Source organism: Saccopteryx bilineata, chromosome 4, assembly GCF_036850765.1.
Source record: "Saccopteryx bilineata isolate mSacBil1 chromosome 4, mSacBil1_pri_phased_curated, whole genome shotgun sequence".
NCBI lineage: Eukaryota > Metazoa > Chordata > Mammalia > Chiroptera > Emballonuridae > Saccopteryx > Saccopteryx bilineata.
This window is the reverse complement of record NC_089493.1, coordinates 297435622-297548298: the sequence shown is the minus strand read 5'-3', so window position 1 is coordinate 297548298 and position 112677 is coordinate 297435622. Positions and strand designations below refer to the sequence as shown.

Sequence of the window (112677 nt, the reverse complement as noted above, 5' to 3'; positions counted from 1 at the left end):
TAGTAAAATTTTCTAACCGCCCACCGGTTCCACAGTCATGGTGATTTATAAAGTAGGGAAGTAACTTTATAAAATTTATAAAGCAGAGTGACAGCGAGTTAAAGCATATAATAATAATTACTTACCAAGTACTTTATGTCAGATTTTCGCTAAGTTTGGCAGAATAAATCTTTATAAAACAACTTACTATAGTTAAATCTATCTTTTTATTTATACTTTGGTTGCTCTGCTACTGCCCACCATGAAAGCTGGAATGCCCACTAGTGGGCAGTAGGGACCAGGTTGACTACCACTGTATTCTTAGTAAGATTTTGTAAATTCTGCAGGTCCCAGTGTGAATGTGTTTTTTTTCATTCTTGTGTTTATGAGAAACATGAGCCTGATGTGTCCTAAAGATTTCTTCAATGTTTGGGCATATATTTGAAAGGCAAACTCTCATTTCCTCATCAATACATTGAAGAATTCCTCTCTTTTTACTCTTAATTGTGTTGAGGGAAGAAAACCCCCACCATACATATCATCTTAACTTGACACCAAACAAAGGATAGAAGAAACTTGCCTTCAGTCTTTCCGGGGAACATGGCAGGTAGTGTAAACAATCCAGCACCACAGCTGAACAGCCTTTTGCAACCTAATCCAGCAAGTGAGGTGGGGGGTTGAGCAGACTGTCATTTTACAGCCAATTCCCCACACCTCTGTCCCTCCAAAATCTAAACTCCAAAAACCCTGTTGGTTTTGTGGTCCCCAACAGGCACATATTTCAGTGGAATGCCACGGGGCGCACCTGGAAATCTTTTAGGGTGCATCAGTGCAACCTGGCGCACACTTTGAAAACCACTGCATTAATCCATGGGCAGATATGGAAGAAGAAGGTATTTCAGGCCAGGTGAAGCCTGGGGAGGTGGAAGGCATGTTGTGTGGTCCTTGGCCACTATCCCTTGTCAGACAAAGTTGGGCAGGAACTACAAGCCTGCAGAGCTCAGCTTGCCCCTGCCCCTGGCAGCTGTCTGCTAGCCCAGGAGGTAACCCAGGGAGAAGGGGAATAGTTGCACTTTCCTGGAAGCTGTCTGCTGGCCCAGGAGGTAACCCAGGGAGAAGGGGAATAGTTGCACTTTCCTGGCAGTTGTCTGCTGGCCCAGGAGGTAACCCAGGGAGAAGGGGAATAGTTGCACTTTCCTGGCAGCTGTCTGCTGGCCCAGGAGGTAACCCAGGGAGAAGGGGAATAGTTGCACTTTCCTGGAGTGCATTTTCCACCAACCGGGAGTGAGAGTTCCTTTAGCTCCACGGCTCGGTGACACTTGGTGGTGTCAGCGTTCTGGATTTTGGTCATTCTGACGGGTGTGTCATCATATCTCACTGTTGTAATTTGCACGTCCCGGTGACACACGACGTAGAGCATCTTTTCACATGCTTGTGTGCCGTCTGTCTTCTTCAGTGAGATGTCCAAGTCTTTGCCCGTGTCTTCGTCGGGTTGTTTGTTAACTTCCTGTCGAGTTTTAAGAGCTACCTGTATGTTCTGGGTACCGGTCCTTTATCGGATGTGTCCTTTACAATGATTCTCTCGTGGTCTGTGGCTTGTCTCCCTAGTTCCTGAAGACTGTCCTTTGCAGAGCGAGAGTTGTCATGTTAATAAGGTCTAGCATTTGGTGTTGCATCTAAAAGGTCATTGCCACATCCAAGTGTATCTACATTTTCTTCTATCCTACCTTCTAGGAGTTTTGTAGTTTTACATTCTACGTTTAGATCTTTGGTCGGCTGAGTTCATTTTTCCGAAGGGGGTGAGGTTTGTGGCTAGGTTCTTTTGTTTTGCATATGGCTAGGTTCCAAGACTGTCCAAGATCAGTGCTCTCATGCTCTCTGGGTATGTGGGGCTAAACTGTTGGTTTGGCTCCCTGCCCTCACATGACTGTCAGGCTCTACAGATGCCTGGGTTCACTTCCAGGCACCCCGGTCAGGCAAAGCGGAGGCGATCCCCAGCACTTCCTCGGGGCTTTGAGTTTATTGCTCTAGCTAGTGGGCCTGTAGAATGTTTTCCACACAGGTGCAGCTCAGAAAGAAGTGCCCCCCCCCCCCGAACTCCCTGGCCAGATGTGGCTACCAGCTCAGCTTTGCAAATGGGCAGAGCCCCTGGCTGGGACCTCTGCTCCAAGGAATAATGGGGTCTTCGGGGTCTGCGTGCTGGTTGCTTCTCCACCTCTGTGTGATCCCCCCCGGGGGTGAAGCCCCACAGACTCCTCCAGTGATCCCTGTGAGGTGATGTTAGCATTTCAGGAGGCTCAGGTTTCATCCATCAGGCAAGTGAGCAGATAGCTTTTATGTGCTTGAAAGACCATCCTCAATAACCGCTATGAACTGCTACGTGGCCGTGAAAAAGAGGGACATCTTACCTTTTGCAACAGCACGGATGGGCCTGGAGATTATTATGCTGAGTGAAATAAGCCAGGCAGAGAAAGACAAATATCATATGACCTCATTTATATGTGAAATCTAATGAACAAAGTGAACTGAGGAACGGAATAGAGGCAGAGGCGGGGTCACAGGGAGCAGAGGGACAGCTGTCAGAGGGAAGGGGGATGAGGGGGTGGGATCAGAGGAGGTGAAGGGATTAGTGAAATTATATATACATAACACAGAGATACAGGTAACAGGACAGCAAAGCCTAGGGGGTGGGAGTTAAGGGGAGGGGGGCAAAGGGGGTGTAAAAAGGGATACAGGATTGGGGGTTGGGAGTTATATTCAGTGGAACACTTGAATCCATGTAAACACAATAAATTAAAATTTTCAACTGGCCCTGGCCGGTTGGCTCAGTGGTAGAGCGTCGACCTGGCGTGCGGGGGACCCGGGTTCGATTCCCGGCCAGGGCAGATAGGAGAAGCGCTCATTTGCTTCTCCACCCCCACCCCCTCCTTCCTCTCTCTCTTCCCCTCCCGCAGCCAAGGCTCCATTGGAACAAAGATGGCCTGGGCGCTGGGGATGGCTCCTTGGCCTCTGCCCCAGGCGCTAGAGTGGCTCTGGTTGCGGCAGAGCAACGCCCCAGAGGGGCAGAGCATCGCCCCCTGGTGGGCAGAGCGTAGCCCCTGGTGGGCGTGCCGGGTGGATCCCGGTCGGGCGCATGCGGGAGTCTGTCTGACTGTCTCTCCCCGTTTCCAGCTTCAGAAAAAGAAAAAAGAAAAAAAAAATTTCAACTGTAACAGGGCTTAGCTAAGGCTGAGGGAAATTACCCAAGGAATTGGTGGGGATGTTGATTTTTTTATTTTTATTTTTTGTATTTTTCTGAGTTGGAAGCGAGGAGGCAGTCAGACAGACTCCCGCATGCACCCAACCGGGGGCGATGCTCTGCCCATCTGGGGCGTTGCTCTGTTGCGACCAGAGCCATTCTAGCGCCTGAGGCAGAGGCCATGGAACCATCCTCAGTGCCCTGGCCAACTTTGCTCCAGTGGAGCCTTGGCTGCAGGAGGGGAAGAGAGAGACAGAGAGGAAGGAGAGGGGGAAGGGTGGAGAAGCAGATGGGCGCTTCTTCTGTGTGCCCTGCCCGGGAATCGAGCCTGGGACTCCTGCACGCCAGGCCGACATTCTACCACTGAGCCAACCGGCCAGGGCCAGGGATGTTGACAGACCCGAGGCCGGCTTGCTTCACACGGGCCAGCCAGCGGGAGCGTCCTCAGGGTGCAGGCGGTCTGGACTTCAAACAGAACGCACTTGCCTGGAGTGGTTTGCCAGCTGCCGCCAGCCAGGGGCACCTGCATGAGTCACTGGTGTAATGTCAGTGCAGGGGCCAGACAGGTCCACACTGGAATCTGGCAGAGGGTAGAGGAACTGCGGAGCCAGAAAGCGGTGGGCTATTCCCGTCTATTAGAGGCTCCCAGCGGACGGGCAGACAGGCAAGAGAAAACCTCTTCTTCTCACGGCAACAGGTGCACAAACAGCAAAACAGCCCCTTGCGGCGGTGCGCAGAGGCAGTCCGCCACCCGCAACGCATAGCCTCACACAGACTGTTCACACCGTGGGTGCTCACGCGCTCATCGGGCCAAGTACAAGCCAGCAAGCCTCACAGCTGGTGCGGGTGTGAGTGCAGGGGACTAGCCCCACAGTGGCTGCAAGAAGAATCTAAAACACCTCGAGCAGCAGTGGAAGCCCTGGCCCCTGGGCGGTCCTTCAGCACCCTCTTGTGACAAGGCCTGGACCTGCCCTTGGAGAGCCCAGTGCCTGGTGCCCAGAGGCCATCGCTAGATACCAGGATAGCAGGATGGTAACTCGAAACCTGTGACTCTTAACCCTTGGCTGCACTAGAGGTGGGTGACCTGGCATCGTCCAAAGGATCACCCCTGGATCTGGGGAGCAGGAGGGAGGTTTGCGGGTGAACCAACTGAGCGGCTGGCGGATCTGGGACTACGCAGGTGGGAGCGTCCACGAGCGAGCGGGGCGGTCACGGGTGGAGGTCGCACGGGAATGGGGTGGGGCTTGAGGGAGGGGAGCGATGCGCCGGGAATGACGGGGCGCGAGGGCTGAGCGCCTTCAGCCGCGTGGGGCTTAGGAGGCCAGGGAGAAGGGGTTGTCCAACGCCGTGCCTGCGCCCCTGAAAGTTCCCAACGGAGCCCAGGCTGGCCACGGAATCACCTTAACTGCCCTGCTCCCTGCAACTGCGGAAGGGACCACGACGCGGGGCGCAGTGGAGAGCCACGGGGGGGGGGGGGTGCCGCGACTCCACGGGGTCTGGAGAGGGGGCGGCCTGCGTGCTGCGGCGCGGGCCCGTGCGGGGCGCGGAGGACACGTGCCACGAGGGGAGGACGCGTGCGGAGAGGGGGTGCGCGTGGGGCGCTTCTGCCGTGTTCCCGCGAGACCGAAGCGGCCCTGCGCTCCGTGCGGTTGGGGGAGGCGTTGGGCGGAGGCGCGCGCCCCTGGGCGGCTGAAGCGGTGGTGGCTGCGAGGCCTGAGCGGTGAGTGTCCCGACCTACGCCCTTGGTGTCCCCCGCCCCTCCTGAGTGCCCTGCCCGGACGGCCGCTCCTCGGACTCTCCAGAGGAGGAAGCGCCCCCACCCCACGCACACAGACACGCCGCGCACAGCCCTGAGAGTACGAGCCTCTCCCTCGCTCCACGCTCCGTGGAGGCTCGCCGGCGTCTTATGTTGTTGGCTGTGCAGTGTTTGGAAGTGGGGGCCTTGGAAGAAAAACTTTGCTTCTCGTGCTGACTGGCCAGCCCGTTGGTTGCTCTGTGAGTGTCCGAGTCAGCTGGGGCTGCCATAGCAGAAAGTAAAAAACTGGGCGACCTAGAAACAGGAAACTCTCACCGGACTGCAGGCTGGAAGCCCGGGCTCAGGGCTCCACGCAGCTCTGGTGTCTGCGGGGGACTGGGTCCCAGGCTCATAGAGGGCCGCTGGCTGTGCGCGTTTCTCCGAGGACTGGGTCCCAGGCTCACAGAGGGCCGCTGGCTGTGCGCGGTTCTCCGAGGACTGGGTCCCAGGCTCACAGAGGGCCGCTGGCTGTGCGGGTTTCTCGGAGGACTGGGTCCCAGGCTCACAGAGGGCCGCTGGCTGTGCGCGGTTCTCCGAGGACTGGGTCCCAGGCTCACAGAGGGCCGCTGGCTGTGCGCGTTTCTCCGAGGACTGGGTCCCAGGCTCACAGAGGGCCGCTGGCTGCGCGCGGTTCTCCGAGGACTGGGTCCCAGGCTCACAGAGGGCCGCTGGCTGCGCGCGTTTCTCCGAGGACTGGGTCCCAGGCTCACAGAGGGCCGCTGGCTGTGCGGGTTTCTCGGAGGACTGGGTCCCAGGCTCACAGAGGGCCGCTGGCTGTGCGGGTTTCTCGGAGGACTGGGTCCCAGGCTCACAGAGGGCCGCTGGCTGTGCGCGGTTCTCCGAGGACTGGGTCCCAGGCTCACAGAGGGCCGCTGGCTGTGCGCGTTTCTCGCCACTAATCCCATTGTTGGTGGCTCCACCCTCATGACCGGATAACCTCCCAGACACCCCCCACCTCTTGATGCCATCACGTGTTGTTTAGGATTTTACATGTAAATTTGAGGGGGTGGGACAGGCCCTGGCTGGTTGGCTTAGTGGATAGACTGTCAGTCAAATGTGTGGATGTCCTGGGTTCAATTCCCAGTCCGGGCACACAGGGAAGCCACCATTTGCTTCTCTTCCCCTCTCTCTCCCCCCTCTCTCTCCCCCTTCTCTCTCTCTCTCTCTCTCTCTCTCTCTCTCTCTCTCTCTCCCCCCTCCTCCCACAGCCAGTGGCTCGTGGGTCCAGGCGTTGGCCCTGGGTGCCGAGGATAGCTCCATGGAGCGTGTCAGCCTCAGGCTGTGAGGAGAGCTTGGTTGATTTCAGCATCCGCCCCAGATAGGGGTGTTGGAGAATTCTGGTCAGGGTGCATGTGGAGTGTGTCTCACCATCTCCCTTCCTCTCACTTAAAAAAAAAAAATGGGTAGGGGAGACACAGACATCCAGTTTATTTCAATGGCAACTTAGTTGATTTCACCAAGCCTTATTTTCTTCATTTGTAAGAAAAAGGATACTACTTGTACCTGTCTGAGAGGGTGATAGCAATTGTCAGGATATAGTAAATGTTCAGTAAACGGCTGAAAGGGATGTGGGAGTTAAGTGGCTCGATTTATCTTAGCTCTCCTCTGTCGAAGCAAAAATTGCACCGGAGATAAACACACAAGGTAGACTTCCTGCAAGACTATTGGAATAGGGATGGGGGGGGGGGGCAGAGCGCAGTCTAAGCCTCGCTTTACGGAACAGAGGCTGGGAGACTTCTCTTAGGTTCGGGTGAGATCGTGGAAACATGCTGGAGGCTCATAGGGAAGGAGGTTTGCAACAGAACACATTGAGTGATTTCCTGTATTTGCAAATGTTTTCTCTGAGATTAGGTATCTGTACTGGCTGTTTGGTGCTGATTGAAGCTGGCTCATAACCTCCCACAGAAACCGGGAATGGGAGAACTATTTTCCTCTTTTACTAAGTAAGAGGCGGGGAGGCAGAGAGACAGATTCCCACATGTGCCCCAACAGGGATCCATCCAATATGCACCGGACGGGACCTGGAGATGCTCTGCCCACCCGAGGCCGCTGCTCCATTGCTCAGCAACTGAGCTATTTTAGTGTCTGAAGTGAGGCCATGGAGCTATCCTCAGTGCCCAGGACAACTTTGCTCGGGCCATTCGAGCCATGGCTGCAGGAAGGAGAAAGAGAGAGAGAGAGAGAAGGGGGAAGGGGAGGGGGAAGGGTGGAGAAGCAGATGGGCGCTTCTCCTGAGTGCCCTGACCAGGAATCGAACCCGGGGCACCCACATGCCAAGCCAACATTCTACCGCTGAGCCAACTGCCCAGGGCCTTATTTTCCTTGATGATTACCTTTCAAAGGATGACTTTCTGGTTTGTGAAAGACATTAAGACATTTTTGGGTTGTAAGACAGGAAAGAGAGTTTTGGATTTTTTTTTTTTTCAAAAAACAGTTACGTATATTTTAAAGAGACCAAAAAAGAATGTATAATTGCAGGCTTTCTAAAGAAAATGCTTTAAGAAAGGGGAGGTCAGGACCTGGAGCTGGGAAGAGCCTGTTCTGCAGTTGAGTAAGCTCAGGGGCGCTCAGGGGAGTGTTAGCGCCCGTCCTCGTCACTTTATTTGCATGCCAGGTTCGATCCCAGGTGGTTAATAAGCCTCCCATACACACCGTGAGGGGAGGGTTTTATCTGTTCTTTATTGCACACCCACACTCAGCACGGCACACTGTAGACAGCGGAAATTATTCATTAAATATAAGATGACTCTGTTCCCGTTAGCAGTGTGGTTAATGTAGTTATTTCCAATCTATTTAGAGTGGCATGTTGGGCTTACAGGTCCGATGTGATTTTTATGTATTATTCCTTTTGCTAATGGTGATGATTTATTTTTGTGTTTTTTTAATCGTCTCTGAATTAGCATTTTGATAAAAATGGGGAACTTTACCCGCACACTTGTGTCAGGAACTCGCTGACTATTGTCTGTGCCTGAAGTTTTGTCCGTATCGGCTCAACGGATTTTGAATAAATTAAAAATGCTTATCGATAAAGAACGTCTCAAAATTTTCAAATGCTGTTTTGTTTCTTCTTGTTGCCGCCCTTTAAGATTGATGGGACGTGACGCGTTTCAAAGCGAAGTCATCGTCTAAAATTTATATTTTGTTAGATCATTTTAATTTTTGAAATATCCTTTACTTTCCTCTGTAGAGTTGGAGAAGCATGGATTGGTCAGGATTGAAGAAATTTATGGTTCTTATTTGGAAGAATTTTATTTTAAAGGTAAGTTGAGATCTTTATAGGATCTTTACAACAGCAAGAGACTAACAGGAAAATTCTGACAGCCCAGTCACTGCATGTCAATACACATGGTTGTATTTTTCTTAGTTCTAGAGCTGGGGTTAGCTCTTCCGCCTAACGAGAGTCCTCATAAACTAGTAGCAGAATAACTGATAGAAAGGAGAAAAAAAAAAAAATATATATATATATATATATATATAGTCCAGGAAACTGCTGCTAGTATTGAACCATTTTTTTGTCTTTGTTTTAGTATTTTGGGGGGAGCATTTATATTTTCTTTTATGAAGTACCTGTTATTATCAAATTATCAATATTAGCCATTTGCAAAGTTCATATACTCTTAGGATAATTAACCATCTTTTTTTTTTTCCGCCTCCTAGAGACGGCAGCTGGTTGCTATCTTTGTGGAGATCATCCTAACATTACTGTTTACCGGCCTACTTTTGTTAACACGCAAGCATATGATCATAAAGAAGAGGGGGCCTCACATGTACCCTCGTCAGCCTGTGGATGAGTTCCCTGGGTTCCTCCCGGCCGCAGTCCCTTCCTCCGGCCCTTGGGAACTGGCGTTCGTGCCCTCCGAAAGTGATGCGGCGAAGGACGTCGTTGAAATGGTCAAGAAGGATTTACACTACGATTTTAAAGGTTACCTATTAAGATTTTCTGAAACAAACAAACAAAAACGCTTTAATAAATCGTTGAGTGAAGACACACTTAACAACCTTTTCCCCTGGGCAGCATCTTCCACGTAAAACATTGTAAATCAGGGGTCCCCAAACTACGGCCCGCGGGTCGCATGAGGCCCCCTGAGGCCATTTATCCGGCCCCGCCGCACTTCCAGAAGGGGCACCTCTTTCATTGGTGGTCAGTGAGAGGAGCACAGTGCTCCCGGAGTACTGTATGTGGCGGTGCCGCAAAACGTGGCATCACTCACATACGGTACTACTTCCGGTGACGTGGGCGGCATGCGTCACTGCTCCGGAAGCGCGTCATATCACTTGTTACGGCCAGCAGTGACAAATATGGAACCGGACATTGACCATCTCATTAGCCAAAAGCAGGCCCATAGTTCCCATTGAAATACTGGTCAGTTTGTTGATTTAAATTTACTTGTTCTTTATTTTAAATATTGTATTTGTTCCTGTTTTGTTGTTTTTTTTTTTTTTTTTTACTTTAAAATAAGATATGTGCAGTGTGCATAGGGATTTGTTCATAGTTTTTTTATAGTCCAGCCCTCCAACGGTCTGAGGGACAGTGAACTGGCCCCCTGTGTAAAAAGTTTGGGGACCCCTGTTGTAGGGTATCCTGATAATCAGGTCGTAACCTCTTAAGGACCAGGGGCTCTGAGGGGCTCTGTTCAACCTGAAAGTTCAGTTCTCACACACACACACACACACACATACACACATAAATATTTTCTCCTAGATTCCAAAGAATATAGCTGTATTTTACAATGAGCTGATTAGTTTACATTATCTTAGGATATTATCCGGTTCTGTGATACTGTCTTCCTTATTTCTGGTTGATCTTGAAGACCTGTCTGCCCTTCCGTATTTGTGGCAATGTTATTCACAACTAGCCAAGATATGGATAAAAAAACAAAGTGTCTTATCAAACAGATCAATGCATAGAGAAAATGTGATTATTTAGGCATAAAAAAAAAAAAGAGGAAATCCTGCCATTTCTTGACAATATTATGAGCCTGGAGGGTATTATGTTAAATGAAATAAGTCAGACACAGAATGACAGGTGATCTCACTTACGTGTGAATCTTAAAATGTGGAACTCAGGTCAGCATAGAAGGGAAAGGTGGTTGCCAGGGCAGGAGAAAAATAAGGAGATGTTGCTCCAAGGATACAAACTTGCACTTCTGAGATACATAGCCTCAGGGTCTAATGTACCACATGGTGACTATAGTTACTCATACTGTGTGTATCTATGAAAAAAGCTGAGAGAGTAGGTCTTAGAGAGTGAGTGCTCCTTCCACTCACAGGCACACAAAAGGTACCGTGTTTCCCCATGTATAACACGCACCTTAATTTGGGGGCCCGAAATTTGAAAAAAAAAAAAAAGTATTACATAAAGTTATTGAACTCAAGTTTTATTTATCATAAAATTCATACAACTTCTCATCACTGTCAAAACTCCCCTACACGAGCTTGTTCTCCTCTGTGTCTGACAACGAGTCCCTGTCTTCAACCAGGAGAGTGCAAAAACGTGCATGAAAATGCTGGAAATGCAAGCAAAAAAAAATCTACAACCCCTGGCTGAGACGCACCCAGTGTTTAGACCCTAAATTTTCCCCCCCAAAATGTGCATTTTGTCCATGGGGACATATGGTAACTGTGAGGTGACAGATATGTGATTAACTTGATTCTGAAAATAATTTACTATTACATATGTATGTTAAAATGTGACGTCGTTTACCTTCAGAATCATGTTAGAGGAAATGAAGGCACAGTTATTTGTCCAGACTCATTGGGTTATCCTTGACCCCACACCCCGGCCCCAGTGTCGGAGGCATTAAGGTGCCCAGGTTGGTGCTAAAATCCTGGGCATGGCGTGAGTTACCAGCATTAGCCAGGAAGCCAGAGACAGCCTGGTGCTCCTGGGTCCTGCCGTGTTCCGTGAAGCTGATGACGGTCTCGCTAGGGAAGAGCTTTGCCCACTCAGCGTAAGCTGGTCGTGTGGTGTCACATCTGAAGCTGGGAGAGGTCCGAGTCCTGGAACGAGGGAAGCCATCGTTCTGGTCCGTGCTGCTTGTGTGGACCTTGGGGACTGATTTACATTGCTGCCTGGAGGGTCGGTTTTGAGGCTTGAGAATAGAAAGCCGTGTGGGATGCTTTTTTCTTCTCCTCGTGGCTCCTTCAAGAGCACGTCCTGGCGACATACTAGCTTCTAAGGCCGCCCGCTGGCCCCGAAACACAACCATCAGAGTCATCTCTGGAGTCTATAGCCTCATCCTTGTTTTCCTGTGCCTTAGTTTATAAAAACTCTTATTTTTTATGCAAATATTATCAAGTGTCCAACCACCCCACTGACCTCAATGCAGATAGTTTAGAAGACGAAAATCCAAATGTGTTCACCAATTTTCCATATGTACAGAAAGGGCTTAGCTAGGGTGTGATTGAGTCTTTGAAGAGGTGTGAGTGTGTGTATGTGTGTGTGTGTGTTTGCAGAAATGAATGGAGGGAAAGAGGTGAAGGAACTGACTCTGATAGTTTCGTAGTTTTTGCAAGAGTCACAGTGATACCTGGGAACCTTACATGAAAAAGTGTGACAGAGAGTTGAGAAGAGTGACCTTTCTCAATATAAACTTTGGAAGCGTGAGATAGTACCTTTAGTGAAGATGTTGATGTTCTCACCAGCTAGACCATCAGCAGTGGTGATCACAGGATTCTTACAGAAGATTGAGAATCAGATCGTGGGAATTGACTCACTAGAGGAAGGGTTGTGCAATTGAGCCCCTGAAATCTTAGTAATAAGAATGCACGGGCCTTGGCTGATTGGCTCCGTGGTAGAGCGTGAGCCCGTCGTGTGGACGTCCTGGGTTTAGTTCCAGTCAGGGCACACAGGAGAAGTGCCCATCTGCTTCTCCACCCCTCCCCTCCCCTGCACTCTCTGTCTCTCTGTCTCTCTTCCCATCCCACAGCTGTGGCTCGATTGTTTCGAGCACATTGGCCCCAGGCACTGAGAATGGCCCTGTGGAGCCTCTGCCTCAGGTGCTAAAAATAGCTCTGTTGCAAGCATGACCCCAGATGGGTCACTGGGTGGATCCCGGTGGTTGGGGTGCATGCAGGAGTCTCTCTCTCTCTCTCTCTCTCTCTTCCTCTCTCTCTCTTCCTCTCACTTGGAAAAGTTCCTCTCACGGAACTTCGCCAGGCTGTTGAAGGCTTTGTTATCTTATTCACATCAAAACCATGTCTACAGGCTTCTACTGGCAAAATCTGAGAGAATTTAAGGACAAAACAGATGTTTACTCCTCAGAAAATGTTTAGCTTATGTAAATTTACATACAGATATTTAAATGACTAGATATTTTGTCCTAAGACAGGGGTCGGGAACCTTTCTGGCTGAGAGAGCCATGAACGCCACATATTTTAAAATGTAATTCCGCGAGAGCCATACAATGACCGGTGTACATTACACATTATCCAATAAAAATTGGTGTTGTCCCGGAGGACAGCTGTGATTGGCTCCAGCCACCTGCAACCATGAACATGAGCGGTAGGAAATGAATAGGTTGTAATACATGAGAATGTTTTCTATTTTTAACGTTATTATATTTTTTATTAAAGATTTGTCGGTGAGCCGGATGCAGCCATTAAAGAGTCACATCTGGCTCACGAGCCATGGGTTCCTGACCCCCGTCTTAGGACTACAAATGGCGCCACATTAAAAAAATCTTTAATTCGGTTAAATTTAATGTAGGCTGAATTCATTGGTGGCTCACCTCAAATGTTGAAACAGAATTGCCTCAAATATTAAAACTATAAAGTGGTTTTATCCCTCAGCTTCTGAGTATTTTTTTTTTATTTAAATATTAAGAGATTCACATGGTCTGGGACTTGGAATAGATCAGTTAGATTTTGTTCTCATTTCTCTTCAAAGTGGAAATTTCAAAAGACAGTGCGAAGCCTCCCTCTCCCTCAGCCTTTCTGCCACTGCTGTTATGACGAGTCATTACGTTCGAAGCTGGTGATAAAACTTTTAAAACAACTAAAAAAAAAATAGTTCTTTTTTTTTTTTTGTATTTTTCTGAAGCTGGAAACAGGGAGAGACAGTCAGACAGACTCCCGCATGCGCCTGACCGGGATCCACCCGGCACGCCCACCAGGGGGCGACGCTCTGCCCACCAGGGGGTGATGCTCTGCCCCTCCGGGGCGTCGCTCTGCCACAACCAGAGCCACTCTAGTGCCTGGGGCAGAGGCCAAGGAGCCATCCCCAGCACCCGGGCCATCTTTGCTCCAATGGAGCCTTGTCTGCAGGAGGGGAAGAGAGAGACAGAGAGGAAGAGGGGGGTGGAGAAGCAAATGGGCACTTCTCCTATGTGCCCTGGCCGGGAATCGAACCCGGGTCTCCCGCACGCCAGGCTGAGGCTCTACCGCTGAGCCAACCGGCCAGGGCAAAAAAAAAAGTTCTTTACGCGCTTTAAACAGCCATCAGTTTGTTATGTGACTGTTTCAACAGCCGGGTTTTGAAACGTGTCATTTTTGACAGCCTTTCATCTGTGTTAGGGAGTTTTCCCGTTTTAAAGAGCGGAAGGGCCGGCAGAGGTTTAGCCGTGCGGCGGTCGACTCACGTGTCGGCTGTGGCTCTCCCCACAGTGGTCGGCTTTGCCTCGGAACGAGAGTTTGAAGATTACGTGAAACGAGGCAGGAACTCACGTCGAGTGTTCGTCGCTTTCGTTTTTGACCACGAGTTCAACAGTAGCCACGACCCCCTGCCGCTGAAGGTAAGCACGCTTTACAGAGAGACCTCCCAGTCGTCCTGTTTTTTAAGTTTCGGGGACTGAATGATGTGAAGGCGTCATTATTCTGTTGGATAAGCGGGGAGACCTGTCACCGACCCAAGGCCGTATCCCGCTTGTGTGTCGCAGAACAGGGACGTAACTCCACATCTAACTGACGCCAGTGCCCTGTGCGTGTATGTATGTGCCCGGGCGTCGTGCTGGTGGGCAGGGAACTGAATTCACCGGCAACCAGGCCTTCCACTGGTAAGGCAGAACCGTGGGAGGCTTTGACACCAAGGACATTGTCCGTGCTGCTGTATCTGGTGTGGGCCCCCGTCTCTAACTCCACACATGGTGGCGGAACAGGTGCACATCTCCTAGGTCGAGAGACCTGATGTGATAAAAGTAGAGGCCCCAGCCCTGGCCAGTTGGCTCAGTGGTAGAGCGACAGCCCGGTGTTGTGGAAGTCCTGGGTTTGATTCCTGGCCAGGGCACACAGGAGAAGCGCCCATCTGTTTCTCCACCCTTCCCTCTCTCCTTTCTCTCTGTCTCTCTCTTCCCCTCCCACAGCCAAGGCTCCATTGGAGCAAAGTTGGCCCGGGTACTGAGAATGGCTACATGACCTCTGCCTCAGGTGCTAAGAAGAGCTTGGTTGCTGAGCAGTGGAGCAATGCCCCAGATGGGCAGAGCATCGCCCCCTGGTGGGCATGCCGGGTGGATCCCAGTCGAGTGCGTGCGGGAGTGTTTCTCTGCCTCCCTGCTTCTCACTTCAGAAAAATATAAACAAAAAAACAAACAAAAAAAGCAGAGACACCTTCACTGGCATGGAACACAGCCAGAAAATGTCTCTCTTTCTTTTGAACGGATCTCATTGTTTCTAAGTCTAAATCGAGAAAATAGTGCTAAGGCTTAGCCAGGCTGAATTAGAGTTAGGACGTATGCAGACACTGAAGAGGATCCTGATAACAGCTCCCCCTGGCCCCCCCCCCCCAGACGGAAAGGCAAGGGTAGTGCTTTGAACTTAGGGTCTCTGGTGTTGAGGGAAATAACCCAAGTATGCATGCCTCATTTAAGATACAGAAGGTTGTCAATGGAATAAAAAAAATGTAAGAGCCTGACCAGGCAGTGGCGCAGAGGATAGAGCATCAGCCTAGGATGCTGAGGACCCAGGTTCAAAACCCGAGGTCGCCAGCTTGAGCGTGGGCTCATAGACATGGCCCCATTATCGCTGGCTTGAGCCCAAGGTCGCTGGCTTGAGCAAGGGGTCACTCAGTCTGCTGTAGCCCCCCGAGGTCAAGGCACATTATGAGAAGGCACTCAATGAGCAACTGAGGTGCCGCAAAAAAGCATTGACGCTTCTCATCTCTCTCCCTGTCTGTTCCTACCTGTCCCTCTTTCTGTCTGTGTCACACACACACACACACACACACACACACTACTGAGGCCCATCACGATCTCCATTCCCCAGAGTTCATATTCTCTTTCATTTCATAATTAAATTTTGTGACACGCCACGCTTACATTTTAATACCTCCCTCTCCTGTCCTCAGGTTGGACTCTTTCTCGTGTTAACAATCCCTGTTCGGAGATCCCCTCCTGGAACCCTTACCTGACAGCATGGGCAGAGGAATTAGTACCATCTCTGGGTAGAATTTCATCTGAGTGTGCCCGACAGCTGTCTCATTAGGGGACAATGCACCGACAGCCCATAGTGACCTTACAACCTGGCCACTCTCCCTTCCTGATGGACGGACCCACCCCGGGGGCTGCTCGTCCGTGGGCGGGCCGTACAGTCACCTACTGGCCACTGGAGCCGCAACTCTCTTCTGTTTCACGTTCCTGCTTAATTGTCTCTTTGCTTAGAGATCCCGTGTGTTCTGATTGTTCCTTGCAGGTAAAATATTGCCTGCGTTTTAGTGGTTTTCAGAGGAACCTGTATGTGGATTCCATTCGACCCGAAGGCTGGGAAACAGCTGTTCTCTTTCCGACAACTCCTTCCCTTGGACCCCGACAGGAACTTGAGCCCGACGGGGGCAGTCCTGGTAAGCAGGTCCTCAGCCACACTTACTAGTCAGCCTCGTCTTACCGTAAGAGCCATTATGTATGCACACTTATATGTCTTCAACTTTTTTTTTCTTTTGTTTTTTGTATTTTTTCAAGCTGGAAACGGGGAGAGACAGCCAGACAGACTCCCGCATGCGCCCGACCGGGATCCACCCGGCACGCTCACCAGGGAGCGATGCTCTGCCCCTCCGGGGGGTCGCTCTGCTGTGACCAGACCACTCTAGCGCCTGGGGCAGAGGCCAAGGAGCCATCCCCAGCGTCCGGGCCATCTTTGCTCCAATGGAGTCTTGGCTGCGGGAGGGGAAGAGAGAGACAGAGAGGAAGGAGGGGGGAGGGGTGGAGAAGCAAATGGGCGCTTCTCCTGTGTGCCCCGGCCAGGAATCGAACCCGGGTCCCCCGCACGCCAGGCCAATGCTCCACCGCTGAGCCAACTGGCCAGGGCCCATGTCTTCAACTTTTGATGAGAATTACTTATTTTTTTTAACTGGCAAGGCTGGTTGATGTCTTTCCTTTAAAAATTTTAGTGCCCAAAAACTCAGACGAAAAACCCTAGACATTGGGATAATGTATTTTTATCTTTTTCTGAGCGTTATCATGATATATATTTTTAATTTTTATGTAGATTTACTTGTGAAGTTTTGACGTACTACACATATTTCCGGGTATGACCCAGACTAAATAATCATTCATAACTGCAGGGCATTCTGTTGGACCGATGAGCAGTGTTTAATATAGCTGTGCTAATGTAAACTTTACTATACAGACTACCATTAAAAGTCATTAATGTGGAGTCTTTCCAACAATAATGCAGATTTTCCCTGAGGAAATTATTCAACAAGAGAAATAAACTATAATCAATTGAGCATAATTCTTAAATATTTGAAATAACCCACCTCAAAATATGGTAAGTGAATAGTAAAAGTATAACATGTAATTTGACAGATAATTATGCAATCTTTAAAAATCGAACTTGATTGCCCCCCTGGCTGGTTGGCTCAGTGATAGAGCGTCAGCCCAGTGTGTGGAAGTCCTGGGCTCAATTCCCAGTCAGGGCACACAGGAGAAGCGACCATCTGCTTCACTCATCCCCCTCTGGCTCCTCTCTCTCTCTCTCTCTCTCTCTCTTCCCCTCCTGCAGCCATGGTGTGATTGGAGTGAGTTGGCCCTGGGTACAGAGGATGGCTCCATAGCCTCCGCCTCAGATGCTAAAATAGCTCAGTTACTGAGCAATGGAGCAGCGGTCCCAGATGGGCAGAGCATCACCTGGTAGAGGGCTTGCCAGGTGGATCCCAGTTGGGACGCATGCAGGAGTCTGTCTCTCTGCCTCCCTGCTTCTCACTTAATAGTGGAAGAAAGGAACTTTATTGGCCCTGGCTGGTTGGCTCAGTGGTAGAGTGTCATCCCAGTGTGTGGATATCTGGGTTTGATTACCAATCAGGGTACACAGGAGAAGCGACCATCTGCTTCTCCATAATCATCCCCTTTCTCACTCTTTTTTTTTTCTCTCCCTCCTCCCACAGTCATAGCTTGATTGCCTCTAGCAAGTTGGCCCCCAGCACTGAGGATGGCTCTCTGGCCTCCACATCAGGTGCTAAAAATAGATTGGTTGCTGAGCAATGGAACATTGCCCCAGATGGGCAGAGTGTCCCCCATAGGGGGCTTGCTGGGTGGATCCTGGTGGTCGGTCAGGCCATATTTATTATATTTTAGCACCTGAGGTGGAGGCCAAGGAGCCATCCTTAGCGCCCAGGACCAACTTGCTGAAATTATTAGAGCCATGGCTGCAGGAGGAGGAGGGAAGAGAGAGAGAAAGAGAGAGAGAGAGAAGGGGGAGGTTTGGAGAAACAGATGGTCACTTCTCCCGTGTACCCTGACCAGGAATCGAACCCAGAACTTCTACACGCACCAAGCTGATGCTCTACCACTGAGCCACTGGCCAGGGCTGATAAAACTTACCATTTAAACCACTTGTAAATATACAGGTCTGTGACATTAAGTGCATTTATCCTGTTGTGCGACCTTCACCTCCACACTTCTTCAGAACTCCTTTTCGACTTTCCAAACTGCAACTTTGTACCTGTGGCATTTAGACAGCAGGGGGCCTCATGGAAACACTAATGTTGCTATTTATCTCTGACATACTTGTATCGCCTCCGCTCTTTATGGCTCTGTTGTCCTCACTGGTCCTTGTTTTCTCACTCAGGGTACATCACGGAAGGCTTCCTGCTCATACAGCACGCCTTGGACAAAGCCATTATGACCTATCATAGCCCAAATGCCACGGAGAATCTGCTCAGAGATGCCAGTGTTTTTGTTCAGAGATTTCCGTACCCGAAATACGATTACGATCACTTCTTTACCTTTTTTGACGTCTTCATCCCATTAGTAATCTTATTCATCTTCTGCACGAACTACCTCACCCTCATCCAGTCCGTGGTGTGGGAGAAGGAAAACCGACTGAAGGTATAACCCCGCTTCTCTTTGTGGGTTCAGAGGGCGCCGTGGGGAATGTCGGGTCTTTGGGGCAAAAATTTTATTTTATTTTTAATTTCTTTTTATGGGATTAATTGAGGTGACATTGGTTTATCTAGGTTTCAGGTGTCTGGTTCTATAACAGATCGTCTGGATATTGTACTGTGCGTCCACCACCCCAACTCCAGTCTCCTTCCCTCACCGTTCATCCCCCTTCGACCCCCTGCTGCCTCCCCCACCCCCTTTCCCTCTGTAGTCATCACTGTGTTGTCTGTGTCGATGACGTTTGTCTCTGCTTCATCCCTTCACCTTTTTCACCCAGCCCTCCTCCCTCCCCTCCCCACAGCTGTCCTCCCGCTCTCTGTTGTCTGTGAGTCTGTTTCTAATTTGTTGGCTATGCTAAACGACATCGGCCAGTCAGAGTAAGAACAAGGCACCATACGATTTCAAGTGTATGAGGAACCTACTGAACAAAGTAAACTTCTGGGCAAATCATGGTGGAGGAGGGCTGGGTTGTTTCTGCCTACTGAGGATTGGTGGGCGAGGATGATTCTGTAGCAGCCAAGAAGTGAACACTTATATATATATATATATATTTTTTTTTTTTTTTGAGAAAGAGAGAGAGAGAGAGAGACAGGAAGGGAGAGAGAGGGAGAAGTGCCAACTCATAGTTGCCTTCTCTTCCGTTGTGCATTAATTGCTTCTCATATGCGCCTTGACCGGGGCCAACCCAATGTCCCCTTGTTTCGTGCCAGTGGTCATGGGCTTTTCATGCTAGTCACCTTTGGGCTCAAGCTGGCGAGCTTTTGGATCGTGGGGCCGATCCCCCCCCTCCAAGACAATGACCCCATGCTGGTGAGCTCATGCTCAGAGCCAGCAACCTCGGGGCTTCAAAGTGGTGACCTGGGCATTCTGGGTCCACTGTGCCACCACTAGTCTGGCTTATTGGAAAACTTGGTCTCGATTTTAGTTTTATTTCTAGAAGACAACTTCACGAGAGTTTTGCAGATCGAATATAAATGACAAGTGCCCTAAAAATCTATCTGGAATAAGGTGAACTACACACTAATTGGGTTTGTGGAATTGGGTCTGTATGAATTGAGATAAAATTCAATTTCAAGGTTCTGTGACTATTTTACCAATTCTGATCCCTGAGTTGTTTTTTCTAAATGACTATTTCCTCTAAAGAATTGTGTCTTAGTCAAGAGAACAACACCCCCCACACACACACACCCCCCCCAACAAAAACCCTAAATACCTTTTCTTCCATCCAAAATTAATGGCTGTTTTTTCTTTCCCTGTCTTTTCTGATTGGTGAACGCAGTCACACTTGCCTCAGCTTTCATAGCTGCCAACTCTTTGTTGATATTTCTGTGTAATTCTACATTATAAATGAATGCTGTTTCCTTTGGGCCCCTAGAACATGATACACAAGCATCAATCCTAGGGCTTAAACTTTTGTTCTTTATTTTTTCACTTAAAATTTTTCATTAAAGTATAAGCTACATAGTATTTGTAAGTAGATCATACGTTAAAACAAGTCTCAAGGAACTTAAAAGCATTGAAGTAATACAAAGTACATTTTTTTTAATATTAGTGGATGGAAAACTAAGACTCAGTAACAGTATGGTATCTAGGAAAATTCCAATATTTTTGTAATGAAACAATAAACTTATAAACAATCAATTGATCAAAGGATAAGTTACAAAGGAACTAGAAAATATTTCAATCTAAATAACAGTGAAAATACAACTTCTCAAAATTGCTAATAGACAACTGTGTCTGTGCTCTGAGGTCAATCGATAGCTTTCTATGCCTCTTACTAAAGATGAACACAGGTAATCAGAGATCTCAGCATCTTTAAAAGAAAAGAAAAGAAAAGAAAAGAAAGAAAGAAAGAAAGAAAGAAAGAAAGAAAGAAAGAAAGAAAGAAAGGAGAAAAAGAAATGAAAAGTTCATGGAGGTATATTTGACATATACCATTATATTAGTTTTAGTAGAAAAATGATTCAGTATTTGTAAATAATTGTGAAATGATCAGCACCCTATAAGTCTAGTTAACATTCCACACCGTACATAGTTACAAATTTTGTTTTTAATTTGGAGGACTTTTAGCACCTACTCTCTAGCAACTTGCAAATATACAACACAGTATCATTGACTAGAGTCATTATGCTGAGCTTTGCATTCCCATGGCTTATTTATTTTATAATCGGAAGTCTGTACTCTTCAACCCCCTTCACTTACTTTCCCAACCCCCCCCTTCTCCTGCTTCTGACAACCACAATCTGTTCTCTATGAGCTTGTTTATTGTTGTTGTTTTGTTTTTTTTAGATTTCACAAATATGTGAGATAATATGGTGTTTATCTTTCTCTATCTGACTTATTTCACAGCATAATGCACTCACGGTCCCTCAATATTGAGACAAAGTTTTAGCGATTTCCGGTATGTCCCCTGCCCCCACACATGCATAGACTCTCGTATTGTCAACTTTCCCCTCCAGAGTGATACATTTGTTACAATTGGTAAGCTTATCACCGACACATCAAAGTCGTTTAGAGAGAGAGTTTAAATTAGGGCTGAAGCTTGGTGGTGTCCATCTCTTTAATCCCTCTTGGAAGAAGACATAATAAATAAGAAGGGGATATTAATCTAAGTGGTTTATAGTTGTGTTTGTGTGTGTGTGTGTGTGTGTGTGTCTGAACCATATCTGAATCTGCAGAAATCATGTCAGAGATGACAGACCCTGCCACTCACTAGCTGAATAGTGACCCACAAGCCACTGGGCCTTCTGAGCTTTGATTTCCTCTCCATCAACCGGGCGTGAGGCCACATAACACATTTCCGTTGTAGTGGGCACTGAATTATTAGACAAATATCCTGAACTCATTCGGGACGATTACAAGATTTATACGTTTGGTTTGTGTTGACTCTTCCACAGGAGTACCAGCTCATGATAGGGCTCAGCAATTGGATGCTCTGGGCCGCCTACTTCTTCACATTCCTCACTTTCTATTCGGCTGTCATCTTTTTGATGTGCCTGATTTTCTACGCCAAGGCAAGTATCCGTTTGCTGCAGCCAGCCTCGCAGAGGGAAACACAGAGGCCTGTTGTGGGCCCCTCCATGTCAGGTTGTCAGGGAAGGGGTATGTACAGTATGTGCTGGTGTCACGCCTCGGCGGGGTAAACCTTTCAGTCGGGACGCGTGGACCTTCTTGCAGTTAGTGACTGGTTGACTCTGTCTCACTGGGTATGGCCATTTGTTTCCCTGGGACCGTTAGAAATATTTAATGATGTCTCATGTCTCTGTTTTTGTATTGCTCTGACCCCGCTGAGGGTATGTATGACCAAACGGGCTCCTGATTGCTTTGCTAGGTGGATCCTGTGCCAATCATCCAACACAGCGACCCATCTCTTGTGTTTGTCTTCCTGCTGTGTTTTGCCGTCCCTACAATATTCTTCAGCTTTCTGGTCAGCACGTTTTTCAATAAAGGTAAGTCGGAGTCGGCTGGGAAAGGTGCTCAGTGACCAAACGAGCGTTGTGCTTAGAAGCTCCTTCTGAACTTCGGTTGCAACTTCATATATAGCTTCTATTGACTGAAAAGGCAAATATAGGTGTGTACTTGAAATCATTTGAGGCCCTGGCCAGTTGGCTCAGTGGTACAGTGTCAGCTCGGCGTGTGGAAGTCTTGGGTTTGATTCCTGGTCAGGGCACACAGGAGAAGCGACCATCTGCTTCTCCACCCCTCCCCTCCTCTCTATCTCTCTCCTTTTCTCTTCTGCAGCCATGGCTCAAATGGTTTGAGCAAGTTGGTCCAGGGCACTAAGGATGACTCCGTGGCCTGCCTCAGGTGCTAAAAATAGCTCAGTTGCCAAGCAACAGAGCAGCGGCCCCAGATGGGGAGAGCATCACCCTGTAGGGGGACTTACTGGGTGGATCCCAGTTGAGGCACATGCAGGAGTCTGTCTCTGTGGCTTCCCACCTCTCATTTAATAAAAAAAAAAAATGATTTGAAAGGGAATAAAGAAATCATTAACATTAATATAGCATAGTATATGTGTGAATGGAGGATAGATACCAAAATGAGATGATATATGCGTGTTCTTTCTAACCTTTAGCTGCTAATGCACGTATAGTATCTGTTTAACCACCTACCAGGAAGGGTGGCTGTCGGGGGAGACTGAAGTCTGCCAGTATCTGGTGGTGACACTGCAGTATGTGAAGAGAAAGAGAACAGCAAAATCGCGTCCCTGGAAGGAGGGGTCCTGGTCATTGTGTTCTTGTCGTGTATTTGAAATACAGGCCCTGCCCCCAAGATCTAACGTTGACCTTGGGAATGTGACTATTAATCACATGCACAAAAATTATTTGATGGAACACGGAGAGAGCAATAAAGATTAATGAAGCAGCACGTACACGTAAAAAAAAAGGATTAAAATACTCTCACTTCCGCCTGACCTGTGGTGGCACAGTGGATAAAGCGTCGACCTGGAAATGCTGAGGTCGCCAGTTCAAAACCCTGGGCTTGCCTGGTCAAGGCACATATGGGAGTTGATGCTTCCAGCTCCTCCCCCCTGTCTCTCTCTCCTCTCTGTCTCTCTCTGTCTCTCCTCTCTAAAAAATGAATAAATAAATAAAAAAAATAAATAAAATAAAAAATAAAATACTCTCACTTCCGACTGAAGCTGTGATCAGCCTAAGAAAGCTTGCTGTAGAGGGTGGTTCTTGAACGTTATTGAAGGCTCGGGGGACTTGGAATGGAAGTCGAGTCAAAAGAGCAAAAATACCCCTTCATTCATACCTTCCTTCATTTCTTCAGACCTTTGTGTCCGCACAGTAGCCAACAAACAAAGGCAAATAAAAATGGTTTCTTTGCCCTTTGAGGGCACACGTGCCAATAACAGGCACGACCAAAAACCTTTATTTCACTTTTATTTTTCTTAGTATATTATTATGAGTGTTCCTCATTGATTGGCTGTCACAAGGCACAGGATTATATAAGGTCTACCAGAAAGTTCTGTCCATTTCTATCACAAGTTTCGACACGTAAGCACATGTTTATTTGGCGCATGTGTGCCTCTCTATTTTTATCACTTAATGTATACATATGACGTAGCAAATTAACTAAAACACAGTTGATTCACATTAGTCTTATGTGTGAAGCCATAGTGTACTCATGGCTACTGATAAAGTTCATTTATGCCATTGTCATTTTTACGAATTTCAACAAGGAAGAAATGCTATCAAAGCATGTCTGTCGCATCCACCATGTTCCCCGGGACTTAGCACCCTCCAACTATCACTTGTTTTTGTTCTTACAAAATTTTTTGAAGGGCAAAAAAATCCAAAAATGAAGAAGATATCAAACAAGCACTGGTTCAATTTTTCGTATCAAAAGATAAAACATTTTTCAAAAATGGGATGTACAAATTGCCCTCACGCTGGCAAGAAATCATTAATAATGCAATTATATTATTTAATAAAGTTTATTGACGGTAAGAAAAATTTGTATTTTGTTTTATTCCAAAAATGGACAGAACTTTCTGGTAGACCTTACACATATGACCTACAAGTACCACCCCACCCCACCCCAAGCCCCCAAAAAAGGAAGAAAAAAGAACATCTAAACCCAGGTGGTAAAGTTAAGTAGCGTGTCAACATGAGGCAGCATGTGTTAAGCCGAAGAGCAGAATAAGCAGGAAACAAACACCAGTGTTATCTGTTGGGGGCATCGTGGCAGCCTCAGACCTACGGGACACTCTCTGTGGGTCTGGCTGGTACATCGACGTAAGACCCTCGCCGTGGTGCACAGTTAGGGAGAGAGTTGCTGGGTCCCCGTGTTTGTGAATGCCCCACACGAACAATGTCCAGCCGCGTAGGAAGTGGCGCTTTGCACTTGCAGTCCCAGCGGACAAAGATGGACGTTCCTACTGGTCCATATACCTGCCCACATTTAATGTCGTGACACTGAAATTCGTGCCACACCAGAGACGACTGTCCCCTTATGTCGCTTTTTTAGCTGTCGTTTTAAATTTTTCTTTTTAAAAAAATTTTATGGAGAACATGAAATTCAACTGAGGTGACATGGAATCATAAGAGTATCGGGTCAGCCTTCCCGTACCGTTTGAACTGCCCGTGACATTGTGTACCCAGCACCCAGAGTCAAGTCATTTTCTGTCCCTCATATATTTGTCCCTCTTTGCTCCCTTCCCCACCACCCCCTCCTTTGAATGTTGCCAGTGTTAACCTTTTATTTATTCAGAATCACGGGATATTTCACAATGAACGTGGAGCGATAGAATATCCCCTCATGTTGGTGAGCAGTAATACTTCTGAGCATTTACTAAGTGCCAGGCTTTTCCTGAGGGGTGGAGGAAGCCGTGAGCTAAACAGACGTGGGCGTCTTCTCACTGTGCTCGTTTCAGTGCCTCTTGGAATCAGAAACCGAGTCGCCTGTGACTCGGGTTGTTTCAGATTGCCTTGCACTGACCTGCCCATTCCCTCGTTCTTGGCAGTGCATTACGCCGTGCCCGTTGGCGGCTTCATTTATTTCGCCACCTACTTCCCAGCTACCAGCCTGTCTTCAAATTACGCACAGATGACGCTTGCAGCAAAGCTGGCTTCCTGTCTCAGCTCCAATGTCGCCATGAAGCTGGGCACCAACTTCCTAGTCAACGCCGAAATAAGGAGTGAGTGTTCACCTTGTGCATCTTCCCCAGGTTCTCGTAGGGCAGTGGTTGGCAAACTCGTTAGCCGACAGAGCCAAATACCAACAGCACGGCGATTGAAATCTCCTTTCAGAGCCAAATTTTGTAAACTTAAACTACATAGGTAGATACATTCCTTATCGAGGTAGCGCCCGCACGTGGTATTTTGTGAAAGAGCCACACTCAAGGGACCAAAGAGCCGCCTGTGGCTCGTGAGCCGCGGTTTGCCAACCAGGGGTCGTCAACTTTTTTATCCCTACCGCCCACTTTTGTATCTCTGTTAGTAGTAAGATTTTCTAACCGCCCACCGGTTCCACAGTCATGGCAATTTATAAACTAGGGAAGTCACTTTACTTTATAAAATTTATAAAGCAGAGTGACAGCAAGTTAAAGCATATAATAATAATTACGTACCAAGTACTTTATGTCAGACTTTCGCTAAATTTGGCAGAATAAATCTTTATAAAACAACTGACTATAGTTAAATCTATCTTTTTATTTATACTTTGGCTGCTCCGCTACCGCCCACCATGAAAGCTGGAATGCCCACTAGTGGGCGGGAGGGACCAGGTTGACCAGCACTAGGGGGCGGTAGGGACCTGGTTGACCAGCACTAGGGGGCGGTAGGGACCTGGTTGACCACCACTGCTCTCGACTGTCCTTCGAAGACAGCGCACCCCTTGTTCACCTTTGCCTGTCGCACGTGACACCCATATCCCTCCAGACCTTAGCTCGGGCCCGTGAGGGTCTCTTCCCCGTCCCTTCTGGAGTTGCTACTGTTGTTTAGTTGCTAGCGTACGACGCAGTTGGCACGTACATGAACTGTCTCCTGGTATCCCTTAGGAATTGGAATTAAATGGAGTAACATCTGCTCACCAGCCACCCTGGACAACTTTGTCTTCGCCTACATCCTGGGAATGTTTTTCTTTGATGCCGTCTTGTATGGCTTTGTGGCCTGGTATATAGAAGCAGTCTTTCCGGGAGAGTATGGTGTGCCCAAGCCATGGAACTTTTTCTTGCTGGTGAGTGGTACCGCTTTCTGTTATTGAGAGAGGCCACAGTCCTTGTGGGCCTGTTCTGTAACGTAGACGAGCCATTGTTGATTACTGTTGCACGGTGTGTAATCAAATCGATAGGTCAGGTGAAAGAATCATTCTAATTACTCTAGGCAAATGAATTCACTAGCTCTTTCTTCATACACTATAAAGCCTCCACTGTGTATAAATGCTGTATACATAATCTGTCGGTTGTGGCCTGCAACCCCGAACTTGACAGATTCTGAGTAATTGATCACTTTTTCAGGCTAGTGTTACATAAGGGATTGAACTTCATCATAAAGAGATAAACATAGGGCCCTGGCTGATTGGCTCAGTAGTAGACCAATGGCCAGCCAGCATGTGGAAGTCCTGGGTTCGATTCCCAGCCAGGGCACACAGGAGAAGTGCCCATCTGCTTCTCCACCCCTCGCCCTCTCCTTTCTCTCTGTCTCTCTCTTCCCCTCCTGCAGCTAAGGCTCCATTAGAGCAAAGTTGGCCCGGGCGCTGAGGATGGCTCCATGGCCTCCATCTCAGGTGCTAGAATGGCTCCGGCCACAACAGAGCAACGTCCCAGATGGGCAGAGCATTGCCCCCTGGTGAACATGCCGGGTGGGTCCCATTGACCACATGTAGGAGTTTGTCTCTCTGTCTTCCTTCCTCTCACTTAAAAAAAAAATGTGTACACAGAATGGGTTCTCTGGATGCTGACAGGAAGAGGTTTAGTTATGCTCCATGTCTAGGCACTTAGCACCTGGTATTTTTCTTTGGGAAGCCCACATTTCTTAGAGTCAGAATCAGAGCAAAATGGGCAGCATTCACTCCTTGCCCTCCCTCTTCCCCTCTCCCCTGGTGACCACTGGTTTATGTCCTGCTCAGAGCAGACAGGACAGAGAGTGATGTAATACTACATGCTGCCATGACTTCATGTTACCGTCATTTTCTTTTGTTTCTCTTGGACAGTTACAATGTAAATAGAGTAGTCCTGCTTTCATGCCTTGGTTAGTCAAATGATAGCCAATTAGTTCTAAAATTTAATCACAAGGTATTTTCTGCCTATCTTTTTTTTTTTTTTTTTAGAAAATTAACAGGGTGACATTGATTAATAAGAGTATATAGGTTTTAGGCAAACATTTCCACAGCATTTGAACTGTTGATTATGTTGTTGTATACCTGTCACCCAAAGTCAAATCATTTTTCGTCACCATGTATTTGTCCCTCTTTCCACCCCTCCCCCACACCCTCCTTCCCCTGGAAACGACCTCACTTTTATCTATGTTCACGAGTCTCGGTTTTATATCCCACCTGTGTGTGAAGTCATACCGTTCTTAGCTTTTTCTGATTTACTTATTTTACTCAGTATAATGTTCTCAAGGTCCATCCATGTTTTTGTAAATGTCACTATGTCATCATTTCTCATGACTGAGTGGTATTCCATTGTGTATATGTACCACATCTTCTTTATCCAGTCCTCTATCAAGGGACACTTTGGTTATTTCCCTGTCTCGGCCACTGTGAATAATGCTGCAATGAACATGGGGGTGCATGTGTCTTTACATAATGTTTTCAAGTTTTGGGGTTATAAACCCAGTAGAGGGATTGCTGGGTCATATGGTAGTTCTAGTCTTAATTTTTTGAGGAACCACCATACTTACTTCCATAATAGTTTTACTAATTTACAATTCCACCAACAGTGGATGAGGGTTCCTTTTTCTCCACAGCCTCTCCAACACTTGCTATGACCTGTGTTGTTGCTAACAGCCAATCTAACAGGTGTGAGGTGGTATCTCATTGTAGTTTTTTTTTTTTTTGCATTTCTCTAATAACTATTTAGGATGAGCATCTTTTCATATCCCTGTTGGCCATTTGTATGTCCTCTTGAGAGAAGTGTCTGTTCAGGTCCCCTCCCCATTTTTAAATTGGATTGTTTGCTTGTTCGTTGCTGAGCTTTGTGAGTTCTTTGTGTATTTTGGATATTAACCCCTTATTGGAGCTGCTGTTTGCAAATATCATCTCCTATTTGGTTGGCTGCCTGTTTGTTTTGTTTTTGCTTTTTGTGTTTTGCTGTGCAGAAGCTTTTCAGTTTGATACAGTCCCATTCATTTATTGTTGCCTTTGCTTCCCTTGCCTTTGGGGCCAAATTCTAAAATTGTCTTAATAGAAAGGGTAACAGGCTAAACTATTTTCTACTGCTTTGTTTCTCCGTGTTTTTGCAGTGATTACATTTTTATTCTCTTCCTAGCACTCTTACTGGTTTGGGGAAAAACCTAAGGAAAAAAATGAAGCGAGGCAATTTAATAAGACAACTGAAAGCAAATATTTTGAAGCAGAACCTACTAATTTGGTAGCAGGTGTCCAGATCCAACATCTGTACAAGGTATTGTTTTCCCGATCTCTTTTTCTCAAGGAAACTGATACTTAGTTTGCCGTTCATTGTAAACGTTTGTTACTGGAAATACTAAGAAAAAAAAATCAGATGCTAATAAAAGGTTATGGCCATTCTATTCACTTCCTTTGAAAAAGATATAAATAAAAATATATATAGTATATAATAAGTCTTTCTCCTTCCTCCAGAATAAAATGAGGCTTTATGTAAACTATAATATGATAGTCTTCTATAAATACTCATTAAAAAAAAAAGTCGAGTCTAGAACAGTGATTTTCAACGAGTGGGCCGTAAGTATTTTTAAAACATGTGGTAGCTGACCATTTAGTGAGGGACACTGACCCGAGGCCAGAGAGTAACTGAGCTGTCACTTATCTCTACCTGGTTGTCCTTCCAGCCCTTCTCTGCACGGGTTGTTACCTTGCAGTGCTCCTTGATGAATTTCCTACCTCTTAATTTCTAATGAGACAGGTTTGTGGGGGCTCAAACTTGCAACGGTGACCTTAAAGCTGAGATCAGAAGGGTGAGAATGAGCTAGGGCATTGACAACCTAGGTACAAAAAAAAAAAAATTTCAAACAGAAAAGAGAATTCAAATCCCTGAGGTGAGAAGGAGCTTTCTATGTGGAGAAAGTCAGAAGGACGAAGCGGGGTTTAAGGAAGCCGTGAGAAGGGGTCACGATATGACATGAATCTGGAGATGTCATCAGGAGACCAGTGATGCAGGCGTGACGTGGCAGCTTGTTGCAATGCTTGGATTCCGTGTTTGAGAACACTGGGCAGTAACAATAGGCACTTATGCAGTAGAGGGAGTTATCTGAGTTCTGTGTGGGGAGGACCACCCTGACACAGGTGAAGAGTGTGGGTGTAAGAAAGAGAACAGATGGGAGGCTTTGTCTAGGACAGTGGTTTTCAATCTTTCTAATGCTGTGACCCCGCAATACAGTTCCTCATGTTGCCATGGTGACCCCAAACCAAAAAATAATTTTGGTGGCTACTTCATAACTGTAATTTTGCTACAGTTATGATTCGGAATGTAAATACCTGATATGCATTATGTATTTTCCGATGGCTTTAGGCGACCCCGCTGGGGTCGCGACCCACAGGTTGAGAACCGCTGGTCTAGGAGCTGAGCTAAGATATGACGGCACCCAGGACTAGCCATGTGGAAGGGGAGAACGCAGTGTGGAGATCCAGACCATATTTGGGAGTTAGAATCGAAAAAAGAAATCTCTCTCATCAGTTGGATTTATTATTGAAGGAAAAAGAAGGAAACTAAGGTGGCTCTTGGTTTTGTAGCTGGAGCACACGGGTGATTTTGTGGAGCAATGTGGGCAGACTGGAGACAATGGGGGGGAATGTGAAGTTTGCTTAGTTGTTTTTTAAATGAAGCTTTTGGGAATTAGGAATTCCATTTTACCAGGGGGAGGGGGTGCAGAAGAGGAGGGAGGGGAGGGAGGATGGGGGAAAGAAGGACAAATAGAAGGTGATGAAAAACGATTTGACTTTGGGTGATGGGTACGCAACATAATCAACAGTTCAAATACTATAGAAATGTTTACCTGGCACTGGCCAGTTGGCTCAGTGGTAGAGCATCACCCTGGCAAATGGATGTCCTGGGTTCAATTCCCGGTCAGGGCACACAGGAGAAGCGACCATCTGCTTCTCCACCACCTCTCCTGTTCTCTTTCTGTCTCTCTCTCTCTCTCTTCCTCTCTTGCAGTCATGGCTTGATTGGTTCAAGCAAGTTGGCCCTGGACACTGAGGATGGCTCCATGGCCTCCACCTCAGGTGCTAAAAATGGCTTGGTTTGTGAGCAACAGAGCAACAGCCCCAGATGGGCAGAGCATCGCCCCCTAGCGGGCTTGCCAGATGGATCCGGGTCGGGGTATATACAGGAGTCTTGTCTCTCTGCCTCCTCTCCCCTCCTGTCACTAAGAAAGAAAAAGGAAATGTTCACCTGAAACCTATGTACTCTTATTGACCAATGTCACCCTGTTAAAATTCAATTTTCTAAATAATATTTTTCAAAAATGAGTTCCATTCTGGACAGAATCCTTCATACAAATAAGGATTTCAAATCAGCAGTTACGAGAGCCTGGAACTCAGGTCTAGGGAGAAGATAGGACGAGGGCCGCCAGGTAGAGAACACCCACTGCCATTTGGGATCAAAGAGAAATAGCATTTTGTCGTTGTTGTTGTTGTTGTTGTTACACAGATATTTTGTCCTTATTCACCGTCAGTGGCAGGTACTGGAAGAAATATATACCTCAGTCAGAATGCAGTGGGCTTCGTATCAATTTTCTCATTTAAATATTTTTTTCTTAAGCTGTGTCACTTCATTTTTCATGAAAAATGGAAGTAAAATTTTCTCACTAGTTTTTATAGGTGCTCGTTTCTGCCCCAGGTAAGCAAGTGCTGGTTTATATACCTCTCTCCTTGAAGACATCTGTGTTTCCCTAAATTCAAACCTGGTTGGTTGCCTGGAAAGCACCTCTCCGATAGGTTTGTAGAAAGTGATGACTGTGTGCGTTCCCTCGGTGCTTGTTGGCTAGAGGGGTCCGTATGCTCTTTACCTAATTTTTTTCACCTTCATCAGCCACTCTGGTCATCTGCACATAAGAAATTTGAGATCCCTACAGGACTTCTACGTTTTAAATGTTCTATGTTTTCAATTGGCAGTTCTCCAAATTAAGACATAGGCATTGACTGAAAAAAGGTGATAGCATTATCAGCTTCAAGATGGCAATGAAAACAAAGTAAGAATGGGTGAGATTTTCTCAGGGGACATTGGTAGATTTACAGTGAAATTCTAAAACTTTTGTCATGCCATCAGTTGTGTTTTTTTTTCCTTTTCACAGTTTCGTCCTTCTTACATTTTGATTTTTTTTCCACTCGTGATATTAGTGGTATGGTTTCTGCGATAGATAGTTCATATGACTGCATGTCCCTCCAAAGTGATAGATATAGGTAAAATCGGTATTTTCATTTTATTTTTCTCGCAGGAATTCCGAGTGCAGAGCACTACCAGACTCGCTGTAAAAGATGTTTCCTTGAATTTATATGAGGGTCAGATCACTGTTCTTCTAGGAAATAATGGGGCGGGGAAATCCACTATCTTATCCATTCTCTCAGGTAAGTATCAAGCTGTGCTCAGAGGGTATCTTCACAGAGACACTGTAGATTTAAGTTGACAAGACTTTTGTGAACCACCTTGATGTTAACAGTTTAGTTATTTAGTTATAAAGTATCTTTCTTCTTAAGTTGTAAATAACTTCTTGTGAAAGATACCAGGTGTCAGATCTTGAAAACACATCAGAGTAGCCACTATCAACATGTTCAAAGAACTAAAGGAAACCACAGTGAAAGAAATAATGACAAACATAATGCAATCCCCATCAAAATCCCAATGTCGTTATATAAAGAAATAGAACAAAAAAAAAAATCATCGGGTTTGTATGGAACCATAAAAACCCCCGAATAGCCAAAGCAATCATGAGAAAAAATAATGAAGCTGGAAGTGTCACACTACCTGAGTTCAAATTATACAATAGAGCCACAATAATCAAAAGAGCGTGGCATTGGCAGAAAAGCAGACATACAGACCAATGGAATGGAATTGAGAGCCCCAAAATAAAGCCATATATAATATATATATGGTACACACACACACACACACACACACAAATAATCTTTGACAAAGAGGCCAAAAACACACAATAGAAACAAGAAAGCCTCTTCAATAAAGGGTGCTAGGAAAACTGGAAAGCCACATGCAAAAGAATGAAACTTGACTACAGTTTGTTCCCTTACACAAACATTAACGCAAAATGGATCAAACACCTAAATAAAGACCTGAAACTATGAATTACGTAGAAGAAAACACAGGTAGTGAACTCATGGACCTTGGCCGTGGAGAACATTTTATGAATTTGACTCCAAAGGTAAGGGAAGTAAAGGCTACAATAAATGAATGGACTATGTCAAACAAAATGCTTCTGCACAGAAAAAGAAACTCACACAGACACACACACACACACACACACACGCACAAAACCTCAAATAAGCAGCAAACTAAATGGGAGATGATATTTGCAAACTAGCTCCGATAAGTGGCTAATATCTGTAATATATAAAGAACTCACAGAGCTCAGCAACAAACAAGCAAACAATTCGTTTAAAACATGGGGGGAGGACCTGGACAGACACTTCTTGTGTGTTGTCCTTGCCAGGTTTTGGTATGAGGGTCATGTTGGTGGTCTCCTAAATGTGTGGTGAAGAGAGTGGGCAGCCTTGTCTTGTTCCTGATTTTAGAGGAAAAGCTTTCAGTTTTTCACCCTTTAGAATGATATTGTCTGATGGTTTGTCATACGTGGCCTTTAGTATGTTGAGGTACTTTTCTTCTGTACCCTTTTGTTGAGTAATCCGCAAATGGATTCTGTGTATTATTGAATACATTTTCTGCATCTGTTGAAACAATCATATGATTTTTGTCCTTTGTTGATGTGCGGTATCACTCTGAAATGTTAACCTGAAATGAATCCCCTTGATCACAATATATTGTTTTTAAAGTATATTGTTGTATTTTATTTGTCAGCATTTTGTTTAGGAAGTTTTTGCATCTGTATTCATTAGAGATACTGGTCTGTAGTGTGTGTGTGTGTGTGTGTGTGTGTGTGTGTGTGTGGTTGTCCTTGCCAGGTTTTGGTATGAGTCTTATATTGGCCTCATAAAATGTGTTACTGTATATTGCCTCTTCTTCCGTTTTTTGGAAGACTTTTAGAAGGATAGGAACCAAATACATATATATTATATTAATGTTTGGTAGAATTCATTAGTCCTGGAATTCTTTTTGGGAGGGGGTTTTGACAGTTGTTTCTATTTCCTGCCTGCTTATGGGTCTATTTAGATTTTCTGCTACTTTGTGACTCAATCTAGGAAGATGGTATAGTTCTAGGAACTTATCCACTTCTTCTAGATTGTTGAACTTGGTGGCATATAATCTTTCATAGCATTCCTGTATGTTCCTTTGTGTACCTGTGCTGTCTGTGGTGAAGTCTCCTCTTTCGTTTGAGAGTTTGTTGATCTGAGTCATTTCATTTTTTCCCAGAGCTACAGCTTTATGATACGTCTGTATGTTACAGTGTGCGCTCAGCACCCGAAGGCTGGTGGTGACCCGTCACCTTGTGTTTGGTTTCCTTTTCCCTCGTCATACTCCTTCGCCCCCCCCTTCTCCTCTGGTAACCACTGTTCTGCTGTCTGTGTCTATGGGTGTTTGTGGTTGTTGCTTTTTGTTTTCCACACCACGTCTGAGTGAAATCACATGGTTCTTTTCCTCTGCCATCTGATTTACTTCGCTTAGCATATAATACTTTCAGGATCCATCCATGGTGTGGTCCATGGCAATACTTCATGTTTCTGTGGCTTAGTGGTATTCTATTGTATAAATAAATGTACAGCATCATCATCTAATTATTTGTCGAAGGACACTTGAGTTTTTTCCCCATGTATTGGCTATTGTGAAGAATGCTGCAGTAAACATCTATATCTGTCTTTACGAATAAGTGTTTTCAATTTTTCTGGTAGATACCCAGAATTGCTGGATCATATGGGAACCCTAGTCTTAATTTTTTGAGGAAACTCCGTTTTTTTTGGGGGGGGTTGTTTGTTTTTTTATAGTAACTGCAGCAATCTGCATTCCCACCAGCAGCGTGCGAGGACTCCCTTTTCTTCACATCCTCTCCAACATTTGTTGGTTCTCGTCTGACTGATAATAACCATGCTAACATGTCCGGGGCTGTGAGACACTGCTGAGTCTAATGAGGAATCTGTAAGCGTGTTTTGAAGTTGAGGTGCTGATAAACAGTTTGTTTCCGTGTTCCCTCGGGAAAACAAGACTTCTGTCTTCTGCTTGATTCCAGGTCTCTATCCTGCCACCAGTGGAGAGGCCTTCGTTGATGGATATGACATCTCAAAGCAGATGGTCCAGATCAGGAAAAGCTTGGGCTTGTGTCCCCAGCAGGACTTGTTGTTCAATTACCTGACAGTATCAGAACACCTTTATTTCTATTGTGTGGTAAACCAAAGTCCCACTCCACCCCAACTCCATTCCGGTATTTTATTTAAGAATAGGTTCCCTATGACGCAATATCCCTATGCTTAGAAAGTTCCAGTGTTTTATTTTCGGTGAATTCTTCCAACACAAAGAGGGGGGCTCAGGGGAAAAGACACCATAAGAAGAGAGCCGGGAGGGAAATGTTCCTGGGGGGTGATGTGGACGTCGCGTGTCAACTTCCGCTCCCTTCTCTCCCAGGTCAAAGGAATTCCTCGGAAGAGGTACCCTCTGGAAGCTGACCGTCTGCTGTCTGCTGTTAACCTGACGGAGAAGCGAGACGCGTTTTCCAAGTCGCTGAGCGGAGGGATGAAGCGCAGGCTCTCCATCATCATAGCGCTGATGGGGGACTCCAAGGTAAAAGCAGAACAAGGGCGAAAAATGGGTCCCCACGAACGCTGGTCTGAGAGAAACCAGCTGACACAAACCCCAGGGCCGACGGGTGTCTAACACTCTGAAGGGGGCCTCCCCGACCCCAGCGGCTTCACCTCATTAGCCTTTGTGAGTATGCAACGGTCATCCTGGGTTTGGAACCATGCGTCAGGGGTCCCCAAACTTTTTACACAGGGGGCCAGTTCACTGTCCCTCAGACCATTGGAGGGCCGGACTATAAAAAAAACTAGGAACAAATCCCTGTGCACAATGCACATATCTTATTTTAAAGTAAAAAAAACGGGAACAAATACAATATTTAAAATAAAGAACAAGTAAATTTAAATCAACAAACTGACCAGTATTTCAATGGGAACTATGCTCCTCTCACTGACCACCAATGAAAGAGGTGCCCCTTCCGGAAGTGCGGCGGGGGCCGGATAAATGGCCTCAGGGGGCCGCATGCGGCCCGCAGGCCGTAGTTTGGGGACCCCTGGTCTAAACTGGTGACTTCCGCTCAGCTCGCAGAAGAGCAAATGCGGACTGAGCCCCGGGCCCTGCTGAAGCCCCCGGCCGCCCCGACGGGTGAGGCGCAACCAAGGTCACGGGGCTGCTCCTCTGCTCTTCAGGTGGTGATCCTCGACGAGCCCACAGCTGGCATGGACTCCACCTCCCGGAGGGCCACCTGGGACCTCCTCCAACAGCACAAACAGAACCGCACCATCTTGCTGACCACGCACTACATGGACGAAGCGGACGTCCTGGGTGACCGCATCGCCATCATGATGAACGGGTCCTTGAAGTGCTGCGGCTCTTCACTGTTCCTCAGGAAAATATACGGTCTCTTTCCCTTTCATCCTTCTTTAGAAATCGATGCCTTACTCTTGCCTTAACATGGTCTTCATGGAGACCGATAGCTTAATAGTGTTGTTTAACACCATTGTTACTCTTTTGTCTCGCAGAGAAAACTTCAGTGATTTTTCTCTGTTCTGTTCACTGGGCTCCACGCTGAGCCTTCTGAACAAGTGGCCACCTTTTAGTTCTTCGGAATTACTGCATTATCCAAATATCACGCTCATTTCTTTCATAGGTATCTGCTTAAAGTGTAATTTGTCCAAAAGCAGTTGAGCTTTTAATGAGATGATGATGATGAAGATAAATACATAGATAGATAGACAGCAGATGGGTGATAAATAACAGATAATAGATTCTAGGAAAAATGTAGGGAGCCAGAAATCTCTGTTCCTTATTTCTTGTTTCTCAAACCAGTATTAAATTGCTGCTGTATGAGCAGATATTTTATTCTATTTTGGAGAATTTTTTAAACCATAAATATACCAAATATGTCCTTTTTTTTTTTTTTACCTCTTTTCAGTTATTATTTAAAATTACTTACGCATCAGTTTTCTTTGGCCTGTTAAATAATATTTCAGCATCTTACCTCCAATTTTTCATATTTCTTCCCATTTTTTTTTCTTAAGCACTAGCTTAATAAAATATATAATTTATTCACTCGCCCTGTTTATTGTCTGTCACTCCTCCCTAGAATAAATGCTCTTGTTGAGGGAAAAAACTTTTAATGGAAGTGTAATTTATGTGGAGTACAGTGAGTAGGTCCTCCATGTTCAGGTTGCTGAGTGTTTAAAACCATATATACCCATTTGGCTCTAAGCAAAACAAGATAAGGAATATTGCTGTGACCCCAGAAAGTTCTCTTTAACCCCTTTCTGTCAATTTCCTCACTCAGAAGACATCTGACTTGTATCACCATACATTAATTTTGCCTGTTTTTAAAAATCATACAAATGAATTATACACCATCATTTTTTGTTTGTTTGTTTTTAGCCTCAGCACAATATTTTGAGGTTTATCTTTATCGCTGCATGTATTGATAGTCCATACATTCTACTTTTCGTAGATTTTTTAGGTTGTTTTAGGTCAGGGGTCGGGAACCTATGGCTCGCAAGCCAGATGTGGCTCTTTTGATGGCTGCATCTGGCTTGCAGACAAATCTTTAATAAAAAAATATAATAACGTTAAAAATATAAAACATTCTCATGTATTACAATCCATTCATTTCCTACCGCTCATGTTCATGGTTGCAGGTGGCTGGAGCCAATCACAGCTGTCCTCCGGGACAACACCAGATTTTTATTGGATAATGTGTAATGTACACGGGTCGTTGTATGGCTCTCACGGAATTACATTTTAAAATATGTGGCGTTCGTGGCTCTCTCAGCCAAAAAGGTTCCCGACCCCTGTTTTAGGTCATTACTAGTTTTCAAATACCACTAATGAATATGTTGTAAACTTGCTTCTTTTTATAAAAATCTCAGTTGGATAAAAATTTATCTTAGGTGAAAATATTTAGTAGTGTAGTCACTTGATTAATTATTAAGTGTATGTTCTGCCAAATAATTCTTCAGAGTGTTCGTATTATTTTAACACACACCATCATGTTTGAGAATTCAACTTGCTCCATATCCACACCAATATTTGGTGTAGTCTTTGGATTTTAGCTTTTCTAGTGAATGTGAAACGATACTATTTTATGATTTTAATTTTCATTTTCCTTAGTAATCATTATATTTAGTGTCTCTTTATGTACAAATTGGCTCTTTGTATAAATTACTCTGTAAAGTATAAACTTTTTTTATTATGAATCTGTAGGAGTTTACATATTCTGAATATGAGTTTTCGTGAGATATCTGAACTATGATTATTTCCCCAAATATGTTGCTTGTCTATTCCTTTTGATGGTACCTTCTGATGGGCATAAATTTCCAATTTATCAATTATTTTCCCTTTCAGTTCATTTTTTTAATTTTATTTATTTTTTACAGAGACAGAGAGTGAGTCAGAGAGAGGGATAGACAGGGACAGACAGACAGGAACAGAGAGAGATGAGAAGCATCAATCATTAGTTTTTCATTGCGCGTTGCAACACCTTAGTTGTTCATTGATTGCTTTCTCATATGTGCCTTGACCATGGGCCTTCAGCAGACCAAGTGACCCCTTGCTGGAGCCAGCGACCTTGGGTTCAAGCTAGTGGGCTTTTTGCTCAAACCAGATGAGCCTGAGCTCAAGCTGGAGACCTCGGGGTCTTAAACCTGGGTCCTCTGCATCCAAGTCTGATGCTCTATCCACTGTGCCACTGCCTGGTCAGGCTCAGTCCATATTTTTAAGGAAACCTTTGCTTATGTAAAAGTTGGCAAAGATATTCTCTTTTACTTTCTTCTAGATTCTTTATAGTTTTAGCTTGTAAAAGTTTATGATCTATTTCAAGTCGTTTTTTTATTTTGTGATGTTGATTTTTTTCCATCTGAGTATCCAGAACCACTTATGAAAAAACATGGCCCTTTTTCTGTTGAATTGGCGCTTTTGATAAAAATCACTTGACCGCCTATATGTAGGTCTACTTTTGAATTTTCTATTGTTTCATTGATTTAGGTCTAACGTTTTACAAATACCACAGTCATGAATCCTGTGCTTTTATAGTAAGTCTTGAAAACAGATGATGTATATAGCTACTAATTTTTTCTCTTTTTCAAAGTTAGTTCATGTATTTTAGGCCTTTTTTAGTTCCATATAAATTTTAGGGTCATTTTCTCAAATTATACAAAAAAGATTGGTAGGATATTAATGGGGTTGCTATGAATATTTTATCATTTTGGAAAGAATGGTCATCTTAATGATATTGAGTCTTCCAATGTATGAACATGGTATTATTTTTGACAATTTATCATTTAACTCCAAGGTTTTCATGTGATTGAGATTTTATTTTGGAGATTTTAATTTTATTTTTGAACTACACTTCTGTTTTATGTAGCCATGGCATTCAATTTCTCCTTCCTTGATGGCAGTTGACAGTGGTACTGTTAAGAACCCTAACCAAAAAAAAAAAAAACTAAAATAATGAAAAGTTAAAACAAAAAATACAATAAAAATATAAAAATTTTAAAAATTATGACAAGAAAAACACAGAAAAAAGATAAAAAACAAAACAAAACCCCGAGGAAGTGACATCAGAGAAATGGCGCCGTGAGGAGTACTCCCGATACCTCTCCCTGAAACTTCAACAAATTCAACAACTAAAGACAAAAAAACAATCTCAGGGGCATCTGAAATACACATACATCAAACAAAGATAGGATTGGTCAAAAAGGTGGCTGGATATATAATCCACTCTGAAGGAAATAAGATAGAGAACAGAGTATTCCACTTTCCTCACTGACCTGAGCAAGGGCTGCTTTCACTTGGAACTGAGAGAAAGCAAGGGCTGAGGCCACGGAACAAGCTGGGCTAGGGCAGAGATGTTCAAGCCGAGGAGAGAGTGTGCCCGCAGTTCAGCCCATGTGGAGCTAATGCCAGTGGCAGACCCTGGCAGAGGTGGGCAAGTAGTTGCCTCATTTACTCCTGGTATCCTGGTCGGCGAGCGCGGGCAGTGTGCGAGTGGATCCACCTGGCACTTTGGGCATGGATGCCCGCATTCCCGGACAGAGGGGCTGGGTCAGAGACTGTCAGTAGTGACCTTCTGTGTGGGCTGTGACCAGAGTTTCTGAATAATCCTGGCTTCCCAAACAACAGCACGTGGGAAGTGCATGAAAGCTGGCTTCCCTACACCCGGACCTGTCTGGGTACGGCACCTCCACCAGCCATACAGGCTAACAAAGCACACTCCTGGGGGAAAGAACTGTGGAAGTGGTGGGGGGAGGGTGTGCAGGCAGCTTGCAGACAGCCTCTGGAGAGCAGACCTGTGGAGTGCTGAGGCAACTAGTCATGCCTGGAGGCTCATAGACACCTGCAAGTCAGTCAGCTCCCAGCCCTGCCTGATTACGCTGGTGGCTCTGGCTGGCAAAACCTTACCCAGAACCCTGCATTGAGTGGGGATAAAGGGGAGATTTGGTAGCTCTTAGAGCCTCTTGATCTCCAGGCAGTGGCTGGGGCAACTTCACAGCTGGGGCCCCAGGCTGCTGGTTCAGAAAGGAGAGATTTGGGGAGAGGCTCTGGGAAAACGGACTCTCCCATTGTCAGAGCCTGCAAACACTAACAAGCCCTGCCTACCAACGGGACTGAGACCTAGTTCATGTCATCATCATAGCAACACAACAGCAAATCTCTGTCTAAGAGTGCCACATGGGCAGAACTGGGGTACAGTGCCACCGGCCAAAAAGAGAGAGCAGAAAGAAAAAGGAAGAAGATAACTTCTCAAAACTAGGAAAAAATCCACAGTCTTTATAACTTTTTCTAATTTTTTCTTGTATTTTTTATCTTTTTTTTTCCTTCCACCTTGGTCATTTTATCTTCTTCCTGTTTTATTCTTTTCATTTTGAACATTATTACCCATAGGTGTTACATTTTCCATTCTTTTTTTTTCTATGAGTGTTACATTCCAAAAAACTTAACTCAATTTTTTTTCTCTCTCTCTTTTTGTTTCTTCTTTTCTCTTTCAATTTTTCTCTATTCAAATCTCACCCACAAACAAATTATTTTATTCTGGATTCAAATTTTTTCTTTGTGGCATTTTGTGTGCTTTTTACTTCACTTTTTATCTCTTTAGCATTTCCCTCAACTCCGGTTCTCCATTCTATAGTTTTTGTGCCACTTAATACAATAAAATTTTCGGTTTTTACTGTATTTTTTCTTTTTCTTTCTTTTTTTTTTTCTTACACTGTTTTTCTCATTTGACCAACATTTACAAACAAATTATTTTATTCTTGATCCAAATTTTTTCCTTGTGGCATTCTGTTGGTTCTTGCCTCATTTGTTTTTTGCCTCTTTATAACCCCCCCCCAACCCAGGCCCTCTGTTCTACATATTTTTGTTCCACTTAACACAATATAATTTTCAGTTTTTCACTGCATTTTCTCAAAAAAATTTTTATCAACTCTTATTAGTGTTATCAACAAAACCACTCTCAGATGCCATTAAGGAAGAGAAATCGAATATCATGGATACAAAAGAAAGAGAGGTAACACAGCTAGATGAGGAAAAATCTATGGAGAAAAAATTTAATATATTGGAAACCTTGGAGCTAAATGACAGAGAATTCAAGATAGAAATCCTAAAAATCCTCAGAGATATACAAGAAAACACAGAAAGGCAATATAGGGAGCTCAGAAAACAACTCAATGAACACAAAGAATATATGTCCAAGGAAATTGAAACTATAAAAACAAATCAAACAGAGATGAAAAACTCAATTCACGAGCTGAAAAACGAAGTAACAAGCTTAGCTAATAGAACAGGTCAGATAGAAGAGAGGATTAGTGAAATAGAAGATAAGCAACTTGAGGCACAACAGAGAGAAGAAGAAAGAGACTCAAAAATTAATAAAAAATGAGATAGCCCTACAAGAATTATCTGACTCCATCAAAAAGAATAACATAAGAATAATAGGTATATCAGAGGGAGAAGAGAGAGAAAATGGAATGGAGAACATACTCAAACAAATAATAGATGAGAACTTCCCAAGCCTGTGGAAAGAACTAAAGCCTCAAGTTCAAGAAGCAAACAGAACACCAAGTTTTCTTAACCCCAACAAACCTACTCCAAGGCATATCATAATGAAATTGACACAAACCAACAGCAAAGAAAAAATTCTCAAGGCAGCCAGGGAAAAGAAGAATACAACATATAAAGGAAGGCCCATTAGATTATCATCAGATTTCTCAGCAGAAACTCTACAAGCTAGAAGAGAGTGGACCCCAATATTTAAAGTCCTGAAAGAGAGGAACTTTCAGCCACGAATACTATACCCATCAAAGCTATCCTTCAAATACGAAGGAGAAATAAAAACATTCACAGATACAGAAAAGATGAGGGAATTTATCATCAGAAAACCCCCACTCCAGGAAATACTAAAGGGGGTTCTCCAATCAGATACAAAGAACAAAAAAAAAACAGAGCCACAAGTAAAAGCTCCAAGAAGAACACAATAAAACCAAATTTAAACTGTGACAACAACAAAAAGAAAGAGGGGGAGAAGACGGAGATTAACAGTAGCAAAGGACGATGGAGTGCAAAAGTACTCACAAAATAGTTCGCTACAATGAACAGGGTAGGGACCCTTTTCATTACTCAAAGGTAACCACCATTGAAAAAACCACCACAGAAGCACATGAGATAAAAAAGATAGCAACAGAGGAAAGATGTATGGAATACAACCAAATAAAAACAAAAGATAGAAAAACGAAAGAGAAGGATCAAACAAGACACAAAACTAACAGAAAGCAAGATATAAAATGGCAATAGGGAACTCACAAGTATCAATAATTACACTAAATGTAAACGGATTAAACTCACCAATAAAAAGGCACAGAGTAGCAGAATGGATTAAAAAAGAAAATCCAACTGTATGCTGCCTACAGGAAACTCATCTAAGTAACAAGGATAAAAACAAATTCAAAGTGAAAGGCTGGAAAACAATACTCCAAGCAAATAACATCCAAAAAAAAGCAGGTGTAGCAATACTCATATCGGATAATGCTGACTACAAGACAGGAAAAGTACTCAGAGACAAAAATGGCCATTTCATAATGGCTAAGGGGACACTGAATCAAGAAGACATAACAATTCTTAATATATATGCACCAAACCAAGGAGCACCAAAATATATAAGACAGCTACTTATTGATCTTAAAACAAAAACTGACAAAAATACAATCATACTTGGAGACCTCAATACACCGCTGACGGCTCTAGATCGGTCATCCAAACAGAGAATCAACAAAGACATAGTGGCCTTAAACAAAACACTAGAGCACCTGGATATGATAGACATCTACAGGACATTTCATCCCAAAGTGACTGAGTATACATTTTTCTCCAGTGTACATGGATCATTCTCAAGAATTGACCATATGTTGGGCCACAAAAACAACATCAGCAAATTCAGAAAAATTGAAGTTGTACCAAGCATATTTTCTGATCATAAAGCCTTGAAACTAGAATTCAACTGCAAAAAAGAGGAAAAAAATCCCACAAAAATGTGGAAACTAAACAACATACTTTTAAAAAATGAATGGGTCAAAGAAGAAATAAGTGCAGAGATCAAAAGATATATACAGACTAATGAAAATGACAATACGACATATCAGAATCTATGGGATGCAGCAAAAGCAGTGATAAGAGGGAAGTTCATATCACTTCAGGCATATATGAACAAACAAGAGAGAGCCCAAGTGAACCACTTAACTTCCCACCTTAAGGAACTAGAAAAAGAAGAACAAAGACAACCCAAAACCAGCCGAAGAAAGGAGATAATAAAAATCAGAGCAGAAATAAATGAATTAGAGAACAGAAAAACTATAGAAAAAATTAATAGAACAAGGAGCTGGTTCTTTGAAAAGATCAACAAAATTGACAAACCCTTGGCAAGACTTACCAAGGAAAAAAGAGAAAGAACTCATATAAACAAAATCCAAAATGAAAGAGGAGAAATCACCACGGACACCGTAGATATACAAAGAATTATTGTAGAATACTATGAAAAACTTTATGCCACTAAATTCAACAACCTAGAAGAAATGGATAAATTCCTAGAACAATACAACCTTCCTAGACTGAGTCAAGAAGAAGCAGAAAGCCTAAACAGACCTATCAGTAGAGAAGAAATAGAAAAAACCATTAAAAACCTCCCCAAAAATAAAAGTCCAGGCCCTGACGGCTATACCAGCGAATTTTATCAAACATTCAAAGAAGACTTGGTTCCTATTCTACTCAAAGTCTTCCAAAAAATTGAAGAAGAAGCAATACTTCCAAACACATTTTATGAGGCCAACATAACCCTCATACCAAAACCAGGCAAGGATGGCACAAAAAAAGAAAACTACAGACCAATATCTCTAATGAATACAGATGCTAAAATACTAAACAAAATACTAGCAAATCGAATACAACAACATATTAAAAAAATAATACATCATGATCAAGTGGGATTCATCCCAGAATCTCAAGGATGCTTCAACATACGTAAAACGGTTAACGTAATACACCATATCAACAAAACAAAGAACAAAAACCACATGATCTTATCAATAGATGCAGAAAAGGCTTTTGATAAAATACAACACAATTTTATGTTTAAGACTCTCAATAAAATGGGTATAGAACGAAAATATCTCAACATGATAAAGGCCATATATGATAAACCATCAGCTAACATCATATTAAATGGCACTAAACTGAAGGCTTTCCCCTTAAATCAGGAACAAGACAGGGTTGTCCACTCTCTCCACTCTTATTTAATGTGGTACTAGAGGTTCTCGCCAGAGCAATCAGACAAGACAAAGAAATAAAAGGCATCCATATCGGAAAAGAAGAAGTAAAGGTATCACTTTTTGCAGATGATATGATCCTATACATCGAAAACCCCAAAGAATCCACAAAAAGACTACTAGAAACAATAAGCCAATACAGTAAGGTCGCAGGATACAAAATTAACATACAGAAGTCAATAGCCTTTCTATATGCCAACAATGAAACAACTGAGAACGAACTCAAAAGAATAATCCCCTTCACGATTGCAACAAAAAAAATAAAATACTTAGGAATAAACATAACAAAGAATGTAAAGGACTTATATAATGAAAACTATAAACCATTGTTAAGGGAAATCGAAAAAGATATAATGAGATGGAAGAATATACCTTGTTCTTGGCTAGGAAGAATAAATATAATCAAGATGGCTATATTACCCAAAGCAATATACAAATTTAATGCAATTCCCATCAAACTTCCAATGACGTTTTTTAAAGAAATAGAGCAAAAAATCATCAGATTTATATGGAACTATAAAAAACCCCGAATAGCCAAAGCAATCCTAAAGAAAAAGAATGAAGCTGGGGGCATTACAATACCTGACTTCAAACTATATTATAGGGCCACGACAATCAAAACAGCATGGTATTGGCAGAAAAATAGACACTCAGACCAATGGAACAGAATAGAAAGTCCAGAAATAAAACCACATATATATAGTCAAATAATTTTTGATAAAGGGGCCAACAACACACAATGGAGAAAAGAAAGCCTCTTCAATAAATGGTGCTGGGAAAACTGGAAAGCCACATGCAAAAGAATGAAACTGGACTACAGTCTCTCCCCCTGTACAAAAATTAACTCAAAATGGATCAAAGATCTAAACATAAGACCTGAAACAATTAAGTACATAGAAGAAGACATAGGTACTCAACTCATGGACCTGGGTTTTAAAGAGCATTTTATGAATTTGACTCCAATGGCAAGAGAAGTGAAGGCAAAAATTAATGAATGGGACTACATCAGACTAAGAAGTTTTTGCTCAGCAAGAGAAACTGATAACAAAATAAACAGAAAGCCAACTAAATGGGAAATGATATTTTCAAACAACAGCTCAGATAAGGGCCTAATATCCAAAATATACAAAGAACTCATAAAACTCAACAACAAACAAACAAACAATCCAATAAAAAAATGGGAAGAGGATATGAATAGACACTTCTCCCAGGAAGAAATACAAATGGCCAACAGATATATGAAAAGATGCTCATCTTCTTTAGCTATTAGAGAAATGCAAATCAAAACTGCAATGAGATACCACCTCACACCTGTTCGATTAGCTGTTATTAGCAAGACAGGTAATAGCAAATGTTAGAGAGGCTGTGGAGAAAAAGGAACCCTCATACACTGTTGGTGGGAATGTAAAGTAGTACAACCATTATGGAAGAAAGTATGGTGGTTCCTCAAAAAACTGCAAATAGAACTACCTTATGACCCAGCAATCCCTCTACTGGGTATATATCCCCAAAACTCAGAAACATTGATACGTAAAGACACATGCAGCCCCATGTTTATTGCAGCATTGTTCACAGTGGCCAGGACATGGAAACAACCAAAAAGCCCATCAATAGATGACTGGATAAAGAAGATGTGGCACATATACACTATGGAATACTACTCAGCCATAAGAAATGATGACATCGGAACATTTACAGCAAAATGGTGGGATCTTGATAACATGATACGAAGCGAAATAAGTAAATCAGAAAAAACCAGGAACTGTATTATTCCATACGTAGGTGGGACATAATACTGAAACTAAGAGACATTGACAAGAGTGTGGTGGTTACGGGGGGGAGGGGGGAATGGGAGAGGGATAGGGGGTGAGGAGGGGCACAAAGAAAACAAGATAGAAGGTGACAGAGGACAATCTGACTTTGGGTGGTGGGTATGCAACATAATTGAATGACAAGATAACCTGGACTTGTTATCTTTGAATATATGTATCCTGATTGATTAATGTCACCCCATTAAAATAAAAAAACACCCACAAAAATAAGAATAAAAAATATAAAAGTTAAAGGAAATTAAGTTCAAAAGAGAAAAAGAAAAAAAGTATAAGAAGAAAAAAAGGGAAATAATGAAATAAAAAAACAGGAAAAATATATTTCGGTTTTGAGAGGTTTCTTCCAGTAGGTGTCACTGTATTACAACTTCTAGCTCTGTGAAGTTTCCGGGCTGTCCTCCACTCAGAGGTTGCTGTCACAATAATGCAGGCAGGGCTGCAGATGTGTTGGTGGGTGGGGCATGTTGTGAGGGCTTCATGGCTTCATCTTTATGGCTTTATGGCTCTAGCAGTGGTGGTCTCAGGCTTCCAGGCTCTCCTCCACACGTCTCAGCAGACCCAGGGACCAGACACAGGGCACCTCTGTTCTTCAGGGGAGAGAGTGGCTCTGGAGAGCTAGCTGTGGGGTCTGTCTCTGTCACTCTTTGTACAGTGAGGCACGGGAGGCAGGATCTGGGAGGCTGGGGACTGCACTTGTGTGTCCTCTGTTTCTGCTGAGTGTGAGTGAGTGTGGGCTGCAGGCAGACCACGGGAACAGTGGTCGTGACTCCTTGCTCAGGCCACTTTGCTTTATCTCCCCATCTGCCCCTGTATCTCACTGCTCCTCCCAGCAGAAGGAGAGCCAGTCACTCTGGGCTTCCCTCTCCACACCCCTCAGATAAAATCTAAACAGCCTGAGCTTTACTCCTTCCCAAAGTCGCTCTAGGCTCTCCAGAGCCCACCGTGAATGCATTTTCTCTTCCACCCCCCTTTTCACCCCATCCCACCTCTAGTCCATTCAGTGCACGGATCTTTCAGGCTCGCCTGCCAGCCCAGCTGGGGTTCCTTCACTGTGTTATAGCTGCTCAATTTGTTGAAATTTCAAGGGGAGAGATCAGGAGTATCTCTCATGTCACCATTACTATGATGTCATTCTTTTTGTTTCTTAAGTTTTCTATTTCTTTCTTAAAATTCTCAATTTTCACATGTGTTGTTATCCTAACTTTGATTAGCATCTTTATGATGGTTACTTTGAATTCTCTAGTCGGTAAATCATATGTCTCCATTTCATAAAGTTAGGTTCTGGAGGTATATTTTTCTTTCATTTGAAAATGATCTCTATTCTGCGTCTATTGATTTTTTCATCATATTTAGCAATATTTTCTTTGTTGCTCCCTTTGTAATTTTTATAACTGACATTATGATTAAAATAACCATAGAGAATAATGTACTTGATATTTATTCTCAGAAAAGGGGACACTGGTATGGTAGGCCACCAATGTGGTAGACAACTGAATTAATCTGACCTGTATTTAAGCAAATATAGGAGTATTACAACTTTATTCAGATTCTGTTCATTGCTATCTTCAAAGGTTTTAAGGATGGGACTAAAATTTTGCTCTTAGTAGAGCTTGGATTTGTGCATGAATGAGACTATAGAGATCTCTTCAAGCTCTAGTGAAGGTGCAGAGTACTCTGGGAAGATTCTCAGATCTCTGAAGGACAGGAATTTTAGCTGATTATTTACTGCTTTGTGTATAATCAGCACCCAATAGATATGTGTTTAATGCATATACACCTTGTCCTCTAAGGTTTCAGTGATATAGGACAAGAGGCCAGGTAACAGATGATTTTCTTTCTTTCTCTCTTCTATTAGTCTCTTAAGAAACTAATGAAAGCACCAAAGAAGTTTTTAACAGGCTTTTTAGACTGGTGAGCAAATGAATTGTAGCATGAGCTATCTTCTTCTTGCTCATCCAAATCATGAAAAGCCAAGCGGAGTCTCACAAGAATCAGGGAAATACAAAATTGTTTTATTTTCTTTTTTCTTAATGAATTTTCTCAGGTGTGGGATATCACTTAGTAATGGTGAAGGGCCCTCGCTGTGATGTTGAAGGAATCTCCAAGTTGATATATTACCATATACCATCAGCCATTTTGAAGAAGAATTTTAAAAATGAATTAGCTTTTATTCTACCCAAAGAGGACACACACAGGTATGAACCAAGACAAGTAGTAAAGGTTGATGTTTAGATGACAGAAAATTGTTGTTGCTTTTTCTGATCTTTGCATGTGTAGTAAGTAGAATTTATTCAAAAAGCCAAAACTCCAGTCTTAACTGCCACTTGCCCTGAAGAAAGGGACGGCCCCCTGTGGCTATCATGTCCTGATTTTTTTTTTCTTTTTTCTTTTTCTGAAGCTGGAAACCGGGAGAGACAGTCAGACAGACTCCCGCATGCGCCCGACTGGGATCCACCCGGCACACCCACCAGGGGCAACACTCTGCCCACCAGGGGGCGATGCTCTGCCCCTCCGGGGTGTCGCTCTGCTGTGACCAGAGCCACTCTAGCACCTGGGGCAGAGGCCAAGGAGCCATCCCCAGCGCCCGGGCCATCTTTGCTCCAATGGAGCCTTGGCTGCGGGAGGGGAAGAGAGAGACAGAAAGGAAGGAGGGGGTGGGGGTGGAGAAGCAAATGGGCGCCTCTCCTATGTGCCCTGGCCGGGAATCGAACCCAGGTCCCCCGCACGCCAGGCCGACACTCTACCGCTGAGCCAACTGGCCAGGGCCATCATGTCCTGATTTTAATTGGTGATCACCGCTGGTATGTTGTCAGTAGAATAAAAAGGGTGTGGTGAGTAGAGTGAATGGAAATAATAAGATAATTAAAGAAAAATGGCTGTAGTGGTGGCTCTTGAAGCCAGCATGCCCAGAACACAGTGGAAAGAGGTAGTTTTACTGCCCTTGTTAGCCAAAGTATTCATCAGAGGGGGTGACAAAGAATGAAAAGCTTATCTGAGGTAACTAACCTAAAATTTAAAATGGAAACTACGAGTGCTCATCAGTGACTCTCGGGGAGTGTGATTCCTTTATGTAATATTATAACTTAAGCACTTGCTTTGGTCTTCCCACGAGTCAAGCCAGTTGTCATAACCAAGAAGGCTATGGAGGACTCTAATGTCTCCTTTCCTGAGACAGAGAGGAATGTATAAAAGACATAAAAAGGAAAAGGAACTGCATTACTTGAACTTTTTATTAGCAGTCTGGAAGTTAGTGGTCAGGCAGCAGCAGACGAGAACCAGGACGCTCGTTATAAACAGGAATGAAAGAATAAAGTGTCACAGAGAATTGGAAATAAAACTCTAGATCTGTATCCCGAGAGAACCAGGAACCAGGTGGGAGCTTTGGCCCATTATCATGGTTGTGATCCATGTGAAGCTGCAGACTCTCTCTGGAAACAAAACACTTGTTTAAACTGATCACACTATTCAGTAAAAAAGAAATCTAAATTTAGTATGTATGAGGATAGACAGAATTCCATCAAATGCGAAAAAAGTTATATGCTGTGTGGTCACATTTTTTCCTTTTCCTTTTAATTTTTTGCTGTCTTTCCTTCAAAGTGTAATATACATGTATGATCTATACAATGTTTATGTTTATTAAATATATGATATATTTCATATGCATTACACATATGTATTATATATAGTGTATAGTAAAACAATTAGAAAAACAGCTATGCAGCTATACTCAAATTTATTGAATTTTTCCCAAATATAATATATGTAATTATTATATTCTCCCAAAATATATGTAATTTATATTTGCTTAATAATATCTTTATTTTATTTTTATATATTATATATGATAAAACTTGTATAATTAAAAATAGATGTTCTTCACAATATGATTGGATCGTATAATAATTTGTCTTGTTATTAACTTACCCGTAGTAATTATTTTGTTTTAATACTGATTATTTTACCACTAAGGAGCCCAGAGTTTGCTAGTCTACATATGATCGCATAATGACAAAATTAAAAAGTATATTTATGTCTGGAACATATGAATTGGAAAGCAAAATTTTCCCCTAATCACCCCCCATGGATAATCATTGGGAAGAGTTGCTCTTCGTTTTCCAGAATCATGACATGCGTCCATGGACATGTGTACCATTATCATTGTTTTCTAGAAACGAGATCTTATAATACTAATAATGTTCTGAATCTTGTTTGTTCATTTACCAGCATTTTTCAGTTAACTTTCTGGGATAGAACTTTTAGGATGTCTTCATTTGTAAGGTGACCAAAAAAAAAAAATTTACGTTTTACTTAGATCTCTTATTCTTTCATATATTTACACTATAACTTATTTATTCATTAATCTGTTGGTGGATATTTATCTTCACCTTGTGCTTTATTAATGCACTTTAAAGTAGCACACGGTGCATTTTTAATTTTATCATATATTTTGAAAGCTAAAAGAAACAAAACTAAATATGTCAAAACATCCATGCATCAACAGTGGTTATTTATGGACAATAATATTGGGATGATTTTTATTTTTTTATACATTCATTTTCTGAATTTTGTACCATGCATGTATACTAACTTCATAATGAATTTAGAAGCAGCATAAGAGATGGGTGAATCCTAGTAGAAAAGCCATGCGTTGGGAAAGAAGAAGTATAGGAAGAAAGAGACTGAAATATATGAAAAGCTGCCGTGCAGATCAGTTGTATCTGATGATGCCATTTAAATGTGTATGGTTAGAGCCAGTGTGTACAATTAGATAGAATTAAATGGAAAGCAATTTAAGCTCAAATATGGAGGAGAATTTAATGGTGTTCCAAAAGAGAAAATTTTGAGTTCTCCAACACTGAGAATGTACAGCTAGGTTCAATCATTCCTCAGCTGGGGCTATAATGGGTGATTTAGAGACCAGGAAGTTTCTGGAGAAGATAATTTTTTTAATGTAAAATACTGTAAAATCTTCCCAAGAAAATTGTTCTTTAAAAACTCTGATGAGGCGCTGGCTGGTTGGCTTAGTGGTAGAGCGTTGGCCCGGCATATGGAAGTCCTGAATTCAGTTCCCGGCCAGGGCACACAGGAGAGGCACCCATCTGCTTCTCCACCCCTCCCCCTCTCCTTCCTCTCTGTCTCTCTCTTCCCCTCCTACAGCCAAGGTTTCATTGGAGCAAAGATGGCCTGGGCGCTGCGGATGGCTCTGTGGCCTCTGCCTCAGGCACTAGAATGGCTCTGGTTGCAACAGAGAAATGCCCCAGATGGGCAGAGCATCGCCCCCTGGTGGGCATGCCAGGTGGATCCCGGTCGGGTGCATGCGGGAGCCTGTCTCTCTGCCTCCCTGCTTCTCACTTCAGAAAAATAAAATAATAATAATAATAATAAATAGAAGTTCCGCTGCCTCCACATTTCATCGGTCTCCATTTCTATAGATTTCCTTGGCGGTTGAATTACATCATTCTCTCTACATCTTCAACTTGCCCTGAACCTGCTGTGCTATGTTCTATTTTTGAGTGTCTTTTTTTCCTATTAACTTGAGTATGATTTTCTATTTTGATTTACTGAATAATTGACTGAGGAACCATAGTATGCATGTGTGTGAAAATTAACTTACATCAACTTGTTAGAGTTACAGTCTTTTTATATTTCATTTGGCCAAAATTATGTGTATCCAAGTACCAAGTAGAGTGGGAAGCAATTTGTTCATTGGTTGTTTGTTTGTTTTACCATTTCCCCCACATTTCTGATTTACCAGAGGCATGAAATTATAACGAACACTGAAGCAAAGAATGATCGACATTTTCCCCACTGCTGAGAAGAAATTGATTTAGAATAAAATAGGTAAATAAGAAAATATTCTGATGTGGGGCTGACTTTTTCTCCTTCCCCTCCCCCTTTTCCCTTTCCCGTTTTTATTCTAGCTTTGCAACCCTGTTTGCTGATCTGAAAGAAAGACAGGAAGAGCTAGGCATTGATAACTTCGGTGTCTCTATCACGACGATGGACGAGGTCTTCTTCAGGTGAGCGACAAGGGACGCGGAAAACAGGAACCTGAAACGGGGAAAGGAACCCGTCTTCGTTCTTTTCCCTAAACTCAACCAGACTTTCAGATTCACACACTGGAAGCTTTCAGAGGTGTGTGGGTGGGGCCTCGAGTCATTTCTTCCGCAATAAGAACGTTGAAAAAAATATGACCACCATCACTTTTTATAAAGGAATGTGTAGTTTAGCTTACTCAAAGTAGGCATTAGACCTTAACCTTGAACTTGAATGAGTTCGACACTCCTGTTTATTTCCCTGTTTTTCTCGCGTTCCAGTGGTCGGACGGCAGTCCTGGCACAGGTGTTCCGGTCCCACTATTCTCCCGTGGTGACCACGGCTGTTTTCTCTAAGGCTCCTACCAGCCTCAGCACACGAGGGAGGCGTCCAAACTGGGGGTTGTGACCCACATTCTCCACACAGGTTGTCTCGGGATCAAGTCTAAGTGAAACGCTTGGTACTTTTCTTTTCACTGCAGGGTCAGTGAAATGGCCGAGTCACAGACAGATGTCCTGCCGGTCCAACCTCCGTCTCTTTCTCTGAGTGACTTCTCACTCAAAAACCAAAACAGGAATATGTCCAGAAACGAGAGAGCCAGTTCCCCCCCAGCGAAGGAAAGCCCCGCTGTTACCTTCAATGCCGGGGTAAGCACTTGGACTGAAAGCCCGATGTGTGTTCGATTGGGGCACAAGAGGCACTTTCTTAAAGACTTGCACGAAAGGAGTATGGAATTCTCAGCCACGGCCAACCCAACCGTACATGGAGAAGCCTGTACCGTGCGTGACCTGGTTAATTTCCTAAGGCAGAGGTGAATTCCTCGAAACCATCTCAACTGTTCATTGCTCGGTCATTTTGTTTTCTGTTTTTGGAATTCTTTATTATTATTATTATTATTATTATTATTATTACTTTAACTGATAACCTAGAAATGTGTTAGTTCATTGAAACTGGAATGAGCTGGAGTGATTAGGATTCCTAAAAGGATCAAGCATGCACACTACTTGAACGCTTTGTGGTGGGCAGTGATAGTATTGATACATATGAAATGGTTCTCTAATCAGTATGAGTCTCAGCACGGGACGTCCCTGAGTTCCCTGGGAGTTCCGCCATGCCCCTTCTCTAAAACACCCTGGTTTTCTTGACTTGCTGAAGTCTGAGGAAAATCATCTGGTTGAGATCCTATGTAATGTTATTTATATATCGAAAGCCAGAACTTAAAATATTTTAGGTGACACCATATAGCAGAAGTCCGAACACTTTTTCTTATGGAAGGAAATGATACACGTTGTAAGGCTTGGTTGGCCAGGTGGTCTCAGTTGTGACCACTCAGTCCTGTCCTTGAACCCAGAAGCAACCACAGACACTACAGAAATAAAGGGGCATAGCTGTGCTGACCCCTGTGTTATACAGACAGAAGGCGGGGCACAGTCTTGTGCATTGTGGTACTGGGTATAGATTCTATCCCGAGGGTTTAGAAATGTGATGTATCTCTTCCGTGGGACTCCGGAGTGGTCATCCTAGTCCTTTCCAGATGTGGATGACCTGCTTCGGTCTGTGGACATTGTCGTGATGTTCTGTTTCTCTCCCTTTCCTTCAGTGCTCTCTCTACCACCAGCAGTTCCGTGCCCTGTTCCTGAAGAGGGCCATATTCAGTTGGCGTAACTGGAAGCTCGTTTTGCTGCAGATGTTGGCGTTTCTGGGTTCGCTTACCTTTCTGCAAAAGGTGGATGACCTTTTGTTTAGTGACGGCGATGAGATGGCCAGACAAATGGAGTTGGATCAGTATGGCCACACCGTTGTGCCTCTGTCTATTTCTGGGGATCCTCAAGTGACTCTGGTTTTCTTACAGCATCTTAAGAGTATGCTCGATCCTGACAAACACACAATTAAGGAAGTGCAAGGTAAGGCTTAATTTTTATTTTATTTATTTATTTTTTTTTTCTTTCATTTTTCTGAAGCTGGAAACAGGGAGAGACAGTCAGACAGACTCCCGCATGCGCCCGACCAGGATCCACCCGGCACGCCCACCAGGGGCGACGCTCTCCCCACCAGGGGGCGATGCTCTGCCCATCCTGGGTGTCGCCATGTTGCAACCAGAGCCACTCTAGTGCCTGAGGCAGAGGCCACAGAGCCATCCCCAGCGCCCGGGCCATCTTTGCTCCAATGGAGCCTTGGCTGCGGGAGGGGAAGAGAGAGACAGAGAGGAAGGAGAGGGGGAGGGGTGGAGAAGCAAATGGGCACTTCTCCTGTGTGCCCTGGCCGGGAACCGAACCCAGGTCCTCCGCACGCTAGGCCGACGCTCTACCGCTGAGCCAACCGGCCAGGGCAAGGCTTAATTTTTTTTTTAAAAAAAAGGGTTCTTAGATGAAGATCTGGCTGTGTGACTTGTAAAGAAGAATCTTAACTGTATAGGTAGCTACCTCCTCCTCCCGTTAGTCACCAATTTTATAGCGGCAGCTCAGACTCAAAACATACCCTCTCTAAGGCTGCTAGCCTCAAAACAAGATGGAGGCACTTTGGCTGTGGGTTGCCTACACGACACTTGTTCCTTCAAGTAAAAAAAAAAAAAAAAAAAGTGCCAATATACATATTATCATGAAATAAAGAATGAGGGGTTTTTTTTTAAAAAAACTATCTAATCAGAATGTAATCTATCACATGAATCTAGACCTTACAGAATGAAATGGTGGTGGTCCCAAGCTGTTTCTTCATCTCCTGTATCTTCTCCACCATTCATGTTGTCATTATTATTATTAAATCTTTTAATTGATTGTGTTAACATGGGTTCAAGTGCCCACTTAATATAACATCCTCATCCCCAACAATGTGCCCTCAGTATACTCCATTTGCCCCCCCCAACCCTAACTCCTTCCCCCCTCCCTCTGGGATTTTCTGTCCTGTTTTCTGTATCTGTGTTACGTATATATAATTTCACTAATCCCTTCACCTTCTCTGATCCCACCCCCTCATCCCCCTTCCCTCCGAGAGCTGTCCCTCCGGTCCCCGTGACCCAGCCTCTGCCTCTATTCCGTTCCTCAGTTCACATTGTTCATTGGATTCCTCAAATGAGTGAGGTCATATATTTGTCTTTCTCTGCCTGGCTTATTTCACTTAGCATAATAGTTTCCAGGTCCATCCATGTTGTTGCCAAAGGTAAGATTTCCTTCTTTTTCACGGCCGTGTAGTATTCCATTGTGTATATGTACCACAGCTTTTTAATCCACTCGTCCACTGATGGACACTTGGGCTGTTTCCAGATCTTGGCTATTGTGAACAATGCTGCAATAAACATGGAGGTACATATCTTCTTTTGAATTAGTGTTTTGGGATTCTTAGGATATATTTCTAAAAGTGGGATAACTGGGTCATAAGGCAGTTTTATCTTTAATTTTTTGAGGAAATGCCTTACTGTTCTTCCACAGTGGCTGCACCAGTCTGCATTCCCATCAGTAGTGCAGGAGGGTTCCCTTTGCTCCACACCCTCGCCAGCACTTACAGTGTGTTGATTTGTCAATGAGCGCCATTCTGACTGGTGTGAAGTGGTATCTCACTGTGGTTTTACTTTGCAGTTCTCTGATGGTTAGTAATGTTGAACATTTTTCCATATGCCTATATCCTACCTGTGTGTGAAATCAAATAGCTCTTAGCTTTTTCTGATTTACTTATGTTTTGAGGAAGTAGTTTAATTTCATCTTGTCCAAGTTGTATGTGTGGAATTGTTCACAGTATTCTTTTATTATCCTTTTGATATCTCAGTACCTGTAATCATTTCCCATGTCATTGTGAATATTATTTTTTTTATAAATTTTTATTAATTTTAATGGGGTGACATCAATAAACCAGGGTATGTATGTTCAAAGAAAACATGTCCAGGTTATCTTGTCATTCAATTCTGTTGCATACCCATCACCCAAAGTCAGATTGTCCTCCGTCACCTTCTATCTAGTTTTCTTTGTGCCCCTCCCCCCCTTTCCCTCTCCCTCCCTCTCCTCCCCCCCCTAACCACCACACTCTTGTCCACATCTCTTAGTCTCGGTTTTATGTCCCACCTATGTACGGAATCATGCAGTTCTTAGTTTTTTCTGATTTACATATTTTACTCTGTATCATGTTATCAAGATCCAACCATTTTGTTGTAAATGATCCGATGTTATTTCTTACGGCTGAGTAGTATTACTGATTAATGTTTTCTCTCTTGTTCCCCATCCTTTTTGACATTGTGATGTTGACTTGTTTTTTTCCTAATTAACTTGTCTTCTAGTTTCCTGTTTACTCTTCATTTGTATCTAACCTGCTATGAGTTGTTTATTGAATTCTTTTTTTTTTAATTAAAATATTCTTTAATTCCACCATCTAGAAAAATATCGAATTCTTACTTGTAATTGATGTCTCTTTTCAATGGTAACACAAACATTTATTCTTTCTATGGATCCAGTTGTCTGGTGAATTCCCTATTTCTAATGCCTAGTTTGCCTGTAGAGCTATATCTATTATCTCTGCTTTTTTTTTTGTTCTATTTTTTGTTTTACCTAAACATTTCCTAATTGAATGCCAGATATTGTGTGTGAAAAGGGTGAATAATTGGCATGAGGTTATTTCTGAGAAGGTTTAATTTCCAAGGGGAGCAATAAGATTATGGGAAGGGGGCGAATCCCAGCAGGAGTGGAAGGGATTTGATAACTGGGTTGAATGTGTCTAAGAACCCATCGATTTCTTACACAGTCTTACTCCTAAGGTAAAGAAAGCCTGTGGTGAGCCCCACGGAGAGCTGGAGCACTTACTGAAAGGCACCACCACCATTAATAATAAATCTAAAGTGCTTGGAAGGAATAAAGCACATGGAATGTTTGTCTCACTTCAATGCATTTCCATTCCTTCCAAGGTCTTGGGCCCCAAATGTTGATGGCTTTCCTAAGATATAGAATACCTTCCAATAGATGATTTGTCATTTTTTTATCCTGCTTTTTAATTGTCACGCAGGGAGGTTTGGTCTGCTGTAAAATAACCAATAAACACTGTAAGTGAAAGTATTTATTCACAGCTCAATTTAAGACAAACAAGTAAGCGTAAAGAGTCTACCAGGGGTCTCCAAACTTTTTACACAGGAGGCCAGTTCACTGTCCCTCAGACCATTGGAGGGCTGCCAAATACAGTGGTGCTTTCACTGACCACCAATGAAAGAGGTGCCCCTTCCAGAAGTGCAGTGGGGGCTGGATAAATGGCCTCAGGGGGCCGCATTGCGGCCCGCGGGCCGTAGTTTGGGGATGCCTGGATGCCACCTGTGTTTTCTCAGTGACGTCAGAATTTAAGTTGCAGGCACAGAAATAAGAGAACTTTGAATCGAACAATCCAGGGCTTCAGGAAGATGGCAGACGTTTGAAATGATCATTATCAGAAAACTGAAAGGGAAAAATCCAAACAAGTAAAATTAGTTGTTCTTCTTTCCTAACACATACTGTCGATAGACCTATAATATTATGGATAAACCGACCAATATTGTATCGTTATCCTAGGTGACCTACTGCAGTACTTGATGGAAAGTGAAGATTGTATTTACGCATGCATTGTGGCATTTTCCATCGAGGTGAAGAACGATGAAATAATACTCACGGGTTTGTTCAACAATCAAGCCTACCACTCACCGTCCCTGGCCCTGGCCATCCTAGACAACATTCTTTACAAGTCACTTTCTGGCCCTAACGCCTCCCTCACGGTCTTGAATAAACCCCAGCCACTTCCCGTTCCTGAGGAACACAGTGAAACGTACGTTGCTCTTTTTTTTATTAGAGTAGAATTTTACCCTCTCAATGTGTTTCTTCTGCTCTGATTATATCTGTAAGATTTAAAACTAGCTTTTTTTAAAAAATAAAATGAAATAAAAATTTGTATTTTCTGCTGTGTTGATGTTTTGATCTATCTACTTTTGTTTTTTTCTCCTGTAGGTTGTCAGACGGATACCAGGTGGCCATCAACACACACTTCGGCATGGCTCTTTTTATCAGTAGCTTTTGTCTCCTGACAGTGACGGAAAGGGTCTCCAAGGCAAAGCACATCCAGTTTGTCTGCGGGGCCTCTGTTCTCGCCTACTGGTTCTCAGCTCTGCTGTGGGATCTCCTCATCTTCTTCGTCGCCTGCTTCTTACTGCTAGTAAGTGCTTGTTTACCTTCGGTGCCTCATAGAAATATCGTGAGGGCTCATGTGCAAAATGTCTATTCTCCAACTATACAGTAAACCTAATTCTGCCACTAAACTATCTTTGCTCATTCTCTTAGAAAACAAATTGCATTGTGTGTAAATTTTAACCAAGAGCCTGACCAGGCGGTGGCGCAGTGGATAGAGCGTCGGACTGGGATGCGGAGGACCCAGGTTCGAGATCCCGGAGTCGCCGGCTTGAGCGCGGGCTCATCCGGTTTGAACAAAAAGCTCACCAGCTTGGACCCAAGGTCGCTAGCTTGAGCAAGGAGTTACTCAGTCTGCTGAAGGCCCGCGGTCAAGGCACATATGAGAAAGCAATCAGTGAACAACTAAGGTGTCGCAACCAAAAACTGATGATTGATGCTTCTCATCTCTCTCCGTTCCTGTCTGTCTGTCCCTGTCTATCCCTCTATCTGATTCTCTGTCTCTGTAAAAAAAAAAAAAATTAACCAAGAGGTATGATAAAGAAAATATTTGAAATCATTATTTATAGTAGCTTGATGAGCAAATTATGACCCCCTGCTCCCCCCCAAAAAATTCATATGTTTAAGTCTAGCCACCAGTGTCTCAAAATGTAACTATATTTAAAGACAGGACCTTCAAAGAGGTGATTATGTTAAAATGAAGCAGTTTAGGTGGCTCCTAATTTAATCTGACTGGTATCCTTTTTGAGAAGAAGAAATCTGGGCCCTGACAGGTTGGCTTAGTAGTAGAGAGTCATCCTGGCGTGTCCCAGGTTCAATTCCCAGTCAGGGCACAAATGTGCTTCTCCACACTTCCTCCTCCTCCTCCTCCTCCTCCTCCTCCTCCTCCTCCTCAGGGCACAAATGTGCTTCTCCACACTTCCTCCTCCTCCTCCTCCTCCTCCTCCTCCTCCTCCTCCTCCCTCTCTTCCCCTCATGCAGCCATGGCTTGAATGGTTTGAGCAAGTTGGCCCCAGGCATTAAGAATGGCTCTATGGCCTCCACTTCAGGTTCTGAGATGGCTCAGTTGCCAAGCAACAGAGTACTGGCCCCAGATGGGCAGAGCATGGCCCTAGAGGGGGCTTCTGTGGTAGACCCCCGTTGGGGCACACGCGGGAGTCTATCTCTCTGCCTCCCTGCCTCCCACTTCACAGGAAGGGAGGGAGGGAGGGAGGGAGGGAGGGAGGGAGGGAGGAAGGAAGGAAGGAAGGAAGGAAGGAAGGAAGGAAGGAAGGAAGGAAGGAGATATTTGAACACACAAACACACATCAGGGGCGTGCAAACAGCAAGCAAAGACCGTGTGAAGACACAGCAAAAAGATGGACATTTGAAAGCCAAGAACAGCGCTCTAAGGAGAACCAGCCCTGTCATGATATTGGTCTTCCAGCCTCCAAAACTGTGAGAAAATAAATTTCTGTTGTTTACGCCAACCAGTTCATGCTATTTTATTCCGGAAGCCCTAACAAGCCAATACAATAATCGAACTCTGGAATCCATCCATTATCCATAAAAAGAAAAATAGAGAAATGAATGGGGACACTAAGGGGGACATTATAAGGCAATGATAAGGAGTGAAGTAGAGCTTGTCCAGGCAGGGGCGCAGTGGATAGAGCGTCAGACTAGGATGCAGAGGATCCAGGTTCGAAACCCTGAGGTTGCTGACTCGAGCACAGGCTCTTTCTTCTAGCTTGAGTCTGGGCTCGCCAACTTAAGCGCGGGGTTGCCGACTTGAGGGTGGGATCATAGACATGACCCCGTGGTCACTAGCTTGAGCTCTAAATTGCTTGCTTGAGCAAGGGGTCACTTTCTCCGCTGTAGCTTCCCTGGTCAAGGCACATATGAGAAAACAATCAATAAACAGCTAAGGTGCTGCAATGAGGAATTGATGCTTCTCATCTCTCTCCCTTCCTGTCTGCCTGTCCCTGTCTGTCCCTCTCTCTGTCTCTCTCTCTCTGTCTGTCTCAAAAAAAGTGAAAGAGAATTATATCCAGAAACGTAGATAGCTCTCACAATGCTGAGTGACAGAAGTCGGCTATGAGTGGATACATATTATAGTTATGTTCATAAAATGTTCAAACTACAGACACTACCATGCAGTATGTCCTCACTTCATGTCATCAGTAGGTTCTGGAACTTCAAGCCCAATGACATAATAACAAAACCGGTTTTACCTTAGACTAGTTGATGTAAACCGTGGTTAAGTTCCTGTAATATCAATGTTACAATGAAAATATTGAGCAAAATGACATCATTGAGGACCTGCTGCACTCTATGTTAATATTCAGGGATGTATGCTTATGTGCTCACACTGTTAAAAAACACAAAAAAGCCCGACCTGTGGTGGCGCAGTGGATAGTCGACCTGGAATGCTGAGGTTGCCGGTTCAAAACTGGGCTTGCCCAGTCAAGGCACATATGGGAGTTGATGCTTCCTGCTCCTCCCCCCTTCTCTCTCTCTCTTTCTCTCTAAAAATGAATAAATAAAAGTTTAACAAAATAAATACAAAGAAAAATTTTATGGTAAAAATTGCAATAGTGGTTTTTTTATAGGAGTTAAAGTAATTCACAATAGATTTCTTAGGTACTGGCTACTGTGGTAGTTGCCCACAGGGTTATTTTGCAATGATTCATTGTGATAATTCATTTATGTCTTATGTACTGTTTCAGGTGTGTGTTAAATTTCATAACAAAGAGGTTACATTTTCCATTGGAACAACTTACTTGCAAGTTCATTTAAGAATTAATTTGGGTAGAATCTACATATTTACATATGCATAGGGTTGTGGGGTTGTTTTTATTTGTTTTTGTTTTGTTTTGTTTTGCTTTTTTGTATGTTTTGTTTTGTTTTTACCAGAACAGAGTATATTGCTTTTCCAAGAAGGTATGTAACTTCTATTTATTTATTTACTTACTTATTTTTCATTGAATTTATTGGAGTGACACTGGTTTGCAAAATTATACAGGTCTCAAGTGCATAATTCAACAACACATGTTCTGTACCCTATATTGTGTGTTCAACCCCCCAACATCAAATCTCTGTTCATCACCATTTATCCTCCTCATACCTTCCTCCACTTTCTTCCATCACTGTCACCGCACTGCTGTCCATGTTCATGGGTATTTTCACTTTTTGGTCTATCTTTGCTCAATCCCTTCACCCCCTTCTCCTTGCCTAAGTTCCCTAACAACTGTTAGCCTGCTGTCTGTGAGCCGGTGAGATTGTCACTGGCACTCCTTTCAGTTGGGAGAAGGAAAGAGATTTATTGCACGTTCCTGCAGGAATGGGCAGTATCAGCTGCAGTGGAGCCCGGTGACCTGGGAAGGGACACAAAGCACAGAGGTGCAGCCAACGTTGTCTAGCAGTCAGCCTTTCAGACAAAGAAACAAAGAGATGGAGCTTAGACACCTCCCCACACCCACCCAGAGCTTGCCTCAGCTCACCCTTCCTGTTGGGTAACAGAGCACATAGTCTGCAAATGGAGAACTGGTGCTACAGAAACACCTCTTTCCCTGAGTAACAGGCGCACTCTGCTACTAAATCCCATATCAAATGGAGGTACAGGTGAGATGCTACAAAGGTCCAATAGTTGCCGTTGCTGGTAGAGCAAAGCAACAAAGGAGGCGATGAGCTCCCCCAGCTCATTCCACTGCCGATGCTGTCAGGCTGCGGGGGAACAGCACTGGGATGTTGTGGATTTGGAGACCCATTGCCCACCACATTCCCTGCCAAGGTGGTCCCCAGGGATGGGGGTGGTACATCACAGGAGAGATGTCCACCTTCTCAGAAATCATAAGCCATTTTCACCACCCCACAGCGATTTGAAAAGCCAGAGAAGTGCAAGAGAGATAAGAAAAAATATTTCAATTAAGTGTTACCTACTGTATATATAAAAAAAGACTTTTATCAGTCTCCTAGAGAAGTGCCACTGATACATAGATGCTGAGATAGAGAAGGAATCCATCTAATACCATGAAAGACCAAGGTAATGAGTCCACTCAGAAAGAAAATTTAAAATATTCAGGAAATAAACATAAAGACATGGAATTGTGTTATTTAAATGACACAGAATTCAAGATTGCAGTTGTAAAACAAAAAACTCAGCAATGTAAGATAGTACAGGTGGGCAGTTTAATGAACTCAGAAAAAAAATCAACATAAAATGAATACTTCGCTAAAGAGATTGCAACTTAAAAAAAAAACAAATAGAAATTCTGGTTATAATATCTCAACAAAAGAGATAAAGAATGAATGAGTGAGCATAGAAAATAGAGCTGACCAGATTAAGGAAAGAATTAGTAATACTGAAGTTAAAAAGTAATGCACAAAGAAAAGAATTTGAGCATAAAAAAGATGAAAGAACTCTACAAGAACTATCCCACTCCATTAGGAAGAGAAATATAAAAGTAACAGGTATACTAGAAGAAGAAAAGGGAGATAAGGGAATGGAGAGCCAATTCAAACAAATAGTGGATGGAAATTTCTCAAACCTACGGGAGGAGCTATATCTTCAAACCGAAGAAACAGACAGAACAACTAATTACCTCAACCCAAAAAGATCTTCTCCAAGGCATATTGTACTAAAACTTTCTTTTTTTTTTTTTTTTTTTTTTTTGTATTTTTGTGAAGCTGGAAACAGGGAGGCAGTCAGACAGACTCCCGCATGCACCCGACCGGGATCCACCCAGCACACCCATCAGGGGGCGATGCTCTGCCCATCCGGGGCATCGCTCTGTCATGACCAGAGCCACTCTAGCGCCTGGGGCAGAGGTCAAGAAGCCATCCTCAGTGCCCGGGCCATCTTTTGCTCTAATGGAGCCTTGGCTGCGGGAGGGGAAGAGAGAGAGAGGAAGGAGAGGGGGGGGTGGAGAAGCAGATGGGTGCCTCTCCTGTGTGCCCTGGCCGGGAATTGAACCCGGGACTTCTGCATGCCAGGCCGATGCTCTACCACTGAACCAACTGGCCAGGGCCAAACTTTCAAAAATTATGACACAAAAAGAATTCTCAAGGCAGCCCAGGAAAAAAAACATAGCATATAAAGGAAATCCCATTTGGTTATCATAAGATTTTTCAGCAGAAACTTTATAAGCTAGAAGAGAGTGGAACCAAATGTTCAAACCAAGAAATTACCAGCCAAGAATAGTATCCAATTGTAAAAGGAATTGTTTTTTTGAGTTCATTTTCTGAAGTTGCATCACTGGCGTATAGAAAAGCAATAGACTTCTGTATATTGATATTGTATCCTGTTATGTTACTGTATTGGTTTATTGCAGGGGTCCCCAAACTTTTTACACAGAGAGCCAATTCACTGTCCCTCAGACCATTGGAGGGCCGCCACATACAGTGCTCCTCTCACTGACCACCAGTGAAAGAGGTGCCCCTTCTGGAAGTGCGGCGGGGGGCCAGATAAATGGCCTCAGTGGGGCCACATGCGGCCTGTGGGCTGTAGTTTGGGGACACCTGGTTTATTGTTTCTAATCTTTTTTTTTTTTTTTTTTTTTTTGGTGGAGTCTGTAGGGTTTACTATATACAGGATTGTGTCATCTGCAAAAAGTGATACCTTTACTACTTCTTTCCCGATATGGATGCCTTTTATTTCTTTCTCTTGCCTGATCACTCTGGCTGACACTTCCAGAACTATGTTGAATAAGAGTGGAGAGAGTGGGAAGACCCGTCTCTTGTTCTGACTTTCTCTGCATGTTTTGCCTTGAATCATTTTTGCACTCGGTGGTCGCTTGCCTTTAAAAATCTCTGTACCCTGTGTGTCTCAGGGGGTGTTGAAATTCTGCCAGCTGGATGTGTACCTCACAGACTACCACTTCCTGGACACCATGCTGATCTTCCTGCTGTATGGCTGGTCTGCCGTCCCCCTCATGTACCTGCTGAGCTTCCTGTTTTCCAAAAGCACATCTGCCTACATCAGACTCGTGTTGTTCAACTACCTGTCGGGCATTTTCACTCTCTTCACAGACACCACATTTCAACACGGTAAGTGTAAGGGCTACCTAAGATGCCTCCCTCCCCAGAACACAGCAGTGAGTCAGTAACCAAGCACATGAAGTTCTAGGTTTTGGAGAAAATCCTGTGAACTTGATAGAAGTCGTACAGATTACTCTGAGCACCTGCGATATACCACACTCGAGGTTTGTTTTTTGAGTGGGGACTTTTCATGTTGACGCGACGGGACTGAGTCTGGGCAGAGAGGCACATACAACAAAGGTTTAATCGCTCTATCCAAAATCGGAGTTAAGAGGGGCTGGGTCTTCATGATAAAGATGAGCAAAAATTAATGCCTCGATAGCACACAACAAGGAAATTTACAAAGTTTGAATTTGGCACTGGAATAGAAGTAGTGATCTCCCTTCGGAATCTGTAACCACCAGCAAGTACCCATGTAGGTTTGTTTCCTGAAATCGTAGTATGTGTGTAAGCCAAACAATAATCCTAATACTGATAACCTGATCGCTTATTTTAAGAAACCTTAGTTGATTGTGCCCTCAGGTGAGTGGCACAGTTATACCCAATTCCCAGACTTCAAAGTATTCCCACAGGTATATTATCTAGAGAACTTGCGATCAGGTTAAAAGAACAAAGGGGGGGGGGGGCGCGGAAGACCTGAAGAGCAAGTGCAAGCAGAAACCACAAACTATAGAATCAGAAAACAAATATACAATAGAGAATACCAATAGCCCCACTACCCAGCAGCTGGAAAGGTTAATAATAAAATTGAGGTAAATATTAGGTTCAAAATGTATATAGCATATATTTGTTACACATTGGCAAATAAGAGGATATGATAAACAATGTTAAGGCAACAAACTAACTAAGGCCTTCAAACAAATTGTTATGTGTCTAGAAAAAAAATGAAATTCACTAAATATGATTTAAGAAGCATTAGAAAATTCAAATCACTTTATAAGAATTCGAGTAGTTAATAGTTTAAATTATCTGCTGGTGAATTCTGGATTTTCTCCCGACTAATACAGAAAAGAACAAGATTACATTTCCAACCCTTTCTATGAGATGAACAAAAGTCTCATGCCATAAAAATTATAACATCATCATGAACTAATTTTACTCAGGAACATTGATTCAAAAAATTCTAAACAAAATATTAGCAAACTGAATCTAAGAAGGTTGCTTTTAGATTAGAAAATTTATAAATAAAATTTCCATTTGAGTGGGTTAATGGCAGATGCTTAAGGGTCTCAGTAGATGCAGAAAAAAATCGATTGTACATGATGAAGTGTTTTTTAGGAAATAGGATTAGGAGGGGAAGTGCTCAACTGTAGAAAGGGCAACATTCTATAACAAATATAATACTTAATTACTCATTAAAAGTATTTCCTTTAAAATTGAAGAGCTGGCTGAGACTGCTATTTTGCCACTTCTATGGAACATGACCCATTAGGTCTTCATCAGCTATATGATGTCAAAGAGTAAATAAAACAGATGCAGAGTGGAAAGAAAGAAACTAACATTACCTAAAAATGCTACAAATCTGAGGGACTGTTACTGAAGTCTGTAAACCAGGCGCTGGGGCCAGCCCAGCGAGCACAGAAAATATGCCCTCACTAAGATTCTCTAGAGGAACGGCGTTCCATCCGCATACACCTAGATGACCACATTTGGTTTAGAGTAGTTTACAGTTGAGTTGATTCATATACTGTTCTGAACAGCCAATGCCTATTCCAAAGTGGATGCTCATTATTTTTTAATAACATTTCTTATTGTCAGTTTTAACCTTCTCCTATCCCCAAAGAGTCATTCATCTTTTTTTTTTTCCAGATGTGTTTCTCTTTCTCATCTTAAGATTTTTCTCTATTCTTTGGAGGTGGGAAGGATAGTCATGATTACTTTTGCTACAGGGTCAGCCCAAAAGATATCAGACCATATCTGTACGGTGTCATATGGTAGCCACTAGTCACATGTGGCTATTGAGACAAATTTAAGCTTATTGAAATTAAACACAATTTAAAATTCACTTCCAGAACCACACTAGCCACAGTTCAATTGCTCACTAGCCATATATACATATATATATGCATATATATTATATTCAAATATAAGCATATATATTAGTGCAACCATAGAGCTCTTTCATAATCATGAGAAGCTATGTAAGATAGTACTGCTGTATAAAATTAGTGCCATTTTTTTTGGTATCTGTTCAAGTGGACAATATCCAGAATCCTTTGATCTGGATCAACTATTTGTCTCTATATCAAATTAAGATCTGCACCGGACAGAATTGATATGACTTTGGCACTTGAGATTCTTTTTAATGCTTGGTCATCTCTTCTTGTTCAAAGTGTCTTAAGTGAACTTTCTGTTTAGACCAGCCTTCTCTCGTCTTCCCCAAAGAAAAACCTGACTTTATTATCAACATTCTACAATGGCCATGCATATCTCCAGAAATTCAGTCTCTAATTATTTTTCATATTAAGTACATTTTGGAGAGATAGCAGTTAACCCATCAACTGGTTTCTCTGAAGGTTTTTCTACTCTCAACTATGCCATAATTTTTCTATCCATTTCCTACTGTTGAATTCTAGGGTGGATCTCCTACCTTTACCCACCACCCCCTACTCAATCGATTAGGTTTATAAATGTGGAAAAAAATAGACAGTAGTTGTTTCCTGTTCATAGCGGGTGCCAGGAATACTTGTCAGGGGGACACCCATTTCATCAAAAATATTTTTGAGAATACCAACACAGCCCATCGTTAGCTATCAACTGAAACAAACGTACTGGGTAATTGGTGTTCTTCAAGTATAAGCATCTGGTTTTTAGTTCCCTGAGCTTGGTTTGAACATAAATTGGGGGATGTGTGGTCCTGGAGAGAGTTCATTTCCTATAACGAAACCCAATCTTATCTTTTTTTTAGGAGTTCACCATAGCATGTCCAATGCCACCAGGACCTTCATACTGAAATCATTACTGATCTTCCCCAATTACAACCTGGCAAAATGCATTGGTGATTATTTTGCCTTTTACAAGAGGCAAGAATGGTGCTCCAGAAAACTGTATGCTGCCTTCTTCGATTGCAATAAAAAAAGTAAGTATCTTGGATGGACCAATGTCGCTAGGAAATGAAGTCTCAGGCTTAGCCCATGAGAGATGTGCAAAATCTGTCCTTATTTTAAAGGAGAAAGTCAGACCATGTGTTTGGGACATAGGCCAATTTACAAGGCTGGGGGGGGGGGATAACTTTGTAAGTATAATAAAGCCTCAAAAGCAAATCCAAAATAGGTTTAAAGTTGTCATTGGATGTGGAATTAAGAGCTACTAACAATCAACCTCTGAGTATATTTACATACGTTATTCTAAGTCTTAACCAACTTAGGCTATCTTTATTTTAATTTTATTTTTATTTAGAATCTGTTTTTTAGAAATTCAATTTAATGGAGTGACACTGATCAGTAAGAGCACCCAGGTTTCAGGCGAACATCTTTATAAGCTATCTTTTTACAATATATTCATTCTGAGGAAACTTCCCATGTCTGTCTCACATAGCTCTCATGAGCCAAAACTGGGATCCAAAGCTTGTGTTATTTCATTACGTGATGCACAAATGGGAAACATTCCAGGAGAAGGCTTCATATTGTAGTTGTGTTATGTTTACTTATGTCCCCACCACCACCACAGTCACCATTCAGAATCAAACACTTATCTGCATAGAACTTATTTGAAGGAATGGATGAAATTTATTCCCCTGTGTCTAATATAGTATCTGGCACATACAGGAACTCAAATTTTCTTTCAAACACAGTGGTACCTTGAGATACAGACAGACCCACGTACGATATTTTTTTAAGATACGAGCTGCGACTCGGTCCATATTTTTGTTCGAGATCCAAGCAAAATTCCGAGATACGAGTCGTGATTCAGGAAGCTGCCGCTAGTTGGCGAGTTGGCGCACGGGTCCAGTGTCGGCAGTTTGATATACAAGTTGACTGACTTATGAGCTCGGTTACAGAACGAATTAAATTTGTATCTCAAGGTGCCACTGTAAATAAGTACAGGTTAGGAAAGTAGTGTTTGGGAGATACAGTGAAGTACAATGGAGAAAAGAGCCAGAAATAAAAGTGAGAGGAAGAAGAGCAGTATTGTATTTCTCCTCCTCTCAGTTTGGAGAAGAAGAGGAAAAAAGAAAAGAAACGAGAGAGATCCCAATTAAACAACCTAACATCACATCAGAGAAAAAAATAGAAAAAGACCAAAGGCAACCCAAAGTCAGAAGAAGGAAGAAAAAAGTAAAACTTAGTGCAGAACTAAATGAAATGGAGAATAAAAAGCAGTACAAAAATGAATACAGCCCTGGCCGGTTGGCTCAGTGGTAGAGCGTCGGCCTGGCATGCAGAAGTCCCGGGTTCGATTCCCGGCCAGGGCACACAGGAGACGCCCATCTGCTTCTCCACCCCTCCCCCTCTCCTTCCTCTCTGTCTCTGTCTTCCCCTCCCGCAGCCAAGGCTACACTGGAGCAAAGTTGGCCCGGGAGCTGGGGATGGCTCCTTGGCCTCTGCCCCAGGCGCTAGAGTGGCTCTGGTCGCAACAGAGTGACACCCCAGAGGGGCAGAGTGTCGCCCCCTGGCAGCCATGCCGGGTGGATCCCCGTCAGGCACATGCGGGAGTCTGTCTGACTGTCTCTCCCTGTTTCCAGCTTCAGAAAAAAAAAAATGAATACAACACTACTTCTTTGAAAAGATTAATAAAATTGACAAACCCCAGCCTAGACTCACTAAGGAAAAAACATAAGGACTTATATAAACAAAACACAAAGTGAAAGAGAAGAAATTACTATACACTACATAGATATACAAAGGATCATACTAGAATATTATGAAAGATTATATGCTACCAAATTCAGCCATCTAGAAGAAATGGATAAATTCCCAGGACTATACAGTTTTTTTCTAGACTGAGTTATGAAGACGTGGAAAACCTAAATAGACCCATAAGTGAGGAGAAAATAGAAACAACTACCAAAAACCTCCTTAAAAAATGAAAGTCCAAGCCTGACCAGGCAGTGGCACAGTGGATAGAGCATCGAACTGGGACGCAGAGGACCCGGGTTCGAGACCCCAATGTTGCCAGCTTGAGCATGGGCTCATCGGGTTTGAGCAAGGCTCACCAGCTTGAGACTAAGGTCACTGGCTCGAGCAAGGGGTCACTCAGTCTGCTGTAGCCCCCTGGTCAAGGCACATATGAGAAATCAATCGACAACTAAGGAACTGCAATGAAGAATTGATGTTTCTCATCTCTCTCCTTTCCTGTCTGTCTGTCCCTTTCTCTGACTCTTTCTGTCTCTGCCACACATATACAGAAAAAAAAGAAAGTCCAGGACCAGATGGTTATACTAATCAATTCTACCAAACATTCAAAGAAGATTTGGTACCTATCCTTCTCAAAGTCTTTTTAAAAATTAAAGAAGAAGCCATACTCCTTAACACATTTTATAACACCAACATAACCCTCACACCAAAATTTGGCGAGGACAACACAAAAAAAGAAAACTACAGACCAATATCTCTAATAAATACAAATGGAAAAATCCTAAACAAAATACTGGAAATCAAATACAACAATACATTGAAAAATAATATATCAAGATCAAGTGAGATTCATTCCAGGAGCACTAAGATGGTTCAACATACGTAAATCAAGCAATGTAATACACCACATCAACAAAACAAACAGCGAAAATCATGTGATCCTATCAGTAGATACAGAAAGGCATTTGGTAAGATAGAACATCCATTTATGTTGAAAAACACTCAATAAAATGTGTATAGAAGGAAAGTACCTCAAGGTCATATATGACAAGCCATCAGCTAATATCATACTAAATGGTGAAACAAATTAGGCTTTTTCTCTAAAATCAGGGATAAGACAAGGCTGCCCACTCTCTCCACTCTTATTCAACATAGTACTGGAAGGTTTAGCCAGAGCAATGAGGCAAGAGAAAGAAAGAAAAGACATCCATATCAGAAAAGAAGAAGTAAAGGTATCGCTTTTTGGATGACTTGATCTTGAATATAGAAAAGCCCAAAGACTCCACCAAAAAACTATCTGAAACAATAAACCAATACAGTAAAGTCACAGGATACAAATTCAGTATATAATATACAAAAGTCTATTGCTTTCCTATATGTAATGACAAGATATCGGAAAATGAACTTAGAAAAAACAATTCCTTTTACAATTGCAACAAAAAGATAAAATACTAAGAAGAAATTTAACAAAGGATGCGAAGGACCTATATACTAAAAACTACAAATTGTTGTTAGCAATTGAAAAAGACACAATGAAATGGAAAAAATGTCCATGTGTATAGATCAAAAGAATCAACATAGTTAAAATGGCCACATTACTCAAAGCAATATACAAATTTAATGTAATCCTGAATAAAATCCCAATGTCAATTTTTAAAGAAACAGAACAAAAAAATCACCAGGTTCATATGGAACCATAAAAAAACACTGAATAGCCAAAGCGATCCTGAGAAAAAAGAATGAAGCCAGAGGTATCACACTACCTGACTTCAAATTATTCTATAGAGCCACAATAATCAAAAGAGCATGGTATTGGCAGATTTAAACAGGCATATAGAACAATGGAACAGAATCGAGAGCCCGGAAATAAAACCATGTATATATGAACAAATATTTTTCAGCAAAGAAGCCAAAAACACAAAATGGAGAAAAGAAAGCCTCTTCAATAAACGGTGCTTGGAAAATTGGAAAGCCACATGCAAAAGAATGAGACATGAATCCAGTTTGTCTCCCTGCACAAGAATTATTTCAAAGTAGATCAAAGACCTGAATATAAGATCTGAAACAAATACATAGAAAAAATCATAAATACTAAACTCATGGACCTTGGCCATAGAGAACAATTTATAAATTTGACCCCAAAGGCAAGGGAAGTAAAGGCAAAAATAAATGAATGGGACTGTATCAAAGTAAAAAGCTTCTTCACAGAAAAAGAAACTGACAACGAAACAGAATGACAGCCAACCAGATGGGAGATGATATTTGCAAACAACAGCTCCGATAAGGGGATAATATTCAAAATATATAAAGACCTCACAAAGCTCAGCAACAAACAAAGAAATAACCCAGTTAAAAAATGGGAGAGGATGTATACAGACACATCTCCCAAGAAGACACACACGTGGCTAATAGATATATGAAAATATGCTCATATTCGTTAGCTATTACAGAAGTGCAAATCAAAACTACAATGAGATACCACCTCACACCTGTTAGATTGGCTGTTATCAACAAGTCAGGTTAATAACAAGTGTTGGAGAGGCTGTGGAGAAAAAGAAACCCTCATTCACTGCTTTGGAAATGTAAACTGGTACACTCATTATGGAGGAAAGTATGATGGTTCCTCAAAAAATTAAGGGAAAAACTACCAGATGACTCAGTAATTTCTTTACTGAGTATCTACTGAAAAAATAAAAAAGATTAGTACATAAAGACACATGCACCACCATGTTCATTGCAGCATTGTTCACAGTGGCCAAGACATGGAAACAACCAACGGGTCCCTCGATAGAGGACTGGATAAAGAAGAGGTGGTACGTGTATACAGTGGAGTACCACTCAAGCCATGAGAAATAATGACATATTGCCATTTACAACAACGTGGATGGACTTTGTGAGCATTATACTGAGTGAAATAAATCAGTAAAAGCAAAGAACTGTATGATTTCATACATGGGTGGGATATAAAACTGAGACTCATGGACATACATCAAAGTGAAGTGGTTCCCTGGGGAAGGGGGACATGGAGGAAGAGTGGGGGGAAGGAGTAAAGAGGGAGAAACAGAAGGTGATGGAAAATGATCTGACTTTGGGTGATGGGCACACAACATAATCCACAGTTCCGATGCTATAGGAACGTTCACCTACAACCTAAGTACTCTATGGATTAATGTCACCCTGTTAATTTTAATTTTCTAAATTAAATTTTTTAAAGAAAGGAGCATTTATAATTCTCTTTTAACAGGAATTCTGTGCATATTATTCACTTTCTTCTCGAGAAACTTCAATAAGTGTCAGAAAATGATCATTTTTACCATTTTACAACATAGTGTTATCAGCCTTGGCCGGTTGCATCAGGGGTAGAACATCGGCCAGGCATGTAGCTGTCCCAGGTTCAATTCCCAATCAGGGCACACAGGAGAAGCAGCCACCTGCTTCCCCACCCCCCTCCCACTTCTCTCTCTAATTATCAAGTTAATATTTTACACTTCTGAAAGGACTTCAGGCATATTTTTCATAACCTGTCATAATTAGTAAACATACAAATGAATATGTTAACTAGTCATAGACTTACTTGATTACCATAGAGTATACTCATGACGATCAGTTTTCAAATTTTATTATTTGTTATTAAGTGGGATTTGTGCAGCAGAACGATCACTTCTCACGCTCTACTTCTCAGCTTTCGCCTAACATTTTATTTTATCCTATAATTCTTTTTATTTGTCCTTTCCTTAGGCCTTGGTTACTGTGTCAGTACCCCGCAGTAAGATCCCTCTTCCTCTCTCTGTCTCTCTCTCTCCATTTCCCACGGTCAGATACAACGAAGTCTGTTTACTCTTTTGAAGAGGAAATGATTGGAAAGTATCTGGTTATGATGAGCATCATAGGCCTTATTTACCTTCTCTTGGTTTTCTTTTGGGAGACGACTTTGTGGAAACTAAGAACATTTCTCAATCAGTACGTTTACTTTGGCCTCTATAAGGCGTACAGGAAGGTGAGTAATCAAGCGTGGACCTGAAGAATCACTTATGAAAATGGGACATCAGGCATAGAGAGCAGTGCCTTCATTCTTCAGGGGAGAGAGTGGCTCTGGGGCAGGCGCTGCCCCTCTCTGTGGGAAGCAGGATCTGGGAGGCTGGAAGTCCACACTCTGGTTTTCTCTGTCTCTGGGCTGAGTGCGGGCTGTAGGCAGACCACAGAGACACTGGCCATGACACCCCTTGTTCTCTCACCACACTGGTTTGGTATCGCTCTCTCTGCCCCTCAATCTCACTTACTTCCTCCTGGCAGAAGGAGACCCAGTCACTCTGGGCTTCTTTCTCTGTAGCCCCGTCAGACAAAACCCAGACAGCCCAAGCTTTTTCTCTCTCCATAGCCCTGGCAGAGAAAAGAAAAACAAACAAATACCCAGTCACTCTGAGCTTCCCTCCTCTCCAGAGCCCCAGTGGATGAAATCCCAAACCATCCAGCCCTGTGTCCTCTCCAGAGCTGACCGCGAGTGCGTCTTATCTTCCTCCTCCCTTCTCAATTCTTCCCCCCCCTTTAGTCCATTCGGTGCACGGATCTTTCAGGCAAGCCCGTGAGCCCAGCTGGGGTGGCTGCACTGCGTTATAGCTGCTCAACTTGTTGACAGTTCAAGGGGAGAAATCGGGATGTCTTCCACATGGCCATTACTCTGATGTCATCCAGTCTCTTTCTGAGACTATCCTTTAGTTTACGTTTCGTGAAGCCATCCAAGTCTAGACTAGAGAGCCCTTAAAGAGCCACCGCTTCTGTGATTTGTGTCTTAAACATACAGAAAAAATTGTCTGAGGAGTTATCTGGAGAATGTGAAGATGAAGATGTAGAAAATGAAAGAAAGAAAATCCTGGGGCAACCTCGGGAGTGGCTAAGTTACACAGTGCTTATTAAGGAACTCACAAAGGTAACATCATTCCCTGGCCAACATAAGTTGGATTTATTCCTGCTTAAAAGCATGTCATTGGTGCCCAGGGCTCATTGTAGTTCTGTGAGATCTATGTGTATTTCCCCAGCGTAACAGAAGAATTTTTGGAAAACTGATGTTAGTGGTTGCTGGGTGTTTGGGGTATTTATTGTACTTGACCTACAAATATTCTTTTACTATATATTTTTTAAAAAGATATATTTTAAGTGTCCAGTCACTTTGGCTGTGAAAAATATCTCCATTACGATACAAAGAGGGGAATGCTTTGGATTGCTTGGATTCAACGGAGCTGGGAAAACTTCTACCTTCCAAATTCTGAGTGGAGAACAGACCGCTACCTCGGGACATGTGTTCATTGATAACTCTTGCATCACTGAGGACATCCAAAAGGTCAGACTCTATTACTGTGTGACATGTAAGAAGCATCGTGTCAGGTGACATGAGGGAGGACAGGTGACAGGTGGATGGCTGGAGAGAACAGATAAGAATCATGGGCAGGCATTGATATGGATACTGTTAACTCGGGAGAGTCTGAAGAGGGAGATACATTTGTCAAAATAAATTTTATTAATTTTAATGGGGTGACATCAATAAACCAGGGTACATATGTTCAAAGAAAACATGTCCAGGTTATCTTGTCATTCAATTATGTTGCATACCCATCACCCAAAGTCAGATTGTCCTCTGTCACCTTCTATCTAGTTTTCTTTGTGTCCCTCTCTCTCCTCCTTCCCCTCTCCCTCCCTCTCCCCCCCCCCACATAACCACCACACTCTTGTCCATGTCTCTTAGTCTCGTTTTTATGTCCCACCTATGTATGGAATCATGCAGTTCTTGGTTTTTCTGATTTACTTATTTCACTCCATATAATGTTATCAAGATCCCACCATTTTGCTGTAAATGATCCGATGTCATCATTTCTTATGGCTGAGTAGGAGATCCAGTATTCCATAGTGTATATGTGCCACATCTTCTTTATCCAGTCATCTATTGAAGGGCTTTTTGGTTGTTTCCATGTCTTGGCCACTGTGAACAATGCTGCAATGAACATGGGCCTACATGTGTCTTTACATATCAATGTCTCTGAGTTTTGGGGGTATATACCCAGTAAAGGGATTGCTGGGTCATAAAGTAGTTCTATTTTCAGTTTTTTGAGGAACCACCATACTTTCTTCCATAATGGTTGTACTACTTTACATTCCCACCAACAGTGTATGAGGGTTCCTTTTTCTCCACAGCCTCTCCAACATTTGCTATTACCTGTCTTGTTGATAATAGCTAATCTAACAGGTGTGAGGTGTTATCTCATTGTAGTTTTGATTTGCATTTCTCTAATAACTAATGAAGATGAGCATCTTTTCATATATCTGTTGGCCATTTGTATTTCTTCCTGGGAGAAGTGTCTGTTCATGACTTCTTCCCATTTTATTATTGGCTTGTTTGTTTGTTTGTTGTTGAGTTTGATGAGCTCTTTGTATATTTTGGATATTAGGCCCTTATCTGAACTGTTGTTTGAAAATATCATTTCCCATTTAGTACTTGGATGGGAAGGAAAATACATTTTTGAAGAGACAGTGAAGCATTAAGGGCAACATCTGAAACAAGAGTGTCTTTGTCTTTGTTGACACTATTAGAGGACAAGGTATGTTCCATGGGACATACGCCAAACAGGGTGCTGGAAGGAAGGAAGGATGGGCCAGAAGGAGAAGGTGACCTGTGATAGAGTGGTAGCCGAAGCCTTGCTGAACTCTTAGAGCTCAGGGACAGAAAAGCGTGTCTGAGAAGTCTTTAAGGTGAAGCAAGACCGCTGGCCTCTGTGTCCTTACAGAGCCCGTCATTGGCTGCACAGGCCACCTGAGAGTAAGAGCATCCCCTTGAAGAGAAACCAAGTGGGAAGGGACATTCAGGAAGGAGGAGATGGTCAAAGATGGCCAAACTCCAGGAGGTCCCAGGCAAGGGAGAGCCTGAACAGTGTCCGCGGACTTTAGGAAACAGAATTCACGGGTGAGGCTGGCGAGAACAGTTGCACGAGGGTTAGTTGGGTGGTGGAAATGGGGGCCTGAAATGCCGGTCTCATTCCTGGAATACGGCCATCATAAAATCAGAAGAGGGCACTGGGGGAGCCTGCATGCTGTCGGATACATTGTCTCCTCATCAGAGAAGGGGAGCTAAGAATTTGGATTATGTTTTGAAGAAAGTCATCTGTGAGGCAAACGGAAGAATTAGAGTTTACTCAGCGTTGTGAGAAGGAGACAGGAGATGTTTTATACATTGAACAATTTGATCACTAGACAAGAAGAAGTTGAAAAGAAACAGAGGAAGATGTAATACATGATGAAGGTGTGAGAGGAATCTCCCTAAATATCCCTATCCATTCTACTTCTCAGTCTCCTCGGGAGACGTAGGGTTCTGAATGGCAGAAAGAAGGCTAGATTGGGAACCAAAGAGATAGTCTATATAAAAAGTGTCCACTTTAAAAAGAGACCAGGCACGCAGGCAAATATAAATGATTTGCAATGACTACTTCAGTAAGTCTGGGGGAGCTTTTTCAATTTTCAGGGACTCTTTCTAAGGTGGCTGTTCTGAAATATGACTGATGGTGATCTTTTCATTTCCTCAGGCTTTAAAAATGTTTTGAAACACTGTTCATCTTATTGTAGTAATGTATACATTGACCAGTAATGTATACATTGGTATATAATGACCAGGTGGTGGTGCAATGGATAGAGCATCGAACAGGGATGCAGAGGACCCAGGTTGGAAACCCCGAGGTTGCCAGCTTGAGCACAGGCTCATCCGGCTTGAACTCGGAGTCGCCGGCTTGAGCATGGGATCATACACATGACCCCATGGTCACTAGCTTGAGCCCAAAGATCACTGGCTTATGGCCCAAGGTCACTTGGCTTGAGCCCAAGGGTCACTGGCTTGAGCAAGAGGTCACTTGCTCAATCAATTGCACAAAGGCAATCAATGAACAACTAAGGTGACACAATGAAAAATTGATGTTTCTCATCTCTCTCCCTTCCTGTCTGTCTGTCCCTATCTGTCCCTCTCTCTGTCTCTGTCACAAAAAATATATATACAGTATATGTAACATAAAATTTACCATTTTAAACATTTCTGATTGTGCAGTTCATTGGCATTCAGAGCATTCACATTATTGTGCAAACTTTACCACTATCCATCTCCAGAACTTCTACATTATTTCAAAAAGAAAATCTTTACCTGATAATTGGAACTTCCCATCTTCCTCCACTCCCTGATAACCATGATTCTACTTTCTGCTTCTATAAATTGGACTACTTTAGGGACCTTGTATCAGTAGAATCATATTGTATTTGTTATTTATTTTATGTCTGACATTCCACCTAGCATAATGCCTTCAAGGTTCACTTACCAGTGAAACGGTATCATCTGAAACGGTATCAGAATTTCATACCGTTTAAGGATGAATGATAGCCCGTTCTACGAGTATACCACACTTTCTCTATTCATTCATTGATGGGTATTGAGTTGTTTCCACTTTTTGTCTATAGTGAATAATGTTTTTTTGGGAACATGGGTGTACAAACATCTGTTTCAATCCCTGTTTTCAATTATTTTGAGAATGTTTCTAAAGTAGAATTTTAAGACCATAATTTGTTTAATCTGCTGAGGAAATGCCATACTGTATCCTTTTTTTGTTACTGTTTGTTTGTTTTGGGTAATTTCGGCCTAAAGCTTATACTTACAATAAAAACAAAGTAATCATGACAAAAGAGGTTATTAAACTAAATCACCTGTGATCATTGGTTCAATGCCCACCACCTCTACCTTTATTTAAATATATTTTTTATTATTTAAAAAAAAAATTTATTTTGAAATAAAATTTAATGAGTTGACATTGATCAATAAACGTACATAATAGGTTCCAGTTACATCTCTTTAGCATTTGAACTGTTGGTCACATTGTGCGCCCCTCACCCAAAGGCAGATCATTTTCTGTCACCGTGCATTTGTTCCTCTCTCCTCACTTTTCCCTCACTCTCTACCCTCCCCCCACCCTCCACCCATGACCACCTGAAACTCATGGACATAGATTAATGAAAATACTGTTTTAATTTTAATACAGTCCTTTTTTCTTTCTGCCTGCTGTTTTCTTTACTTGGGGAGGGGGTTCTGTTTAATAATTCCTCACTTACCCTATATTTAAATTAAATATTACACTTCTTTTGTCCCCATAAAGAATTTGACTGCATTACTTTTTCCCCTTGAAATCTATAATTCCGCTGCATACTGTTCAGTAAGGGTGAAGACTCATTTTTTTTTAAACATATAGTCAGTTGACCCAACACATTGTGTTGAGAGATTCTCCTTGCTCAAACTTTTCTTCAATGTCAACTTAGTCCACTATCACGTGTTACTTAAGTGTGGGTCAGTTTCTGGACTGTATTCTTTTTTGTAGGTCTATTTGTTTACCCTTGAGCAAATACCATACTTTCTTAATTATAGTAGTCTTATAAAAATCATAATAAAAAAGCCATAATATTTAATAATGAAAAGTTTGTTCTTACTTTGGTTATTCTTGAATTTATAAAATTATAAATAAATTGAGGAATTATCTTTGCATATAAATGCTGAGATTTTGTGTGGGAGTACTGGAAATGAACATTTATAGTAAATATATCTTTCCATGTACTTGTTTCTTAATAAGTATCCCAGAGTAATAGTTTAATAGTTGTACATGGATATTGCATTATTGAAATAATTCAGTTTATTGTGTACAATTTATTTCAATGTTTAAGGTGATAATATGAACTTCAGTGATGTTATTTTTATTACTTATTGATGGCCTATAGTAGCACAATTTATTTTTATTTCTTATTTTATTATTATTCTTTTTTTAGCAAGAGAGAGAGAGGGACAGACAGACAGGAAAGGAGAGAGATGGGATGCATCAACTCATACTATACTTGCAACACCTTAGTTGTTCATTTATTGCTTTCTCATATGTGCCTTGACCAGGGGGCTCCAGCCAAACTAATGACCTCTTTCTCAAGCCAGTGACCTTGGGCTCATGCCAGCAACCTTGGCTTTTAAGTCAGTGACCTTTGGGCTCAGGCCAGTGACCTTTGGATTCAAGCCAGCAACCATGGGGTCATATCTATGATCCCATACTCAAGCCAGTGACCTCACACTCAAGCTGGTGAGCCCACACTCAATCCAGTGATCTTGAGGTTTCAAACTTGGGTCCTCAGTATGCCAGGACAACACTCTATCCACTGTGCCACCACCTGCTCAGGCTATTTTTAAATATTGAACTCATATTCAACAAAATTGCTAAATTCCCTTAATTTTCATATTTATTTATAAAGTATATGAGACTCTTTATTTACACAATCATGACTGAATGCAGATAGAGTTTTTCTCTCCTAATCCTATACTTTTTTTCCCTTGCATATTGCAAAGGCTGTAAACTCTGCTCAGCAAAGGCAATTGCAAACATTTTCTCCATCTCAGTCTCCAGGGAAAATTTTTTATTATTTATGTTTTTACTCTCTTCCTGTAAATGCCTCTGATTCACCCTAACAGGCAAAATATATGTTCGCCATGTACAGAATTTGAGGTTTGCAGTTATTTTTAATTAGCAAATAATATGTTGTTTCACTATCATCCGGCTCCCATTACTACTTTTGAGGAATCAGCTGTCCATCGGACAGGCTTTATAGATAATCTTTTTCTCCCCTCTGGTTGTTCTCTAACTTTTCTCTTTGTTTTACATGAGCTTTAACATGAAGTGTTTAGATATGGATCTTTAAATTTATATTTTTCGCAAGTTATTGGAATTTGTGAATTTGATCAGTTGATCTCTTGAATTGGCTCTGGATAATTTTCTCTTATTAGTTTTTCAGATATTTCTCCTGTTCCCATCTTTCTGTCCATCTGCAATTCTGATTATCCAGATATCATAGTCCTAGTTTATCATTCTTATCTATCAATAGAGCTTTTAGAGCTCTTCACTTTTTATTTTTGTGCTCCATTTAGCTACTTTCTTACGACCTGTCTTCGGCAGGTTAAGCTCGTTTTTTTCCATTGTGACTAAATTGGTGTCAAACCCAATTCACAGAAATTGTAATATGACTCTTTTTTTTTTTTTTTTTTTAGTTTCTAGATGTTTAGACATATGGTTCATTTCTAAAAGGTCTACGTGACGTTATACTCTCCTCTTTTATCAAGATTTGTAAAGCTTTTTGTAATTTATTTAAACATAATAAGTACTATCATTTTTTTCATCTGATCTAACCCCATTACCTGAAGTTATTACAAATGTTTCTGGTAAAGTTGTTTTTGCTAATGACATTCATGCTGTTTTTCCCCTTATTTGCTGAGGGTTTGCCTGTAGCTCACGGGTTTATTTCTGCTAAGTGACTAGGGGCATAAACAGTCTAGTAATTAGTAAGTTAACTAATAAAATCACACAGAAAGCCTGACCTGTGGTGGTGCAGTGGATAAAGCGTCGAGCTGGAAACACTGAGGTCGCTGGTTCAAAACCCTGAGCTTGCCTGGTCAAGGCACATATGGGAGTTGGTGCTTCCTGCTTCTCCTCTTTCTCTCTGTCTCTCTCTCTCCTTTCTAAAATGAATAAATAAAATAATTCTAGAAGATTTAAAAAACATTTTAAAAATCACACAGAAAAAGTATGAATTTCAGTTATTTAAAATAACTATTAAATTTTAAAATTAATTTAAATAAACTAATATTCATAGCTTTTCTCAGAATGTCTAGTCTATGTGCATCTGAAGATAAATTCACATAGGGTTGGGTTGATGGATAAATCAACACTCATTGAACTCTACTGTGTGTGGGAGTGGAAAAAGCCTTTGCTTCTGGTTCAGCCTCAGTGTGAAACAAGGTCTGCACATGACTGCGCAACTTCTGCAAAAACACGCATGGTGGCCATGCCCCTTGGAATTCCTCATTAACGAGGGGAGAATGTCACGTCCTGATATCCCTCCAAATTCAGTACACTGTGGGATTTTATTTCTATCTTCTTCACCCCCAAGATGATGAAAACTGAATTGTGGGAAGCCATTATTTCAATTTCTTATGGTAGATCCACTGGCCATAATTTCGTAGTCTTTAGAACAGAAAATTCTTGGTAGGACTCTTAAGAGGCATGGCCTGGAGAACCAAAGGTCTTCTATCAATATCTCAGTCAAAAATGCTCAGTGGGACAGATGACTTGTGTCCTTATCAAGGCCATTCTTGTAATCAGGTGAAGTCAAGAGTTGGCTATTGTCCTCAGTCTGATGCCTTGCTGGAATTCATGACCGGTCGGGAAATAATGACCATGTATGCCAGGCTATGGGGAGTCTCTGAGCCCCAGATTCAGCTGTATGTGAACAAATGGTTGAATTCCCTGCAACTGGAACCCCTTGCCGACAGGCTTATCAGAACTTACAGGTGAGTTACCACGCTAACCCTTCTGTTGCCGCTGCTAGTGCGATGCCTCTCTCTGTTTCTGATGTTTGAAATAAATGCCCACAGCCCAACCTAGTTCCTTCTGTCACACAGCTATTTAGTTGCGAAACTATCTAGTTAGTTTCCAGGTTAAAGATGCAGTAATAAGACAGATCAATGTGGGTGCCGGGACGTCCCTTGACAGAGATGAAACTCAAAATTCTAGTTACGCTGGAACGGCAGCCTCTGAATCTCAAAGGGGAGCGTCCTGGTCTTCCTACCGGGTGTAGGGTTCTTTGTTTCCCAAGTGAGAAGGGATGTAGACCTATAAATAATGGTGGGATTTATGTACGTGGAAAATCATGACACCCTAAGGATGAGTAAATAAACGTCACTGATAATGCTGCTAAAACCAGTAGCATAAAAGTCACTCTTCTACATTTGAAATGAAAAAAAAATTTTTTTTTATTTCATCGAACGTATTGGAGTGACACCGGTTCATAAAATTATACAGCTTTCAGGCGTACAATTTTATAATACATCATATGGACATTGCATTGGGTGTTCACCCCAAGTTAAGTCTCCATCACCACTCATCCCCCCTCGACACTCCCCAATATTCCCCCAGCCCTCTTTCCTCCTGCAGTCCCCACACTGTCGTCTGTATCTATATGTTTCTTTTTATTGCTTCATCCCTTCACCTTTTTCACCCAGCCTTCCCACCCCCATCCCCTCTGGCAGCCGTCAGCCTGTTCTTCGTCTCTGTGAGTCTGTTTCTTCTTTGTTTGTTACTTTATATTTATTCATTAGAATCCACCTGTAAGTGAAATCCTACTCGTCTTTCCCTGCCTGGCTTATTTCCCTTACCATAGTAATCTCCAGGTCCATCCACGCTGTCACAAAAGGTAAGATTTCCTTCTTTTTTTTCACAGCTGAGTAGTATTCCATTGGTTGATGATATATATACACCTGTACTTGAGCCTTGTCACTGTGTTGAAGCCACATCTCATCAACATTGTAGATAACCATTTTGAGTGCTTTCTGAGACTCTCAGCATTTGAGATGTCTGTGCTAACACTACCTTGTAAGTAACTGACCTGTGTGTCCTTCCCTCTCCCTGCATTCTCTCTCCTTCTATGACCATGAAGCGGAGGGAACAAGCGGAAGCTGAGCACCGCCATTGCCCTAATGGGAAAACCCGTCGTCATTTTGCTGGACGAGCCGTCAACCGGCATGGACCCGGTAGCCCGCCACCTGCTCTGGAACGCCGTGACACGGGCACGTGAACGTGGCAAAACCATTGTTATAACCTCCCACAGGTATGACTCACTGGGAGACGGTTGGCAAGCATGGTAGTAGTGGAAAGAGAGACTGGTCTGGGGCTATGCATCTTGGACAGCCAACTTGCTTGAGAAGGCGTTTCTCATCCATCCTTATGCCTGGAACAGCCAAGAATCCTCATTAAGTTCCGTAACCAAGAGTGAGGAGAGGATAAGGAGTTTAGATGTTCTTGTGGGAGGGTTTCTCACTCTACTTATCATTTGAAAAAACAAAACAAAACCACTTTCACTTCCCAACTCTGAGCGTTATGATTGGCCAATTCCACTTCACTTTGAAAAGAGAGTTGCAGACTCCTGACTTCCAGAAGGTCCTCCCACAGAGCGTTTTTTCAATTCTGCATTGTTCTGGTATCTTGTTTCGCTAGACTGGAGGAATGCGATGCCTTCTGCACCAGTCTGGCCATCATGGTGAAGGGAAAGCTCGTATGCCTGGGCAGCCCTCAGCACCTCAAGAGCAAGTTTGGCAATATTTACATCCTGAAGATCAAGGTCAAGACTGCTACGGACAAGGATAAATTAGATTATTTAAAATTTTTCATCAGAACAACATTCCCAGGTAAATGAGGTTGGGATACCTTTGTTCAAGGTGTATTATATATATATTTATATTTTTTCTCACTATAGCTCTGTTTAATGTCTTCAATAATTTTTCCTATAGGTTATTAATATTTATTGATTTTCACACTGAATTCCTTTTGAAATCCTTGTTTTTACAACTTTTTGTGTGCTTAGTTTTGCTAAGAAGTATTTTACACACACACACAAAAAAGTTCACAATAAGCTTCTATATCACTTTATTTTTTTATTTAAATATTAAGTTTAATGGGGTAACCTTGGTCCGTAGGAACATGTAGGTTTCAGGTGTACCTCTTCATAGCATGTGACCTATTCATTGCCTTGTGTGCCCGTCACTCAGAGTCAAACCGTTTTCCTTAACTGTGTGTTTGACCAACTTGACTCCCCTCTCCCCAGACCCTTCCCTCTGCTAACATCTTCACTTGTCAGTTTCTACAAGTCTCAGTTTTATGTCCCACACATGAGTAAAATCATATGGTTCTTACTTTTTTCAAGTGTCCTTTGTGTGCTTAGCATAATGTTCTCAAGGTCCATTCATGCTGTCACACAGGGCAATATGTCATCATGGTTTATGGCTGAGTAGTATTCCATTGACTATATGTACCACATCTTCATCCAATCCTCTCTCGAGGGACACTTTGGTTGTTTCCATGACTTGGCCACAGTGAATAATCCTGCAGTGAACATGGGAGTGTATATGTCTTTGTGCACAAATGTTTTTGAGTTTTTCAGGGAGATATCCAGTAGAGAGGTTGCTGGGTCACATGGTAACTCTGGTCTCAATTTTGTGAGGAACTGCCCTACTGTTCTCCATAGTGGCTATAACAGTTTACATTCCCACTAGCGGTGAATGAGGGTTCCTTTTTCTCCACAGCCTCTCCAACACTTGTTATGACCTGTCTTGTTGATAATAGCCCATCTAAAAGGTATGAGGTGGTATCTCATTGTAGTTTTGATCTGAACTTCTCTAATACCTAGGGAAGATGAGCATCTTTTCATATATCTGTTGGCTGTTTGTGTGTCTTCAAGAGAGAGGTGTGTGTTCAGGTCCTCTATCCATTTTTTTTTTTAAATAAGTTTTATTTATTTATTTATTTATTTTACAGAGACAGAGAGTGAGTCAGAGAGAGGGATAGACAGGGACAGACAGACAGGAACGGAGAGAGATGAGAAGCATCAATCATCAGTTTCTCGTTGCGCGTTGCGACTTCTTAGTTGTTCATTGATTGCTTTCTCACATGTGCCTTGACCATGGGCCTTCAGCAGACCGAGTAACCCCCTGCTGGAGCCAGCGACCTTGGGTCCAAGCTGGTGAGCTCTTTGCTCAAGCCAGATGAGCCGGCGCTCAAGCTGGCGACCTCGGGGTCTCGAACCTGGGTCCTTCCGCATCCCAGTCTGACGCTCTATCCACTGCGCCACCACCTGGTCAGGCCTCTATCCATTTTTTAATTGGATTATTTGCTTGTTGTTGATTTTAATGAGTTCTTAGAGCTCTTGTTTGTAAATATCATCTCCCATTTTGTTAGCTGCCTTTTTGTTTTGTTATCAGTTTATTTTGCTGTGCAGAAGTTTTTTAGATTGATGTAGCCCTATTATTATTATTATTATTTGTTTTTACTTCCTTTGCCTTCAGGGTCAAAATCATAAAAACTTTTCTATGGTCAAGATCCCTAAGTTTAGTACCTATGATTTCCTTTCCTTTATGTAATTTATTATTTCAGATCTTACATTTAGGTCTTTAATCCATTTTAAATTTATTTTTGTACATGGAGACAAACTATAGTCATTTCATTTTTTGCACGTGGCTTTCCAATACTTCCAGCACTATTTATTGAAGAGATGCTTTTTTCCCTCCATTGTGTGTTTTTGACTTCTTTGTCAAAGACTACTTGTCCATATATGTGTGGTTTTATTTCTGGGCTCTTGAATCTGTTCCATTGGTCTGTATGTCTATTTTTCTGCCAATATCATGCTGTTTTGATTCTCATGGCTCTGTCGTATAATTTGAAGACAAGTAGTGTGATACCTCCGGCTTCATTCTCTTTTCTCAGCATTTCTTTGGCTATTCTAGATCTTCTATGATTCCATACAAATCTGGAGATATTCTGTTCTATTTCTTTTTAAAAATGACATCGGTATGTTAATGAGTATTGCATTAAATCTGTATATTGTTTTGGGTGATACAGCCATTTTAACTATATTAATTTCTTCCAGTCCACAAACATGGACTCTCTTCCCATTTCATTGTGTCTTTTTTGATCTCTTCTAATAATGCTCTGTAGTTTTCAGTGTATAGGTCCTCAAATCCTTTGTTAAGTTAATTCCTAGGTATTTTTGTTGCTATTGTAAAAGGAATTTTTTCACTTTATTTTTTGATGTGTTGTTGGCATAGAGGAAAGCAGTAGCCTTTTGTGCGATGATTTTATATCCTGTGATTTTACTTTATTTGCTTATTGTTTCTCGTATTTTTTTCAGTGGTGTCATTGGGGTTTTCTATGTACAGAAACACGTCATCTGCCAAAAGTGATACCTTTACTTTTTCTTTCCCAATTTGAATGCCTTTTTTTTTTCTTTTGCCTGATTTCTCTGGCTAGGACTTTGAGAACTATGTTGAATAAGAATGGTGAGCATGGGCATCCTTGTGCTGTTCTGATTTAGAGAAAAAGCTCTCAGTTTTTCACCACTGCATAGGATATTGGCTGATGGTTTGTTATATGTGGCCTTTATTATGATGACATACTTTCTCTATACAAGGAAATATTACTCGGCCATAAAAAATGATGATGTATTTCCATTTATGAAAACCTGAGTGGACCTTGAGAACATTATACTGAGCGAAATAAGTAAATCAGAAAAGGGCTAAGAACTGTATGATTTCACACGTAGGTGGGATATAAAACTGAGACTCATGGATATAGGTAGAAATGAAGTAGTTACCAGGGAAAGGGGACATGCAGGAAGGGGGTGTGGGACAGAGTATAAAGAGGGATAAATATATGGTGATGGAAAATGATTTGACATTGGGTAATGGGTATACAACATAATCAATGTTGTATACCCATAATCAATCAAATAAAGAAACATTTACTTGAAACCTATGTAATTGTATTGATCAATGTCACCCTGTTATATTTAATTTTCTAAAAAAAATTTTAAACATTTAAATATATATAAAAATTAAGGAAAATGAAATTTAAAACAAGAAAAGAAAAAAGAAAAATATTTTATTTGAGAGGTTTTTCTGTTTTCTTCCAGTTGGCGGGGCTGGCTGCGTTACATGTTTTAGGTCTGTGAAGTTTTGGGGCTGACCTCCAGTGAGATGTTGCTGTCACAATGATGTATAAGGCGCTGCAGTCACGGTGGTGGGTGGTGGGGTTGTGAAGGCTTTACAGCTGTAGCAATGACAATCTCAAGCCTCTAGGGACTCCTCCCCAAGTCTCAACACACGAGGGTACCAGCCACAGAGCACCTCTGCTCTTTAGGGGAGAGAGTGGCTCTGGAGAGCTAGCTGTGGGGTCTGTCTCTGCCACTTTCCATACATGGAGAGATCTGGGAGGCTGGGAGACCACACATTGGTTTTTCTCTGTCTCTGCCACGGAGTGTGGGCTGAGGGCAAACCACGGGGATGCTGACCTTGACCCCACATTCTGCCATCACTTTGGCTTAGTAGCTATCCTGCTACTGCTCAATCTTACCGCTCCTCCTGGTGGAAGGAGACCGAGTCACCCTGGGTTCCTCCCCTCTTCATAGTCCCAGCAGAAAAATACCCAGTCACTCCGGGCTCCTCCCTCTCGGGAGCCACTGCAGACAAAATCAAGACAGTGCAAGCTTCCCTCCTCTCCAGAGGCCTGGCAGAAAAAAAAAAAGCCAGTCACTCTGGGCTTCTTTCTCCAGAGCCCCAGACGACAAAATCCTGGACAATCTGGGCTTCTCTGTTCTCTGGAGTCGAGCACAAATGTGCTGTTCCTCCCCCCCGTTCTCAACTCTTCCTTCCTTCAGTCCATTTGGTGTGTGCATCTTGCAGCTGGTCTGGGAGCCCAGCTGGGGTTGCTTTGCTGCATTATAGCTGTTCAATTTGTTGAAATTGCAAGGGGGACAGATCAGGGGTATCCCTCATGCCACCATTACTCTGATGTCAGCTGCTTGCAAGATCAAAATTTTATCTCTTGAGTTCCCCTATCACCTCTTTACACAATCAGACAGCATAATTCCAGCTCATATTCTTAGCATCAAGTTTTGCATAAAGTCTTGTGGTAACATTAAAACTTTACAAGGCTCGGCTTTGTTCACTGGTCATCTGAACTAATGTATTTTGTGTGTGTTCCTGCCGGCCTGCCCTCAGGCTATCCTATGACCTTTACATAATAAGCCTATTTTATCAGAGAAATCTGCTGGGGGGGAAAAAACTTAACATCATATACACCGGGGATTTTTAACCTTTTTACATTTGGGGATAGATGAAAATAGGAGAATTATTCTGGGGACCTCTCAGGCAGAAATCACCACAAGAATAAGTGAATTCAGCTAAGATCATTGGGTCTATAATCTTCACACAACATCAAGGTGGTTAACTATTTCGTGACCGTAATGAAACTTCTGGCAAACCAGTCTGCAGATCAGCAGTAGAAAAACACTGATATAAACCAAAGAGAATGGGTCATTTGACCATGTCTTTTTTTTTTTTCTGATCATTATGGGATCGACCATATTCATAGTTCTACTACGTATAATAATTAAGCAGATGTAGCAAGATTTTGGCAATTTTAAATGAAGTCTGTGAGATTCCTCACCTCTTCTACGTATAACGTATTTAACTTTTTTAGGTAGCACGTTAAAGGAGGAGAACCAAGGAATCCTCACCTACTACATTCCCAGCAAGGACAATAACTGGGCAAAGGTGACTGTGGAAATCACGCCCTTCTAACATCACGTGTTAAAATACCACTCATGATGGGGGACATACTAGCTATTCCAGCATGTGGAATGGGAGCCTGATCTTGTAAGGAGCAGAAACTTGAGGTTACTTTTCCACTAACCCTAGATTGTAATTGCTTCAACTTCTGCTTCTTAAATCCCATTATTGGTCTGTGTCCACCAAGATAGATGAGGAGAGGCAACTCTCTCTATCATTTCTTGATTATCTATTCCAGCTTTGCCTTCATGTCCCCCTCTGTACCTTTTTTTTCCCTCCAACATTAACTTCACAGCAGTTGGAGGAAGTGGGGGAAGGGCTCATCTGGGTTGGGGCGGGAAGGGAAGACTGAAATTGTGACTGGTCTTTTTTGTTATTGAAGGTGTTTGGTATTTTGGAGGAAACTAAAGAGCAATTCAACTTAGAAGATTATTCCATCAGTCAGATGACACTGGAACAAATTTTCCTGACCTTTGCTCAGGACACAGAGCATGATTGAAGATGATTCTAAAGCAAAGGTTCCATGAGATTCAGTTTCAACTTGTGATCTATGTCTTCTTAGGCTACTCTCTCCCTGGGTACATAAAAGGGCAACCCTGTGTGTGTATATATCTTGGTGTAAATCTATTTATGTAATAAAGAGTCCTCCAAAGGAGACTTTATGTCCCTTCTTTGTAGATTTACTTGGGTGGGCTATGTATCTAGCATGTGCAAATCTAAAAACATTTGATGAAATTTACATTTTCTCTCCTAGAAATAGAAAAGGCCAGCATTTATCAGGGTGGGAAGAAGGACCTATTCCTGAGAATTCTGTTTGAACAGAAACATCTAGAAATGATGGAGCTGTTAGATAAGACAGCTTGAAGAATATGAGATTTATTTCCAAGCTGAGTTATGGATTGGAGGAGCATTAAAGCCTAGAACAAATCATTCTCATCAACATACACACACACTCTTTATACCAAAAATAATCTAGTGAAAATAAATATCCACAGGGTAAACAAGATTGTTTCCAAAACTCAAAGCAAGATTTTACATCAGTAAGATAATGTTTGCACCAAGGACATTTAGAGTACAAGAACATAAAGCAAAAACCAGGTTTTGGTATCAGGGTTATGTTGGCCTCATAAAATGGCTTTGGGAGTATCACTGCTTCTTCTATTTTTTGGAAGACTTTGAGAAGGATAGGTACCAAATCTTCTTTGGCTGTTTGGTAGAATACACTAGTGTAGCCATCTGGTCCCGGACTTTTATTTTTGGGGAGGTTTTTGATAGTTGTTTCTATTTCCTCCCTGCTTATGGGTCTACTTGGGTTTTGCACTTCTTTGTGACACAATTTAGAAGGATTGTATAGTTCTAGGAATTCATCCATTTCTTCTAGATTGTTAAATATGGTGGCATATAATCTTTCAGAGTTTCTAGTGTGATCTTTTGTATATCTATGATGTTTTGGCAATTTCTTCTCTTTCAGATTTTGTTTGTATGAGTCCTTTCTCTAGTGAGTCTAGCCAAGGATTTCTCAATTTTAGAACCAACCCTTTGTTGTATTAATTTTTTCTGTAGTTTTTTTGTTCTATATTTCATTTAGTTCTCTAATTTTTACTATTTCCTTTCTTCTGCTGACTTTTGGTTGCCTTTGTTCTTCTTCTTCTAATTCCTTATGATGTGATATTAGGTTTTTCACTTGGGATGTCTCTTAGTACTTGATATAAGCCTGTAATGATAAAAAAACAAACTTCCCTCTTATTATTGCTTTTGCTGCATCCCAGAAGTTTTGGTGTATTGTGTTGTCATTCTCATTTGCTTGTGTATATCTTTTAATTTCTGCTTTAGTTTCTTCTTTGAACCAGTCATTTTTAGAAGGATTTTGTTTAATGTCCACATTTTTATTAGCTTCTTTACTTCCTTTTTGCACTTGAATTCTAATTTCAAAGCCTTATAGTCAGAGAATGTGGTTGGTATAGTTTCAATCTTCTTGAACTTTTTGAGGTTAGTTTTGTGGTCCAAGACATAGGCTATCCTTGGGAATGTTCCATGCACACTGGCAAAGAATGTATATTCTGATATTCTGTGATGAAATATCCTGTAAATTTTTATTATGTCCCCTTGGTCTAGTGTGTCATTTAAGGTCAATATTTCTTTATTGATTTTCTGTTTGGATGAGCTATCTAAAACCATCAGTGGTGTGTTGACATCTCTAAGTATGATTGTATTTTTTTCTGTTTCTATTTTAGATCAGTTAGTAGGTGTCTTGTAAAATTTGATGTTCCCTGATTTGGTGCATATGTTTTAAGAAGTGTTTTATCTTCTTGAGATAATGTCCCCTTTATCACTATGAAATGTTCATCTTTGTCTCTTGTTACCTTTGTTGTCCTGAAGTCAGCATTGTGAGATATCAGTATGGCTATACCTACTTTTCTTTCAGTATTATTTGCTTGGAGATTTTTTTCCAACCTTTTTTTTTTAAGTCTACTTTTGTCCTTGCAGCTTAGATGTATCCCTTGAAGGCAGCGTATGGTTGGGTATTGCTTTTTAATTCAATCTGCTACTCTGTGCCTCTTTATTGGTCAGTTCAGTCCATTTACATTTAGGGTAATTATTGATGCTTGAGGATTTCCTATAACTACTTTATGTTTTGTTTTCTGATAGCTTTGTGCCTCCTTTGCTTTTTCTCTTTTGTGTTTCTTGTCAGTTGGTTTTGTGTGGTGCTATTCCATACTTCTTTCCCATGATTTTCTAAGCTATGTGTTTTAGTATTGGGTTTTTTGTGGGTGGTTACTATTAGATTACTAAGAGAAAATTTTTCTAATATATATAAGAGTCCTTTGTCTTATGAGTGCATCTGCACTCTATCCTCCTTTGCTACTGCACATCTTTATCCTCTCCCATTTATGTTACAGTTGTCACAGATTATCCTTGATTTTATTTTAACCTTGTTTGAGTTTTTACTTAAAGATTTGTTTTGTTTTGTCTTTGTATCCAGTAAATAACAACCCTTGAGTATTTCCTGCAGGGGCGTTTTCTGGTGATAAATTCCATCAGATTCTGTATTCTGCAAAAGTTTTTATTTCTCCTTCATATTTGAAGAATAACTTTGATGGATATAATATTCATGGCTTGTAATTCCTTTCTCTGTTTTTGGAATGTTTAACCTGGAATGTTTGGGCCTTTCTTTATATGTTGTTTTTCTTTTCCCTAGCTGCCTTGAGTATTCTTTCTTTGGCATTGATTTTTGGCAATTTTACTATGATATGCTTTGAAGAAGGTCTGTTTGGGTTGAGGTAATTTGGCATTCTGTTGGCTTCTTGGATTCAAGGATCTAACTCTTTCCATAGGCTTGGGAAGTCTTCATCAAATATTTGTTTGAATAGGCTCTGCATTTTCTTCTCCTTTTCTTCCTCCTGTGAAATACCCATTATTCTCTTTTTGATGGAGTTAGATAATTCTTATAGTGCTCTATCATTTTTTTTAATTTGTGGTCTCTCTCACTTCTTTTCTCTGTAGCATCTCTAGTTACCTGTCTTACATGTCACCAATTCTTTCCTCTATCTGGCCTGTTCTGTTAGCTAAACTTGCTACCTCATTTTCCATTCATGTATTGAGTTCTTCATCTCTGTTTTAAAAGTTTTCATCTCCTTGGTAAAGACCTCATTTTGTTCATTAATTTGTTTTTTGAGCTCATTAAATTTCCCATCAGTGTTTTCTCACATCTCATTGAGTATTTTCAGAATTTTCATTTTGAATTTTCTATTGTTTAACTCCAAAGTTTATATGGGATTGAAATTGCTTTCTGGAGATTTTTCCTTTACTTCCTGAACTATGTCTCTTCTTCTGTGTAGCTGTGGTATTCAATTTCTTCTTCCTTGATGGCATTTGAGAGTGATATTTTTTAAGAAATCTAAGAAAAAACAGCTTGAAAATGATAAATATAAAAATACAATGAAAAACAGTATTTTATAAATAAACCCCCCAAAACAAAGACAACAAAACAAAGACAAAACACCCACAGCAAATAAGAATAAAAAATATTTGTTTTTTAAATGAAATTGAAAAGAAAAAAGATTTCAGTTATGAGAGCTTTTTATGTTTTTATTTCCCCCAGTAGACGGCTCTGTATTACAAGTTTAGCTCTATGAAAATTTTGGGGCTGGTCTCTGCTGAAATGTTGCTGTTGCAATGATATTGGGGGGGCTGCAGTTGTGATGCAGGGTGGGGCGTGCTGTGAGGACTTTTCGGGGCCAGCAGTGGTGATCACAGGCCTGCAGGCACTCCTCCCCATGTCTTGACAGAACAGACAAAGAGCACCTCTGTTCTTCAGGGGAGAGAGTGGCTCTGGAGAGCTAGCTGTGGGGTCTGTCTCTGCTACACTGCATACCCCGCATGCCCATGGAAGTAGGAGCTGGGAGGCTGGGTGTGGGGTCCACACTTTGTTTTTCTCTCTCTCTGCGCCTCATGCCAGCCTACAGGAACACTGGCTGTGACCACTCGTTCTGCCATCATTTTGGTTTAATATCTCCCCTACTGCCCTTCAATCTCTCTGCTCCTCCCTGCAGAAGAAGGCCCGCTCACTGCAGGTTTCTCCCCTCTCTGGAGCCCCAGCAGACAAAAATCCAGACAGTCCAGGCCTCTTTTTTCTCTGGAATCAACTCTGAGTGTGTCTTATCTTCAGCTCCTTTTTCAACCCTCCCGCCGGAGTCCATTTGGGGTGGGGAATCTTTCCATCAAGCCTGCAAGCCTAGCCGGGGCCCTTTACTATGTTATAGTTGTTCAATCTGTTGAAATTTCAAGGGGGGAGATCAAAAATATCTCTCACATTGCCATTACTCTGACATCATCCAAGACAGTCTCTTAATAAATGCTGTTGGGATTGGGAAAATGGAACAGGTACATGCAAAAAAAAAAACGAAACCAGACCACTAACTTACACCAATCACAAAAACTCAGAATGGATAAAAGACTTTAAATGTCAGTTGAAAAATCATAAAAACATAGAAGAAAACATAGGCAGTAGATCTCAGACATCTCTCGAAGCAATATTTTTGCCAATATATCTCCTCAGGCAAGTGTAATAAAGGACAAAATAAACAAATGGGGCTACATCAAACTAAGCTTTTGCACAGCAAACAATGCCATTAACAAAATAAAAAGACAAACCACTGTATTGGAGAACATATTCATCAATACATCTGATAAGAGGTTAATAAGCAAAATTTATAAGGAATTTACAAAACTCAATGCCAAGAAGACAATGCAATTAAAAAATGGGTAAAGGACTTGAGCCCTGGCCGATTGGCTCAGCGGTAGAGCGTCGGCCTAGCGTGCGGAGGACCCGGGTTCGATTCCGGCCAGGGCACACAGGAGAAGCGCACATTTGCTTCTCCACCCCTCCGCCGCGCTTTCCTCTCTGTCTCTCTCTTCCCCTCCTGCAGCCAAGGCTCCATTGGAGCAAAGATGGCCCGGGCGCTGGGGATGGCTCTGTGGCCTCTGCCCCAGGCGCTAGAGTGGCTCTGGTCGCAACATGGCGACGCCCAGGAGGGGCAGAGCATCGCCCCCTGGTGGGCAGAGCGTCGTCCCTGGTGGGCGTGCCGGGTGGATCCCGGTTGGGCGCATGCGGGAGTCTGTCTGACTGTCTCTCCCTGTTTCCAGCTTCAGAAAAATGAAAAAAAAAAAAAAAAAAAAAAAAAAGGACTTGAATAGACACTTCTCCAAAGAGGACATGCTGATGACCAATAGGTATATGAAAATATGCTTAATGTCACTAAGAGAAATGCAAATTAAAACCAAAATGAGATATCACCTCACATCTGCCAGAATGGCTTTTATTAAATGAACAAGCAACAAGTGCTGGCTAGGGTGTGCACTGCTGGTGGGAAACCAGACTTGTGTAGCCACTGTTAAAAAATAGTATGGCAGTTCCTCAAAAAATTAAATTGCCTTGTGACCCAACTGTCTCACTTCCAGGAATATATCCTAACAATCCCAAAATACTAATTCAGAATATGTAGACCTCCATGTTCATTGCAGCATTATTTGCAATAGCCAAGATCTGGAAACAGCTTAAGTGCCCATCAGTGGATCAGTAGATAAAAAAGCTGTAGTAGCCTGACCAGGCAGTGGAGCAGTGGCTAAAGCATCAGACCAGGACGCGGAGGACCCAAGTTTAAAACCCCGAGGGTTGCCAGCTTGAGCGCGGGCTCATCTGACTTGAGCAAGGGGTCATTCAATCTGCCGTACCCCCCCCCCCCATCATTAAGGCACATATGAGAAAGCAGTCAATGAACAGCTAAGGTGCTGCAATGAAGAATTGATACTTCTCATCTCTCTCCCTTCCTGTCTGTCCCTCTCTATTTCTCTCTGTCACACACACACACACACACACTCGCTGTGGTACATTTACACAACGGAATACTACAAGGCTGTAAAAGAAGAAGGAAATATTACTTTTTGGGACAGTATGGGTGGACCTGGAGATTATTATGCTAAGTGAAATAAGCCAGGCAGAGGAAGACAATTAGTGTGTCCTCTCAGTTATACTGGAATGTAATGAACACAACAATAAACTGAGGAAGAAAATAGAAAAAATAGAAACAGAGGCAGAGCCACAGGGAACAGATGGACAGCTGTCAAAGGGACTGGGAAGTGGGGAGAGGATCAAAGAAGGTGAAGAGATCAGCCAAAAAACATAGATACAGACAGCAGGGTAGCAAAAGACAAAGTAACAGGAGTGGAGGTAGGGAGAAGGGGGTGCGGAGGGTTGGGGAAAGATGGGGGCTCTGGAAAAAGACTTTGCCTGGGTCATGGGCGGGGCAAGGGTGTTATATTGAGTGGGACACTTAAAACCACGTCAACACAATAAATTTTAAAAATTAAAATTAAACAAGTTACTTTCCAATTCATCTTCCTACAAGAAACAAAAAATATTGTATGTCAGGTCCTTTACTAAGCACTTTATTAACAGAGGTTAACTAAGGCTTTAGAAATTACCCAAGGAAGAAACAAATGTGAAGATCAAGTGTAGTTCTGGCTCGCTTGGGGGTGGGGATGTAGATCCACCCCGCCGGGAGGGGGCGCGGTGCTAGAAGGAGGCGGAGCTAAGGGGGGGGGCAGGAGAGGGAGCGTGCTGGTGGGCGGGGCGAAGGGCACGTACCGGTGGGCGGGGCGGGGGCGGGGCTGAGGAGTGCGTGCTGGTGGGCCGGGCGGAGGAACACGTGCCGGTGGGCGGGGCGGGGTGGACAGGGCGGAGGGCCGGGTGCTGTGTGGTGGATGGGGTGATGGGCCATGCAGGTGGGTGGGGCGGAGGTGGGCGGGGCCTACCAGATGCAGGCTGGTGGGCGGGGCAAAGGGCGCCTGCCAGTGGGCTGAGCGCAGGGCCAGGGGCCAGTGGGAGGGGCGGAGAGCCGTGTGCTGTCTGGTGGGTGGGGTGATGGGCGCGTGCCGGTGGGCGGGGCGGAGCGCACGTGCCGGTGGGCGGGGCGGAGGTGGGCGGGGCGGAGGTGGGCGGGGCGGAGGTGGGCGGGGCGGAGGTGGGCGGGGCGGAGGTGGGCGGGGCGGAGGTGGGCGGGGCGGAGGTGGGCGGGGCGGAGGTGGGCGGGGCGGAGCGCACGTGCCGGTGTGGTGTGCGCGGCGGCCTCCCCCTGTCTGAGGCGACCCAGCGCTCGGTGAGGTTGAGGCGCCGTTGGGAGGCGCGCGCGGCCGTCCGGGGCGGAGGCGGTTGCGAGGTCTGAGCGAGGAGTGCCGGCCCTGCCGCCCTCCCGCCTCCCCTGGTGGCGGCTCCAGCGGCTGATCCTGGGGCTTCCCGGCGGCCAGCCCGGCGTCCGCCTTCGGAGCAGGGGCCGGAAAGTACGTATCCCGCGCCCAAGCCCGGGGGCTCCACACCGCTCCTCGGCCCCCCGAGACCGACACCCAAACGGGACGCGCTGAGGCTGTCTCTGTGCCCCCACCGGGGCCGCCAGCGGGCTCTCTGCCCCCCGCGGGTCCTGCCCTGAGGACGGCGACGATGGGCCGCCCCTCCCGGCCCGCCTGCACCCCGCGCCTCCGTCGCTTCCACTCAGCCTGGCACCCCCAGATGGGTTTCCCGGGAAGGGCCGGCTACAGAAGTGACCCCTGCCTTCTTTTTTTTTTTTTTTAAGCTTGTATTTGTCTGAAGTGAGAAGCGGGGAGGCAGAGAGACTCCCGCATGCGCCCGACCGGGATCCACCCGGCACGCCCACCAGGGGCGATGCTCTGCCCACCAGGGGGCGACGCTCTGCCACGACCAGAGCCACTCTAGCGCCTGGGGCAGAGGCCACAGAGCCATCCCCAGCGCCCGGGCCATCCTTGCTCCAATGGAGCCTTGGCTGCGGGAGGGGAAGAGAGAGACAGAGAGGAAGGAGAGGGGGAGGGGTGGAGAAGCAGATGGGTGCTTCTCCTGTGTGCCCTGGCCGGGAATCGAACCCGGGTCCCCCGCACGCCAGGCCGACGCTCTACCGCTGAGCCAACCGGCCCTTGATCCCTGTGCTACTATTCTCTCTCCTCTGAAGCAGGTGGAGATGGAGAGGGGACTGGGACGCGGGATAGAAGGACGTCGTTTAATTCCGTGTTCAAACCCGTGTACTGGTCCCCGCGGTCATAAGATGCACCTGCTAGGATGTTGCAGCTCGATGTTGGCAGTCTGCAACTCGGCGTGTGGCCTTTCCTGTTGTCAGCATCGATCTGAGCCTCCTAGTGAGGGGCCTAAGCTCCTTCATGGTTTATTTTGTGGATGTTTACCGAATGTTCAAGGCCCGTGACAGTGAGGTCAAGTTTTGTAAAAATTTAACTTTTATTTTGAAGAAAAAGGAACAAAATAGTAACTGGTGAATGGAAGGAAATGAGGTTAAGCCCTCCACCAGCCCCTCCAATGAGAAACCCCCTCATGGTCAATCACTTCGTTTTGGAAGTCGCTGGCAGCGGCCTGAGCTGGTTTTTTTGTGTGTTGGTTGGTTTGGTTTGGTTCCTTCGTTACCACATTCTCAGGTCCATAAACTCCTGCCATGCCCTCTTGGCCAAGATTGTGCTAAAATTACACTAGATCTTCGGAAATGCTTGCCTAAATTTAGAATGTACAGAACGATACATTGGAGGGTGTAGACAGAAAGTGGAACAAGATGCTATACCAACACAAGAGTGGTTTACATCTACGGTAGGAATCCATGTTTCTCTTACAGTGTGACCAAGAACCACTCAATTAAGAGAGAATAAAATAGTCACATAAGCAGAGGAGTCACTAGAGCCTTTTCGCTTACAGTGTGCATATGTCAAGACCCTGGAAAAGGAAAAATGCAACCTGGGTGGGGTTTGTTGTGGGTTTTTTGTTGTTGTTTTATTGAGATATTGTAAACATATGTTAGTTTAAAGTGGATAATTTGATACACGTATTTATCGTGAAATGATTACCACAGTAAGGTTAGTGAAATCTTCAACCTCTCAAATAACTACTTTTTTTCCTGCTATAGTGATAACATTTAAAAACTTTTAACAACTTTCAAGTATCTAATACAGTATTGTTTATTACAGACAGCATGCTGTACATTAGATCCTCAAACTTAGTCATCATCCAGCTGGAAGTTGGTGCTCTTGGATCAACATCTCATATTTTTTCCATCCCCACCCCAGCCCCTGGCAACTACCATTCTAATCTCTGTTAATATGAGGTCACCTTTGTTGCTGTTCCTCATATAAGTATTTGTCATTGTCTGTCTGACTTATTTCACTTAGCATAATATCTTCAAACTCTAGTACTAGGTTGAATAAAAGTAGCAAGAATGGATATCTTTGTCTATTTCTGATCTAAAAGGAAAAGCTTTCAGCCTTTCACTGTTGAGTATGTGTTAGCTGTGAGTTTGTCATATATGGCCTTTACTATGTTGAGATATGTTCCTACTATACCCAGTTTGTTGAGAGTTTTCATCATGACAGGATACTGAATTGTGTCAAGTGCCTTTTCTCCATTTTTTGAAATGATGGCATGATTTTTGTCTTTCATTCTGTTGGTGTGGTATATTTATTGATTTGCATATGTTGAAACATCCTTGCGAGCCAGGAATAAATCCCACTTGATTATGACGTGTGATCCTTTTACTGTGTTGTTGAATTCGGTTTGCAGTGTTTTTGTTCAGGGTATTTGCATCTGCATTAATCATGGATGTTGATGTTGTGCAGTAGTTTTTTTGTAGTGTATTTATCTGACTTTTGTGTCAGGTAATCCTGGCCTTGTAAAATGAATTTAGGAGTGTTTCCTCCTCTTCAATTTATTTATATTGGGGGTGGAAGGCAGACAGAAAGGGGGAGATGAGAAGCATCAACTCATAGTTGTGGCACCTTAGTTAGTCACTGGTTGCTTTCTCATATGTGCCTTGATGGGGGTTCTGGCTGAGTTAGTGATCCCTTGCTCAAACCAGCAACCTGGAGCTTCAAGCCAGCGACCCCACACTCAGTCTGGTGAGCCTGCACTCAAGCCTGAGATCCTAGAGTTTTGAACCTGGATCCTCAGCATCCAAGGCCGACGCTCTGTCCATTGTCCACTGCCTGGTCAGGCTTCGCCTTGGTTTATTAAAAGAGTTTGAGTTAATCCTTTTTAAATATTTGATAGAATTCACCTGGTCCTGGGTTTTTCTTTGCTAGGAGGTTTTTGATTACTAATTCAGCCTGCTTATTCATTATTGGTCTGTACCAATGTTCTATTTTTTAAAAATAATTTCATCATGGTAGCTTATATGTTTCTAGAAATGCATCATTTTCTTCTAGATTATACAGTTTGTTGGTGTATAATTGTTTATATTAGTCTCTTATGATCCATAGTATTATTGTGATATCATTTGTCAATTTTATCTTTTCAAAAAAACCCCAGTATTTTGGTTTTGTTGCTAATTTTTGTTATTTTTCTGGTGTCTGTTTCACTTATTTCTGCTTTTAAGCCTTGTTATTTCTTTTCCTCAGCTAATTTTGGGCTTAGTTTGTACTTTTTTTACTTTCTTGAGGTATAAAGTTAGGTTATCTATTTTAGATCTTTCTTTATTCTCAACAGACATTTATCAGTATCAACTTCTCTCTTAGAACTGCTTTTGTGGGGTCTCATTAGTTTGGGTAGGTTGTGTTTCCTTGTTTTGTGTGTCAAGATATTTTTGGATTTTCTATTTTTCTTTTTAGAAATTTATTGGGGTGATATTAGTTAATAAAATTATATAGGTTTCAAGTGTACAGTTATATGATACATTCATAAGTCTTCTATCATCATATATTTGACACTTTACCCTTGACTGCTTCCTTAACCCTTCCCTGGTGACCACCATATTGTTGGCTGTGTCTGTGAGCTTTTGTTTTTCTTATTTGTTCATTTGTTACTTTCAGTTCAATATCCCACATATGAGTGAAATGATATGGCTCTTGGCTTTGACTTACTTTACTTCCCATCATATTCTCAAGGTCGATTTTGCCTTAGCCGGTTGGCTCAGTGGTAGAGTGTCGGCCTGGCGTGCAGGAGTCCTGGGTTCGATTCCCTGCCAGGGCACACAGGAGAAGCGCCCATCTGCTTCTCCACCCCTCCCCCTTTCCTTCTTCTCTGTCTCTCTTCCCCTCCCACAGCCAAGACTCCATTGGAGCAAAGTTGGCCCGGGTGCTGAGGATGGCTCCATGGCCTCTGCCTCAGGCTTTAGAATGGCTCTGGTTGCGACAGAGCAACACCCCAGATGGGCAGAGCATCACCCCTTGGTGGGCATGCCGGGTGGATCCCGGTCGGGCACATGCGGGAGTCTGTCTGACTGCCTCCCCGTTTCCAACCTCAGAAAAATACAAAAAAAGAAAAAAAGATCCATGTATGTATTGTAGTTGCAAATTTTCATCTTTTCTTATGGCTGAGTAGTATTCCATTGTGCAGGTATATGTGTGTATGTGTGTGTGTGTGTGTGTGTGTATGTGTGTGTGTGTGTGTGTGTATCCCCACATCATTTGTCATTTTTATCCAGTCATTTGTAGAAGGACACCTAGCTTGCTTCATGTCTTGGCCACTACAAATAATGGTGCAGTGAACATGGGGGGGGGGGACATATATCTTTCTAGTTTAATGTTTCCAAATTTTGGGAATATACTCAGAAGAGGAGTTGCTGGGTCATTTAGTAACTCTATTCTTATTTGTTGAGAAGTCTCCATACTGTTTCCCATAATGACTGCACCATTTTATATTCCCAACAGCTATGAAAAAGGGTTCTTTCTTCTCCACGAACTCTACAACTTGTTATTAAATGACTTATTGAAATAGCCAGTCTAACAGGTGTGAGGTGGTTTATCCTTGTAGTTTTTGTATTTCCCTAATAGCTAGTAAACGTGAGTATCCTTTCATATAATCGTTGGGTATTTGTATATCTTCTTGGGAAAAGTGTCTGTTCAGGTCCTCAGCCCGTTCATCAATTGAATTGTTTCTTTGTTTGGTGTTGAATAGTATTAATTTATATATTTTGGATATTAAACCCTTGTTGGAGATTTTGTTTGTCTTCTCTCATTCAGTTGGTGGCCTTTTTGTTTTATAGATAGTTTCTTTTGCTGTGCTATACGTTTAGTACCAAAGTTTCCTTCCAAGTAATTTATTGTTTAAGGGTTTTATTTGAGTTAATTTTTGTACCTGGGGACAAATTACAGTCTAATATCATCCTTTTTCGTGTAGTTTTCCAATATTTCCGGCACCATTTATTGAAGTGGTTTTAATTAATTACTTAATTTATTTATTTATTTTTATTAATTTTAATTTATTACGTTAACATGAATTCAAGTGTCACACTCAATATGAAGTGGTTTTCTTCAGTGTATATTTTTAGCTTCTTTGTAGAAAGTTATTTACCAATATGTATATGGTTTTATTTCTGGGCTCTGAATTCTGTATCACTGGTTTGTGCGTATGTTTTTCTGCCAGTACCATGCTCCTTGATTATCATGCTTTGTGGTATAATTTGAAGGGAGGGAGTATGATATCTTTGGCTTCATTCATTTTTCTTGGGATTGCTTTGTCTATTCAGGATCTTTTGTTGTTCCATACAAAACTGATGATTTGTGGTTCTATTTCTTTAAAAGCTGTCATTGGGGTTTTGATAGGGATTGGATTAAATTTGTATATTACTTTGGGTGATATAATATGTTGATTCTTCCAATCAATAAACATGGGATATCTTTCTATCTCTTTACATATTTTTCACTGTTTTATCTTATTTTTTATTTTTTATTTAGAAATGAAATTGAATGGGGTTCATAAAAACACAGGTTTCAGGCAGACATCACTATAGCATTTGAACTGCTCATTGTGTTATGAGCCCATCAGCCAAAGTCACATTATTTTCCTTCACTGTATATTTGTTCCTCTTTATTCTCCTTTCTTCCACTCCCTCCCTCTAGTAACCACTTCATTTTTGTCTGTGTCCATGAGTCTCAGTTTTGTAGTCCACCTATGTGTGAAATCCTAAGAATAAACTTAAAGTATGAGAAGGGCCTATATACTGAAAACTACAAAGCTTTTTAAAGAGAAGTGGATTTTTTGTTTGTTTTTTAAATAAATTTTTATTAATTTTAATGGGGTGACATCAATAAATCAGGGTACATATGTTCAAAGAAAACATCTTCAGGTTATCTTGTCATTCAATTATGTTGCATACCCATCACCCAAAGTTAGATTATCCTCCGTCACCTAAGTTGAAAAAGATACAATAAAATGAAAGAATAGTCTATGTTCATGGATTGGAAGAATCAACATAGTTAAAATAGCCATCTTACCCAACGATATATACAGATTTAATGCAATCCCCATTAAAATCCCAAAGTCATTGTTTAAAGAAATAGAACAAAAAAAATCATCAAATTTGCATGGAATCACATAAGACCCCAACTAACCAAAGCAGTGCTGAGAAAAAAGAAAGAAACCAGATGTATCATCACTACCTGACTTCAAATTATACCACAAAATACTGATCATCAAAACAGTATGGTGTTGGCAGAAACATAGACATACAGAACAATGGAATAGAATTAAGAGCCCAGAAGTAAAACCACATATATATGAAAAAATAAATCTTTGACAATGGAGTCAAAAACGCACAATGAAGAAAAGAAAGCCTCTTCAATAAATGGTGCTGGGAAAATTGGAAAGCCACATACAAAAGAATGAAACGACTCCATTTTGTCCCCTGGCACAAAAATTATTTCAAAATGAATCAAAAATGTAAACATAAGATCTGAATCGATAAGTTACATAGAAGAAAACATAAGTACTAAACTTATGGACCTTGTCTGTAGAGAACATTTTATGAATTCAACTCCAAAGGGAAGAAAAGTAAAGGCAAAATAAATGAATAAGACAATAGCAAAATAAAAGGCTTCTGCACAGCAAAAGAAACCAACAACAAAACAAACAGGCAGCCAACCAAATGGGAGATGATATTCACAAACAACAGCTCCTATAAGGGTTTAATATCCGAAATGTATAAAGAACTCACAAAGTTCAGCAACAAAGAAGCAAATAATTCAATTATAAAATAGGGAAAGGACTTGAACAGACACTGCTCCCAAGAAGACATACAAATGGCCAGCAGATATATGAAATCATGCTCATCATCACTAGCTATTAGAGATTTGCAAATCAAAACTACAATGAGATGCCACCTCACACCTGTTAGATCAGCTATTATCAAGGCAAGTAACAAGTGTTGGAGAGGCTGTGGAAAAAAGGAACCTCATTCACTCCTGGTGGGAATGTAAACTGTACAACCGTTATGGAAGACAGTATGGTGGTTCCTCAAAAAATTAAAAATAGAACTACCATATGACCCAGCAATCCCTCTACTGGGTTTATACCCCCAAACTCAAAAACATTGGTACATAATGACACATGCACTCCCATGTTCATTGCAGCATTATTCATGGTGGCCAAGACATGGAAATAACCAAAGTGTCCCTCGATAGAGGACTGGATAAAGAAGAGGTGGTACATACATACAAGGGAACACTACTCAGCCACAAGAAATGATGACATATTTTCATTTATGACAATATGAATGGACCTTGAGAACATTCTGCTGAGTGAAATAAGTAAATCAGAGAAAGCTAAGAACTGTATGATTTTACACATAGGTGGGATATAAACCTGAGACTCATGGACATAGATAAAAGTGAGGTGGTTACCAGAGGGCAGGTGTTGTGTGAGAGGGGAGTAAAGAGGGAAAAATATATAGTGACAGAAAATAATTTCACTTTGGGAGATGCGTACACAACATAATCCACAGTTCAAATGCTATAGAGATGTTTACCTGAAACCTGTGTCCTCGTATGGATTAATCACCCCATTAAATTTACTTTTCCAAATAAAATAAAATTTAAAAAATTAAGAATTATTACATTTCTGTACACTGACAATGACTAATCCAAGGAAGAACTTAGAAAAAAGATTCAATCTAAAATAACATCAAAATTAATGAAATGCTAGGACTAGACAACCAAGGAATCAAAATAAATGTACATTGTAAACTACAAAACGTTTAATGAAGGCAGAAATGAATGGAAAGACATCTATGTTTATGACTTAAGAGACTCAATGTAAAATGTCAAAGCTGCCAAAATGATCTACACATTCAATGCAGTGTTCATCAAAATTTCAATGAGTTTTTTTACATAAATAAAGAAAAAACCCATCCCTAAAATTCATATAAGAGCTCAAGAGTCTCTGTTATGGCCTCTGGGTATATTGATTCTGGACCTCTCTGGAGGGAGGCTGGTGCCAGCCAATGTCAGATGTTTGTGCTTGGCTCCTGGCAACCGGTTTGGAGCTACAAGTGATCTACAGTTTGTGGCCGCCTCTTCTGGCCTTAGATGCATGCAGGAAGGACATGGCAGTGCCCTTTATTAGCACTGGCTTGAGAGTGGGTCAGCAAAATTCCAAAGGCTCTCCAAGATTTCCCTGGAGCCGCCTCTGCCTGCCGATTGCCTTGTGCGGCTCAGTCACTGAGAGTCTCTGGTGGAGTCCGGAGAGTGGGTCTCCTGGGAGGGGCAGGTGCCAGTCAGGCTTCAGGGACGGTGGTGGGTGTGGTCCTCATTTCAGAGCCACAGGACTCAGTCTGAAATTCCATGCCAACCTTGGCAGGGAGGAGCCACTGGGAGTCTTTGTGGGGCCTCCGGAGCCCAGAGGTAGGTCTGCTGGAAGCCAGGAGGGTGGTCCTATAAGATCCCACGTGAGGGGGAAACAGTCAGGTTGACAAGAACGTGGGGGGAATGGCGCCTTTCCCGAAGCCGGACAGTTTACCGTAGTCACCCACATCCCCGATCTGCCCAGATTTTTACACCGTGGCCAGGGAAGCCAACTCCTCAGCAGGGCCTGACCTCCACAGGGTGTGGCAAGAGGGAGTCCAGAGGATGGGGCGTTGCTTTCCCCCAGGCTGATGCCACAGAGAGGGAAGTACTCCACCCAAGAAAGATGGTGTCTGCAATACTGGAGAATGACTCAGCACAGGGGTCCTGGTGGCCGTCCCTCAGGTCTCTTGCCAGAGCCACAAACCCCAGACTCTGCTCACATGACTCTAGACCATTCCACCCTCCACATGCCAGAGCCTGGGTGAGTGATTGCTAGTAAGATTTTGTGCATTGGCTCTTGAAGAGGGTGCCTGTGTCTCCAGTGGACCCCCATCTCTCCCCGACAGAATCCCCACTACTTTTCACAGCCACATGTTATTAGAGCCTCTTCCTGGCTCTGGTGCTCTGGGCTGGGGAGCCCAGCATCGCATTAAGACACCGTGCTTCTCAGAGGGAAGGTTTGCAGCTGAGCTATCCCTCTAGATTCTAGAGTCTAGAACCTGAGCCACTACCCTTGGGAGTGCAGCCAGCCCTTTTTGTCTTCCCTTTCTATCTATCTCAGTGCGGCTGCTTCTGAGAATCGCTGGTTATAATATTCCTCTTCAGTTGGTTATTCAGCATGATTGTTCTTAAATTTTATTGTAGCTCCAGTTTGGTCCTGAGAAGAGGTGAGTGTAACATCCACCTACTCTGCTGCCATCTTGAATCTCCCAGGTATTGATTCTCATTTAAATGTTTGGTAGACTTATCCTATGAACCTATCTGGTCCTGGAAACTAGAATAGGGAAAATCAGATTCTGTTAGCTTTATAAATAACATCTGAAGCACTAGAAACACATCTTACTGTTACTTCTTAATCTATTTACTTGTGTTTTAAACATATTGGAACTTCATTAGATACTAAATTAATAGACTAAAAATAGAAACAATATAATTATTCTCATGTTCATAATTATTTTTGCTATCAATCTTTATTCTGAATATAGAGAAGATTAGCAGAAAGAAGTAATACTGTTATTTGCTTGATCTTCACATTATTAGGTAACTTAACATTAAAAACCCTCTTCTCCATACCTGGATTTGAATATATACTCTTTATAAAAGAATGGCTTTGTTGGCACTCAACCAATTTTCAGTTCTTCTCTGGAAAAATTTTACCTTAAAGGTAAGTAAGAGCATTCATGGAAAATGGATATGAATGTCCATTTCTTACAGTTGGGGGTGGGGTGTTGTATGTTTGAAAAATCAGTTTCATAGCAGTAGCTAGGTCTTCCAAACCTATAAAACTGAATTAAATAATAGTAGAGTCTGACCTATAAGAAAGTTGGTAGTGGAGAGGAGGATGCGGTACAAGACGGTCCAGGAAACACCCGCATTTCCGTAGTGAAATTGGCAGGAGTGTAGCGTGAGGGAGCTCAGTTGGCAGCGAGTGTGTGCTCTGACCACCATCTTTCTGTTGCCCCAGAGAAGGCAGTTCGTGAATCTGACCCTGGACATCTGCCTTGCACTGGTGTTTCCAGTGCTGCTGTGGCTGTGCCGTGCACTTTTCAGCACAAATATTGTTGGACCTCTCAGTTTTGACCCTCAACCCATCGGTACTCTGCCATTTTTCATCACAAACCCTCCAGAGTGGGAACTGATTTACACGCCTTCTAATATTAACGTGTTAAAAGAGATCATGGAGAATGTGAAGAGGAACTTAAACATCAGTATAAAAGGTTAGAATTTAAGATTTTCTGTAAAATTTATTCTTAAGTCATTTTTGATAGAGCTAAAACATGTAGAAAAAAATAAAATTGGAGGAATTACACTCCCTGATTTTGAGACTTATTAAATAACTGGAGTTTTAATGACACTGCTATTGGTAGAGGAGTGAACACATATGTCAAAGAACCCAGAGATAGCCCTTCAGAGAAAGGCCAAAATATAATTCTACAATGGTACAAAAGAATTAGTAGGAGGATTATCTTTTCAACAAATGTGCTGAACAACTGGACATCAATAAATAAATCAGTAAAACCACACTTTATGCAAAAAATATATTAAAGTGAATTACAAATCTAAAAGTAAAATGATAAAACATATAGAGAAAATCTTTGTAACTTAGATTTAATTAAAGAATCCTCAGACATGACACCAAATGTATCATCCATGAAAGAAAAAAGAATGGGTCAATTAGACTTCGGATAAATAATATCATTAGTGGTTGCTCTTAAAGTTAAAATGTGCATACGTATTTCTCATGCTTAGAGCTAATATTTTACCACTTTGTCATAATGTCAGGAGATCACCAGCACACAGAGCCCTTTATGTCATTCTCTTTCTGGTGTAGTTTTCAAATACACCGAAGTTGAGAACTTCACCAGGGAAGGTTAACCAGATATTGACCATACTTGTTACTTTTCACTCTCAAAGTTCCAAGTTTTCTTTTGATATCATCATCCTTCTTTCTAAAGAACTTCCTTTAATGATTTCTTGGAGTAGGCCTACTAGCAATGAGTTCTGTTTGTTTTTCTTGATCTGAGAATGTATTTAACTTTATGATCTTGAGGTTATTTTCATTTGGTATAAAATTCTGGATTGACAATTGTTTCAACCTTTAAAATTTTTCCACTTTCTTCTGACCTCCTTGGACTCAGGAAAAGAATCTTCAGTCATTTGACTCTTGTTTTCTTACAGGTCTGTGTCCTTTCTCTCCAGCTGCTTTTAACATATTCTTTTTATTTGTCAAAAGTTTGCATAAAGTGTGTGAGCATGGATTTCTTTTGGTTTATTCTGTATAGGGTTCACTTAGCCTTTTTATCTGTAAGGTTCTGTCTTTCACAAAATTTGGAGAATTTTTGACAATCATTTTTTTAAATGTTTTCCAAAACGACCTTCTTTCTCCCCTCCTAGGACTGTGGTGATGTTCATGCTATGCATTTTGTACTGTCCTGCTGGTCATTGAGGCTCTATTAAACTTCCTTCTAATTTTTCTCTCCTGTTTATATTAAGTAATTTCTGTGATCTATCTTCACTGACTCCTTCCTCTTCTATTTTCATGCAGTTATTGAGCCATAAAATTGTTGTTTTTAGAACATAGTTTGAAGTGATCTCCACCTTTTCATTTATCTTGTTTTTCTTAAAACAGCTTTTTTTTGAGATATAATGCACATACCATACATTCACTTACTTAAAGTGTACAATTTAATGGCTTTTAGCATATTTGCAGAGTTGTGCAACCATTACCACAATGAAGACCTATAACCTTTGGTCGTGACAGCACAATTTTCTACCCACAGGATTAGGAAAGCCCTAATCTACTTTGTATCCCTATGGATTTGCCTATTATAAACCTTGTATACAAACCTTTTATATAGATTTTATATAAATGTAATGTGTAATCTTTTGTGACTGGCTTCTTTCACTGAGTGCAATGTTTTCAAACTTCTGTGTTATAACATGTGCATTGCCACTTCATTCCTTTTTGTCGCCAATTATTATCCCATCGTATGGATGTGCTCGGTTCAGCTGGTACAGCCTTTGTCAACGGATGAGCGTGTGGGCTGCTCTCTCCTTTGGGCTATTCTCAGTCACACTTCTGTGCATATGCAGCTACTACACGGCTCACAAACATTAGGGGTCAGAGGACATGCAGATCCTCCAGTCCTCGCAGGCTTTTGTACAGTGCGTTTCACCAATGGAATACAAGTGGGTTTTTCATCTCACTTGCATAATTGAACAACTTTCTTTGACTTGTTGTTTGCTCTTCTGGTGTTCTTGTTTAATGAAAAAAATGAAGTGCTTTTTTTTTATTGCTTCATATTTATTTTGAAATATTCCCTAATTTTTGTGAGCAGTGTAGTTTTACGTGGTTGTATATCTTCCTTTCTGTTTGGCATATGCCTAGGAGTAGAATGAGCACTCACATGATGGCTCTGTGTTGACGTTTTTGAGAGTGCCAGACTTACCTGCAGCTGTCATACCGTTTTACACTCTGGTGAGAGTGTATGAAGGTGTCGGCTTTTCATGTCCTCACCAGCACTTGTTATTGTCTGTCTTTTTTACTACAGCCATCTCTATGGATTTGAAGTGGTATCTCATTGTGACTGTAATTGGCATTTTCCTTGTGACTAATGACTTACCTTTATTTAGGTTTATATCATTATTATTACTTAAAATTGTAGTAGAACTTTATAAAATACCAAAATTGTTTTGAACCCCAAATATTAAGTAGTTATGACACCAGTATTTGAGAAACAATATTTTTAAATGTATACTATTTGGATAGTCTTTTGTCTATGTGAAGTAGTATTTCCCCTCTCATGAGGAATTACCAGACATTTTTATTTAAGTGAACATTTTTGCCTCTCAACAGTTCAGGGCTTTTCTTCAGAAACTGATTTAGAGAAGTACTTGAAGTATGACTATAGATCAGAGAGAGTGTTGGCTGCTGTCGTTTTTCACAATGACTTTAAAGACAACAGTGACCCCCTGCCACTTCAGGTAAGAAAGTTTTATTTCAAGTTTTCTCCTAATTGTCCTTCCCGTGTATAGAATTTTAATTAATTTGATATCATTAACCCTATTTTATAAATGAAGAAACTAATTTCCCCAGGATGAAACTACTAGTATAAAGTAGAGCAAGAATAGGAATCCAGACCTGAGTAACTTTAGTATGTGTGCTCTTAGTTACTGCACAGTGCAGATAACAGAAGAAGTGTGTCTTCCGTGCTCCAGGTCTTAGACTCCCTGGAAACTCTGACTACTCAAACAATACTCCAGTTCTACAAAGCATAGTCCAGTAAATAACCCCAAAGCAGATGTGTCTTCACTAACAGACAACCAGGCATGGAAAAATCCTCTTTGTTTGAGTGAAACAAACAATCTAAGTCCTTTCAGAAATCTCTGGAGAAAACCCTACGGCTCGGCCATATTGATTCAGAATTGGGGAATCATGGGCCTTAGAATCGGACTAGAGATGGTCAATGGAAGGAGAAAGACAGACAGTGCTCTGAACTTCGTCTCTTCTGAGAAGATTTTAAAGAGGTTATATCCTGGTCTGGATGGAAATAAATGGTTAATCTACAATATGTAGACATGGATCCAAATTCTGTGTTAATACAGATGCTCGTCAGTAGGAAGGCAAGATTGATAAACCACTAGTAGGATAGTACTTGTTTCTGTCTCCCACCCTTTCCTGAGGCTCTTCTGTGCCAACCTCCTTCCATTTGCTGAGTCACAATTATCCATGTGCTGACAGGGATTTAGCCTGAACAGTATCGATTGGCTCAAAGTGTCTTCAGTGCCTTTCCAAGTTTCATTCTCCTTACTGATTGACTGAGCTTCTGTCCCCAAATATTTGGACTAGATTCCTGGCACCAAAATTCCCCAGAGTATTCACACAGGTGCTTGGTCTGGCTTTCCCCCCCTATTTTATTGAGATATACTTGACAGATAATATTATGTAAGTTTAAGATGTACAATGTAATGATTTGAAACATGTCTATATTGCAAAATGATTACCACAATAAGGTTAGTTAACATGTTCATTATCTCAAGTAATTACCATTTTTTGTATGTGGTGGGAATATTTAAAATGAGTAAGTTCTGGGAATCTAATCAGCAGCCTGCTACTTGGTCTGTTTTGATGGTTTTTCTAAACAAACCTTTGACCTTTGTTGATGACTTCATGTATAGCATGGTCTTCCAATATCTACCAGCTTTCCCCATTTAGCTTTCTTTTTTAATTGGCTTTATTGGGGTGACGTTGGTTAATAACGTCATGTAGGTTTCAGTACCGTTTTATAACACGTCATCTGTGCACTGCCCGCACACCCCCCCAGGTCGCCTCCTCCCTCATCCGCTGCCCTCACCCTCTTCGACTTTCTTGACAGGATCTCTGTTTGTCTCCAAGTGCCACACAGATCCATCCCAACCTCAGAGATGCTCACGTCACTGTGCTGATGAGGAGACCTCAGTCACTTCAGTCACTCGCTCCCTCAGGCTCAATTCAGAGTACTTGCCCGAGATGTCTTGTCTGTCCGTGTCCGGCTCCTGGGGATTGTTCAATCCCGTCTACTTGTCTCCTTAAACGCTCTAGCAGTATTTAACTGCTAATGTTTCCTAGATGCACCATAGTTTTTGCTTCTGGGCCTTTCTGTGGTAGAGAAAATAATGTGACACTGTGAGCTTCTGTTGAGCTCTTACCCAGCTCCTACATCTAATCCCTTTCCTTTCTGCCCTTTCGTCATAAACTGCGTGTTTCTATTCGTCAGAGTTCCCAAGGGAGCACAGGCACTGCTGTGGGTATTTTTTAACAGAAGGATTTTAACATAAAGAAATATTTACATATTCACATTCTAGATTTTAGTCATTCTTGACCAGCATTGCAGACAGTCTAGCTTTTTTTTTTTACCTTTTTGAGCGAACCATACCCTTCTTGAGACCTTAGTTGTTAGGCCATTGTTGTTGCAGATGTGTAGTCACTATGATCAATGGCAAGGTAGGCACCAAGAGGTGTCCCCAGTGAAGCCCCCAGGTTTTAGCCTGTCTAGCTTTCATTGTAAACAGCAGTCCTGCCCCTTGAGGTTAACTGTGGGTGATTGCTCCCTTTCATATGGTAGCGTGGTCATTTGCTGGTGCGTCAGTGTGAGCGGCTCAGTATTAGTAAGTGTAATCTTACAGGTCGGTCTTAGTGGAAGTTTTACTGTGTCCTGTCTTAGAAGTGTTTCTCTTGATCCAGGGAGTCCTGGGCCATTCCTGCAGCAGAATCTAAGATTGTGGGGATGGGAAGTGCAGATTCCACAAGTGGGTTTATGCAAGTGACGATAGGAAGGGTTAATTCTGCTTCCAAACCATGGTTCCTATTCCCTTATGTTCTAGCTCCTGGGGACACAGAGCCATATGTCAGCTATTATTTACTACATGGGCTGTATCTTATAGAAGTGTCTCAGACTAACAGTTTTGTCCCAAAGCTGAAGTCTTAGCTGAAATGTGATAGACCACTATGATTTCTTCTCTCAGGCATGCTGCTTCTGAGTGGCACGGAATGTGATGGGTAGCAGAGGCCGTGGGCTGGCACCAGTCATGCGCCTCCTTCACAGTGACTGGTCCCCTTGCCTGAAGCATGCAGTGTGCCCAAACCCCTCCTGAAGGCCTACTTCTTCTGGGCCCCACTGAAAAATTTTACTCCATAAATAGATCTGGCCAGCACCTCTCAAGTGTCATAAATGCCATCTCCAAAATTTGTAAAAGCGTCTCACCAAAAAAGAACCTCACCCAATGCAGTGCTTCCTTTAAGTGGTTAGGAGTATGGTATGCAACAAATTATTATTAATATTTACCTTAAGGGCATAACCTGGTATATCCCAGATCATTGGCCCCATAAAAAATTCATCAGCACCAAGGACCTGAGTCTTTACCTCTGGTAAGCAAATGTCTTACTACCAGGACATTGAAAGTCTAAATGCATAGGCAAATACAAAGAATTTAAAATACCCAACAAAACAATTTTATAAAAGAATAACAAAGTTCGCCTGACCAGGAGGTGGCACAGTGGACAGAGCATCTGACTGGGATGCAGAGGACCCAGGTTCGAAACCCCAAGGTCATTGGCTTGAGCACAGGCTCATCCAGCTTGAGCACAGGCTCACCAACTTGAGCATGGAGTTGCTGGCTTGAGCGTGGCATCTTAGACATGACCCCATGGTCGCTGGCTTGAGCCCAAAGGTCGTTGGATCACTGGCTCTGCCCCCTGGTCAAAGCACATATGAGAAAGTAATCACTGAACAACTAAGATGCCACAACAAAAAATTGATGCTTCTCATCTCTTTCCCTTTCTGTCTGTCCCTATCTGTCCCTCTCTCTGTCTCTCTCTGACTCTGTCACGAAAAAAAAAAAGAATAACGTAATTGGTCAAATTACAGTACTTCAAAAGCCATTATAAAGCTACATTAGCCTGACCTGTGGTGGCGCAGGGGATAAAGCATTAGTCTGGAATGCTGAGGTTGCCGGTTCAAAACCCTGGGCTTGCCTGGTCAAGGCACAGCAAATGAACACGCTACCATATGGAAGGGAGCAATCACTCACAGTTAACCTCAAGGGTCAGGACTGCTGTTTACCCACTCCTCTTCTTGCCCCCTCACCCTGACTTTCTCTCCTCTCTAAAAATCAATAA

The 112677-nt window shown here is 42.4% G+C and overlaps 2 protein-coding genes across 2 annotated transcripts in view; both read left to right on the top strand.

Moving 5' to 3' along the window:
• The first annotated feature begins 4815 nt into the window (after positions 1-4815).
• LOC136335756 (phospholipid-transporting ATPase ABCA3-like) lies at positions 4816-88680 on the top strand. Its single transcript, XM_066276852.1, has 31 exons — positions 4816-4937; positions 8200-8271; positions 8670-8934; positions 13617-13744; positions 15636-15783; positions 18009-18268; positions 21220-21336; positions 21654-21771; positions 24795-24968; positions 25830-26008; positions 28263-28397; positions 31411-31540; positions 34327-34481; positions 34719-34874; positions 35519-35729; positions 48041-48191; positions 51918-52016; positions 52607-52679; positions 53633-53936; positions 57549-57798; positions 57978-58182; positions 63962-64178; positions 67078-67248; positions 72784-72962; positions 73767-73892; positions 74109-74303; positions 81169-81356; positions 82502-82672; positions 83059-83249; positions 88093-88166; positions 88564-88680. The coding sequence occupies exons 2-31, from the start codon at positions 8212-8214 to the stop codon at positions 88678-88680; spliced, it is 4947 nt and encodes a 1648-aa protein (XP_066132949.1). The 5' UTR covers positions 4816-4937; positions 8200-8211.
• Positions 88681-105624: 16944 nt separating this feature from the next.
• The window catches only part of LOC136335755 (phospholipid-transporting ATPase ABCA3-like), a 164462-nt gene continuing 157409 nt past the window's right edge, over positions 105625-112677 (top strand). The window contains exons 1-3 of the mRNA XM_066276851.1: positions 105625-105684; positions 105985-106237; positions 108877-109004. Of these exons, the coding sequence (XP_066132948.1) occupies positions 105625-105684; positions 105985-106237; positions 108877-109004 (441 nt within the window). The remainder of the gene's footprint in view (positions 105685-105984; positions 106238-108876; positions 109005-112677) is intronic.

Bases quoted from the DNA above. Each gene is read 5' to 3' on its own strand.
- LOC136335756 (XM_066276852.1), top strand. From the start codon at position 8,212: ATGGATTGGTCAGGATTGAAGAAATTTATGGTTCTTATTTGGAAGAAT. The intron at 48,192-51,917 runs GTATGAACCAAG...TTTTTATTCTAG, and splicing joins CCCAAAGAGGACACACACAG to CTTTGCAACCCTGTTTGCTG. The intron at 88,167-88,563 runs GTGACTGTGGAA...TTGTTATTGAAG, and splicing joins AGGACAATAACTGGGCAAAG to GTGTTTGGTATTTTGGAGGA.